This window comes from Notechis scutatus, chromosome 6 (assembly GCF_049901735.1).
Source record: "Notechis scutatus isolate UNSWTSFEM ecotype Mainland chromosome 6, rNotScu1.2, whole genome shotgun sequence".
Classification (NCBI taxonomy): Eukaryota; Metazoa; Chordata; class Lepidosauria; order Squamata; family Elapidae; genus Notechis; species Notechis scutatus.
The window spans coordinates 73,693,709-73,795,782 of record NC_142014.1 but is presented as its reverse complement, the minus strand read 5'-3'; the positions used below and the strand labels follow the sequence as shown (position 1 = coordinate 73,795,782).

General features: G+C 39.5%; 1 protein-coding gene across 30 annotated transcripts; it reads right to left on the bottom strand.

The window, feature by feature from the left end:
* Window positions 1-10,159: 10,159 nt before the first annotated feature.
* C2CD5 (C2 calcium dependent domain containing 5) lies at window positions 10,160-88,243 on the bottom strand. 30 transcript variants are annotated; one of them, XM_087968801.1, is made up of 29 exons: window positions 87,995-88,243; window positions 81,537-81,623; window positions 76,424-76,595; window positions 74,176-74,271; window positions 73,451-73,606; window positions 70,438-70,636; window positions 66,685-66,836; window positions 63,894-64,085; window positions 60,970-61,055; window positions 59,140-59,172; window positions 55,466-55,574; window positions 52,101-52,166; window positions 38,239-38,353; window positions 36,525-36,713; window positions 34,200-34,391; window positions 32,780-32,966; window positions 31,588-31,752; window positions 30,889-31,029; window positions 28,546-28,609; window positions 27,960-28,021; window positions 25,160-25,258; window positions 22,078-22,167; window positions 21,408-21,492; window positions 21,201-21,287; window positions 19,299-19,349; window positions 14,293-14,394; window positions 13,160-13,350; window positions 12,040-12,186; window positions 10,160-11,516 (listed from the first exon to the last, which is right to left on the bottom strand). In XM_087968801.1, the coding sequence occupies exons 1-29, from the start codon at window positions 88,082-88,084 to the stop codon at window positions 11,403-11,405; spliced, it is 3,519 nt and encodes a 1,172-aa protein (XP_087824927.1). In that variant the 5' UTR covers window positions 88,085-88,243; the 3' UTR covers window positions 10,160-11,402. The 30 variants fall into 30 exon arrangements, with proteins under 30 accessions (XP_087824927.1, XP_087824903.1, XP_087824905.1 ...); XM_087968777.1 differs by having other exon boundaries at window positions 36,585-36,713; window positions 87,995-88,242; XM_087968779.1 differs by having other exon boundaries at window positions 36,618-36,713; window positions 87,995-88,242.
* Between the last annotated feature and the right edge of the window lie 13,831 nt (window positions 88,244-102,074).

Genomic DNA, 102,074 nt, shown 5'->3' with positions numbered 1-102,074 from the left:
ATTTTAGTGAGAGCCACTTCTGAACAAACTTCTTATAGAACAGCACGTGCCTATATACTTCTTCAGAAAGGGGCAAAACACAGAAATATAACTTGTCAGTCATTCATTGGTTATTTGAAACACAGCTTTCCTTCTCCCCTGTTGCTAGGCTAGGATGGCTGGATGTCACAAACCCATTTTGCTAAACTGCCTAGCTTGTGCTTTTGTTACAAGTGAGACAAGGTTTCTTGGCAAATATGACTTAGAATGATCCTTATGGTTTGGCTTTTCACACTTCCTTGTTCTTTCTCTTGCTAATACCACATATTTCACTGTCTATAAAACTTGTATCATTATTTCTCTAAAGTTAATATATTTTTATGTCCTGCCTTACTAGCACTGAGATAACAGATAATCAGAGTTGGGAGGACCTTATAGGTCATCTAGTCCAGTGATCCCCAACCTTTTTTATGCCGCGGCCCGGTACCGGCATCAGCTGGGTGCCGCCATCTTTTTTTGATGAAAAAGATGGCGGCGCCAGCGCTTCCGGTGAGCTTTTCCGGTAGAAATGGCTTTCTACCCGGAAAAGCTCACGAGCGCAGGCCACCATCTTTTTGATGAAAAAGTGCTTCCGGTGAGCTTTCTACCCGGAAAAGCTCACTGGAAGCACTTTTTCATCAAAAAAAGATGGCGGCACCCAGCAACCAGCGGCCCAGTAGGACTTGTTCCGCGGACCGATACCAGTCCACGGACCGGTGGTTGGGGACCCCTGATCTAGTCCAACCCCCCCACCCCCAAGCGGGAGACCCTACACCATTTCTGACAGATGGCAGTCCAATCTCTTCTTGAAAGTCTCATGTGATGACGCTCCCACAACTTCTGAGGGGAAGCTCTTCCATTGGTTGACTTATATAAGACTTATATATGGCTTCACAGTGCTTTTCAGCCTTCTCTAAGTGGTTTAAAGAATCAGCCTATTGCCCCCAACAGTGTGGGTCCTCATTTTACCCACCTCAGAAGACAGAAGGATGAGTCAACCTTGAGCCTGGTGAGATTTGAACTGCAAAACTGAAGGCAGCTGGCAGTCAGCAGAAATAGTCTGTGATACTGCACTCTAATCACTGTGCCACTATGGCTCATATACTAACTAAAGCAGGGTGGGGAATTCTGGGAGTTGAAGTCCGTCAGGCTTAAAGTTGCCAAGGTTGGAGACCTCTGGACTAAAGCATTCTGCCTGGGGGGGGTGTCCTGGGAGACGGTGCCACACATTTTAAGGCATGCTAGTGGGGGGATTCTGGGAGCTGAACTCCATTATCTTAAAGCATACTGGCTGGGGGATTCTGTGAGGTGAACCCCACATATTGCAAAGCATGCTGGCTGGGCAATTCTGGGCAATGACATCTACCTATCTTAAACCTGCTGAGGTTGAAAAACACTACCCTAAACCCAGTTCTACAAACCCAGCAGCTGAATTCATACAAACAGTAGGCTCTGCCGGATTAAGTGGCTCATGTCTGGGAAGGATTTACTGCATATGCATTTCGCAAACGTGGGTCATTCTTTCTGGAACGACTGCAGCACCACTGATGGGTGCAGTTGTGCCCACAAGAAAAAAAAAACTATCTGCAAATTAAAGAGACGGAGGGCAGAATGACAGTCATCTCTGTTGCCAGCATGAGCAGCCATCTGCCCACTACGGCAGATTGTTTTGTAGGTCATCTAGTCCAACCCCTTGCCCAATCAGGAGACACTACACCATTTCTGACAAATGGCAGTCCAATCTCTTCTTGAAAGTCTCAAGTGATGATCTTCCCACAACTTCCGGGGGCAACTTATGTTCCATTGGTTGATTGTTCTCACTGTCAGAAAGTTTCTCCTTATTTCCAGGTTGAATCTCTCCTTGTTCAGTTTCCATCCATTGTTCCTTGTCCCGCCATTGGGTGCTTTCCTCTCTGTGGCAGCCCCTCAAATATTGGAACATTGTTATCATGTCTCCCCTGATCCTTCTCTTCATTAGACTAGCCATGTCCAGTTCCTGCCAACCATTCATGTTTTAGTCTCCAGTCCCCTAATCATCCTGGTTGCTCTTCTCTGCACTTTTTCTAGAGTCTCAACATCTTTTTTATAGTGTGACCAAAACTGTGTGGTCTTACTAAGGCTTTATAGAGTGGTATTAATACCTCACTTGATTTTGATTGTATCCCTCTGTTAATGCAATTTAGGATTGTGTAAACCCAGGCCTCAGTTTATTGCCTTGGGGAAAAATTGGATCAGAAAGAGATTCATGTGTATTGCATGTGTGTATGAGACCAAGATAATTATTGTGAGAGATTCGGATATGATGTAAGAGCCCCTATCCTTTATCTAAAAAGTAGAATTTCAATCTGTGGGAAACAGAGCTTATTGTTTTTACAGAAACTGTAAGAAGACATCCTAGCCTGTGAAGAAAATGCATTGTATTCTATATTTCTAATCTCATGAGCTAGTCTGAAACTTGAGAATTGTATGTAGGAAGGTCACTGTTACGTTAGAAACTGGTCTTAACCAGGATTTGCTGATATGATAGTTACTCTAGAGACAACTCCTAGGAACTAGGTAGGATCATAAAAGGTAATTTGTAAATAAGGGCAGAGAGTGATAGAATTATAGTAATGGGAGATGTAATCAGGAGCGGAGATAATGTATTCACTTTAGACGCTTCGGCTAGGTTGTGATGGCACGAGTACTAAGCCAATGAGGAAAAGGGGGTAGGTAAATTTGTAATGGCAACAGGGAATATAAGAATAGAATAGAATATGAATTCTTTATTGACCAAGTGTGGTTGGACACAAAATGAATTTGTCTTCAGTCCAGAATAGAGCTGGAAGGAACCTTGGAGGTCTTCTAGTCAAGCCCCCTCCTCAAGCAGGAAATTCTATATCATTTCAGACAGGTGGTTGTCCAATCTCTTCTTAAAAACCTCCAGTGATGAAGCCCCCACAATGTCTGAAGGCAAGCTGTTCCACTGGTTAATTCCTTACTATTAGGAAGTTTCTCCTCAATTCCAGCTTGCTTCTTTCCTCGATTACTTTCCATCCATTGTTTCTTGTCCTGCCCTCTGGTGCTTTGGAAAATAAGTTGACCCCCTCAAATACTGGAACGCTGTTATCATGTCCTCCCTAGTCCTTTTCTCTAGACAAGCCAAACCCAAATCCTCCAACCATTTTTCATGTTTCAGTCTCCAGGTCTTTAATCATCTTAGTTGCTTTTCTTTGCACTTTTTTTTAGTGTCTCAACATCTTTTTTTTTTGTAATGTGGTGACCAAAACTGGGTGCAGTACTCCAGATGTGGCCTTACCAAGGCTTTATAAAGGAGTACTAATACTTCATGTGATTTTGATTCTATGCCTCTGTTTATACAACCAAAGATTGTATTAGCTTTTTTGGCTTGTTGCTGCACACTGCTGGCTCATGTTTAAGTGATTGTCCACTAAGACTCCCCGCCCCCAACCCCCAAAATTGAGGTTTTGTGAGTTTTTCTCTTTGATAGTCCACTTCAGGGGTGAAATTCAACCACCTCAGCCCACCTCAGGAGAGGTGGTACGAACGATTTGAATCGGTAAAAAAAATCGCCCCTGGTTGCTATTACTGTTATACCAAGTATACCAAGCCACGCCCACAGCCATGTCCACAGAGCCATAGGGAAAAAAATTTGAATTTCACCCCTGGTCCACTTATACATAAAGTCTATAATGCAAAACCTGCTACTTTCCCTATCCCCAAATTCCTGTACATTTCTGCATGTTTCTTCCTTGAGCATAATCCAGCCCTTGATTTTTGTATCTTGAAAATAAATTGTGTGCAAAGATTCAGCAGTTACTGGACAGAATATTTGCAGCTGTGGGTCAGAACTTGGTGGTTTTCTTGCAAATGTTTCATTACCAAAGTAGGTGATATCATCAGTGCCGCTTCATTGCAGATCAGATTCTGCAGCCTTGGGAGATTAAACAAGGCACACCCAGGGGTGGGCTTCTCGGGGCTCGCAGGGGCTCAGGAGAGCCCCTAGCTAAGATTCTGCAGGGCTTGGAGAGCCCCCAATAACCTCAGAAAGACAAGCAGCAAGGGAAAGCTCTTAGCAGGCTTAATTGAACTTCTGGGCATTCAGCCAAGAGCATTTCACACCTCGTAAAAGTGCTGCAAGCTAGATAAACAATCCACTCAGCACTTGTGAGAGAGCCATTGAGAAAACCAGATAACATAGCCAGTAGCCTCTGAGAGGATTAATTCCCAAACAATAAGAATCAGGTAACTTACCAGAAACTCCACTAAGACTCCAAGATCCCTCTCACGGTCACTGCTATTAAGCCTGGTTTCACCCAGTCTTTTATTTAAGCATTAAATGCATAAAATAATAAACAACTTTTTGGTATATATCATTTTTAGGTAATAGGGCAAAAAAGCAACATTCAATTGGCCACACCCACCCAGTCACGACCACCTAGCCACACCCACCCGATCACATGACCACCCAACATGCCCACCCACCCAGTCATTAGGGCAGAGAGCCCCTTGCTAAAAAATTTGAAGCCCACCCCTGCACACACCTATTTAGATAAGTCCACCTAGCTCATCATCCTTATTGTGACCAATCATGTCTGGGAAGTTGCTATGATATAAAGGTAATTAGACTCTTTCACAGCTCCCTGTTCCCAAAGTTAGATCAGTAAATTTGTTGACCAAGCAAAAGTCTTTGTCTAATAAGATCCAGAAATCTTATATTTATATATGTTACTCTTGAGGTTTGAACTTTTGAGTCTTTTTCTTCTCTCTTTTTGTGTCAAGGGTAGCGTGGTTAGCCCATCTCCCATTCTTAAGGGTTTTCCAATTGGTTTCTTGTTTACAAAATATAAAAGTCAGTTTTGTGCCTGACCATCATAGCCCTTAAAGAAAGGAAGATCTATCTGGGATCCTTGTTGCAGTCTGAGCTTGGGTGGTTTTCTTGCAGGAATCAGCACTGATGATGTTATCTAATTCTCTTATGAAACTTCTGCAAGAAAACCATCAAGCTTAAAGGCCACCAAGAACTCGAGAGTTCAACCCCAGAAAGATTCTTTTTTATAACAAAAATCTCTTTCCACCACAGCTTTCTACCAGCTGCTATTTAAAATACTAGTTAATATAACTAGTAGCTATTGTCAATCTCATTTTCAAGGAATTGATTCAATCCTCTTTCACAACTATCTGCGTATTAAAGACAGTTAGAGACACACATATATATGATTTCCTTGATATTTTTAAAAATACATTTTTAAAATATCTATGTTGTACCTGGCTTGATAATTCTACTAATTTGTAGAAGTTATGATATACAGGGGCTTGGACGTTGCACAAGTAGGATGTGAAACTGAGCATGGTTTGGCCCAACCAAATATTTTTCTCTTCCTCCCCTGGTTGTAAATACACTAGGTGTGATGACCCGGGGCGTGGCACAAAGGCAACACAGTCAAATAAGCAAGAAGAGTCCCTTTATTATTTCCAATTTTGCCCCCAATGTCCAGGTTACCTTCGGCTGGAGAAAACCTCTCCCAGGAACACCCTGTAACTGGAGAAAATTCAGTACAAAACAAGGTACATACAAACTGTAACTAGCAATCCACACAAACCAAGCTGCAGTAATTAACTGGACAGGGCAGGAGAAAGAATTTCAGACTTGAAAGCACAGCAAAATTCACACAGTTTGGAAGATGCCAGGAATACAGATAAGCCACGACGAGATCAGACAAATTCATGATTTGCTCCTAACAGCTTGTTGCGCACAGCTTCCCTTTTTAAACACTGTGTTCCCAGCTGCAGCTAATGAAGGGAATCAGGGCCCTTTCCTCTCCTGTAAGCCATGCAACTCACGTTGCTCCCTTCTCCGTTCCTCCCTGCGTGCCCTAGGTTGAAGAGAGGGCGGCTTGGGGCTTCCTCCAAATTTCCTCTCCCTTGCTCTACCTCTCCCCTGCTCTGTTCAGCTGGACTTTGCCTTTCCCCAGTTTCCTCCACAACCAATGGAGCCACACTCCCACTCCCTGTCAGCTGTTCGGCCTCCCCCTCCAAATCAGATTCTGACAGGGGCATGACACTAGGTCAAATGTGAGTTTAAATTAGAATTGTGCAGTACATTATGCCTGAAATATTGTCCCCAAACATCCAATTTTGACAGTTCCTAAAATGTTACAAAGCGTTCTCCTGATCTTATTGGAAGTGATTTGACCTTGAAAAGGGAATAAGGCATTTGGGGGCCAGAATGATTCAGCTGTGGAATGGCTTCATTATTTCTAGTTTAGCTGCAGATATGAAAGGCTACAAGGTAGATTGATGCAGATGCAATGGGTTTATATGTAAAATTTAATAATCATGTGGCTAACACAGTACATAAACTCATAGTGTAGTGTTGCATGAGAAAGTAGGATGTTATGGCTTGTGCAACGAGGCAGAGTTTCAACCATTTAACTTAGTACATAATATTTGAACTTGGCTAGGGTGAGACAGAAATGGCTCAGGAAAATTTGAACAAATTCTCAGAGCTTGTTCTTCTGTCCAGATTACTGTGGCATTAATTGTGTGTGTGTGTGTGTGGCAACAATTAGCAACTGGTCATTACTTTTGCTTATAAAAACTCCAACAATTAAAATTCTGTGCCTAACAAGCAGATCCTAAGTGGGCGGCTGAAAAGTTGGTAAGCTTCAGGAAACATTTGTAACTCTAACAAACCATGACAACTTATTGTTAACTAAATCAATTGCTTTGGGATTGGGATTTGGGCAGGAGGGGGCCAAGAAGTGAGGGAGGGGATCAGCCGATAGGACAACCTTTAGAAGAAATCTGATTTCATGTTAACTTGAGTACAGGTTGACATCTTGCCTAGCAAGCAATAACCTTTCTCCAATTTTGGTTCTCATCGCTTTAGACAATGTACATAGCAATGCCTTGTAATTACATATTTTGCAAACAAACTGCAGTCAAGCAAGACTAGTCAAAATGAAACACAAGCCCGCTAGATCATGATTTTCCAGCGTCAAAGCATATAGCGCTGAAATCTTTGCAATTAAGAACAGTGCTGCTAGTCAGAGACGGACAGAATTCGTTTTGCTCTCCGTTGCTCCCTTGTGGCTATTTTAAACAACTTTGCATCCGTAGCGTTTCTGAAGCTGAAGAGTTTGTAAGAAAACATTGATATAATTAATTTTAAAAAGCTCTCGCAGACAGGAGCCATGACACCAGAGAATCCTTAATTTCCTTTGACAGCTGCCATAATCTTAACCCAAGTTGAATATTTTACTAGTGGTAATGTTTCACATGATCCTACTACCCCTTAATTCAAACCCCACACATGATCACGAGATCTTGAAGAGGCCAGTAGAATTTTTAGAATTAAGGCAAGTTTGAGAGATCTTATTTGTATTTTGAGTGGCTGTCCGAGACAGTGAATGAGATGCCTACAATTGTTCTGAAAATCTGAGTCGCCAACAAAAAACCTTTAAGGGGAAATAAATCTATGCTCCACACATCTTAAAGTGGCTAAGATTAGGAAAAACTGCAATAGGGCTTCAATATTACAGATTTTATGTTAGGTTTTAGGCCTAACCTCAACATGAAGATTAGAGATGGAGCAAAATAGTCTCTCTGGCCAAAGGAAGATCATTTCTTATCTTCCCAGCCTGCCAACCGAGGTGTGCAAATTTTTACAAACAGAAACTTCCTAAGGAACAGACCAGAAGCCATGTCAAGCTGCTTTTGAGTTTCAAGCCTCCTGGGAGAAAAATATTAACAATTGTTGGAGGGTAAAAACAATTTCTACTTCCTCAAAGCATCGTGAGAGAATATATAACCGAAACCAAACCACTTGGTTCAGCTCTAGAAGAGGCAATTATAGAAGTTGAATTGTTTGACCTATCAGTACTATGTTTATCTACAACTTCTCTCATCCCCCGCCACCTGGACCTAACTCAGTATCTCTCACAGTACCCGATCGTACTTGTTACAGATTAAATAAAGACTAAACGGACATACTAAATATACATACACAAACAATTCAGACAGAACCCACAAGCATTTGTTACAAGATGTCTGTGCAACACGGTAGGGAGAGAGAGGATGTAACAAGGTACAAGACCAATGACATGGTACACCCTGCCATATATAAAAAACATTTCAGAAGCAGTAAAACACAGCTTCCAAGATCTGCAAGTGGGCATCGCACACTGCCCAGAGGCTACCATACGAGGACAAATCATGCATTGCAAAGATTACTTGGAGTGGGGGAGATATTTCTAATGGAATCTACCAGATCCCCCGCATAGATTGCCCCTGTGACTATATAGGACAGATGGGAAGGAAGCTAACAACCAGACTGCAAGAATGCAAGCCAGCAGTCAGATGAGATGATCTGAACTTACTGGTAGCCTTACATTGCAACAAACAAGGACATACATTCAATTTTGCAGACTGTTGGATGAACAGATATAAAAACTGCCAAGGAAGTGATTGAAGCCTGGGAAATGGGCCCCTCACCAGTTAACAGGAGTGCTGTTTTACCACCAGCTTACCAAGCAGTTCGTTTACTTTATTGTCATTGCACCTCGTACAATGAAATTAAATGGCATATTCAGTGTACATTATAACTATAAAAATAAAACACAAACACACATCCTTCGCATTCTATACAATTAAATTGAAACCCCCTGATATTGCCTTAATATTGCACTATACAGCAGAATTCAAAAGAGCTACTGCCCTGGGATAGAAGCTGTTTTTCAATCTATTTGTCCTTGTTTTTATTATCCTCTACCGTCTGCCAGATGGTAATAGTTAAAAAAAAAAAAGGGGGGTTCCAAGGATGAGATGGTTCTTTCAGAATGTTTTGAACTTTCTTAAGGCAGCGGGAGCTCTAAAGCTCTTCCAAAGAGGGGAGAGGGCAACCCATGATCCTCTGGGCAATGACGTTGACCCTCTGGAGTGCTTTACTATCTACCACTGAGCAATTGGCAAACCATACACAGGTGCAGTACTTAGGAAACAGGTGCTTGACAGCACAAGGAAACAATTTAATAGCCAGCCATCAACACCCCAGTCATCAACTAAAAAACCCCACACAGAACCAAGCACCATATAAATATCATACAGAGAATAGCTCAAAGCACACAGTCTGCTAGAAGGAAGTTCCCTGAGGATGGGTTCTAGCACGAGTCCGAAGTTCGGATGACAAAAATCTTTGATGCTAGTGATTAATCCAGATTGGCCCTAAATACATATACCATCACAATGGATATTAAAAAAACTACATATGCCAAGGGTCCCAATGTTGGAGTTCATAAAAGAGCTCCCTTGGTGAATATGAAGCTTCCTGCCTCACTTAAGAAAGCTTCAGGTTTTTTTAGCACAACACAAGAGACACAAAAACACATATATCTCTATTATCTGGCTATGCTGAGGTGGATAGGAGCTAAGAGTTTGCTATTTTCTCAGATGTATTAGAATAATGCAAGAAAATACAATGGTGTTGGTGGAAAAAAAGAGACAATGTTCTCAATGTTAGGTATAGTAAAGGTAAAAGATTCCCCTTGCACATACGTGCTAGTCGTTTCCAGTTCTAGGGGGCGGTGCTCATCTCCATTTCTAAGCCGAAGAGCCAGCGCTGTCCGAAGATGTTTTCGTGGTCATGTGGCCGGCATGACTGAACAGCAAAGGCCAATGGAACGCTGTTACCCTCCCACCAAAGTGGACCCTCTTTTTCTACTTGCATTTTTACATGCTTTCAAGCTGCTAGGTTGGCAGAAGCTGGGACAAGTAACAGAAGCTCACTCCGTTACGCGGCGCTAGGGATTCGAACCGCTGAACTACTGACCTTTCTGATTGACAAGCTCAGCGTCTTAGCCACTGAGCCACCGCGTCCCATTTTAGGTACAGTAAAATGTTAAGAAAAAGTACTATGATGGTGCAAGAAAGCAGGAAACCACCATTTCTCCAAACACCACGTATAAGGTAAGGTAAAAATATGTATCCTGTATTTCTTCACTTCCCAAATTATGACATTAAATGGTTCTTGAAAAAAATTGGGGCAGAATTCTAGATCAGAAAGAAAACCAAACCTAACCCCACCAGAAAGTCATCATGTGATTCCCCCCCTCAATATCTGTCCACAGCATCAAATCAGACATTTATATAAAGAGGCTTTATTATGTACATAGGAATGTGACATTCACCACTCTCTTTGCAAAGAAATATCTGAATTGGACAAATAATCTAGAAGTTTCTGCACTTCAATCCAATAAATTCTCATGTATTTACATTCAAGTTTACATTATGTACTTCAAGTTCCATATTGGAAGCCACTGGAAGATTTCAGCTTGCCTCTTCTTAACGCAAGAATATGTTTGGTGAGGGAGGATGAAAATCTGGAGAATGTTTGATGGATATTCTGTCAACGCTCCACCAGTTGAAACTGAACAAGGAAACCATTTTTAAGTGGCCTCTGTTTATGTTATGTGACTCTTCCTCTATCACCACCCAAAACATCTATGGCTGGATGCAAAATTCCCTTCTACCTTTCCAATTTACGGATGAAATCACTCTCAGCAATTTCTTGGATTCTTGTTATCACATCCATCCAGGGTTATCGGAACATTCTAGTTTTATTTACCACAATCCCTGCCTGGAGTATCAAAGCTGAGGGCTGTTTATTGAAGGGCAGTGGCATCTGTGATTTCTCCATTTTGGTAGCATTTACAACTCAACAAGATCAGAAATCCTGATCTTTTCTTCCAACGCAGCTGGGATTTGAGTGCCTTGAGAAATATTGTTCCTGCATCCTGTTGTTCCAAAAACAGGCTATAGCAATCATATGTGCATTGGCTTGTTCATCGTAATTAATACTGCAATTTTTTTTTAAAAAAATTACAATTAAAAAAGTCTATAGTTTACTAATATGAGAACAAAGAAACAATCATGCCACAAAATCCAGTTTAGGATGCTTATTATTCTTGCTTATTCCAACAGGTAAATTCTCTGTGCAGGATGAACATCTGGCAATATTAATGCCATTTTCTTCTTTTGTGGAAAACGTGGATTTAGTTTTCCCAGTTATTCCAGTTTCAATATAAATATCTCTCCCTGCTTTATCAAAGAATTAGCAACGTCTTCATCTCAGAGTGCTTCTAAGATATGCAGGGCAATATCCTGAGGACCCTGAAGAACAATAGATGGTCAGTTTTTTCTTCTGACAGATGTCCTTTCATCTGTCCAGAGAGCTCTGGGGTGCTTTCTTGGATCTTATAAAATGGGAAAGCTGTTTTAAGCTGGTTCAAAATGGAACTATTCTTCATATACGGAGCGTGAAAAACAAAACCTGGCCACCGGAGCCTCTGGAAATATGGTCACATGAATAAAATCATCTCCGTTCTTCATGTTGTTTCTTTTGTGGAACCAGTAGCAGAAACCTGGGCTGGCACCCCATCCAGTTCAGATTCACGAATAAAAATAACTGCATCTCCACTGACATTTATTAGACACTGGGCCTGCAGCAACAAAGAAGGGGTGTTCAATCATATGCATGATGGACTTTGAAACTGGCAGTTTCTGATAGCTTACAGAGATTTATGAAATGTGGTTTTGGTAGCTTCACAAGTTCTAGATATAGAGCTGGGGAAAAATATAGATGATAGCAATAGTCCTATATGGGATTCAGCAGATAGTTAGAGCAGCTATCAGGATAAAGAGGTTTTGGAGTAGCGTTTGTGTACTTTCCTGTCTTTAACATTTTTAAAATAATTTTTACATAATTTATAAATTGCCACCACCATTTAAGGTGTGGCAATGCTATGGAGCACCTTTTGCAAATTATTTCTGAAACACTGGGCATTGTTTTGCAAAGTCACGGGGCCAAAGGCTTCTTCCTTTTGGTTCTGAAAATTCCAGAAACAAGTTATAAATGGTTTGATTTGGCTCTCATTTTCTCAGCAAAAAGTTGTGGGCTTTGGGGTTATCACAAAGAACCCCCAGATGGACACCAAGAGGATTTGGTAAGGCTAGCATATTTACCTGGTTTTTGTTTGGGTTCTCCATAAACACACACTGCTTCATGATGTAGGAGACTACAGCATTTCCCCCAAGGGCTGCCACGTGAGCTCGGACCATCGCAAACACTTCAGCAACAAATGCATGCAGGAAGCCACTCACACCACCTTCCTACAAAACATATACAAAGAAGTTGTTTGAATGTAGAACCACAGAGTTGGAAGGAACCTTAGAGGTCTTCTAATCCAACCCTCCACTCAAGCAGGAAACCCTACACCACTACGAAAAAGTACTCAGAGAGAAGTCCCACAATACCAAGCAGGTTACAGACTCCCATACCACTGAAAATCATAACTGTGGGAGAATGGGTGGCAGAGCCTGAGGGTGGTGGAGTCAAGAGACTCATCAGCCTATAATCACTATGTAGCTTCAAATGGACGAAGTCCAACCCCTCTTGAATTCCACTGACCTTTATCTAGCACCAAAACACTGGCAACTGTTAGCTGATTTCTATGCATTAACATGGGTAATAATAAATCAATTTAATTGGAACTTCAAGTGTGATCCTGGTCTTTTGCACTGGACAACAACTGATCTTAAATGGTGCGACCCCTGGTGCTCTCTGAGCTCGTTGTTTTCTTGCAGGTGTTTCATTAATAATGAAAGGCAATGAAATGTCTGCAAGAAAAACACCAAGTTGAGACAGCACCAAGGATCCCACAGTTCAATTCAGAACTTCAATTATTCTATAGATCTTAAATCAAATCTGTACTGATAATTCATGTTCTCTCCTAGTTGAGAGCCTTCAGATCTTCAGGACAACCAGCATGAAGTACTTCTTTTCCATCAATGTTACTTTGCTAATGTAGAATTTAGATAAAGTCTATAAGGATCTCATGTCAAAAGGGGGGACTAGAAATTGGAGCTTGACTAGCATTCAATGTATATAGTTCTCTAGAGGAGAACTAGCAGATGAGATCTAACAGCAACCCCTTCTACTGGAGACAGAGGGGCAGGGTAGTCCCATTGGGGTAAGATGGCTCCTCAGATATTCTGGAGCCATGCCACATTTCAGATTTAAATCCACCCTGAACTCAATTCATGCCTGCAATTACTCATGGGAGAAATACACTTGTCAGCTCACCTCTCGCAGAGAAGTGGTTTCTCGTATAAAGAACATGTTGATGATTCCAAGGTATTTCGTTATTTTTGCCCCCGGGATGAAAGAAAGCGGTGTCATCTTCACAACTGGCACAGTGGAGTTCATTCCCATGGGTCCCAGACGGTTACGGCACTGTCCTTCGGTCAGTGGACTTGGCTTGTCGAAGGAGATGGCTACACAGGGCAAAGAGAGAGAGGGAGAGAAGCTCAACTGGAACTCTGGGCAAACCGGCTGGAGGCAGCACCAACAGTGACCCTTCCACATGGGTGTGAGAGAGCTGGGTGACCACATTCAGCTGCCTGTGATGCTCAGCCAAAGAAAGCGAATTATCATGCAGCACATGCAAGTGAGAGGCCAGAAGCTTGGTTGGGATTAATTTGGGGAGAAAAGGATCATTCCTGCAAAAGGAGACACGGAGGCCAGCAGCTGCACAGACAGATGATTGGTTTATAAAGTGGATCTACCGAAAAGGGTGGGTGGGAGGGTGAGAGGGTAGAGTGGAAAGATTTGAAAAGGGAGTCAAAATTTGATGAACATTTTCTGCAAGAAGGAATGACAAAAGTCTACAGGAAAGAGTGTGAAAGTTGACATGTTTCTCCGTTCCACTTTTTTTTTTTTTTTTGCTGTTTTTGCAAATTTGGTCTAAGCTCTTCCAGCTTCCATCTGAATTGTCATCTTGAGCAAATAAAGCAAAACCTAGGGAACGACCTAAATAAGAATTTAAAAATAATAATAATAAAATCTCACCATGGATTAATTCGGTAATTACAGCCATGCAGGTCACATAGGGAATCCTTGCATGTTATGAGTAATTTCACTGAGGTATACATACATATTCCGCCATGCAGAGTATGTATATTTTTGGGGTGGGTGAGGGTGGGTGGGTTACAATTCACAAGCCTATTGGCCTCCGATAACATATGCTGGCAACGATTCGGGGAGCCGCTTGCTCCAAAATTAACCGTTTTTGGACAGACTCCGTGCGTCTGCAGCTTTCACACTCGGGACACTGATTTTTGCAACGCCACTATTGAATACGAAGCTCTGCCCTTTGCCACTGAGAGATCAGAATCTAGGCTCCCAATGATCAGAATGGGGTAGAAACAGCTGCCTACTTGTCTTAATTGATCCACGCCTTATGGTGTGAGCTTTCAGTTTAATGAATTCTATCCAGCTGTTGCATCTGTCTGCAAAGGAACTGTAATCAACTGAAGTGGCTGGAAACACAGACAGAGAAACAGAAGAGGGGAAAAAAAAAAAGAAAAGGAAAATATGGATGACGCCCCTTTGCCCATTGAAGCGTTCCTTCTGATGAACCCGTTATCTTGATTTGTATCCCGCCTTTATTATTTTTTATCAATGACTCAAGGCGGCGAACGTATCCAACACATCTTCCTCCTCCTATTTTCCCCATAACCACCACCCTGTGAAATGAGTTGGGCAGAGAGTGAATGACTGGCCCAAAGTTACCCAGATGACTTTAATGCCTTAAGGCAGGAATAGAACTCAGTGAATCCAACAGTTATTGGTTTTCCCAAGTCTTTCGATGAGATTTGAATGGAGCTAAGGTAGTGCATTATTTGTCTAAATTTACACATATATATAAATTAGTTATGAGGTGAGATGGCTCAGCAGTTAAAGATGCTGACCTTTTCAGCTGGAGAGCTGACAGCTCAGGTTTGAGACCTGAGTGCTGTGCAAGGGGTGAGCTCCTGACCTCACCCCAGCTCCTGACCACCTACTAGTTCAAAAGCACGCAAATGCAAGTAGATTAATAGGTATCACTTTGGTGGGAAGGTAACAGCGTTCCGTGTGCCTTTGGCATAGTCATGCTGGCCACATGGCCATGAAAAATGTCTTCAAACAATACTGGCCCACTCAGCCAAGAAATGGAGATGAGCAGTGTGCCCTAAAGTCGAACCTGACTGGCCAGGGAAATCTTTACTTTTACATTAAATTTGATCATGCTTATAGGGAACTGTATAGGTATGTGCGTTTGTGTGTATCTCCTATAAGAATGACCAAATTCATTTAGAGCAGGGGTCCCCAACCGCCGGTCCGCGGACCGGTACCGGGCAGCGGAACAAGCCTTACCGGGCCGCTGGTTGCTGGGCGCCGCCATCTTTTTGGTAAAAAGCGCTTCTGGTGAGCTTTTCCGGTAGAAAGCTCACCGGAAGCGCTGTTCGTCATAAAAGATGGCGGCGCTAGCGCTCGGTGAGCTTTTCCGGGTAGAAAGCCATTTCTACCCGAAAAAGCTCACCAGAAGCGCTAGCGCCGCCATCTTTTATGACGAAACAGCGCTCGGTGACGTCACCGGAAGCGCCTTTTCGTCATAAAAGATGGCGGCGCCCAGTTGACGCCGGTACCGGGCCGCGCGCCCAGCTGATGTCGGAACCGGGCCGCGGCGTCGAAAAGGTTGGGGATCCCTGATTTAGAGCACTTGCCCCTTATGAAGGTATTTTGCAATTATTTGCAATAATTCAGAGCTTCGTATTTTCCAAAGCCTACAGCCAATTCTGAAGGGTTTCCAATTGGCCAAAGATTTCCACAAGTTGGTATTACTAAGATCAGCATAGGGACTTCTGAAGCCATTTTTATTTCAATTGTTTGCCACAGGTTGATACCAAGAGAGTCGGAGGAGAGTTTCTTTTCATATACGTACATTGAACATATTGGAAAAGTGGTTTAAACTACCCTTATGAAACATTATATGGGGGTGGGGGAATTGTTGAATTTCTGAATAAATATTAAATACCCCGAATCAACTCATATTTAGTAAATATGTTTAGTAAATATGTAATAAGTTGAGCTACCATGTTTCCCCCAAAATAAGACCTGGTCTTTTATAAATATAAATATAAATATAAATATGAATATGAATATAAATATAAATATAAATATAAATATAAATATAAATATAAATATAAATATAAATATAAATATAAATATAAATATAAATATAAATATAAATATAAATATATATATATATATATATATATATATATATATATATATATATATATATATATATATATATTGTTTCTCCAACAATACGGCCTCCACCAATAGGAAGGCCCAGCATGTTTTTGGGCATAAAATCAAATTAAGCCCCTCCCCCAAATTTAGGCCTATTTTAAAATATGCAAAATAAGGGGAAGGGCGGGAAGACTTGCCGTTAGGAGCGCCCGGCGGGCCGGAATTCCTCGCCACCAGCCGCTCCTAACGGGCGATCATGGCCAAGCAGAGAGAGCTCCCTACTCCCACCTTTGCTGCAGACACCTTTGGCACCCACCGCTGTTGCTTTCCCTTCTGCCCATTACGCCGCCACGTTTGGAGCTGCCGCTTCCGTGTTTGGAGTGCCGTCGCCATTTGGAGCTCCAAACGCGGAAGTGGCAGCTCCAAACATGACGGCGGGCGATCTTTATTTTGGTCCGCGCAAGTTCAGAGCGAGCAAGAGAGGGAGACTGCGATGCCTCCATCCGAGATGGCAACCTCACTAGTGGATCACAACGTGGCTGGAAGCCCGAATTGGCGGGATACGATGGCGATCTTTTTGGAGCGAGAGGAAAGGGAGAGAAGAGTTGCGAGGTGTAATTTGCAGGAGGAAGTGGGTGTACCCACGGCAGGGAGCCCAAGGAAGAAGGGCTGGTAGGCAACGGAGAGCGTCCCGTAGCTCCGGAAGCAGCCTAGAGACGCGCCCGGGAAGAGGCGCAGATGCTGCCTTGTAGTCCCCAAGCCAACTGTGCCGCCTTTAGTTATGTGCGCTCGCGCTTTGGGCATCTCCGTGTGATCGCGACCCTGTCCTTTCCACCTGGCGCCCTTGCTGCTTTTTGGCTCTTTAGCAAGGCATCGCGGTCTCCCTCTCATGCTCGCTCTGAACTTCGCGTGGACCAAAATAAAAGATCGCCCACCGTCATGTTTGAGCTGCCACTTCCGCGTTTGGAGCTCCAAATGGCGACCGCACTCCAAACACAGAAGCGGCAGCTCCAAACGTGGCAGCGGAATGGGCAGAAGAGAAAGCAACAGCGGCGGGTGCCAAAGGTGTCTGCAGCAAAGGTGGGAGTAGGGAGTTCTCTGTGCTTGGCCATGATCGCCCGTTAGGAGCGGCTGTTGGCGAGGATGCAAGGGGGGAATTAAGTCACCCCCGAAAAGATGGCCTAGCCGTTTTTCGGGCTCAAAAAAAATAAGGCCCGGCCTTATTATGTGAGAAACACGGTGTGTGTGTGTGTGTGTGTGTGTGTGTGTGTGTGTGTGTGTGTGTATATATATATATATATATATATATATATATATATATATATATGGCACCAAAAAGGCACCAGGTCTTATTTTTGGGTGTGTGTGTGTGTGTGTGTCATCCACTGACTAACCTCACTTGCGCACATCGCCCCTGGCCTCCTTTTTGCTGTCAGAGGCTTTCAGGAACTTCTTCTGAAGCCGTCAAGGCTTTCCTGAAGGCCTCTGCAACCAATAAAAAGAGCTCCGGATTGATCCAGAGCTTTGTTATCAGCTACAGAGGCCTTCAGGAAAGCCTTGCCAGCCTTGCCAACTGCCAAAGAAATGGGTTGGCAAAGCAGGTGTCGGGGTGTGCAAGGCCTGGCTACAACTGTCCAAAGGTAAGTAGCAGGGCACCTCCATCCCTCCATCCCCACCCTAGCTTAATTTTTACCCGTGCACTCTGGAATGGGTGGGATCTCATCTAGGGCTTATATTAGGCACACATGTAAAAGCCAAGCTAGGACTTACTTTCAGGGTAGTCTTAATTGATTTTCGGGAAAACAGGGTAGATTAATTTAAAATAAGTGATATGAAATATCCAAGAAAGTTAAATCAGATGTAGTAGTGTTCAATGTAATTTGGGAAATAGAAAATACATTCAGCTTAATCCTTATTACACCATGAAAATCTAAAGCAAGATATAAAGTAATTGGCACCAGTTGGATCAATGGAGAAAGTCAGACACTGCTCTGACAGTTCTTAGGATTCAGGTGAACATTCCTGATAACATTCATATTTAAGATTATTGATCTTGGAATATTAATGGCACATCCTCTCAGCAATGCCTAGTCAACTAAGGCAACAGTTCTAATATATGAAGTGGGGGACTGAGCAAAATAAATAAATACTTCTTGCAAATCCATAATTCAAATTTGAGTTTACTCAGCCCATTCATCAGATCAGAACATTTTGTCAAATCCATTTATCGTGGGCTGTTCCCTGATACCACTAGATGATATCGCTAGGGTTGGCTGCCTTAGAAGAGTGAGGAAAATTATCAGGAATGACTCACATCCTGGTCAGCACTTCTTCACTCTCCTACCATCAGGTAGGAGATACAGAACCATAGCCAGCCACACCAACAGGCTGAAGAACAGTTCCTACCTGTGGGCTGTCAGACTTCTGAATGGAAAATAACTTCATGTCAAGATAGTATGATAGACTTGCAGGGATGGTGCGTTGTGCAACAAGGTCACATAGTGCAATAAGATTGGGACTGGGTTAGGGACTTCTGTGCTCACTGTGAGTTGTGTTGGGGGGGGTGCACGAAGGGAGGCTCAGCCAATCTCATTGTACATATGTTGTACTCTGACAATAAAGATAATAATTTAAAATATTATATTTAAAATCCTAGGATTACCTTGAAAGGGCTGGCTCATAAACTCCGTGTAACATCATTTTTATGGCACTGAAACATCTCATTTTTTGGTATGTTTTATTTTCAAATAAAAACTGTCTAGATAACTGTAGACAGGCATCAAAACTGATAATGACGACTCTGTGATGGGAAGTCGTATTGATATATTCACAGCTCTTTTACTATACCCATCCCTGCCCTTTGTTTAAAAAAAAATCCAGGGGAATTCAAAATTATATTAAGGTAAGATGAAAGTCAATAACCAATATCATTTCAGAAAATTGTTCTGAACAACAACACTATCACTTGAAACCCATTGTTGTTTCCAATACATATTTTGGGTACCAATAAGCCATATCAGAGCATGTTTTCCAAGGTAACTAGTGAATACTTTTCAAAGTTTTAGTGTTATGTCTCAAATGTATTCCCAACAAACCCAGGAATGCATTTCCACTTCTGGCTTTCAGGTAAATCAAATAAACTCACCTCTTTGACCAGCTGGTATACCTGCGTGGGAACTTGCATTCTCCAGGTCCTCTAATAAGACAAAATAAAGTCCACCAATATGACATAGGTAGTGACAACTCTTATTAATTCAGATTTCTTTTCATGTCAGTTTTCAGCAGTGATCTGCTTAAAATACCGCTCTAATCAACTTTGAAGTCACTGAATATCAATGTTCAGGACCTATTAACCACAACATGATGTGTGAATGCTCTATTATACTGACATTCAATTTGGCAATGAACATGAGAGAAGATTCATCTGCACCCTATTTTTATGGGAAAAAACAGGGAATTTTTTTTCCTGCAGGGTTAGAAGCCATTCATGACCCTGACCCTGATTACATTGCAGTTTCCTGCCATTTTTATGTGCAAAAATGTATTTTTGAAGGAGAAAACTGAAGCAAGGTACATCACAATAAAACAGTTGTTAAACAAACAATGAAATGCTAAACATTCCTCCCAAAGCTCAGTCCTGCTCATATATGTGACAGGATTACAGGTAATTCTCAACTTAGGACCACAATTGAGCCCAAAACTTTAATTGCTAAACAAAATAGTTGTTAAGTGAGTTTTGTCCCATTTTACGACTTTTCTTGCCATAGTTGTTAAGTGAATCACTGCAGTTGTGAAGTTAGTAAAGCAGTTGTTAAGAGAATCTGGCTTCCCATTGACTTTGCTTGTCAGAAGGTTGCAAAAGGAGATCACATGACCCTGGGACACTGCAATGGTCATACGTATGAGTCAGCTGGCAAATATCCAAATTTTGATCACGTGACCATGGGAATACCACAATGGTCATCAGTGTGAAAAACAGTTCTAAGCCACTGTTTTCAGTGCCGTTGTAACTTTGGTCACTAAATTAATTGTTGTAAGTCAAAGATGGTAATACCTATAGTCTATATCAATGAGGATTTAGGACTTAGATCAAGGTACTCCTATGAGAACAATACTATTTTGCATTCAGCTAGAAAAGTTTGCTTGATTTCATAAAGATTTTTGAAAGATGGTTAAACAGATCAATTGAAACTTCTTTTAAAAATCCACATGAAATTATGCAATGTTTTGTAATATAGAATAAAACGCACACACAATATTCCAAAGAAAATGATACTAAGCTACGAATAATGGTACCTCCCATTTTACTTTTTATCCTTTTCCAAGAACTGAGCTCACATTTTAAATGACCTTTGTACTGCAATGAAAATCTAACTTTTCTTGATCTCTTTCCAGCCTATCAGCAAACATTTAAATGATGGAATATTTATTCCAATCTTCATCTGCATTAATTCATACTAAATAAATTTTTGGAGATGTAAAATAATTCTTTTGGAGCTCTCTATGTTGAAGGTTCCATCTTCTGAATTAGAATAAAGAATGGGCTGAAGGAAGAAGAACACTCAATTCTCTTTAGAGAAATAATTTTTTTTTAGCTACAATTGCTTCGCTTCTAAAAAAAAGTTCATTTTAATGTTTACAGACATTGTTGATGTAAATTTAGCAGAGATAATTTTCAGATCACTGAGGAATTGCTTCATGTATCCCCAAAATGCAGTTAGCTCAGAGTCAGAATTAACCATTTGGCAGGCTCAAAGCAGTTACAGAATTGCAATTAAAAACAAGCAAAAAAATCAACTGTTCCTTTTCATTTGCTCCTTCCTATATATTAATAGCTTATTGCAATTAAAGTAATTTTCCTCAACACAGTTTAGGTATAGCTTGCTTAGCTTTCCCATAGATGGAAAATACCAATATTCAATTTATACTCGGTAACGGTATTAAATCCAAGCTGAGTTTGTGGGCAAGCAGCAAAGGAGCAAGTGAATGAAACATATAAGGGTAAGCATATGCTTTTTCTTTTTAGGATAGTTAAATAAAATCCAACCTTTAGCTGGTGAGAACTGCTGAGGCATGTGAGGATCGGAAGAAAGCTCCAATGGAAATTGCAGCTGTTCTTCATTGTCTGTGGAAGCTTGAAATAATAAAGTGGTAGATAAATATTGATTTTTCCATTAAAATGCAGATGTCCTGAAATCACGGCATCCACAATGGCAAAAGAATGAATGTGTACATTCCCAAATGTTTTTTTTACCTCTTTGTAGGTTTTTTTCTACAGTTTTAGCTGTTTGCAAAGCCTGGTGTTTGTCAAAGGTTATTGCAACAGCTGTAACAGTAATCTGTAATTAGAAACATTTGACTGTCAGTTTTTTCCATTCATTCATGCATTCATGCATTCATTCATGCATTCATTCATGCATGCATTCATTCATTCATTCATTCATTCATTCATTCATTCATTCATTCCAGTGTCCCTTTAGCTTAGAAATACACATGTGTATAGACATACAAACATGGGATATACATGCATACACACATGCAAAATTGTTGCATACTCGAAATATACCCCACACAGCGTCACAATTTTACAATGAAAAAATAACATTCATAATCTTTTCTATGAAGGTTGTCAATCAGCCAGGTCATGGTTGACTTAAAGGTGTCTTCTCCCAAAGGCAACTGAAATGTTTTCCAAGGGAAATAAAAACCAAGAAATTCCAGATGCCTTTTGGAAAAAGCACCTTTCGGACATTCATAATCTTGTCTGATAAATCTCTTCAGATTTAAATCAGAGATCACCATGAGGCTAGGTAGGTTTCCCCAATACAGATCCAATTTGACCAATGTTACTTTCATACAGCCCTGTCCTGATTCAGAATAATGTAAACACTACAGAATGTAAATGGCAATAAGAACAGGCTTACCTGAACTAATTCATCTTCTGGAAGTGCAACAGTAAAGTTGACGTGGCACAGGCAACAAGGGATCATCGAACGGAGTTTAAAATAAAGGCTCTATGAAATATAAAAAATGACTAATAAGTTCCATCTTCTTTTGGGGCCACTGGCAAGCATTTACAAATTTAAGAAGCATCTTCAGCATAGAAGCAAGATGGCTCTCGTTCGGAAAATTCTATTCGGTCAAAGAGCATCAGGATGACTTGGTCAGTCGTAAATTAGTGAGAATGGCAAGTTAGAAACGTTAGAAGACTCCAAACCCTATGCTGTACATTGTTTTTGCTGTTTTCTTTGAAGTTTCTAAATGCACGGTTAGCTGCCCAGAATGATGAGAATGAGATGGATGGCTACAGAAACTGTTTAAAGGCATAAAAAAGCAAATACAAACCCATTTCTTTGAACCTCCAGGTTTCTGCTCAATAAACCCTTTTGCAAAAAGATAAATGGAAGTAGCTGAAATTGGTGTCTCGGATCTAAAACATGCAATTTTGCTCATTTTACCCCTTAAAAACCAGGCCGTCGTCTCTAAAATGTAAGGCACCAATTTCACTGCTTCAATTCATTCTCTAAAAAACAGGATGAAAATCCACTCTTGGCCTTGCCATTCAGGGACCTCAACACAACCAACATGGCCTTTAGTGGCATCAAACTGTTCTTTTTAGAAATGTATTCTCAGGATGCAGGCACGTTGCCCAGCAACACACAAGTCTTACTTCTGCTCATCCAACCCCCCATGTCACTGTGTGTGTGGCTTTGAGTCATTGTTGATTCCTAGAAACTGCCTGAACTGCAGATAGTCCTCAATTTACAACCATTGATTTAGCAACCTTCAAAGTTATAACAGCTCTGAAAAAAAGGACTTTCGTCTGCTCCTTGTGCTTATGGCCGTGGCAGCATCCCCAAAAGTTATGGGATCCAAATTTGGGCACTTGGCAACTGGCATGTAGTTACAAGAGTTGCAATGTGCTTGAAGCATGCGATCACCATTTGCAACGTTGTTCAGTTGGCAAAATTAATGGGGAATGCATAACAACCATGTGATTTACTTAACAACTGCAGTGATTCTCTTAACAGCCATGGCAAAAAAGGGTATAAAATCGGGCATGACTCATTTAACAATCACTCTGCTTAGCAACGAAAATTCTGATCCCACTTATGGTCGTTGGTTGAGGACTACCTATAGTCCTGCAGTTTTCCTGGCAATATTTCGGATGTGCCATTGTTTTCTTCTTCCTAGGCCTGAGAGAGAGTGACTGGCCCAAGGTCACCCAGCTGGGGTGTCAAGGATGAGAACTCGGCAGTCTCCCATATTCTATCTTGGAGCCTAAACCACTAAAGTAAACTGGCTCTCTGTTCATTTCATTATCTCCCCAGATTCCCAGGTGTATTAGATAAAAACGTTCTCTTTAAAAAATGTTCAGATTGCCAGGAAGCCGAGTTCCAGTTGCATAGTCCTTTCTTATGTCTTCTGAAAAAAGTTCTTCATAAACTTGCAAGTCATGTTGTGTGGAAAGAAGTCAACCAGAGTTTGGAGCTCCCATCCATCCTTCCATCTATCCCTCCATCTCATCCTAGCAATTTATCTTCTATCTATCTACCTACCTACCTATCTCATCCTCTCTCTCATCCTGCCTGCCTGCCTGCCTGCCTGCCTGCCTGCCTGCCTATCTATCTATCTATCTATCTATCTATCTATCTATCTATCTATCTATCTATCTATCTATCTATCTATCTATCTATCTATCTATCTATCTAAAAATGTAAGTGGGCAGTTGAGTAGTTGGCAAGTATGAAGGATAATTTGATGGTACTTGCAGATTACCACGCTGTTGACCCCTTGTTTATACCAATGCTCAGCATACTATGAAAAGTGGGAAAATATTGGTTTAATTTCTTTATAACTCCTAGTTGATCTGTTGAACATGATACCCTAAACAGAGAGGGTTAGTGAGAAAATGCTGTCCCCATGAAAAGATGACCCAGCTGATGACATTGATTGTGTAACTGGAAAAACTCATAGCTAAGCAAATGGGCCTTGAATATACTTCAACTCCAAATTTATGCAAATGAAATGTTCCTGGTGCCTGCCTGAGGAGTATGACAAGGAGTATTTGTTTTTTTAGATAGCTGTACAATGACTCATTTCAGAAAAGAAATCCATATGATTTTAGAAAAATTAAAGATCACAGACATGTATTATTTTATCAGATCCAGAGCCGTTTCAGATAGCAAATCTGGCAAACCAAATCTTATTTGACTTTAAATCAGAGCATTAATCAGTACTATGAATGCTGGATCTGTTGAATACATCCTTTTGATCTGGATTTAATTTAGATTGGAAAGTAATTTACAAATGTTCAGTTTTTTTCTTCAGAGATGTAAATTGCAAGGAACTGTCCAGTACAGTGCAATTTTTTAGAATAGATTTCACTTGAATTGAAGTTAGTCCTAAAATGTAGGCTTTCCCAAGATTCTTGAAAAATTCAGGATCTTCGTGATATGTGATATTTAGGATAGGTGATGGTAATATAGTCTTTGGATTCTATAATTCTGTTATTTTAATTTTTTACCATGAGCGTTTTTTATGTTTTGATTTTATTTTGGTCATTGACCAAAACACAAATAACCAAAAGAGTCACAATTGATTAGAATAAAACCAGCCATAAAATCTTGTAACAGTCTGAAATTGTAAAATTAAATTAAATTGTAAACTAAAGAAGTTGGGGTGTAAAAAGTACTGTGAATAGCCATAAGTTTTACAGCATGTAAAGGATTGCCAAAGATAATACATCTAATTAAATAGACCATGGATAGACTGCAAAGGTTAGCTCATGATTTTTGGGAAGATGGGAAGATAATGTAGTAACAATAAACAAAGTCATTTGGTTATTATTTTACACAGGATATTTGATGTCTTCTATATAATAGTTATTGATTTAACAGTCATCTATAATTTACACCAGAAAAGCAAGCAAACACACCTAAAGCAAAGGACTCATTAAACAAGTAGTTCAGATAACTAGATTAATTCCAACAAGCATTCTCTTACCTTTAATAGATTCTCACAGAGATCATTAAAGGTCTTGTTCAGAGTTTGGTTTGTGAGGGTAATATTGCTAAGTCTGGAGACTCTTACAGACGTAAACATCTGAAGCAGAAAAACAAGATCGTGAATTGTCATCCTTAAGTATAAATAAAAGTCTTATTATTGGCTGAATTACAACTGAGGTATGAGACAAAAGAAAAATAAAATTTATTCTAGGATGATTTAATGCCAACTAGATCAGGTGTGATCAGTGGTGGGATTCAAATTTTTTTACTACCTGTTCTGTCGGCGTGGCTTATTTGGTGGGCGTGGCTTCGTGGTCATGTGACTGTGGACGTGGCTTGGTGGTTGTGTGGTTGAGTGGTTGTGGCCAACTTACATCAAGTGTGGTCACTCACATCAAGGGCTGCCTCACCTGGCCCCTCCCTTCCCAGCCATTCCTTGTCACCCAGCCTCAACTTATCTATAGTTCTGTAAAAATGTTGTTCACCTTTTTTGACTTTATTATCTACATACTATAGATGTACTTTCATGGACCACTGAAAGGAGGAAATGGCTCACATGCTTTGCCCAAGAGTGCGATAGGCAACAGGCTTTTAAAGGGCTGCCAGAAAGAAAGGGGGGAGGAATGTATTTTCCAAAGCACCAGAAGGCACACAAGAAGCAATGGATGGAAACTGAACAGAGAGAGAAGCAACCTAAAACTAAGGAGAAACTTCCTGACAGTGAGAACAATTAACCAGTGGAACTACCTGTCTCTAGAAGTTCTGGGTGCTCAATCACTGGAAGTTTTTAAAAGACTGGACAGCCATTTCTCTGAAATGGTATAGGGTTCCCCCTAAAGTCCCTTCTAAGTGTTATTCTGACACCTTTCCCAGGACCTCTACTCAGAGTTTGGCATCCTCAGTTTTCCTGCCTGAGCAGGGTCTTGGACTAGAAGACCTCCAAACCCCCTTTCAACTCTGTTAAACACACATGTATTTATGCTCTGGACTAGAGACATTGAATCCATGTAAACCCTGAAAAAAATGTGGTAGCTCTGGGCAAAAGAAAGGCAGTAGAATCACTCTAGGTGTAAGGACAGTGTAAAATATTAACACATGATAAATGATGGAACAATTAAAAATAATAGCACAGAGTTTTTTCTGTCTCTCTCTCTCTCTCTCTCTCTCCCTTCCTTCCTATTTCTTTTTCTTTCTTTCTCTTTGTCTCTTTCTGTCTCTCTCCCTTCCTTTCTTTCTTTCTCTCTCTCACACACACCATACACACACTCTCTCTCCCTATTTCTTTCTTTCTTTCTTTCTTTCTTTCTTTCTTTCTTTCTTTCTTTCTTTCTTTCTTTCTTTCTTTCCTTCCTTCCTTCCTTCCTTCCTTCCTTCCTTCCTTCCTTCCTTCCTTCCTTCCTCTTTCTTTCTTTGTCTTTCTCTCTCTCTCTCTCTCTCTCACACACACACACACATACACACCTCTGTCAGCCTTCATTCCCTCTCGCTCCAGGCACTTTACTCACAAGGGGAAGTGAATCCAGCACTGGAGAAGTTCTGCAGGTTAACGGAGTTGCATTTGAAGCTCCTGCAAACTTCCCCATGGCTGGATTCCCCCCCCTCCCCCAGCGTTCTTTCCCTCTCCTCCAGGCACTTTTCTCACAAGGGGAAGCGATACTTCTAGTGTCCCTGAAGAATCCAGCCTTGGAACAGTTTTGCAGGTTAACGGACCGCTGCTCCACCCACAGTCATATGTTTTCAAGTGGCTGTTTGAAAATGCATGGCTAGGGCAGGGGAGCAGTCCTCCTTTAAACTTGGGCAAGCAAGCATCGGGCGGGCGGGGCAAGCAAGTAAATGGAAACCAGGCGACTGGGTTGGGGGCGTGGGCAGCAAGATGTTGCTACCGGTTCGGCGACCCACACCAAATTCTTGCTACTGGTTCACCCGAGTAGGTGCGAATTGGCTGAATAGCACCTCTGGGTGTGATGCATTTCAGGCTGATGACAATCCCATGTAGATTGGAATGAATAAATTTTGCAACCATAAATGAAAAATAAATACATTCGTATAAGAGAAGAGATACAGGACTGGGAACACAATCTTTGGATCAAGTGTTAACACTGGACATTTATTGCAAGAAAGCTTTATGGCAAGCTTTATGTGTGGGATAATAATCTATAGAAGTAGTTCTTGACTACAATTAAGTCCAAAATTTCTGTTGCTTAAGTGAGACATTTGTTAAGTGAGTTCTGTCCCAATTTACGACCTTTCTTGTCACAGTTGTTAAGTGAAACACTGCAGTTGTTAAATTAGTAACATGGTTGTAAAGTGAACTTGGCTTCCCCCATTGATTTTGCTTTGTCAGCAGGTCACAAACGTTGATCACATGATCCTGCTATATTACAACCATCATAAATGTGAATCACTTGTCAAGCATCCAGTTGTAAATCACGTGACCACGGGGATGCTGCAACGGTCATAAGTGTGACGAATGGTCATAAATCACTTTTTTCAGTGCCGTTGTAACTTCACAGTCACTAAATGAACTGTTGTCAGTTGAGGACTACCTGTACTTTCTTTCAAGTTTCTTTACTAGCTATGGTTATGGAACTGACGCAGAGAGAGGAAACATTCTTAATTGTGGGGCCTCATTTGAGATAAACTTGCTTGGATCTACATCCATTATGTGGTGGGGGAAACCCACATTTTTGATAATGCCAAAAACAGAATTTAAGCAAATTAATATGAAGTGAAAGAAAAGTAGTTTTGCATACTTTATTAGTCTGAAAATTGATCTGAGTATATTAATACTATTTTACCTGTATGTCAGAAGTCCAATTGTTTATTCCAGGCATAATTTCTGTATTGCAGCTATAAAAGCCTGACAAAGAACAAATTCAGTTTTTTAGTATTAAAAAAAGAAGATGATAATGGCATTCTTTCATTTGCTCAGGTTTTCAGCATTGCTGATTGATGAAATCACTGTGCTTTCTATTTGCATGGTATTTTTTGAGAAAGAGGCAATCTAGTAATATTCTAAAGCAATATGTATATATATTTAGGAACGAATAAATCAGTTCAATTCAATTAAATATAACTTAGGTTCTAGTACACTGAGACACTGAAAGTGCTTGTTAAATACACAAATCCACAATAAAGTGTGTCACCTTCATTACATACAAGCAAATATCTATTGAGTTTGCAAATTATGTAACTTTTCTAGCGATCTAACAATAAATGGTCTTACTTTTTATAAGATCAAATTCAGGAAACCTAAAAGTATGACCTCTTCTAATAGAAAATGCAAATGGGATTATTCTACTTACTGTGAAAAGAGTACTGGCTATTGTCAAACCTTTGGGAGCATTTTATAATATTATCAGAATTTTAAAAACTCAACTGTACCTGAGGGTGGAGGGATATCTGTCAACAAAGAATGAACGTCTTCCATTGCGTCTGTATCATCAATCTGAGGAAAAAAACAATAACTACACATAATAATTTGGTCTTTGAAATGTTCTTTATCAAGACATATTCTATGTGGAAAGCATATTTAATAAACATACTATATAAAGCGGTGGTAGTATTCAGCCGGTTCACACCAGTTCAGGCGAACCGGTAGCAAGGATTTGGCATGGGTCGCCAAACTGGTAGTAACTTCTGGCTGGCCACGCCCCCAACCTGGTTGCCTGGTTGCCGCTCACTCGCTTGCCCCACCCGCCCGATGCTCACTCACCCCGCCCACCTGATGCTAGCCTGCCCAGTCACTCCTTAAGTTATTTTTTCCCCGCTCCCGACAATCAGCTGTTCCTACGATCAGCTGTGCCAGGACTCCCCTCGCTTACCTACTGCTTCGCCCAGGGGGCTTCCCCGAGGCCCAGGAAGGAAAAAAAAAAACACCCTCTGCTTCCCCTCGTTTTTTTTTCCTTCCTGCACCCCAGGGAGGCCCCAACACGAAGCGTGGGGGGGGCATCCCCCCCATGCTCTGTTTCTTTCCTTCCTGAGCCCCAGGAAAAGCCTTCTGGGAGCAAAAACGTCCTCCGGGAGGCTTCCCTGAGGCTCAGAAGGCCCCAAAATGAAGCAGGAGGGGGCTGTGCCCCCCCAGGCTCAGTTTTCTGTCTTCCTGAGCCCTAGGGAAGCCTTCTGGGAGCAAAAACGCCTCCCCAGGAGGCTTGCCTGAGGCCCAGAAGGCCCAAAAACGTGTGTGTGTGCTACACAAAGCAAAAAACACAACCCATGCCCACCTAGCCACGCCCCCTAGCCACGCCCACAGAACCAGTAGTAAAAAAATTTGAATCCCACCATTATCAGAAGCCTAACTCATATATCCAGAGTTTTAAAATTAAACACTTGGGGACTCGTTAATAGATTTAAACATTTTAGTATATTAAAATTAAAATCTCAGCATTAGTGAGTTTTTTATCATTTCTTTTTTGAAACCTTTCTGAAATATACATATTGTCAGGTGCAAGGAACCAGAATGACACCAGAGATGTTATTTTATTGCTACTCACCTACCGGTATTTAAAAAAAAAAATCTCACCAGACTAACTCCACAAAAAAACAGATAGGGGCTCAAGGATTTCAGAAAAAGTCAAACCTCCACTGCTTCCTTTCCATAGAATCATAGGGTTGGGAGAGACCTTAGAGGTCTTCTAGTTCAACCCCCTGCGCAAGGCAGGAGTCTTATATATCTCTCAGCCAAATGGTTGTTCATTCTATTTGTGACAACTTCAAGTGATGGTGCAACCGACAACTCCAGCAGCCAAGCTATTCCACTGATTAATGCGTTCACTGTCAGAAAATTTCTTCTAGGTCGTATCTCTCTTTAACAAGCTTCCACCCATTATTTCCTGTTCTGCCCTCTGGTGAATAACTCCTCTTCTCTGTGATAGTCCCTCAAGTGCTAGAAGACAGCTATCATGTCCTTCTGTTTGATAGGCTACACATTCCTAGTTCCCTTAACTGTCATATGATTTAGCCTCCAGACTCTTTATTATCTTTGCTGCTCTTCTCTGCCCTCTTTCTAGGGCTTCAGCATCTTTTCGGTATCATGATGACCAGAACTGGATATAGTATTCCAAGGGTAGAACACTTATTTATTTCCTGTGGGGATTCGAAGCTAGCCAGTCTCTTAATTCACCCCAACTCTAGTTGCAGATTCCACCACACATGCTGCTTATTTTCAAAAATGCAAAGTTTAGTTCAGTTTAAAGCTCTTTAAACTAAACTAAACTTGTCATTGCACCTCATACAACAAATTAAATGCCACCTTCAGTGTACATTATAACTATAAACATAAAACACAAACACATCCTTCACATTCTATACAATTGAACTGAAAACCCCTGATATTCCCTTAATATTGCACTATACAGTAGAATTCAATCTAGTTACTGCTCTGGGATAGAAGCTGTTTTTCAGCCTATTGGTCCTTGCTTTTATTATCTGGTACCGTCTGCCAGATGGTAATAGTTAAAAAAAAAAGGTACCCAGGATGAGATGGATTTTTAAGAATGTTTTGAACTTTCTTAAGGCAGTGGTTTACAATAGCTGTTTTTATTAAATATCTCTCCCTCCCTCCCTCCCCACTCTCTTACACACACACACACACAAAAATCAGATATGCTGTCTACAAAATGCAAGAATATTTAACTACAAACGACATGGTTCTGTAATTCAATAAATGAATTTCGTTCATTCTTTATAAGTCAGGTAGAAGATGAACTTTTCTGAAGGCGAACACACCTCCAACACAAAGGCGTCTTTCTTGCCATGAGAGAGATCCAATTCTGCAATTTCATCAGAGCTTTCAGACTGAGATCTTAGCAACCTGGTCCGGTGTCTTGGTTCTGGAATGGGAGAACCTACAATTTCTTCAGATGTCTCCTACGCAGAACAATATGGTATCATGTAGGCATCTCACATTTATTAAATCTCACAAAAGAGCTTTAAACATTTCACTGTTACCACCACAACTTTCTTCCAACATAAAGAAAAAAAAGGGTATGAGATCTCTTAGTATTTCTGTCCTGATCAAAATGAGTAACTTTTCCCTCCCTTTTATTCTTGAACCTGTTTAGTTTTAGAACCACTTTCTTCTCTCTCCTTATTTTTATTGGGTTCTCTCTTTAAACATTGATTAGCTTTATATTTTCAGAAGTCAACTACATTTAAGCTTTCATTCATAATACAGGTAGTACTCAACTTTCAGCAGTTCATTTAGTGACTGTTTGAAGTTACAACGGTACTGAAAAGCACTTAAGAAATGGGGCAAGAAAGGTCATAAAATGGGACAAAACACACTTAACAAATTTCTCACTTAGCAACATAAATTATGGGCTCAATGGTGGTTGTAAGTCAAAGATTACCTGTAGGGATAAATGTCCCTGCCTTATGAGAAGCATGTGACTTAAATTGTGTCAGTACTTATACAACATGGCTTACCGGAGGGTTAATCTCATACAGCTCTTTGTTTCTGGTGATTGTGTCATTGATTTTCTTCTGCACATGAGATATATGCTGTTCATAAGTGGCATCACTGGGAGTTTTTCCCGCAATCTGAATACCACCAGGAGTAGGTAAAGCAGCCAGGTAAACCCCTGTAGCAGACTGTAAAACAAGTATGCCAGTAAGAAAATAAGGCTTTATGGGAAACACAATCTAACACCTTCCTCCTATTGGTATAAAAAATGTAAGGGCTTAAAATGTGTTATTGACTGTTTATCTGGGTCAGTTTCCTCAAACATAGCACCCTGAAGATGTGTGGATTTCAACATATTCAGAAATTTCCAAGTAGAAACAAAACTAGATATATATTTTTTTCTTTAATGGTGTCCGCAACATCTTAAAGCTCTTGAGATTGAGAAACTCTGATCTAGACCAGGGGTCTCCAAATTTGACAACTTTAAGACTTGTGGACTTCAGTTCCCAAAATTCCTCAACCAGCTGTGCTATGTCTCCAGGAATGTGCTGGGTAATTCTGGGAGTTGAAGTCCCACAAGTCTTAAAAGTTGCCAAGTTTGGAGACCCCTGATCAAAGAGTTATAAACCTGAATTTGTAGAAATCTTGGCAATTTAAGCTCACGGGTTATCTTTGTGCATTTAATGTCAAACACAAAAGGCACCATTACATGCTGTAGATATAACCCCACAAAATCAGTGATGAAGGATAACATCTGACCTCTAAAGAGATCTTCATTAGTAGCCTTTATTGTGGTAGAAACTTTTAAAGTGGACTGAAACACCAGAAACTGGCTTCTAGCTGCTATTCATTAACTTTAGAAAAAGACTATTGTAAGTCTTTCCATTTTGAAATCTTCATGGTTTATTTTAAAAAGCTGTTTCTTTCTTACAACCTTTTTTTTAAAATGACTAAGACGACAAATCTTGACATTCTGGGTTTATAAGACATGTAAAACCATCCTATTTTGTTCAATGCTTAAGTATTTTTCCAGGATGAAAAACTGGAGGGAGATTATACTAGAGCAGGGCTGTCAAACTTGCGGCTTGTGGGCCGGATGTGTCATGCGCTGGACAGGCACGTGACGCTGCCATGACGATGCAAGTTGGACACCTCTGTCTTAGAGGATTAGAAAAAAATATATCAAACTGTTTAAAACACAAATGGAAAACTTACTGCCAGACCCATCAACATCGTTTCTCCCACCGTGATCTGTATCCGTAGGCCAAAGAGGGCATTCATCCCTCTCAGCTTCAGCTTATTCATCAACTGAGTGTGTACTTCATACTCCATAAATGGCAGCAGGTTACTGATGCAGGTTGCGTTGGCTTCGGCTTGGGCTTTCTTTTTCAGCCTACATAGCCTATTGGGGAGGGAACAATAAATTTCAAGGCATGTGGCCTTAAGGAATCATAGAGTCATAGGGCTAGAAGGGACCTTGGAGGTCTTCTAGTCCAACACTTTGCTCAAGGTAGGAGTCCTTATACCATCCTGGACAAATGGTTGTCCAGTCTTTTCTTGAAGACCTCCAGCGATGCAGCTTCCACAACTCCAGGAGGCAAGCTATTCCACTGGTTAATTGGGCAAGACATCCCACTGATTAATTATTCTCACTGTCAGGAAATTTTTCCTTAGTTCTACGTTGCTTCCCTCCTTGATTAGTTTCCATCCATTGCTTCTTGTCCTGCCCTCAGGCGCTTTGGAGAATAAATTGACCCCTTCTTCCCTGTGACAGAACTTCAAGTAGTGGAAGACTGTTATCATGTCTCTCCTGAACCTTCTCTTCGTTAGACTAATTATATCTCACTCCCTTAGCTATTTCACTGTATGATTTAGCCTCCAGATCCCTTATCATCTTTGCATCTCTTCACTGCACTCTTTCTAGAGCCTTGGGGTATTTTTTGTCTCATGAAGTAGAGTAGAAAAGTGAAAGTAGAAAGCAACAGGGGTATAAAAATCTATGTAAGTGCTGAGAGCACTTATGGAGACCCTAGGCTTTTTGCAGCATTTACAGAGAGAACGGCATTTTAAAGAGAAAAGCCACAATGAACTGAATTGTTAGTTCAGCAGAAAAAAGTGTTGTGCTTGGCCAAGGCTATTCTACTAAGAAACCTCGCTGTATTCTGTGGGATCTCTTTCTTCCAAATGTCCTTCACTGCTAAAGAATGGGCCAGGGACAGCAGATTGCTTATCTGTGAACAAAACATGCTCACTGAAGTAGGGCCAGTTTGGTCTGGTGGTTAAGCACCAGGCTAGAAACTGGGAGATTGTGAATTCCAGTCCTTAGCCATGAAAGATGGCTGTCTCTGGACCAATCACCAGGGAACTGTGAATTCTAATCCTCTTAGCCATGAAAGCTGGCTGGCTGGCTGACTTTAGGCCAATCACCAGGAGACTGGGAGTTCTAGACATGAAAGCCAGCTGGGTGGCCTTGGACCAGTCACTCTCTCTCAGCCCAACCCACCACCTCACAGGGTTGTTGTTGTTGTGGGGAAAATAGGAGGAGGAAGGTGGATGTTTGCCACCTTGAGATACTTCTTGAAATAAGAAAGGCACAATACACTTAACAATAGGTCTTTTCTTCCTGTATTCCCACCTGGCTTGGATGAGGCATCCTTTCCCAAACACCACTGCGTCCACAGGCAGGTCTATGGTCGTGAAAAGAACATCGGGCACTTTCTGCTTCCTGCAGCTGCAGCAGTAAGCAAGGCGAGCTGGGAATGGCATGTTCAGTTCATCATAAGGGATGTGGCAGAAGCCACAACCGGGAGGTAGGGATTCCTCTAGCCTAAGAGACAAAATGTTGACAAGTCTAAAATTGCCTTTCAGACGCCAACTTTCCAAACAGGGTTGGTTGCTTGAAGTGGGGGGGGGGTTCACACATGGCTTATATACAGATATCCTATACAGGTAGTCCTTAACTTACAACCACTGGTTTAGTTACAGTTCAAAGTTATGAGGGAACTGAAAAGAAGTGACTTATGACCACTCCTCACATTTAAAACCGTTGGAGCATCCTCGAGGTCATGCGATCACAATTTGGCAACCGGCACTACTTAAGACAACGGCAGTGTCCCAGGGTCACGTGACTTACCCTTTGTGGGTTTTCCAGGCAGCTCTGACAACCAAGCCAATGGGGGGGAAGCCAGATTTGCTTAAAACTGCACAATTCACTTAACAACTGCAGTGATCCACTTAACAACGGTGCCAAAATATGATAAAAATGGCTATGACTCACTTAATGCCTTGCTTAGCAACAGGAATTTCAGTTGCAACGGTGGTCATATGTTGAGGGCTACCTGTACATGGCTGGCCAGTCGGCTTTTTTTAATAAACTTTTTTTTTTTTGCATTTGAACAAGTTAATCAACAGACATTCCTGTCTTCCAAGAGGCCAGATAATTAATTTCCCCTCCCCCTTTTTAAACCACACCAACTCCTGACAGATACACATGCACGGACAGATTAATAGAAACCATGTAGCTTTTTGTGAATTTGGTTTCAATAGCTCTAAAAGACACAAAACAATACAAATACTCATTTTTGTTAGGTTTAGAGTTCATGAAGCGATTATTTGGGTAGGAATGGAAAAACTTGTGTCATGAAAGAAAGAACAGTTTTAATGGGTCAGAAAGACAACTACAAGTAGGTTTTTTAGCAAATTTGGCTATGAATGCAAATCAGCAACTAAATGTCGCCTGCTAGAGAAATTTATTTTTTATAAAAACATTTATTTTATTTAGTTATTTATCTATCAAATTAGGAGACCACTGGGTAGGGTGGAATCCTTAAAAGCTACAGAATGTTTTTATTAAAAAACAAAGTGTAGGGGTCAGTGGTATTTCATCATTTTTTTGTTGACCAAGACATGTTTCTGAGCAATAATTATCTTTTCTCAGCCCCCTCTACAATCTCATACCCTTCTGAAGGATCTCCCAACCATCTGGGACAATATGGTACTGTCTTCTGGGGGATCACATCATGCTGAACATGATGGTCATCTCCCAAAAGAATGACTTGGCAACATTAGAGCTAGTAAAAAAAAATCAGCATTTTTTCCACTTAATACATTTTGGTGGGGTGTTTTTTTTCTGAAGAGCTGAACTTGATCATTTTCTATTGAAAAATTATATTTGGTGAAACCTTGATTTGACAGATGAGGGAGGAGGCGGACTGTGTTACACTCAAAAGGCCTGTAAAATCGTACAGGGTGTCCTTTGTGGCAATTTTAGTGCTTTGCGGACTGACACCATGACAAATCATGTCAGCTTGATGCTCTGAAGTAAATTGTCATAGCTGACCCAAGTATATTGTAGATTCAGCTCTCTCACCCAGACCTGTACAGTTATTGGGGGGAGGGGGTACATTGAGAGAAAAATCTGGACCCTGAAATGGGGCTCCGTGAACTGAGGCTTTGCTGTGACTTGAAAAGGAGAGGCAAATCTCTATGTTTGGCTGGGGAATTCTGGGAGTTGAAGTCCACGCGCCTTAAAGTTGCCAAGGTTGGGAAACCTTGCTTTAGTGCAGGGGTCTCCAACCTTGGGAACTTTAAGACTTGTGGACTTCAACTCCCAGAGTTCCTCAGCCAGCATAGCTGGCTGAGGAACTCTGGGAGTTGAAGTCCACAAGTCTTAAAGTTCCCAAGGTTGGAGACCCCTGCTTTAGTGTATCATAAAATTTTGACAATGGTGTGATACAAAGAGTCACTTGCACACTCAGTGTTAGGAGAGGGACAGTTTGAAGCATGGGAAAGGATTTGCATTCTGTTGTTAGTAGCCAAATGGTTACCTTATTCAGGCTGTTAGAAATTTTAAAGCAGTAAGACTAGTGATTGGGGCAGTCCCACAACGTCTGCTGTTGTTAGTGAAAAATCAGTAAAGTAGTCGGCCCCCGCATTCTGTGCTGTACCACTGGTAACCTACCCTAATAGAGAAGAACTATCTTGGTTTTGAGGAAAAAAATCAACCTCTCCCTTCTCTGACCCTATGGAAAAGTAGCCAGGCTGCCATGACAACCTTGGTTCCAAACAGACTTCCATGTTTCCATCCTGGAGAAACCTGGGATTCAGCACAGCTGCTGTGCCAGAGGCAGACAAAATACAGACCTCCTCACTGTGAAAGGGAGAGAGAGAGAGAGAGAGAGAGAGAGAGAGAGAGAGAGAGAGGAAGGAAGGAAAAGAAAAAGAGAAGGGAAAGGAAAAAGAGAAAGGAACAGGGGGAGAGAGAGGGGGGGAAGGAAGGAAAAACAAAAAAGAAAGAAAATCAATCATGGGTTCAGTCATATGCATTGCCAAATCTCTTCCCAAAAATGAAGACGCCACAACCCAAATCCATGTTGAAAGTGAGTGTTTGGAGCAGGGGAGTTTTGAAAAATAAGCTGAAAGTTTTGAAAAATAACCACCATAAGGTGGTTATTTTGATTGTGATAAGGACAAGTCCTTTTCAAAGTACAGTGGTAAAAGCCTGAGGGATACATTAGGCTCCCATGTGGCGTGCTGGATGCTCTGTTCCAAAACTAAAATGGCAGCCTAAGGTTCAGGGCTTTTTCCAGGCTGAGAATTTTAAGTCGATGGGTGGGAACCCCCAGACCTGGATCTGAGGAAGGGCGAGGCAAAAAGGTAAATATACTACCTTTACACATCAATCAAATACAGCTAGTATTTGATTTTATGCCTGCAATGGCGTCTGCCCATCACGATCCCAGGTTGTGACAGTTGTAAAGCAGGTTGTCATGCGACCAACCAGATTTTACACACTTTTTTTGTGGCAGTTGCAAACGTTGTGAACCAACTGTTCATGATGGGACAATTTTGCTGAAAACTGAACACAAATGCTATTTGGCAAATGCTGCAAATGGCCTTAAATGCAGGCTAGTCGCCGAGTGCCTGAAATGTAGTCATGTGACTGGGGAGTGGGGGGGGGAGGGGAGTAGTGGCCACTGAAACTTTGATACTGGGTGGTAAATCCCCTGGGGAGATCCATCATGATTTTGAACGGTCGCTAAATGACCTGTCATAAATCAAGGACTATCTGTAGTTGCTAATATGATGAATTCCCTATTATGTAGAGCGAGGGTGGGGAATCATGGCCCCTTTATGACTTGTGGACTTCAACTCCCAGAATTTCTGAGCCAGCCATGCTGGATCAAGAATTCTGGGAGTTGAAGTCCACAAGTCTTAAAGGGGCCATCGTCCCCCCACCTCTGATATAGTGGATCATTTCCCAACTCTTTTTTCCCCCGTATCCTCAAGTCAGTGTTGTCGCCTATCTTCTGTGCCTTCACGTCCCCAAATGGCATCTCCTCTTGATAGCTTGATCACTGATCAAAAAAGGTTACAAGGCTTCAAGCGAAGTTGCCTTGTGCCACAGGTAATACAAAGGAAGGTTCTGCTGTTCAGAAGAATTTGTCGTTTTTTTGTTCACCAAAGGAAACAGCAGCAATGCAGAAGTAGCATCCTACACCATTGCCACTTCCCAGCAGCTAAGTGGCTATATTACTACATGCCCCATCATCCTGAGCCTTCCTACTTTCCCATTAATTGGCGCAAGCTTTATACAACCAATCTTCTCTTTTTTACCCCTTCCTTCTGCTGCTTGCAGAGATTTAATTATCAGAGAAACTGAGCCAGTGAGTTACCAAATGCTAGTTGATTCACTGTAGCCCACGACAGCGTGGCATCCCAATGCTTTCGCATGGGATTTGATTTCTTGACGAACTTCTGCCCACCAGGCATCCCGTGTTTCCGGGTCATCTGAAAGATACAGAGCACATCCGTTTACTATTCAGCAGAGATGCAGAATGTTTGGTTAAAGCAGAGACATTAACTAAAGGCTGGTTAACTTGTTTAAGCTAGCATAAGACCTCAGCAACATCCTGTTTCTTCTTCTGCCAGCCAATTCAGACAAGGGTGGCTACTTCCGTGGGGTGGTGATTTCATGCAATTGAAGCTAGTCCATTTCTCTTTGGATTCTCAGAGAATGCAAGAGCTCAAGGATGCGATTTCCATACTTACAAGTTTTGCTCAAAACACCATTTACAGGCAATCCTTGACTTACAACCACAATTGAGCTCAAAATCTCCACTGCTAAGCAAGACAGTTGATAAGCGAGTTTTGCCTCATTTTACGACCTTTCTTGTCACGGTTATTAAGTGAATCACTGCAGTTGTTAAATTAGCGGCACAATGGTTAAGTGAATCCAGTTTCCCCATTTGACTCTGCTGGTCAGAAGGTCGCAAAAGATGATCGCATGAACCCAGGACACTAAATATGAGTTGCCATCTAAATATTCACTAAATATTCCGTTGCTATCTGAATTTTGATCACATGACCATGGGGAAGCTGAAACAGTTGTATAAAAAATGGCCATAAGTCGCTTTTTTCAATGCTGTTGTAACTTCGAACAGTCACTAAATGAATGATTGTAGTCAAGGATCACCTGTATTAGGCTAAACCTCTCAAGCGACACACCAAAGTGTGTCTACGAAACAAACGGCAGCATCTACAACTACAAACTCATTTTCAGTCAGCAAATCTCAGTATTAAAAGTCCACTGTCACAACGTGTTTCCCTTGGATCATCTTTTTTTTTTTTTTTTTGAAAAAGCAAGGAGATAGATTGTAAGATAAATTAAGAGTTTGGATGATTTGAATAACAGTTTAACTTTGTCATGATTAAAAAAGCAGAGTGAAATTTGGAGATTTAAAAAGCACTGAACCATACAGCTCACTTGATGGAAAAGAAGTTTTTAAAACTCTCTGGGCAAACTTAACATTCTTACATGAGCCCAAATAATTAATTGTCCTTGTTTTTGTGTGTTTAACTGAGTTGACAAATACCAACACCTCGATCACCAAAAGACTTATGAGATATTCTGTTTATACTTTTAATCTCACAATGGAAAAAATACTGAGGTGTTAGGTTAATGCTGAATAACTCTATTGCTTATTCTGGGAAAATATCAATAAAGAAAATACATTTAATACATGTATTAAAATATGTATTCAGAATATTTTTAAACTAATAATGTTATAACCGTAACCCAATTTTAAGTTGCCACATTAAAGGCATACCATGTTGAATTAGCTTCATGTTAAAATTTCAAACCTGACCTCTTAATGTTTTCAAAAGCATACACTTTTTCAATATTTGCAAAGATGTACCAAGTTTTTTTGTTTTTTTTTTTTTGGGGGGGGGCATTTCAGAAGAACCTTTGTTTGTTTAAATATCTTATATATGAACTTGCAGTGATATTGGAGGAAGCTGCTTGTAATTTCCAGAGACAATGGAGACCTACACAAGCCAAACTTGTTTTTAAATTGTTAAGAAAAGTCAGCTTGTAATAGAGGCCTTCCTAGCCTAGATAAAATAATTTTGCAGCAAAATCTAAATTGCACAATGACATATGATTTAGATGGGACTTTGGGGGTTTTTTTCTCAAAACACATTCCTGAAGAAATCATCAGGTTGCACAAAATTCCTAAATGAAAAATCATTGTTTCACTCACTCCACAATTACATCATAGACCCAAATTTATTTTAACTGTCTTGAGATTCATCTTTTTTCTTTTAGAAGAATATTTTTGAAATACAAAGTAGTACTTTAGATCTTATAAGAGACTAGTACTTGAGGGTCAACAGAATAGACTTAAATGTACTTAATGTGAAAGGTTTTAGAAATTTTAGAAAATGACAATGTAGTTTTAATCTATTTCAGATTATTAAAAATTATGTCAATTTTATAAAGGACATATCTGATAGAACAAGATAAAAGCTCTGATGTGGTTTTATAGTGCATTTCCTTAATACTTCAAAGCAAGGTGAGGCAGGTAGCTGCCCTGACTCATAAACATTTTTTTCTCTTCATGCTCAACAAGGTGTAACTGGTAATTTTAGTTGATAAAATATGATTATGATGTTTATCTAACAAACTCCGTTATCTTTTGCAATTTTCAATATTTGTTATGACTATTATCAGACCTGGAGATTTTAATATTAGTTTCTGAATGAGGTATATACTCAACCATAAAAGATAATAATTACTGTAATTACTGTAATTACATCATAATAGATAAGTGAAATTTGATCCGTGGCATTTCTTGCATCTTAAACTGAGGGAATATGCTTTATACTCAGCAATGAATCAGATTTTGGGAGTGTGGGTTATGTTTTGGATTCTTTAACATTATTTCAAAACATTCACATGTGCATAATTGAAAATTATGATTTATCAATTTACAACTGAATCAGCTTAAACTTACAATTATAATAGTTTATTACAACACCCAAAAGCCCACATTTCAATGTATTTTCACTGAATTTATTTGATTTTAAAATCTGTAAATTATAAAGAATTGGTAGGAATGGCTAGTTACTTAATTTCTGAATGCAACGCGTATATGTGTATTATTGCACACAAACCCCTCTGGTGTGCAGATGATGAGATGTCTCACTACCACCTTATACAAAGAAATAAAAGAAACTAAATATGATTTAAATAATATCTTACACAGCAAACTGAATTAAACATGTTTTCATTAAAAATAGTGAGAAAATGGTGAAAACCCTGGCAAGATATTGGCAAACCATGTGAAGTATATATTAAGTTGATATATATTCACAGATTTATTAGTACCGTGTTTCTCCAACAATACGCTCCCCCCAATAGAAAGACACAGCATGTTTTCTAGGCATAAAATGAAATTAAGCCCCTTCCCTCCAAATTTAGGCCTAGTTTAAAACATGTGAAATTGGGGGGGGGGGAGGCGGGGGGGAACTTGCCATTAGGAGTGCCCCGCCGGCAGCTACGCCTCACCATCAGCCGCTCCTAACAGCCAATCATGGTGGAGCACAGAGGGCTCCCTTACCCGGGTCAGCAGGCGGGCGGCGTCGGCATGGATGTCCGGCAGCGTTTCAGCTGCTTCTCAGGCCTCCGTAGCTTCCACGGTTCCCACCGGTGCTGGCGCCTCTCTCGCCAGCGCTGTCTCCAACAACAATATCTGAGTCGCTCCCACTTTTCCCCCGTCCCCGTAACAATAAAAAAAAATTTTTTTTGAGGTACCTGGGAGCGCTGCGCGCTGCATTTTGGTTTAATCCTGAGCGGCTGGGTGGGTGTGAGAAGAGCCGAGCGAGTGTCTCTGCTGCTGTTACCCTTGGTGCTCCAGCCTCGGGCTCTGCAAGTTTGCAAAAGTCCCGGTGCACAGCCCGTTCCTGCATTCCAAGTGCCCAGGCTGAGCTGCAGCTGTCCCTCTCTCGCCAGCGCCATCTCCAATAACAGCGGCAGCAGTGGCGGGAACCGTGGAAGTGTTTCAGCCACTTCTCGGGTGGGGGAGCTACCTCCGTAACTTCCACGGTTTCCGCGACTTTTGCAAACTTGCAGAGCCCGAGGCTGGAGCACCAAGGATAACAGCAGCAGAGACGCTCGCTCAGCTCTTCTCATGCCCACCCAGCCACTCGGTATTAAACCAAAACGCAGCGCTCCGCGCTCCCAGGTACCTCAAAAATTTTTTCCTGTTGTTACGGGACGGGGGAAAGCGGGAGCAACTCAGATGCTGTTGTTGGAGACGGCGCTGGTGCGTGGGGGGGAGAAGAAATTAATTCACCCCCGAAAAGACGTCCTAGCCGTTTTTTCGAGGCTCAAAAAAAAATAAGCCCCGGCCTTATTTTGTGAGAAACACGGTAGCTAACATATGGGCTTTCCCAAAATATGTTACATTCAGGATCCAGCTAAATTGTTAAAATTGAAAATTTGAAAGTTTTGGGAAACCGAGTTAGCTTCACTCTGTGCTGAAAATAACATGTAAAGAGGGAAACACCTGAAAATAAAATACTTTTGAGATTTAAATATACTTTCTTGGAAATGAATTTTCTCCTGCATGTTTTAAACTTTACTGGATTTTATCCCCACCCTCCTCCTGCTAATTAATGGAGGGAGGAAATCATATAAACAGAATGTAATGCATATTTACATACAATAGACACAAACTTACCTTTGCATGTCAAAAGATAAATAATGACTTAATAAAAACCAAGGTACCACAACATGGCAGGCGTCGTTTATACCAAACATGGGAACGCAACGCAATGTAATAGCATTCGCTTTGGTTTTCAGACACAGTGATTCACAAGCAGCTTTTTTCTTCCTTTGGGGTTTTGACACATGAGCCACACAGATTCACAGGGCAACCGCTATCAGAGCATTTACACATCGAAGTAAAGCTACATAGACAGTCCAGAAATTGAGGGGGGGAGGGGCAGCAGGATGGCATGTGTCCAGCACACTTCCACAAGGGCATCGTCACCTGTTGTGTTCCAGGCTACAGCGGAAGCTTACAGAAGAGCTTGCAAAGCAGAGTCAGCAGACGGGAGCCAGAAACAGTGGATTGTTTGGCGCATGCTTGGGTCAATGACGGTTCAGACTTAAAAATATGGCAGCTCACTGAAATGGTTACAGAAAGAAATGGCCCTGAAGTCTTGGTGAAAGCAGAAGGCAAGCAAACATAGCACCCACTCACAAGCTTTTCTAGCAAAAATCTGGTTCGGTAAATTAAGTCTAGAAAGGGTTACCAAAAAATGTTGGGGAAGATTTATTTAAATTGTCTGCAAATGGAGTTTTTGATGTTACTGCTTGGAACAGCAGGGGAAGACAGGGGTATTAGAACTGTGCAAAACGAATACAACTGAGAAATTCCTGATGTTTAAAATCAGCCGGCAGCAAGTGAGAATAATAAACCAGTGGAAGAGCTTGCCTTCAGAAGCTATGGGTGCTCCATCACTGGAGGCTTTTAAAAAGAGACTGGACAGACATTTGTCTGGAATGGTATAAGGTCTCCTGCTTGAGAAAGGGGTTGGACTAGAAGACCTCCAAGGTCCCTTCCAACTCTGCTGTTATTCTGAAATTGAAGCTCAACTTTTGCAAGTTTATTTCAAGAATGCATCCACTTCTCCCAATACTGTTTTTATTATGACACATTATCTCCCTGGTACTTAGGGATGAATTTTTACTGGGAGGATGTAAAAACAACGGTGTTTGGAAATGTGTTTAATTAAAGATACTAAAAAGGGGAGATCCACATCTACGCATCCCTTAAAAATAAGTGTGTGGGGGAAAAGAAAAACACATTGATACAAAACTGTAAGATACATGTTGTAAAAACATCACAATGGTGACTTAAATTTATTGTGGCATAATAGAAAATGAAGAACAGAAAGCACTTTTTAAACTCTTATTTTGGGGGAAAGAGAGTAAGATATAAACTCAGTTCAGACTTTACAGTGAATTCAGTGACCAACTGAAATACAGTGTTATGTTGAAAGCTGAAGTCAAGTACTGCATCATCTAATTTGAAAATATCTTCAAAGAATTCATTATGAGTGAACGAATTGTTGATTCGAATAAAGGAGAATATTTGTAGCTCAGGGTTGAAATGAGGGGTCCTTGATGCTCTCTGAGCTGGGTTTCTTTTTTCTTGAAAACTTTTCCTTACCCAAACTGGGTAACATCATCAGTGCTAGTGTAGCACTGTGCTAATCTAGGACTCTTGATGTTACCTCTTTGGGTAATTACATGTCTGCAAGAAAACAGCCAAGCTCAGAGAGCACTAAGGAATTGTTAATTCAATGCACAAAAATCCCTCAAAGATGGGGCTTTATCAGTGCATGGGAAACACTTTCAAATCCACCATGCATTCATCTTGCATTTTTTGTACAAGAGGGCCAAGAGAAGTAGAAACTTCTGTAAAAATATGTTGCAATTTCTCCATTTAAAGCTAGGTAAATACTCAGATATCTCAAGTCAATGTGACGCTCTCCTCTACTTCCTTCAACATTAGGGAATATGTCTTTTCCATACAGGATATGTCTAAAGAAAGCAGCAAAGATCTGCCTAGGGACCTGGGAAAAAAAGCAAACTGCCTGATGTCCTTACATCTGTCTGTCTGTCTATCCATCCATCCATCCATATACTGCTAAAACACTAATTCTCATAACTTCGATTGTAAATTAAGGACTACCTGTACTAACGGCTGGGCTGGGCTGGAGTGGAACATACTCTATAACAAGACAACATGTCCTATGCAGCAATAGCTTGACATGAGAAGAGCTGCAACTAACTTTGTTTGGATTAAGAGTATTTCATTTATTTTAAAACATTTAAAAAATAACATAAATGACTTGATTAAAAAAGAAGAAAATAAGAAAAGACATGGTGGTTGGAAAATAAAAGTGTCAGTAAATAAGCAGGTAATTTACAATCATTGTAAATTTAGAATTCATTATTTCAGTGATTAAATCATTAATTTAAACTTGACCAATTTAGGTAAAGCAAAATCACTGTGTCATATTGACGAATAATTGTAAATTCCTACAAAACTCTAAACACTAATGTTTGTATGGATGTCACCCATATTATCTAAAACAGAGGCACAGCATTTTATGAAAAAAAAAAAAAACACCAAGTCACAAAAAACCCTGCAATCAGTAGAAACAATATTAAGTTCTAAATGCCCTCCCATTGCACCCAACTGCTGATTACATCAAGTTATTTATAAATATTGAAACTGCTTCTGGTTACTATTTTTATATCAAAGATTTCTTACTTAAAATCCATGTTTTTAATGTTTGCCTTGCTGTATGACATGTAATATAAAGGGAAGCCATTCTTGTTTAAAGTTAAACTTTGTATGTATATACGGTATGTATGTGTCAGCTGCCACTATCTACTTTACTTGCGCTTCGCTGCTATAAGGTGATAGTCTGCCATGAGCTGTGAGGAAGTGGAATGAATTATACCTATACCTATAATACCTATAATTACCTAGAAAATCAGAAATAAAGAATTTAGATAATTTATCAAAAGTGTAATATTCCAAATACGACATGCCAAATTCTTAAGGTACTAAGCATGTGACGGGTTGCAAGCCCAACCTAAAGTAACTATTCCACAGAATCCTTATTCCACAGAAATACAGGTACTGCATGAATAAAGAACTTGTAGCCTTCCAGTAGGTCTAGACCAGGGGTGTCAAACTCACAGCCCGTGGGCTGGATGCATCACACGCTGGCCACACCCACACCCAGTTTAGCAAAGGGGGGGAAAGTCCCAATATATCATGTGACACTGCCTTGACGATGTGAATTTGATACCCCTGGTCTAGAACAATGGCCAATGAATACATAAAAATCCATAAGAATTATTGTTCTATAACAGAGGTGTCAAACTCAAGGTCCACAGGTCATATCTGGCCCACAGGGTGCTTAGATCTGGTCCTGGAAACCGCAAAGGACTGGTCCGGGGTGCTTCTGCCATTGTAAATGGAGCTCGGGAAGGCCCCCAAGGTAAAACACAATCCTGATGCGGCCCTCAATGAAATTGAGTTTGACACCCCTGTTGTATAACCACTGAAGGACTATAGATTCTCCATTTGAGAGGCTCAGGACAGAACCCAAATGCAACTGTGTTCACATAACTATTGTAGTAGAACTTCTGCAGGGACTAAAGTTAGCCAGAACATAAATAACCATACAGCACTGCATTTTTCCAATGTAATATAGGCCATCATTTTTTTTAGCACTAGCCCTTTGTAGACCACATAATACAAACTGGTCAATCTCTATACAAAATCAATCAATCAATTGAATTGAAAATAAATGGAAAAAACACATATACAAGTGAAGAAACATTTCTCTCTCCGAGCAACACTGATTTAATATTCCGGAGGTGCCATTTTTGAACCCTGAAACTTCAGAGACAAACCAAACCATATTCATTACAAGTTTCAACCATCTTTTTGCACCTTGAACAGAATCAAATAAGTTTTGTCTTTGACAACATTGATTAATATCAATCATATTATGGGATTTTTTATTTCTTTTAGCCTACCTCTTAAGTTCTTGGCACATCCAAACCAAGCATGGGGTAGTTTAATACTACATATATCTGATAAACTAATTTATTTTCCTAAACCTGCTTCTTACTTGTGAATCTTTGAGATGCCACAAAACTGTTTCTCCTGCAAGAAGATATTGTGGATAGGTCTGTAGACATCATAAAAAAGTGGCATCAACATAAAAAGCCACTCCAAAGCTAGCTTTGTGATTTAGAGCAGTGGTTCTTAACCTGGGTGATTTTGTTTTTCAGGGGGGCGATGGAACAAAAATGGGCGACGTGGCGGCGAAGGAATGGAAGGGGGGCGATATGGGGGCGATGGAGCGAGAAGTTTTAGGGACACTTTTGGGACTTTTTTCGTACAGTGAACCACCGTATATCTGTCGTACAAAAACATCAGATCGCTCGCTATTTATTAGTGGATTGAACTGTGTTTTAAAATGTTCCTCCAGCTAGCTTCAGTACAGAACGCCGAGCATATGTGAATACGCATCGCTCATCTTCACGCGCGTTGCGCAGCAGCCTCTATCAGTCTACCCATTAAATTTGTCGCTCTGATTTTTGTTGCTTTCCTTCTGTAAAAATCTTCTTTGTGTCTTTTTAACCCTTTTTACAGTGTGCATGAAGATATATTTTCCTCGAATCTTAATTTAGTTTTAGAGTTTTCGTCTTGAAATTCTTAGTTCCTGCATTGCGGTTTGTTCTTATGCCCTTTTTATATTTCTTTTTGCGTCTTAAAATTCACTTGTAATTAAATCATTAAATGTTACTGTTTTTTTGGGGCATTTCATTTTCTTGCAATTGAATTTTGTTTTCAGTGGTCATTGCATTTAAGTGTCTTGAATAAATAAGATAATAATGAAATACATGTATCACGAAGTTTGGGAGTAAAGTGATGGGTGGCATCAGAATTTTTCACAGTTGAGATATGAGAAAAAGACTGGAAATAAATTATTTGCATTGATATGTCCTGATGACAATTTTAAAGAAAACATTAAACGTGTTTGCATAAATTGAAGAATTATTTCCCTGTGTTGTGATTGAGAGGTTTTGTTGGGGGAGGGGGCAATGATAACTTCCTCAATGGCTCAAGGGGGAGGTTCTTTAAAAAAGGTTAAGAACCACTGATTTAGAGTACTTTACTTCTAGATGGATCACACTAAATTCTAATAGATTTATTTATTTTTTTAAATATATTGTTTGGTAGGGCTCTTATTTCCTTCTTTGGATAAACCAATTTAGCCAAGCTACTTGTAGCCTAAGCTGAAATGTCAAATTAAACCCTGTTTCTTAAACTATGGACAAAGATAAACATCCGGTCCTGATTTCTATTATAGACCCAGAGCAGAAATCCCTTTGGTGCAAAAGTTTAAAACTTTACCCAACTTACACAATACGGAAAGCTATGCTCACTATTAAGTTTCAGGCAGTCCTCAACTTACAACCATTTGTTTAGTGACTGTTAGAAGTTACAATGGCACTGACCGGGTTTCACACTTACAACTGTAGCAGTGCCCCCATGGTCACGTGATCAAAATTTGGGTGTTTGGCAACCAGTATGTGTTTATGACAGTTGTATTGTCCCAGGGTCACGGGATTGCCATTTGTAACCTTCCCAGTTGGCTTCTGACAAGCAAAGTCAATGAGAGGAGGCAGATTTGCTTAACAACCACATGAATCACACATGGCACAACACAGGAGAACAAACTCATGGGACTAGATTCAGCAATCCCTCTGCATTTAAAAGACAAAGGCCACTTTTTTGAAGACAGCAAAGTCCACATTTTGGACAGACAGGACCGCTGGTTTGAAAGAGGGGTCAAAGAGGCCATCTATGTCAAAATTGAAGAGCCCTCTCTCAACAGAGGGGGAGGGTTGTGACATCACCTGTCTCCAGTCTACAATACAGTCCTTTCAACAGTTCCAAGAAGGTGCCACACCCATTTGCACCAATCAAGTGACCCTGAGGACACAGATAAAATCTCCAAGCAGCCTCATTGACACCCTAACGAATGCAAATGACCACCTGTCTGCCAGGAGTATAAATCCTTCCATTCCCCACCATCCAGTCAAGAGCTGAAGAAGCTTTTTGGATGAGAAGCAAAATGTCTTCAAAAAAAAACCAGAAAGTCCAGTTGCCTCTTGAAAAAGCACCTTTGGGACAACCATGACCTGGACGACTGAAAATCTCCAGACATAGAAAACTTAACAATTTCTAAGATGTCTAAATGGCCAATAAGTTAACAATGAGAATCTCTGTAGCAATAGTATAAGTCAGTGATGGCTAACCTATGACACGCGTGTCACTCGTGACACGCCGAGGCACTTTGACTGACACGCCTGTTGGTGTGGGGAAAACCTGCACATTTAGAGGCTGCCTGTGCTCTGCTCCAATCCCTGCTCCCTGCTTGTTGCGTGGAGGCGTGGTGTCACCGCTGCCGCAAGATCTTTGCAGCAGAGAACCAGTTTTAACCGCCATAAACTAAGGTTTGTCAGTTTCATTACCTCAGGAACGCTACAGGAGGAAAGGAGATCCATGAGGTTCACAGCCCTGTAAGGTGGCCTTCCGATCCCCACATCCTGCACCTGCAGCCCTGAGACCAGGGAGACGAGTTTCACAGCCCTGTGTGATCACCCCAGCCCAGTCCGTCATAAACCAAATTATTGATATTTCTTGAAGTGACACACGACCCGAGGAAGGATACACTTTTCCCCGATTTTCGACACACTAAGCTGAAAAGGTTAGCCATCACTGGTCTAAGTGCTATTGCTACAGAGATTCTCATTGCTTACTTATTGGCCACAGTGCTTTACCACCCTCTCTAAGCAGTTTACAGTCACCATCTTGCCCCCAGCAATCTGGATCCTAATTTTACCAACCTTGGAAGGATGGAACACTGAATCAACCTTCAGCCGGTCAGGATCCAACACCTGGCAGTGGCTGAGTCAGCCTGAAATACTACATTCTAACCACTGTGCCACCAGAGCTCTTTAGGCAGATTTAATCTACAACTGTATGATTATTGCTGATATTAATTAAGATTTTCTCATTTCCAATTACAACTCTTGATGAGTTCTGAAGAGTAATCAAATGAAAAGGTGTCTGGTAATCATCAGTTATGTAGTCTAAGCTAAGAAATGATTAATAAACTAGACTTTACATGTGCTCATCTGGTTGAGAACCAAACATGAATTACTCTACTATGAAATTATTAATCCTAGCAACAGCCGAGGAATCCAGAAATAGTGTATTTACACTGGTTTACCATTACCAGTGTTAGCTGGAATAAGCTATCCTAAAAGGATTTAGGATTGTAAGCAATCCTAAAACTTAATCTACTTCTGCTGAAATTGCTGAGGTAAAAAAACCCAAAGTTAAATAATTTAATATTCAAGAACGCTGATGCTGCACTGAGGCAATAATATCAGAAGCTGATATTATCAGAGTTACAACGCCCCACTTGTGACCACATTTTGGATGCTTAGCAACAGGCCCTCATTTCTACGGTTTGCAGCATCCCAAAGTTATGTGACTGTGATTTACGATGTTTTCTGCCAGAAACCAACATTTACTTTGTTTCTGGCAAAAAGTACTAATTTTGGACAATGGGTTTGCTTAACAACCACCACACAGAAGTTGTAAAATCAGGGTGGTCTACAATTGTTGGCCAATTCGCATGACCTACAATTGTAATTTTGTGCTCAATGATTCCCTGTAGTCATTGATTTTTATTTGTATGTTATGTTTTTAGCACGCTTTTAATTACATTTTTTATTAACGTGTTTTGTGTCACAGAGATGCATTTGTATCCATAATTTGCTTGTGCTGATCTATAACTATAATAAATCATCCTCTCTCTTACCTATTTTGCCTTTAACAGATGTGCAAGTAAAATTCAAGATTCTACTTTTAATCTATAAAAGCCTATAGAAAGAATCCAGGATACCTATATTCTGCATAGAAAATGCTATCCCCAAGATCCAACTAGCTCCCATTTTAATTGCTTTTTAAAAAATGGGGGAAAACATGGTTTTTCTGACGGGCCTTTGGAATCTAATACTGTATATACTCTCTGTTTCCTATCCAATCAATAGTAGGCTATATTAAATTTTACTGATTTTTTCCACTTATTATGCTTATGGCTCTTATTGGTTTTTGTGATTTGATTTGTAAACTGCAAAGAGATCTGTAATTTTGGTGATACAGAAATACTAGGAATGCCATAAACAATAACTAAATAATTTATCTCAGCTCCTTTTCAGTGAATGATTTTGAAGCTTTCTGAGAATTTAAATCAATATTCAGAGCAAAAGCAAAGACAGCTTCATGATGCTGTCAATGATTAAACATCTGATTTATTTTGAATGCTTTTATTGACAAAAATTTGCCAGAAATAATGAATGTATTAGGTGATAGATTTATCAATCGTCAATTTAGTATAACTGGGGAATATGCCTCTGCAAATCATCCTTCTTGGACAGGAAAATATGCTGTTGACTCAGAGATAAGAGCTCAAATAGCTATACTATTTCTACTTCTGTACCCGTTTCCTTGAATTAAAGTATTGTACAATAGGAAAAAAGGTGGGATTTAAATGCAATAGCTAAATAAATGTTTCTTCCGACATAACGAGTATGATATTTCATGCTTTTTCACTGACTGAAATTGTGTACAATTGTAGAACTAAAAAGAAAAACTAGAAAAGAGATTCTAGCATAGGGTTTCCTTTTCAACCTTCCTAAAATGAAGCAAATGAATGCAAACTCACTTTAACATAGTTAACATAAGCAAGTTGAATATTCATTTGTGGAAAAAGCATATTACAACTCATTCTGATCAGCTTCTTTTGTTTAATTTAAAAAATAACTCTCCATCTAAAGGTTCCAAAGAAGAGTATGCCATTCATTTTGAATATTTATCCATACTACAGTATTAGTTGGCCTGCACTATTTAAATTATTTGATCTTGAATAAAAGAATAAGTCTCTTAAAATATATATTTAATCCAGTAACCTAAAATACACAGATTAAATCATACAGAATCATGCATTTGTCTTCTGAGTCTACCTCAATACTGTAACTTGATAATGTGACTTTGGCTGTATTCTTCAGTTAGTCAGTACTGTGTGATAATTTAAAATTTAAATGGCCTATATTAAAACAGTACATATACCTAAAATCCATAAATAACCTAAAAAGTATGTGCAACATGAATAAGATGTCTTATTCAATAACAAGAAGTCATTTTGCTTCTAATACAGATGTAGCTAAAAGTGATCTTCAAATAAAAATTCTCCATAACTGAGAACCACATAGAAGATCCTACTTCTAGTACAGGAAATGCTAAATCTCAAAAGGAAAGAATGTAGTGTATGATGTGATTATACTGATATAGAGGGATAATTAGGGACATACAGTCTAGCAAGAACCAATGGGATTTAATTTCATAATATAACCTACTAGATTAATCATAAAAGTTATTTTAAATTTTCTCAATTAAAAAGAACAAAATTTGAAACATTAGCTTGGCAATGAGTTAAGGTATTTCTAAAGAGACTTCACTGAGCTGCCATAATTTTTGTCAGTGTATGTAGTACTGAATGACTAATAAAATACCTGAATTGAAACTATTCCAGTCTAGTAGTTTGTATGATCTTGTATTACCCATAATTCCGACAAAGGCTGAGTTCAAAACAGCAAATAAGTAGATCAGTTATGGCAGCAGAATATAGTGAAAGAAAGAAAAAGAACACACACATACATCAACATACATCAACACACACACACACAACAAGAATACAACTGAGAGGGTTGCTTCAAAGGAACTGGAAAGACACAGACAGCAGAGTTAATAAGAGAATGAAAACAGAGAAAGACAGGAGGAATATATTGTGTTAATCTAAGTGTAGGCTAAGTAAAACAAATAAAAAATAATTAATACCACCTTTTAAAAGTTTGGGTTATGTTTCTCCATGCACTGCTAGTAGTTTATACATTTTAAAGTCTATCCTATTTGTGCTAAAAGTGGCTCATAACAGGGTTTTTTCCCTCCCCTTTAAAGCAAAAGACTTGGCAGATATAGCACTATACAAAAAATATTAACATTTTATCAGCATAACCTTTAATCGTGTTTCATGGTATTCTCTTACTAACCATTCCTAAACAAACAAACAACAAATAAAATTTGTAGAAAAATCTAAAAAAAAATATTACAAAGTTGACATTTTAGGAATTGACCTAAAGCACAAAACCACGAAAGTAGGCATACTGACACCCAAAGTTCATGCCAAGGCCAAAAGCAACAAAGGCCATCTGCACATCATTGCCTCTTTGAAAGTAACATTATTTTGATAATAGGGTATAAACAGTACAAAAAAAAATGGTTAGACCACTACCAGACAGAGGCAATCGTGTCTTATCTGGCAATCATCCATTTCAGCAAGAACAGAGAGGCATTTTGGAAGGGAGAAAGTTTCTTTGGGAAACTGGAGGTAAGAAATGAAGGAGAGTTTTAATTTTTGGTACTTTCACCTGAGAGGTGGGAGAAAGCAGAGGATGAAGAGAATTAAAAATTGATCTATGTAAAAAAAATCCAACTAAAATCGGTAGGCCAACGTCTCTTTTTGATTCTTGTCAAAATAGAGCTGTATCAGGTAAGGAAAAAAATTGTTTTACCAACAAAGGAGAATATCTATAGCTCAGGGTTGAAATGAGAGGTCATTGGTGCTCTCTGAGTTTGATTATTTTCTTGCAGATGTTTCATTACCCAAACTAGGTAATATCATTAAACTATTTTTCACTCCATCCCACAAATGGACCTTTGCAAGATTTTAAGCAGCAACTACTGTATATTGACATTGATTGCTATAGTTTGTAAAAAGGCATTCAGCACAGCAATGGCCACAAAGATTAACAAGGAGAGGATTAATAGGAGAAAAAAAAGTTAGCTGACTTATTGTCCCAGACAGAATCTGTTATGGCAAACATGCTGCAGTCAAGGTCTTGATATTAGCTATCCAAGATAGAGAGGTTCCTCTGCTAAAGATCATTCTTCTGACATTTTATTTAAAAAATTCATTGCATTCAATTTAATCTTCCACTAAAGCAAACAAGGTAACCAGAGAAGCATTCAATTCAGATGATCAAAGATATCCTAAAGGAGAATACACAACCTGTGGGTAAATTTTCTGGCTGTTTTTTGTTCCTAATGGAACTTCCATTCACATCAGAATCTGCTCAAAAGGAAGTTGGGAAGGGAACTGGACGGGATTATAGGAAAAGACTAGACAAGACTACAAGCTGGAATCCACCTGCAAGGAATCATCTGGATTACTTGGTACATTCCTAAGAAAATTTTCTCAAAACTTTTTGGGAGAAAAAAAATGTGACTTCTATCAAACATTTATTTGTTCAGTGGTACCACAACTAAAAGGCAAACAATTCCAATTATCTTCCTTCCTAGTCAAATACCAGGGTTTATTTTTATTGGTTAGAAAGACCAATAGCATTTATTCTGTTATATGAATAGAATTATTCATTTATTTAGAAATATGACCAACTAATTAAAAAGACCGGATAGGCAGGGGAAGGGCAAGAATCTAACCCAGTCTCCTATAGACCCTGGACCAGTAACTACAGAATAAAAACCTACAAGTAGAACATTACTTGGTGGGGGGTGTGTGTGTGTGTGTGCTCATAATTTGTTTGGCAGCATTCATATTTACTGCTTCTAGTTATTGCTCTAAGATATATTCCATTTAGACTAGCTCGTTTTGATCAAAGACTGGAGATTTTTTTAAAAAAAAAAAACATTTCTTCAATGTGTCTCCCACTTAGGCTGCTCTAATTGGCTAAAAAACAAAACAAGCAAATCTGGATGCTTTAATGCTATCTAAGGAAAAACGTCTCTGTGCCAGAGTCACATTGTTGCTTGAGCTCCTGCAGGGCTGGGGAATTCTGGGAGTTGAAGTCCATAAGTCTTGAAGCTTCCATGTTTGGAGACCCCGATTTAAATCCATGCTCGGCAAAGCAGATAGAATGTTTTTTTTTTCCAAGGGGACAAATCTAAATAATCATTTTCTAGAAGTTCCTGCACTAATTCCCAGACTAATCCTGAGTCAGTAAGACTCCACCAAGAACAATGCACATTCTGTTCCATGGGAAAATATACTAGACTGGGAAAAATGCTTATAATCCCAATGAAAATGAAAAGACCAGCCTTACAAGAAAGATCTTTGTCTGACATGCATTCTCTAGCCTTAGTAGAACAGATTGGACACTAGGAATCAACCATCTTTAGCAAACCTAAAGGTGCTTTTCCAAAAGGCAATTGGACTTCTTTGGACTTTTCCTTGAAAGAAGCAGCTTCTCTTGCATGAGAAGTGAAATGTTTTTTAAGGGAAAAAAATACAAGAAAGTCCACTTGCCTTTTGGAAAAACACCTTTGGGACAAACATGACCTGGATGATTGAGAATCTTCATTGACATCTTTAACAAAGTTTTTTGTAATGATTTTCTTACTAGTTAGAGGAAGCCATTTTCTACTTCCAAAATATACTTCCGGTTGGGTTAAGGCAAGTGGATCTTTTAAAGACATTTTATGTAATTTTTAGAACCTTATCTAAATCATCATCATTCATGTCAGTTGGCATTCTTCAGTGCCAAAACTTATAAAGACTTTTAAAAAAAAAGACAGTACGGAACACTCAATAAGTTTGCCCTCAATGTCTTGCTGGGCATTTTAATTTCAGAATCTGGAAACAAAATAAAAGCAATTAATTCTAGAGTGGTATCGTATGAGTCATATAGCTCAATGGCACAAAAAACACTACAAGGAAGCTGTCTGAAATGTTTGCTAAACACCCTGTATGCTTAACCATTCAACATTTTCCAAGTTCTAATCTCCAGCAAAAAATGATAAACATAAACACAAAGAAACAAGGTCAGGATGAAATGTAAGTAGATTTAGGCTTATAACATACCTGGATTGTGGATACGATCCAAGAGTTTCACAGAGCGGGCGCTGACGACTCCACCAACGTGGAGAAGGAAGCCTGGAGGAAACGTCGTCAAAGTAAAAAAAGGAAATTCCTGTGCCAATCAGAAGAACAAAATAGCCATTGACCTCATGAACTGGTCCTACTGCTCACCAATTCAACATGCATGGAATTCATGAAATACAAATGAAAGAAAACAACTGGGAAAGGGCTGCCTTCAAATATATACCAGGAGTTGGCAACCTTGTCAAGTCAACAGACACAGGTAGAGTTTTGGGAAAGTCACACGGACTCTTTTGCAGCATTGCTGCATTGTCACAGATGCTCACTCCCCAAAGATAAATTGATTTTCCCGCTAGAGTGCATTCTGCCTCTCAGATGTTCACGATATCCAACAAAACACTAGGCTGTACCCACACACGCATGCACCCCATTTTTACTTTCTAAAAATGTCTCTGGGGGTTCCATGTGCAAATGATGCCAATGCTAAAAGCTGGCATTATAGCATGTTGCTCTTCAAAAAAAAAATAACCCCAATAGATAGAAAAGGAGGTGCCCATGTGTACACTGGTGTCCATGGTCAAGATGTTGCCTCTCCCTGGTTTACATTATGCATTAAGCAAGCAAAATGTATGCCATCCAGTTTGCTTGGGGCAGCAGACATCTCAAAAGCCAATAAAATACTACTTTCCCCCACGTAATCCTGCTGCTAGACTGAATTGTTAACCGTACACTGTGACACCATAGAAAGCTGAGTCAGATTTTTTATGGTGAGTGCCTTAAAAGGGGAACACATTTTAAAGAGCTCTCCAGTTGTAGAATATAATCCCACCTGTTTTTATTTTGAAATTGTATGTGCTAATCTCATTTACTGCTGCTTCTCCTTATTATAAATTATAATCCTGTGTACATTTTCTTGGGAGAAAATTACTGTAACAATTTATTTTTAAATAAGGATTCATACAACATGGCTGTTGAAATCTAACACTTTAACTCTAAGCTTCAACTCTAAAGGACCCTGAAAGAAACAGATTAGCTAGACCAGTTTCTCTTAGATTTAAGTCCAGTAGCTCTTGCCAGCTTTCAGAATCACCAACTGCAGCATTCTCTTAGGTAGCTTCAGGGATTGGAAGTGGAAGGCACTACTCTGTGGTGGTTCTCCTCCTTTGTGTCCAGTTTCAATCCTGACATGTCACACCTATGAGCTGTTAGTGCCAGTGGTGGGATTCAACCGGTGTTACTACTGGTTTGGTAATTATATTTTGCAGGATCATAAAAAGGGAATAGTATTAGGAAAACTGCTACTTTAAAGCACTAGAGTATAATTTAATAATTTATCTTTTATTGGCACTGATCTAATTTGGTCAAAGATAAGGATTCTGTATTTTTAAAAAATATATATATGGAAGTCAGATAAAAGAAATTTCACCATAACTGATATGTGTGCCTCTGTGGTTCTTGTGGAAGAGAACCTTAAAGAGGGTAGTCTGTCTGTCTGGCATAGAGTATTTAGCTAGCTAGCAAATCAAAAATATATAGAATATTCACAGGAAAAAGATGGATTTCCACTGATCAATTTTAGAAAGTAAGGAAGAAAGAAGTAATACATCAGAAATGTATAGAATATTCAAAGGGGGGAAAATGTATTTCCATTTATCAATTTTAGAAAATAATGTGGAGAGAAGTAATAAAGGAAGGAGAGAAGAAACGAAGAAATGGCTTATTTCACAAATTAGTGTTTACTAACCAGACATAAGAGGGAGGGAAAGTCATTACTTCTTGTGGGGAATCATAATTACAGTTTCTCCTAACCACAAACCATAAAGTTCACATTCTGAATACTCTATGCCAGCAGCTTCTAATCCTTATGGCTCAGTGGACTGGTGCAGGCAGCAGTGGGCAGTGTGTGTGTGTGTAATGGTTTCATGCATTTGCCCATTACTTCCGTGACCCAGTTCTGACTGAGGTGCAGCCTTGCACTGGACCACAGAGTGGGGGTTAGGGACCCCTGCTCTACGCCATCAGGTACAGACCGTTTTAGATGAGTTAATTTTATGTTTTTTAAAAAAAAATATAGGGAAAGAGAAACAGAAACAAGAAAGCAGGTGAAAAAAAAACCCTGCAAAGTTCTTTGGGATTAAAATTCACTAAGATTCTCCAACTATCATTTCAAAATAAATTTCTTAACAATATAAACATTAGCTTCACTTTATGGTTCAATTGTGGCACTAAATTATAAATCTCAAGTGGAATCTTTTGGACCCATCCATGAGGCTGCACTACAGAAAATAATGTAAATAACACGGACACCTGGTAATCATTTTGTATTTACAGTGAAATTTTCTCAGTTTTGCTTGCAACAGAAGACCAAATTTATACTGAGGTTTTACATAATGTCATTTGCAAGATGTAATTAACATGCAAATGGCAAATTACTAAAACGATTTATTTTTGTATTTAAGAGATATTAGTGAATAACTGAGATTTTTTTAAGCAAGGCTTCACTGTATTTGCACTGGATAAACATAGACTATCTTGAATTTGACATCTGTGTCTTTTAATTCGGGGAATGTTTTAGGTAAATACCAACCGCCAAACTGGCTATGCTGCGCTGACCCTGCTGAATTTATTTCTATTTACGTAGAATAACCAATATGCAAATCCATGACCTATTTTCACAAAATCTTATTAGACCACGAAGATTAAAAATGTTTTTATGTGAAGAACATACCTAATCAAAAGCATCAAATGAATTAGTTCTGTGCTTTAATGTATTAATTCAACATATTCCCTTCCAGTTTTTCACCCTACTGAAAAAAGCGTTTTCTAAAACTCTGTTGCAGTGTACAAATTATACACATGAAGAACAGTAAAGTTTACAAATTTTTAGTGCCACCTGTGAAGTTTTTTTAGGATACAGAGGTTAAATAATGTTATATTTCAGGATAACTATTACACTATATTATATTTCCAATGGAGGACCAGAGTCATTATTGGACACATTTCACTATAAATACCAAAAAAGAGGACTTGGTTTGATAGGGGGGAAAGCAGAAGCAAATAAAAAAATCACATTTTAAATATGAAGCTAATCTAAACATGCATCATGCATATTCTCTATGCATGTTATTTGTGAAGAAGCTTTTAATACATCATTTTAAAGGCAAAATCGTTTAAAGATCTCTTATAAAATTGTATGATTGTGACTTACAAACAATGTATATTTAAGTACTCAGACTGCAAAGTCAACATTTGTAAAGAATGAAAACATGATTTACTGCATATCAACCGAAAGACTAAATCCATTATCCACAAAAGATCTAAATTATTAGGATAAGCAGCAAAGTCAACAGTCAACACTTTTTTTTTCCTCTGTTACTTTTCAAATTAAATATTACAAAATCAAATCAATGAAAAATGATACGTTACATGAAATGTATAGTCATGCGGAACTCAAAGGAGTAACTGGATTGTTTAAAAGCTCCAGAAAGCTTTCTCGAAAATTTTCTGCCTAGGAACAATTCCATAAGGAATGTGGAAAAAATAATAACCAGCTCCAAATTCCTCAAATAAAAGGTCCAAGGTAGAAAAACGAGTCTCAAAATAAATATGAACACAAAGAAAAAGAGGTGAAGTGTCACACAGCAATTGGAACATACCCGCCTTCTACAGAATTTATGAGGCGATCCTCCCTTAGCAATAGGTAACACAAAAATGGGGAGAAAATTATCCACTGATACATGCTACTGCTATTCATTTCGAATTAATCCACATTTTAATGGGACGTGACATATAAACATGTAATTTTCGGCAGAGCCCTCTTCATTCACTGAAGTAAAATTTCACTGCTACAAATGATTTGAAATTCGCCCAGTGAACGTGGAATCCTTATTTACAATGTGGTTTTCAGCTCTAATAATCAGACTTAAATAGCCTCTTGTAAACATTTAAAGATATAAAATTAAAATGTGCGGGTAGGACATGAGGAAGATAGCTTGTCTGTTTTAAGCTCGACTGAACTAGAAATATGAAAAAAAAAATAGGCTGATGAGAAAAGAATGCCTATATATTTGTATTCAAGTTTATAGAAATATAGGAAACTAATAGCAGAAAAAGACCTAGGGGTCCATCAAGTCTGCCCTTTGAGGTTTTCTTGTTTTTATTTTAAATTTTTCCTCCAATCTCTCCTGATATGTTTTGTGCGTTCCACCACTTTTGTGGCCCATCTCTGGACTCACTCAATCTGAGTATTTCTTTTTAAGTGAGGTCTCCAGAACTGGACACAGTATTCCAAATGGGGTCTGACCCTGTCCAATTTGTCTCGGAAGCACCTTTAAGGCACTTCTGGGTTGAAATAATTAGCTGGTGACATCACCCTTGTTCGAGTGACGCCTGTGGGGGCTCCTTTCATGTCTCCATCAAGAAGTTAGAATGAGTGATGGGAGCTCATCCCGCCATGGAGCAGCACTCAAATGTGGCCTTACTAACCTCCAACCCAGAGTCCTAACCATTTGAGCCACCATGCTCCATATAGGGTTTGACTAAAGCTCTATATCAGGGGGGTCAAACTCAAGGCCTGGGGGCCAGATCCGGTGCTTAGATCTGGCCCGCGGAGCTGCCCTGGAAACAGCAAAGGACTGGCCTGCAGTGCCTCTGCCTCTGATGGAGGGTTGCAGGAGGCTGTTGCAGCCAAAAACGGAGCTTGGGAATCCCTTTTCGCTGGCACGCCCATCCTGGCCATGCCCACCCCGGTCCCGAGGTCAAACACAACCATGATGTGACCCTCAATGAAATCGAGTTTGACACTCCTGCCCTATATAGTGGGATTAGGACCTCCTTTTTCTTGCTAGTGATCCCTCCAGCGATGCATCTCAGAATTTCGTTTACTGTTTACACTGTTTACTCTTTTGCAGTCATCTGCTGTAAGCACACCTTAAATCCTTTTCTTCTGCTGTTTTGTCTAATGCTGTACCTCCAGTACTGTACCCTGCCAGAAGATTCCTTTTCACTAAATGCACAATCTCACTACATTGAACTGCAGTTTCCACATTATTTTTTTACCAATTTTCCACCAATGCCAAATCATCTTCCATGTTATAAATAACCTCAGGAGTGTCAACTCGATTGCACACCTTTATGTCATTAGCAAAAAAGACCAATGAAAACCTTATGAGCTTTATGAAAATCTTCATGATGTAAATCTCTTCTTTATAGGGATATGCATTTCATCCCTCTGTCCAAATAAAGGTGACAGCCTGTATAATTCACAATTGCAGCAGAAAGATAATTACTTAATAATAAAGGAAACAATCAAGTACACTTTTCCTACACAGCAGTAGAAAAATATAGAAATGTTTCTAAAGTGATAGCCCTAGGCTGAAATCCTACTCAGATTTTCCAAGAAGTTAATCTTATTGAACTCAATAGCATTAGACCTGAACTTTGCTGGTATACATCAAATATATAACAGGATTTAATGAAGTTCTTACCCTTTGCTCCAGAGCTGATTGAGTTTGTTGTCTTAACAGAGCTTTTAAAGGCCCCCCTTCTTTTCCAGCACTACCACTTCCCATTCCTAAAGAACATCAGCACGTAAGTCAAAGTGAAATCACATAATTAATAGACACATAATTACATCAAAGTTATATTAAAAATGTGGCACATGTTTGATTACTGGCAAATGTAGACAACTCTGTGAAAGTCTAAACTGAAATGGCCAAACAGCCAGACTTGTGTATCAATTAACTTATGAAAATATGTATATAGTAGGGACAAAAGTAAGCTTCAGCTTCATTTAATAGGCTATAATTTTTATTTATAATTAGGGTGCACATGGCCTACGATTTATGTGCAAAAACTATTAAATGTGATCATGCTAGATTAAAACTTTAGTGAGCCATTGCCTAAAGATAATGCCCCTCGGTGCAATTTGAACTTTTAAAAAACCCAAACAGAATTCAAAAGTTAAATATTTCAGAGTGTTTAAAGATGACATTACAACACTGCAGTTCGAGATACAAAGATTTTCATATGATTTTGTGAACAACCATATAGCTATTTTGACATAAAAAGGGACTAAAACTTGGAATTCTGTGGTGATTTAACAAGCCCACACAGTTATTAGAAAAAGGGTATAATCATACACAGTTAAAAAAAATAAAGGAAAATATTGTATTTTCAAGGCTGAAATCATGAGGCTTTTCACATCAGCATTTACTGAGTAATTCCATTAAATTTATTCAGGAAAAGTTGTTTCTAAGTCATAAAGATATAGTTTAAATTCAAAGTTTCAAGTATCAATCTTTGGTATCCCCAATTGTCATGAACACTAAACTCCAGTAATAATCATCCTTAACAATACTGAGCTGAATGGACTCCTGATCAGACCCAATGTCCACATTTACAACTAATAAAGAGAGAATTTAATTTCTTTTAACAAACCATCAGTAAACTAATTAATAGGGGGATACCTTAGTACATTGGTTAAATTCAAGAGTACAATTTAATATGTTTAATATACAAACCAGAATGAAAGCTGATTTTAAACTTTCTTTTTGATGGATGGCATAAAAATCTGGATAGAAACAACAAAAACTCCAGGACTGGACATTATGTTAAATTATTCACCCTGCAGCTTATATGAAAAAGGAAGAATATGGACAAGCACAGTGGGAACACAAATGGACACTAATTTACAAGGTCCATCTCCAATAGCTTGTTAGTTCTTAATCAAATATACTCTAGCATTGAAGACATTTATATGTTTTAAGAGGACATAGTGGCTTAATGCTGCCTAGAATAGTAACGCCAAACAATTGTGCTTAGCTTTCTTAAAATGTCCTCTTTAGCACATTCAGTTCTCTCCAAACTGTTCAGGGCAAACCTCAATAAAATACGACTTGGACAAAAGTGTATGGATGCCTATAATCCAGAACATTATGGCCACAATAAGTATCTGAAGTACATATAAGTAGCCATATTCCTGAAACTAAACACTGTTGATAGAATTACAGAGGCCTACTTAGTCTAACGATAAAGGATAAACTGACCAAATGAACAATACATCTAATTTCAGAGTTTTAAGATTTCCTGCTCATTTGAATTGAAATGTTCATTTTGTACTAACCCCTGATATTACAGCTGATGTTCTGCAAACACTTGCGATCTGCAAATGGCAGCAATAGAAACAGACCCCATTGCATGATTAAATTTACAAATCACTGGTCATCCCTGTCCTATTAAAACCTCCATTTTTAGCTGTTTTTGGATAAGGAAACAAATATTAGCATCTATATAGTCCCATTCTGCATGGTGCAGTCAATCTAATTTTTCTTCTTTCTTTTTGCTGTCAAATCTGTCTGACAAGGGACTATACGATACTAAGAGTGGAGACAGAAATGGAATGAAGGCTGTTTTGTAGAAATGAAACATACTTCACCCAGAAAGAGAACAACCCAAACTGTATTGTTCCACAACATCAACCAAGTTTACATTCGTTGAAACAGCCTTGTGAAAGGACAGGCAAAACTGACATTTATACCGTAAACATTTAGAAGGGCATTTAAATTGCAGATACAAAAAAAACAAAGCAGGACTGGTGGCCACATGATGGTCAACAGAGTAAGTAATATGAATGACTTGAAGAAGACAAAGAAGAAAAAGAAGAAATGTTCCACCCAATCGAAACAGAGGAACATTGAAACATGGCTGTAAATAGATGGCTATACAGATAGTCCTCGACTTACAACCATTCATTTAGTGACCATTCGAAGTTACAACAGCACTGAAGAAAGTGACTTATGGCCATTTTTCACACTTATGACCATTGCAACAGCCCCAAGGCCATGTGATCAAAATTCAGATGCTTGGCAACTAGCTCATATTCACATTGGTTGACGTGTCTCGGGCTCATACGATCATCGTTTGCAACATCCTGAGAAGCAAAGTCAATGGGGAAGCCGGATTCACTTAACAACCATGTTACTTATTTTAACAACTGCAATGATTCACTTAACAACTGTGGCAAGAGAGATCATAAAATGGGGTAAAACTCACTTAACTGTCTTGCTTAGCCACAGAAATGTTGGGCTTCACAATGGTTGTAAGTCAAGGACTTGCTGTACCACAATTTAAAAAAAAACACAATTATTTATCTCATTAAGTTTTGGGGGGAGCAAAGTATGATTAAAAAGGCATAATCAAAATGATTTTAGAAAACAGTCGTAATAAACTTTGGAATGAAAGGAAGGGAATGGAAAAACCAATCCCCGAAAAGTAATTATATCAACGTCATGTAGCCAGCAGTTTTGGGATTTTAAATGGGTCTAAGGGTGGGGAAAAAATCATAAGAAGCTTTCACACTGTGCTTGGTGCCATTACCCAAACCAGCAAGGCAATTGAAGAGTAATCCTACCCGAAGCAGCCAGAAGTAGCTCTTCAGTGAAAGAAATACTTTTCCTGAGAATTGGGTTCACAGGGCTAGAGTGAAGAGGGTTAGAGCTAGGCCCGGAGCAGAGAAGACTGGGCTTTGTAAGTGATGGGGAACGACAAGATAAGGTTGGGGAACTAGGAAGCAGGAAAATCTTGGGTCCCCATAGGGGAAGTGCTGCGGAGAAAAGCAGTAAAGAGATGGTAGAGTTCAGAAAATGAAAAAAAAAAAAAAAAAGAAATCAAGAAGAAGAAAAAAAGGAAAAGCAACATGAATTAAGCAAAACTAGGTTTGCAAGAAAAGAACAGACAGCGAGCAGCATTATGAACCGTTATGGATTTACAATTCACAGGATGACAAATGCAACATGATGAATGGGCACACTCAACGTGAAACCTTCATCTATTACTGCTCTATTTTAAAGCCATTTAAAGTGTGCTTTAATTTTCTTTTCTTTTTTTAAAATGCAGGTTATTCCAAACTGAATGGGTTTTACAGGAGATGACTATCCATTTTCTGTGAGAGTTTAAAAAAAAAAAAAAGCACGTTAAGTTACAGAGGTGAGATGAATGGTGCAGAAATTTGATAAACAACGAATAAATAAATAAATTTCCCCTTTTCGGAATGATTTTGCACTTTCTAATGGAAATGGGAGCAGCTTGCTTTGAAAGCCTTCAATTTTAAAAAGTTACTTTGCATTTTGATTTTTAAATAAAATAAATAACTGTGTTCCCTTCTTTTCAGTTTCCTCCACATATATACTTTCTGGGTAAGCACCAAAATTCTCATTTAGAAAATAATCTCTGTATTAGATTGTTAATTTAGTAAGGAAAGCACAATTCTCGGTTTTAAGACTCTGAACTTCCATAACTGAAAAACTTAATATAACACCTCTACAGCTAAATTTTCCATCTATCATACTAGCAGGGAATCTGACTTATTTTAATAAGCAGCTGTGGTTGTAACAAGTAATAATGGGTGGAAGAGAGAAGCAACCTAAAACTAAGGAGAAAATTCCTGACAGTTAAGATAATTAATTAGTGGAACAATTTCCCTCCAGATATTATGACAGTTCCATCACTGGAGGTTTTTAAGAAGAGATCGGACAGCCATTTTTCCAGAATGATATGGGGTCTCCTGCTTGAGTAGGAGGCTGGAGTAGAAGATCTCCAAGGTCTATTCCAACCCTATTATTCTATGTTCTATACTAGACATAATTTACAGAGCTTTGACATTTTCTATCTTATATTTTGTAAAAGAAATGACAGGAAGTATTTCAAAATAGAACTTGAGATAATTTCAAATTCCCTTTTAATTTAACAATGCAGTATGAGGGAGTCTCTTCTCTAAAGTTGTTGTGGGCTCAACTCTTAAGTCGGCCATTCTGGCCGGTGTTCTGATCCCAATTGTGGTTGTAAGTCGAGGACTACCTGTATTATCCTTCCTAGCTTAAGAAAGCAAAAGTAGTTTTTTTGCCCACCGAGAGGCATGCAGATTATGAGTTGAGTTTCCTTAAATTCTGTTAAAGCTGTGATATTTCAGTATTATATTTGTGTGAAGCCATATTGTTAAAAATGCCTTGCCACATTAGTCATTTAGAAAAATATGTGCAGGGAATGGTAGATTTAGATTCAGTTAACTATCCCAACCTAACAAGATGAACTATAAACAAATCTTGCTATTTCATCAGGCTTCTTCTCACAGCCACTTTGTCTCTCATTTCAGAGTTGTCCTTAAAACTGAGAAACAATGGTTTATTGCGGCTTTTTATTAACTCTCCATGCCATTCAAGGCAAGTCTGGCTAATGGCTCAAGAATCACTGTGTTTGTAGGCAGAGTAAAGCGGTCACATGAAAGTGATGTTATTCTGCTCCGCCCTGTTTTCAGTATGGTATGCATATACTCCATATATACAGGTAGTCTTCAATTTACAATCATTTGTTTGGTAACAGCACTGAAAAAAAGTAACTTCGATCATGTGATCAAAATTCAAAAGCTTGGCCACTGGCATTTATGACGGTCAGTGTACTGGGTTCAAGTGATTACCTTCTGCAACCTTCTGACAAAGTCAACAGAGAAGCCAAAGTCACTTAACAATCATGTTACTAACTTATCAACTGTAGTGATTCACTTAACAACTGAGGCAAGAGAGGTCATAAAATGGGGCAAAACTCACTTAACCACTATCTTGCTTAGCAATGGAAATTTTGGGCTTAGTGGTGGTTGGTCATAAGGCTACCTGTAAAAGCACTGGGTTTGTTATATCCTAACTTATGTTTTGACAACGATAAAACGTTAACATGGAATTTCATTTTCTGAAACAGGATTTAAAAAATCAAAGAAAGTTGTAAGATGAAAGATACTTTATTGTTGTCTTCAAAGCAGCCCCAAAGACAGGCAACCAGGCCTTATTCAGTTGATTATAAAGACATGCGGATACAAGAAAAGTTTTAATTTGTTATACCTATTTGTACATTTTCAGAAAGACATGGTAGACTATCTCCCAAACATATTATGGTTATTTTTAATTTCCATAATCTGCAATATGATGTGGAGGAAATGAAAAAACAATTTATTTAGGATAATCTTTGTGTATTGGTTACATGTCAGTTTGCAGGAGATCTCCAGATGCCACATAATTCAATAAACAATTCAAAGATTTACTATATGCCCAAAACAGAGAAAGGCCGTGAGTGAAAAGCTAAAATAGAAACAATACAAATTCAGCAAAACAAATCACAAACAAATTAAAATAACGTGGGTGGAAGCACCTTACCAGTTTTGGGTGTCAAACTCAAATCTGTGTCAGAAGAGGAGGACTGTCGACTGTAGGACTTGGAAGGTGAAAAGGAATAGATTTGGTTTTTCAGAGGGGTGGAGGGTCCTGATGAATGAGGATTGGGGTTGGGATCTTCATTGAAAGGAATCCTGCCAGAAGAAGGTGGAAACAGATTCAGTGATCCTACATCAAAGGACCAGGCTGATGATCCCAAAACCAGGATGTGGACAGGGAGGGGGAGGGGACAGGGGCAATGATTCATTTAAGGTGGGAAGCTAAATTATGATGCCCACAGGCATTGGAAAAGGTTGTTCACCGCACAACTTCGTGGAGGCAGATGGGCATTATTGACCAGCAAAATAAAAACCACAGCTAAAGCATAAAGCATCGAAGAGCAGGAAAGTAAACAAGAACATAAAACCCATCAAAAACCATGGCTGCAAGAATGCAGTATGTTTTTTTAACCAGATTCTTACAAAAGAAAACAAAGCAATGGTTGCAGGTTATATATCTGTGCTTTGATGTACACACAGACAGATATGTTATATATTTATATATATAAAGACGCATATATATTTCCAAAAAAAAAATGTTTCCTTATCCGTTAGCATTTGCAGGTTGCCACAGCTAAAAACAAAGCAGAAAGAAGAGGATCATACCCAGACATTGGTACTCACAAGCGCCGCTGCCAGTAGCAAGGCCTTACCTGTCAGTCCAATTTAAGACATCTTGCACAGAATCCTTTTTGAGAACATCATGATCAAGCCTGAAGCCTGATCAAAATGTACATTTCTCCCCCCTACTATGAGAGAGATACCTGAGATGCAAACGTCATTATTGCAAGGGGGGAGAAGGAAAAAAGAAAACAGGTATGCACAATAAAGCAAAAAAGAGATCAGAAGGTACTCTTGAGGTCTCCTGTTTCCTCTGACTTAGCAGGTGAATACAAAGGACTTATCTGGAGAAGAAGAGCTCTAAGGGATATAGGTACCTGCCTACACTGCCTGCCTGCCTGTCATTGTGCCTGCCGCCTGTCTCTCCCCAGCTTCTGAATCTGAGCAGTCGCGTACCAGTGTAGATGAGAGTGGGAACAGACACAGAGAAGTTCTGAGTAAGCCGTGAGCCAGTAGCAGTGTGAATTGGACTGTTGTGAGTCGAACGACATCCATGGTTGGGCGGATGAGCCAGCAGAGACCTGAGAGAATTTGCAGCCGAGATCGAAGGAAAGGGGGAAAAATACATACAACAAAAATGCCAAAGTTACATTTAAAAAAAAATTATTCTAGGGTGTTCTAGTTACTGGAAGGTTGCGGTTGTGGTTTGCTTGTTGGTGAAGAGCAAACTCTGAAGCAGGGGTGTCAAATATAAGGTCTGTGGGGATTCCCAATGTGGCCCATAGATTTAATAGCAAGAGCATTTAGATTTATATACCGCTTCATAGTACTTTACAGCCTTCTATAAGCAGTTTACAAGAGTCAATATATTGCCCCCAACAATTTGGGTCCTCATTTTACCAACCTCGGAAGGATGGAAGGCTGAGTCAACCTTGAGCCCCATCAGGATTGAACTCCAGGCTGTGGGCAGAGTTAGCCTGCAATACTGCATTCTAACCGCTGCACCACCAGGGTTCGACCAAATTCCACCAATTTCAATCAGGGGGTGAATGGGAAATTGGGAAGCTTCCTAAAAATTCAATCCACTGATGCAATAGCTCCAGCTTGCCAATTTAGTTAGCTTAACATTTAAGCATGCAACTAGTTAATTATCATAACATGGAAAAGGTGAAGAAAGACAATGTTAGATAATCACACATGATCTTCCTCTTCCTTCTAAAATAATGCTTTACATCAAGAAGAGGAATTTGGGAGATTGATATTTAACAAAGGGTAGCCTAACTGATTTTTTTTAAAATAGAAGATATACAAAGTTTCCAGAATCTACACAGAGGATAACAGTGTCCTAGTTGACTCATTTTGAGTTTTACACCCCAAAGAATTGAGTGGGGGGGGGGGAGACCAGCTAAGCATTGCTCGGTTAACATGTAATTATAATTCTACTAAAGCTGAAAAGCTAAAAATAAGTCCCCAATAATCTTTGAAATCTACCGTGTTTCTCATATAATAAGGCCGGGTGTTTGTTTTTTTTTGAGCCCCGAAAAAATGGCTAGGCCATCTTTTCGGGGGTGACTTAATTCTCCCCACTTGCATCTTCGGGCGGGTGGGCGGTGACGGCTTGGATGTTGATCTCGGCGTTGGTGGGGCACTTTGTATCAGGATCAAGGCAGGCAGCACCATATCCGGGTGTGCAACAAAAGTGCTTCCTAACGGCAAGCCCCCCCGCCATTCCCCCCCCCATTTCGCATGTTTTAATATAGGCCTTAATTTGGGGGGAGGGGCTTAATTTCATTTCATGCCTATAAAACATGCTGGGACTTCCTATTGGGGGAGGCCATATTGTTGGAGAAACAGGGTAAATTTAAAGAAATAAACTGGACCAACTTAATTTTATTTCTGATCAATGTAAATGTCTAAGTATGCAAAGTGAAATCAGTGAAAGATTTGTGCTACTATAAAAAGTAACAAGGTCATAATATAATTTAAGTAAAATTTAAAATGTCTCAAAGGTGCTTTTTCAAGAGGCAATTGGACTTCCTGGTTTTTCTCTGAAGACATGTCGCTTCTCATCCAAAAAGCTTCTTCAGCTCTGACTGTATGATGGAGAATGAAAGGAAACATCCAGTCAGAGCTGAAGAAGCTTCTTGGATGAGAAGCTAAATGTCTTCAAAGAAAAACAAGAAAGTCCAGTTGTCTCTTGAAAAAACACTTTTGGGATAACCATGACCTGGATGACTGAGAATCTCCATAGACATAAAACTTAAAATAGAAGTCTCACATTATCTGGGTGCCCACATTTTTAACCTAAAGAGAGGCACCTGCCAATAGGTTAAATTACATACGTAATTTGAAATTTTCAGTAAGCATGACTGAGATAATCTCACATTGTATTGTAGCAATTTTTCCTGTTTAGATTTCAATAAAAAGAGCTATATAATTGCAAGACATAAAATAATATATTCTCATTGGCGTTTAGCTTTCTCAAACAAAGTACTTTCAGACTGGCACAGTGTTATTTCTATTTCTCTGGCTCATTCTAAAAGTTTAACTCTATCAACTGCTACTGAACGCAGAGTTGGCCAATTGCCTACTAAGTGAAAGGGCAGCAAAACTTAATTTGTTCTAAGTAAGGGACAGGAAAGTATTGCAGACAGTTGTAAAAACCTGACAGCACTCAAGTTATGATATATTAGCTTAGAATTACACTGAAGACTTCTTCCTCTTAAATCCATGTACAGCAACTGCATTCAGCATAAAAATACTAAACACAGAGGTCCTGTGGGGTTTTATTTTGCAAAATAAATTGCAAAATACAAACATCCAATTGAAGCAATTTAATTTCAATCATCCATTAAGAAGAGAAAGCACTCTGGAATGTAGAACAGGTTAATGTCATTGCCATCATGCTGTGTAACACTACAAGAATTATGTGTAGCTGAGGCATCTGACACACATTTTATTCCTACAACATCTGGTCACTTTATTCAGTTTTCTCAACACAAAACAAGTTGTCAATATAAAAGGAAGACAGGGGAGTGTATATTTAATCAAAGCAGACAAAAAATATGCAATACAGTATGATTTTGAAAAGAATACACAAAAGAAACTTTCCAGGGAACATTTAATTCATACTTACTCCTTTATCTCCTTGGATGGGGAATTACATGCAGGTAAGAATACAGGTGTGTTACTTAATTTGTCCAAGGTACAGGCTGTTCCAATGGCTCGCACTACTAGGCCAGATTCTCCCTCCAGATCAAAACACTGCAAGTAGCCAACCACTGCATTTCCTCTCATTTCAAGTACCTTCAGACCAATCTTCCTTTGCAGCTCCCCTGTCAAAAAAGCATACATCATTTAATACAGAATGAATGTAAAATGATTTTGAACACTGATAAAATGAACTTCAATTTTACCATGATATTGTACTAAATTGTACTAGGAGGTTAGACCAGTTTAGTATAGTGGTTAAGGTGCTGGCCTAAAACCCAGGAGAATGTGAGTTCTAATCCTACCTTAGGCATTTGAAAGCTGGCTGGATGACTTTGGGCCTATCACCTGGAGACTGGGAATTCTAGTCTTGTTTTAGACATGGAAGCTGGCTGGGTGACTTTGGGCCTTTCACCAGGAGACAGTGAGTTCTAATCCCTCCTTAGCCATGAAAGCCAGCTGGGTGATTTTGGGCCAGTTCTTTTCTCTCAGTCCAACCCACCTCACCAGGGTTATTGTTGTGGGGAAAATAGGAGCAGAAAAGAGTGTTATGTATGTCCGTTGCCTTGAGTTACTTATAAAATAATGAAGGCAGGATAAAAACAAAAAACAAAAACAAAAAATAAAATCAAATTTAACCAAAATGAATTCCCTCAAGATAAGGAGTCTCAATCAGTGAAGTGACATTTACTATTCACTGGAGACCTTCAGAGATTGGAGAGTCATCTAGCTCAGAGGTGGGGAACTATGGTGTCGGATGTCACCATAGTTTCATAGTTTCATGGTCAATGAATACTTCAGCTTCAACCATAACAACACAAGAGCACACAATAGATACAAACTCAAAGTAAACCGCACTAAACTTGATTGCAGGAAATACGACTTCAGCAACAGAGTGGTCAATGTCTGGAATACTCTACCCGACTCTGTAGTTTCTTCCCAAACCCCAAAAATTTAACCTTACACTGTCTACTATTGACCTCACCCCTTTCCTAAGAGGTCTGTAGGGGCGGTGCATAAGCGCACCAACGTGCCTACCGTCCCTGTCCTATTGTTTCTCTTATTCTTTTATTTTTCTTATATGTACCCATTTCATGTATTCACAACTATGTATACATTTATACTTATTATCTTGTAAACAATTGGCAAATCAAATAAATAAATAAAATAAAATAAATAAATGTTAAATTTAATAGCTGGGACACTAAAGCGTTTAATAGGCCAGAACAAACGATTACAGTTGATGGGTTGGAGAGTGCTGACTCATGCATGAGGCAATCTGCGCTGTGATTGTTTGCTGTGGGTGTAAAGGGGGAGTTTCCCTCCCCCCCCCCTGTTTTCTTCTGTGTGCTATATATGATTAATTTACCTCATGATATTCCTGTGTTCCTGAAACTCTCTTGTCTGGTGTAAATATGAATGTTAAATATGTTTATTTCTATAAAACTACAAGTTTATGTCAGTACCTCTGGCCTCATTTGGACCCTTGCTGAGCAATTCCTCGATATATGGGCCCTTCATGATTTGTGGATTTCAACTCCCAGAATTCCTGAGCCAGCATGGCTGGTTCAGGATTTCTGGAAGGCCACAAGAAGTCCTAAAAGGAACTGTAGTTCCCCAGACCTGGCCTGGATTAACTCTACTGTACAGACTCTCCCAACTCTATGATTCTCAGGAAATTAAAAATAGTTTCATCACACTTTTCTATCGAGTTGCTTGCTACATTTTCTAACGGATTTGCTTGCTACATTTTCTTTTTTCAAAGGTCAAAATTTCCTTTAGCTTGGAAACTGCAGCAGCTGCAGAATGCAGTGGCCCAGCTGCAAAACGGGGCAGCAGCCATATAACTGTATATATTTTACCAGTGATGAAGCCACTGCATGGCTGGTAATTATTAAGCCAGATTCAAGTTTCTTATTTTTGTCATGTATAACTTCAAGCTAGGATTTCTGGCAAATCTTTTTTTCCCCCTTTGCCTTGACCAAGTCCCCACCGTGATACTCCCACAAGGGGTTTTTCCAAGCACTGACTTTTAGAAATGTTCTCATTGCTCTTCAGAGGCAATTTTTAAAGCACTTATTTCTCATCTTAAATATATGCTCAGGTCTTTTCTGTGGAAATATTATTTTTTCCCCTTCTTTTCCTTTATGTGTGTTCTTTTGTATACACTACTTTAACCGAATGTAATTTATTTTGCGGCACTTTCATATATATTTTTTGTGTGTTCTAGGTGTTATTTGTGTTCTAGGCGTTCAGATACATGCTTTTTACCCTCAATTCTTATACTTTTTTTTTTTTGCTAAAATTTGAGCTCGTGGTTAGCCATCTATAATTCTGGGCCAATTTTTTTTCAAATAAACAAACAAGTAGACCCTGGCAACTCAATCTTTGAACTATGGACTGGATTAGCTTCCAATTGGATGAAAAAAATATCCATAAAATTAATGGCTGAGCTCAGTTGTTCACACATTCAGTGCCTAAATTTATCATCCTGAAATGTACATTTACATAGTTCAACAATAACAAAGAGACCTTTGAAATTCCAACATGCCAGAGACTACGTGGCTGCTTTATAACTTTAACTACAGTTTCAGATCAGACTTGAAATCACCGCCATCTGTTTGTAAATTATTATTGGATTAAGTTATATGTTAACAGGTAAAATGCTCACCCAATTACTTGTTTGGGTAATTTTTCTCTGGGCAGATTCTTAGCTAGAAATGTAAAAGCAATTTCACTGCCTTTACAACATCCATTATGCCTACTACAATATACAGTATACAAACAAAATATTGTCTCTTTCTTTTTAGGATACAGCAGCTTTAACTTGGCCAGTTAGTTTACAAGGTATAAATTAAATAATACAAACAAGTCATTAAAATGCAAAATAATGCATTTTTGCAGTTCTTGTACCCCAATTTTACAAAAATTAAAATTACCTGACATTAATGAAATAAGTCTTTGCCTGGCTTCATTTGATGCTCTCGGGGTACGGATTCGGTCTATCCATTGATATTCAGGATCTTCATTAACTACAAGTTCTTCTACAAATCCATGAATAATTACAGCTTTATAGCACCTCGGAATAGACGTAGCTGTTGAAGATATAGTCTGTCTTATATTTAATCAGTGAAAATGATTTATGGAGATGCTGTAATTTTGATTCTGGGGAGCCCCACATTCCCAATAAATATACATTAATAATGATAAATATATTAAACAGAAAAGTTTATGTTGCATTGTTGCGAAGTTATGCACCTCTGCCAAACAGGATGCTTGGAACAGAAAGCAATTAAGATAGAGTATCAGAAGATGAGCTTAGAATGAGAACAAAAGTTGAATCAAAAGTAATCTCACTACCAGCAAAGACAATTGTAACAAATGAGAGAGGACCCAATAAGCTAAAGCCAGCTAGGGAATTCTGGGAATTGAAATCCACACATTTTAAAATTGCCAAGATAGAGAAACCCTGCAATAACCAGTCAATTCTAGCAGCTATTGTGCAGTAATAAAGAATTATCAAAGAATGCATTAGATGCTGCAAGAGAGGAATCTGGTTGGGAGCACTCAAAAGAAACCTAAAGACTCTTAATCTTAAATGGTCTGAATTGGTTCACTGGTTCTTTCATTTTTCATATTCAAAAAAATGTGTTTTTCGACTTACTGCAGAAAAATTTTATTCCACATGACGATTGTCTAAAACGATTTAAATCATTAAAAAGGTCCACCTTCACCATCACATTGATCTCCCCACGTATGCCTGGATGTGAAAATAAAAACAACAGGATGAGAATTTACGTCAGAACACAAAAACTGACTATCCAAGTTATCCGATTGAAGCCTTATCATTCTGAACCCTAACACAGATACAATTTCAAACAGAAAATAAGCTTCTCAAAATGTAATACAGGTAAGCCCTTGACTTACGACCATAATGGAGTCTGACCATTATGAGAGTTGTAAAGCAGGTCATCTATGTAACTAAATTGATTTTATTACCCTTTTTATGGTGGTGGTTAAGCGAATGAGGCAGTTGTTAAGCAAACCTGTTGCCTTGGTGACACAGTGGTTGGAATCTAGTATTGCAGGCTAACTCTACCCATAGCCTGGGGTTCGATCCCAACTGGTTCAAGGATGACTTAGCCTTTCATCCTTCCAAGGTCGGTAAAATGAGGACCAAGATTGTTGGGAGCAATAGGCTGAGATTGTAAACCACTCAGAGAAGGCCGCAAAGCACTATGGAGCAGTATATGTCTAAGTGCTATTGGTATCGTTTGTTTATGGGGCATTTTTGTCAAAAACTGGACTCTGTCAAGGAATTTTTTTACTGGCAGAATCCAAGAGAAGAGCCTTTTCTATCATGGCTCCATGGTAGAAAAGACTCGTGTCCCTTGAGGTGAGCTCCTCCCCATCCTTTTGGCCTACCAAAAGAACCTGAAAACTTGCCTCTGGCTTGTGAGACCGATGGGGACCTCCCATTCTGAAGGTGGTTAGTAAATTAGGATAAGATGTCACCTCCACTCCATGTATGTTTTGGTCCTTTTTCTCCAGTTTGTTGTAATTTTACTGTTTTACCTTTTAATGCTTAATGTTTTCAATGTTCAAATTGTTTTATGCTATGACATTGTAAACAGCCCAGAGGTGCTTGAAAGTGAGATGAATGGCCTATAAATTTAATAAACAGACAAACAAACGCTGAACATTTGGTGCATTAAAGCTTCTTGGAAATAAATTATCCTGGAAATATAAGGCACTATTAAGTGAAGAACTGGGAGTACAGCAGGAACTTTATTATAGCTACAGGAGGACCCTCCAACACTGTGACTTAACTGCAATGTCATTTAAACATTCTTCTTTTACTGTATTTGCTCACCAGTGTTTGAACTCCAGACTCATGAAACATAAGAAGGAGTCAACAAGTTCATCAGGAAGCTGGCTGGGGGACAACATCTTTAATGACCCTATGTTCTATCCTGGAAATTCTGGAAACGATTTGAGCTCATACCGTAACTTACATCTGATACTACATGGAGAAACTGACACACGATTCATCCATAAATACATTCTTAAAAGCAAGATCTTTGGAAAAAGAAAGAGGCCTTTTAAAGAACGCAGTTTGAATGTTAAGAATCCAAGAATGAACAGAAACCAGTTTTTGGTCTGAATTATCATTTACTCTATCAGATTTTTCCTGCTAAGATTATTGATGTCTTTACAAAAAAAACACGCAGGACAATTATACATAAAATCTCTTTAGGAAAGATCAAGACTTAAAAATAACAATACCTGCAGCAGGTACAAAAAAAAAAACCTAAAGGAAAATATCTTTTTTTAATACAAAGAACTATAGAAAAATTTATCCCCCTTCCTCACTCCCATTTCCAATTTTGCCAAAAATGCTTATGCAGGTTTTGCCTAATAAAAATATAGGTGGTCCTTGATTTATGATTGATCATTTAACAACTGTTTGAAGTTATGATGGGTCCCCAAATGGTATGTACAACCCGGTACTGAATTCAGATTGCTGTCCCCCTCCAGTTACGTGTTTACATTTTGGTTGCTTGTCAACCGGCCTACATTTATGCTTGTTTGCGGTGTCTCATAGTCATGTGACTGCAATTTACCCTGTTTTTGTAGAAAGCCAGCATTTATTTCTCTTTTTTGGCAAAAACACCTTGTAGTTTTTGGCAAAAACACCTGCTTCACTTAATGACTGCGGCATTGGCTTAATGACTGCAGATCCACTTAACAACCATGGTGATTCACTTACAGACACCAGGGGGAAAAAATTGTAAAATCCAGTTGGTCAAATGATGACCCGCTTTAAGACCTTCGTGCCTTACGACCACAATGGGCAGACTCCACTAGGGTTGTAAACTGAGGACTAACTGTATAATGATTGAAAATCTCACCATGTATGGTGTCGTAAATTGGAAACCAGCCAGAAATAACTGTAGCTGCTTCACTGTAGAGAAGAGGATCGATATCAATATAAACTTTTCCAATAGCGTCATTAGCACTGTAAGTATCATGATCGAGGACAGTTATCTGTAGAGGCTCATCTTGCAAATCTTCATCATCCACCTAGAAAACAGAAGAATATAGAGAAGCTTCAACATTTTAACAAACAGAGCCATTGTGAAGTAAAAAGGGTGCAAAGAGTTCAATTTACAATTTGTCTGAACAAGTAACATCCAACTCTGCTTTATGCTTTCAGCCTCTTCATATAATGCACAGTTTAACTGCACGAAACCATAAGATGAATAGTCATGTTGGTGTTTAGTCATGTTTGAATGGTCCCACATCACAAGGTCATACGTAAACTCTAATGCAAAACTATTTTCTTGCACTTAAGACACAGCTTTGACCTAATCACTGAGCTTAAAGAACGGGTTGGTGCTCAGGTTCAAACAGGATCTTTCTATCAGAAGCAAGTGAAATATAGAACTGGAATATTCTAGAAATCCCTACTGATTCTGCATTAATTGATATTGGACAGCCTACTTGGCAGTACAAAATAGGAGCTTTTAAAGGAGGTTGTTCCAAGCTCTAAAAGCTACTGGCAAGATGAAAACAGAAGTGAATGCATCTGATCACTTCTCACAATCATGCCAGTAAACCTGGAGGTTTAGGGGAAGGATATGATTAACCCCGAGGCTTCTTCATGTAACCCTAAATTAATCTTCCCACAACCTTTTGCTCCTCTGAGGTGCAAAACCAGTTCTTCCTAATGGGTAGGCTCACTGCTGAACTAAATCACTGCAAACCACTCTGTCTCATGCCCCATTTTTCCACCAGATAACAATTTCTACAAAAAGCATAGGATTTTCAAAGATGAAAAGTTAACCTTTTATAAATAGACATTTCCTCTCGTTTATATCCCTCCACATCCTGTTCCTTGGAAATGTATTTTCCTTCACAAATGTATTTTTCTTTAACCTTCCATACATTTCCTAAACGTTTTTCTTTACCAAACTCTGTGACATTTCCAAATATGGCAAGCAAATTAAGATATGAAACATCTAGAGGTACACATGAACAACAGAAATTGGTTTTGTTTCAGATTCCACATGAACAGTGATTCTGCCCAATTGTTCCAGGCAAAGTGCAATCTGGTAAAACCAAACCACAGAACATCTGGTTCTTCCAAATTTTGGCAGAAAAGCCCTATGGAGATGATGAGTAGGCCAAGGGTGGCATCACTCACTCCTCTCTCCCCATCTCTATATGATCTCTGTGTGGTGTTCTGTCCACTGATTTTTTTTTTTTAACAAACTTTATTCAGTTTTTCACATTAAAAACAAAAATCTCTTTTTAGTGGACTACGTATTTCCGGGTCACCACCTTTACATACAAATGACAGCAATTATACATTGATATATGCATACTTAATTCTATTATTACCTTTTCCATTCCAAATTTTCAGTAAGGAGAGAAACAAACACATTAATTCTAGCCTCTTTCATTAATCTCAATCAAAACATCTTTTTGTTTCATTTCAATTATTTCAAATATAATCCTTTAGTATTTGTTTTTAAACATAAAGATAAACAATATGTATTTGCCTAATAATAATAATAATAAAGTTTGATTCTAAATTCTTTCATTAATCTCAATCTAAACATCTTTTTATTTCATTTCAATTATTTCAAATATAATCCTTAATATTTATTTTAAAAATAAAAATAAACAATATATGTTTACCTAATAGTGGTAATATTGAAGTTATCAATGTCTCTTCTTGCTTTTAATAATCTATATTAAACTTATTAATTTAGCTGGTTCTTTAGTCTGTCATATTCCCTTTCCATTACACATTTTTTTATGAATTCTAAATTAATACAAATTTTAACACACACACACACACACAAAGAAAAAAGAGCAAGTATAGGTTTCCCCTTTTACTATTTTGAGTGTGACACCTTAATGATTAGAATATACCTTTATTCCCTCATCTTAATTCCCAATAAACCATTAATCATTACATCTTTTCAATTGGATTCCACAGCATATTCCCCCCCCCTTTAATAAGAATTATCAGTATCTATATTACCCTATTTTCTAAATATTTTTAATTGCAGAAATATTCTTATTACCCCGTCACCCTGCAGAATCCCCTTTTTAATTCATCAACCATTATCTCTGAAAAAACAATTTATTTTCAACATTTTACTAGTTGTTTCTTTCACATGCCTGTTTCTTACTGCTTCTCCTCCCCCTCTTTTCCCCATATCTTTTCTCATTCCAATTTATATCCCTCTCTTTCTTAATATCTTCCTTTCCCCTTTTCTGCTGAGTCTTTCTGCCTTTCTTGACTTCACAGGTATTCCTTCTTTTAATTGTAAAAAAACAATTTCCTTTCAACATTTTACTATTTCTGTATTTCTTTCTTTCATATGCCTGTTTCTTGCTGCTTCTCCTCCCCCTCTTTTCCCCATATCTTTTCTTTCGTTTATATCCCTCTCTTTCTTAATATCTTCCTTTCCCCTTTTCTGCTGAATCTTCCTGCCTTTCCTGAATTCCTTCACAGGTATTCCCTTTTAATTGCCTTAAAACTCAACTTTTTCCTTCTTTCCCCATTTCTTTGTAGCGTTCTTTGTGTTAATTGTCTATTGAAAATGTCTTCTCCTTGAGTCGATTCCTCCTCCTCTGAAAATCTTTCTTCTTGTTCTTCAATCGCCATTTCCATTTTTTCCAGCACAGAGCAAAGTGATTCGCCTCTTTCCTGTAGTAATTCTCTCATATTTTTAAGTTCCATTTTTAATTCCTGAAGAGATATCATCATTCTTATATTTTATGATCGTTAAAGTCCACAAAAAGAAACCACTTTTACTTTCCTTCTTTCTTCTTTCAGTTTTTTAAAGTTCTCAGTTATTCCAGTCCAGGGTTTATACCAAAAATGTCAATCAGTCCCACAAACAATCCTTCCTTGCTTTTTCCTTTATTCTGGTTCTGCTTTCACTTTCTAAAGTTCTTACTTTTTTTCAATGTTTCTGTAATGTTATATCCACACCAGTTCATTCAAAAACAGGATGCTTTCCCTTTTATTTGAACCAAATTTTTATCAAAAGGTGACACTCTCCATTATAGAAAGTCTTCACCTTTTTCCCCTATTTTTTTATTTAAGGTTTTTCGAACCTCAATACTCCAGCACAGTCCACTCTCCAATTTGTAAACTTTGTTATTATTATTCTTTGACAATCTTAAGTCCAGCTTTAGTTTTATACTTGTTTATTCCCAAATTATTTTAGTCCAATTTTATTAAATCTTTAATTCTTCCTTTCCCGGTTCGAAGCCCCATTTAGCTGTCAAATATATATATATATATATATTTTCTCTGTCCCTTTGTAATTTCGCTGCTCACTTTTCTTTTCTTAAAAATTATGTTACCTTAATCCCGGGGTACTTTTGTTTAGTTATATTGCCCAGTTGTCCCGGTTCAGATGTTATCCACCTCTTTCTTCCCTCCTGCACAATTCTTAGTCCAGCTGAGTCATCCTCTTCGGGATGGCCATTTTAGACCACCGCTGCAGTCGTCTTCGGGAGGAAAAAAACCAAGCCCGGGGGGGAGATGCGGCTCCCCACAATCAGGCTTGCTGCTTCCTCTTACTCCGCTGCCCCTCCAAGGCAGTTTCAGCCCCTAATGATTGGGGCTCTCCGACGAAAGAGCACAAACGATAGCCGCAGAGAGTTGCGATCTACCACCTGTAGGCGAGGAGGCTCCGCCTTCTTCCCATCATGTCCACTGAATTTTCAATGCTTTTCACTCTCTCTATCTCCCATTATGGTGCCAACTAAGGGGAGGGAAGGTGGGAAAGAGGGAAAGGCAAGGCTGAGCCAAACTGTGCATGGGGAGTCTGAAAGCAGTGGCATCAGAGGCAGCAGCTTTGCAACTGACCTTTCCCCACAGTCTTCCCAGGGTCTTCCTTTCTCTATAGCCACTGTCCCGAAGGTGCTCTTTCAAAAGGCAACTGGGCTTCCTTTGTTTTTCTTTGAAGACGTTTTGCTTCTCATCCAAGAAGCTTCTTCAGTTCCGACGATCAGGACTGCCAGAACTGAACTGTCAGTCAGAACTGAAGAAGCTTCTTGGATGAGAAGAGAAATGTCTTCAAGGAAAGCCTAAGAAAGTCCAGCTGACTTTTGAAAAAGAATCTTTGGGACAACCATGACCTGGATGACTGAGACCCTCCAGAGACGCTTACGGTAAAGGTAAAAGGTTCTCCTCGCACATACGTGCTAGTTGTTTCCAGCTCTAGGGGGAAATGCTCATCACCCTTACAAAATCGAAGAGCCAGTGCTGTCAGAAGACGTCTCTGTGGTCATGTGGCCGGCATGACTAAACGCCAAAGGTGCACGGAATGCTGTTACCTTCCCACCAAAGCGGTCCCTATTTTTCTACTTGCATTTTTACAGGCTTTTGAACTGCAGAAGTTGGGACAAGTAATGGGAGCTCACTCCACCATGCGACGCTAGGGATTCAAACCGCTGACCTTTTTGATCGACAAGCTCAGCGTTTTAGCCACTGAGCCACCATATCCCTCAAAAGACACTTAGCCTTTGCCAAATCCTCATCCTCACTTGACTTCAAGTGCAGAATAAAACGGAGGAGGAAGGGCCAAATGGAGACTGGATGAGGAGGACAGGTCCCTCTTGAAGTCAAGGACATTATCCAACCAGCCTACCTACTCCATCTTCCCAGTCTCTTTTTTTTCATATTTTTTCTTAGTCACTTAGACAGATGTCCCTTCTGTTTTCTCATTTTCCCCTATTCCTCAATGTGAATTTTTGGTTCAGAAAAAGAGCACCAGAAATGGAATGTTTTTCACATATCTAAAATACCATAATAATTTCACTCAGCTTGCATAATTCTCTTGAAAAGAATCAGGATAGCTTGCAGATATTGATGTATATTCAGAAATAGATCACACACACACACACACACACACTCTATTGGGTTTGCCAGACTCATAATAATTTTGCCTTTGAGCCTATCAATAAATTCTGTTTATGCCTTTGTCTATTTACCTCAAATTTAAACCACTCTGAGTTCCACTGAGGATTGAGAGATTTGGGATAGACATCTGTCTTAAATGTAGTGTTTCCGAACTTTACCTGAAAAATATAAAATATATATGAAAAATTAAAAACAAAATCACTTTTGTCTTTGCATTTTATTCAATTTACAATATTTCTTAAACATGCAAGTCTTTTCAAGAACCTAATTTCTTGATGGGCGCATCTCTTTCCCATTCAGTTGAATGGACCAAGTCAATATTAATATGGTTTTCTTTAAAAAAATAAGGCAATCGCTATTTCTTAACTATTGCATACACTGCCATCTTCTAATTTCTTCTATTTATCATTAAATTTACTCCTTAGAAATATAGCCTTATCAAACAATGCCTTAAAAACAATGTTGATATTAACAATATAGGAGTATCCTTATGATTTATTTTCACATGGTAGCATCTAAGTATTTAAGTATAGTTTGGTCTAGTGATTAAGGTAGTAGGCTACAAGCAAGTACAGATAGATCTCGACTTACAACGGTACTGAAAATATGACTTATGACCATTTTACATAGTTGTGACCTTTGTAGCATCCCCATGACCAGGTAATCAAAATGCAGATGCTTGGCAAATGGTTCATACTTATGGCCATTGCTGTGTCCCAAGGTCATGTGTGATCTTTTGACAAGCAAAGTCAATGGGAAAGCCAGATTCATTTAACAACCATGTTACTAATTTAACAACAGCAGTGATTCACTTAACAACTGTGAAAAGGTCATAAAATGGGGCAAACTCACTTAACAAACATCTCGCTTTGCAACAGAAATGTTGGGCTCAATTGTGGACGTAAGTCAAGGACTACCTGTCCTACACACTGCCTGGAAGGTCAGCACTTAATTTTGTACTAGCAGCCCTTCCTAAGATCTAGTCTATATTATAAGTGAATCAGGAAAAGTTCAAACCACACAAATTACAAAACAGAGCAAAGGTCAAAAAAAAAAAGGCTTGTCGACAAATTACTGTGGAAAATCACTAAGGTATGAGACAACTTTTTAGCCATCTCAAATATTACTATAGGAGTTCAAATGGAAATTCACTAAACCATCCTTAGCCATGTCAAAGCAAAAAATGTGACATTTTTGGATATTCAGAAGGTAGCAAGTCAGAAGACTGCAAATAATGTTTTTCATTGAAGGATTCCCAAATTCCAGAGGAAAGTAAGATAACAATGAAAGTAAACTTGGGTCCATTCAGATTCAACTTAGGGTAGTGAGAACAGATCCCACTGGAATCAAAGTGTGTGAAGTAGCTAGCTACATAAATTAATAATAAATAAATAAAATTCCAGCAACCCACTCACATTGCCTTGGCAAGTTCAATTTCAGTGGAGAGGAAAGAACAACTAATGCTATAACAGAAAAAAGAACTAATGAATTTGGACTGGTCCGATCAAAAATGTTTGATGAATGGGAGCTGGAAGGAATACAGTTTAAAAAGAAAAAAATTACAGTTAAGTTGATTAGCCTGGGTTTCTTCTTTGAATAAATTATGAAATCTAAGTTGCAAATCCTTAACTTAAAATTAAATTGAGGATATTACCAGAGAATTTTATGTTCTTGGTACAGTAGCACCTAACCAAAGAAAAACTGAAAAAATTAAAAATCTGATAGATTGACACAAAAGACTAAGCAATAAATTATGGTTTGAAAATCATAATCACCTGCCTTCACAACATACTTGAAGCCAAATTCAAATAAATCATGTTCTGTTTTAACAAACAAGACAGGGGACTCTTAAGAACATCAAACACATTGTTATGTATACATACTGGATTATTATTTTTTTGCGTTGTCACATTGCCTAAATTGGAGATTTGCTAATGCTTGATTTTGTAGGTTCAACAAAAGCTCTAGATTCAGCCTAATACCAGTGCCTCACAGACAATGAAGTAGGAGAGGATTGTGTTTACAAAGGAGGCAAACAATGATAAACTGTTTTAGGTATGAGGAAAGATTGCTTATAGCATATGACACCGTGAAAATTAGTTAATGGGTACAAGAAAATGGCTGAATTTGTGAGGTGAAAGTTTTGATTAAACTACTGAAAGAAGGGGCATATTGACATGCCTATAGGCATGCATACTGTACAGCCAGGCTCTACACTCCTCTGAAGCCGAGCACAGGTGGTTCTCGACTTACAACGGTTCCTTTAGTGACCATTTGAAGTTACAACGGCACTTAAGTGACATATGACTGTTTTTCACACTTACCTTCCCAACTGACTCATATTTATGACGGCTGCAGTGTCCCGGGGTCATGTGATCCCCTTTTGCAACCTTCTGACACAAAAAGTCAGTGGAGAAGCCAGATTCACGTAACAACCGCGTAACTAACTTAACTGGAGTGATTCACTTAACAACGGTGGGAAGAAAGATTGTAAAATGGGATGAAATTCACTTAACAAATTGATATGAAAGAGGGCTGTGAAAATATTTACAGACCCCTCACATCCTGGACATAAACTGTTTCAACTCCTTTCCTCAAAACAACACTATAGAGCACTGCACACCAGAACAACTAGACACAAGGACAGTTTTTCCTGAAAGCCATCACTCTGCTAAACAAATAATTCCCCCAATACTGTTCAACTATTACAAAGACTGCACTACTCTTACTGTTAATCTTCTCATCACTCCTTATCACCCTTCCCCTCCCACTTGACTGTAACTTTGTCACTTGTATCCTTCCAATTTATATTGACTGTTTCCTAGTATGATTTGATTGCTTATTGTACCCTATGACTATTGTTAAGTGTTGTACCTTATGATTCCTGACTCTTGATGAATGTATCTTTTCTTTTATGTACACTGAGAGCATTTGCACCAAGACAAATTCCTTGTGTGTCCAATCACATTTGGTTGATAAAGAATTCTATTCTATTCTATTCTATTCTATTCTATTCTATTCTATTCTATTCTATTCTATTCTATTCTATTCTATTCTATTCTATTCTGACACTTAGCAACAGAAATGTTGGACTCAATTGTGGTTATAGGTTGAGGACTGTAATTGCATACAGTACTTCAGCAAAATCTGAGGTAAGATTATCATTTGTGAGAACACAAGATATCTCACCAAGCACCTACAATCTCCCATTACACAGCCTGATCAACATACATGTCACTGGTTTCTGTTTTGCTTTTACAGCCTGATCAACATATTTGTGAGAGGGTTTTCAGAGTTCAAATGCAGATATGCAGGATGAAGGGTTCAGAGGCAGTATTATAATTCACTTGCTGATTTTGGACTAGATTTAATTTTGAAACTGTAAGAAGGTCAGATACATTGACCCAAGAAGACTCCGAGTTCACATAGATGACACCCTCTGGTTGCAACAGATGGCTGTCTTAAATCTTCCTTTTAACCTTCTCCTTGCACAGTTCACTAAGCACCACTGTTTTCTATCAAATCAAATAGTTCTGAATAGTTTGGTCAGTTCTGAATGTCTGCTAAGCAACATTCAAAAGTAAAATTTATTCTTACTTCTGATTCTGGTGGCTGATCTGGTTCAGATGACATGCATAATCCTACATAAATAACTGGACTTGGTTAAAGAGCAACAAGGAATGGACAGCACATATGATCGTGTTAATCAGGTTGGTCTTAAAGCAGGGCTGTCCAACCTTAGCCACTTGAAGACCTATGGACTTCAATTCGCAGAATTCCCCAGCCGACATGGCTGGTTGAGAAATTCTGGGAACTGAAGTCCACAAGTGGCCAAAATTGGGCACTCCTGGCTTAAAGGCTTGCCCAAATACACTGTTACAAAATATTTTTGCTCAAAAAATGGGTCAAAAGCTGACAAAGCAAGGGCAGAGTTTGGTTATCTCAGATAACAAGTACATAGGTCAGCTGACATACTAGTGTTGTCCTAATATGACCCTAATCCAGTCATTCTGAACACAATCCCAGAAAATTTTATGGTATCATACTAAATGGGTCAGAGCACCAGAGGTGGGATGCATATTCCCTCACAGCCTGTTTCTGCCAGTGACTTCCCACTCCCACAGATCTGTGGGTGGGTGCATTTGTGAAAACAGTAACAATAAAAACAATCTAGAGGTAGATCAAGTGGAAAAGCTCCATTTTACAGAGCCATTCTAGGCTCTCTTTTCTCCGTTCTCTGCATTCATGTGCCAAAAGTACAGTGCCATCCATAAATTAGAGAGTCTGTTGGTTGCCTTTTATTGAAGCTCTATAGAGAGCATTTTATCCTATTGCCTCTGTGTGTGGTTTAGGAGTTGTACAGAGGTGGAGAAAAGGGCACTCCAAAGAGTGATAAAAAGGGCACAAAAGATCAGCGGATGTTCTCTTCCCTCATTGGAGGATTTGTATAACATGGGATGTAGAAGGAAGATACAAAAGATCTTGAGAGACCCTTCACATCCAGGCCACTCGTTGTTTGAGATCCTACCATCAGGAAGACGATATAGAGTGCTGAAAGCCAGGACAAGTAGATTTAAACATAGCTTCTACCCAAGTGCTGTGATCAGGTTAAATGCAGAGTTATGAATCCGGTGGTCTTAACATATATATATCCTGGTTGTATAGTTTTTAATTGTTAATTGTTTTAATTTGTTTTACATTGTTATTTGTATATGTCTTTTGGTGTTGTTCAGTTGTATGTTGTGAAAGAGCACCTTATTTCGTTGTTCTCAGGTTCTGAGTACAATGACAATAAATTTATCTATCTATCTATCTATCTTTTAAGCCTTCCTTCCAGGAGTAAGATCAACATGCCATGTAAATGCAACCTTTGAGTGAGGAAACATTACTCCGAGATAAAGAGGCTTCTAATTACATTTTTCTACCTTTCCTTTTCCTTACCTTGCCCACAAGGCGTCTCCAATCTCTAGGTGTGCGAAAAATTAAAACAAACAAAACCCTACAGCCCAAGATGCTTTAAATAGTCTCCAAGTTGCTTCACTTCATTCCATCCCAACATCAATAAATATTAGTGGCATTCTTGATGCCAGAAATTTTGTCACTACTAAAACTCAATTCTTTAATCTCTACAAATACTTCCCACAGCAATCAGTCACAAACTCTTTAATCTTTCGCATTTCTTTCTGATTTATCTCTAGTTGTGAATTCCTAGTAGACATTTATGTTACGGGCACAGGTCATTATCTCAAAGGTATCATAATCCCCAAAACCAAAACAAATTTAAATCAGCCTGCCAAAACCTTTACTTTTTCGTAAGTATTGCTACTACAATTCCCATGATTTCTAGCCAATGAAGGGAATTACAATTATAACCTATGCAGACATCGGAATACACTCACGTACAGCTTTCTGGCTATCCCAAGTCATATTACTGAGTTGCATTTTTATTTTTAAGGCAGCACGGTGGATAATAATTCCTCTCAAAATTCCTGCTTCTTATGTAATACCTTTATCAAAATAACTGATTCCTTCCCTTTTTATTAACACATCGTCCATTTGAAAAGGAACTAACAGCCTTGCAATGCTTGAAAAGTTAACGATTCACTTAACAACCATAGCAAAAAGGTAAAAAAAAATAGGCACAACTCACTCAACAACCCCCTTGCTGAGCAATGGAAATTCTGGTCCCAACTAGGGTTGTAAGTCAAGGACTACCTGCTACCTCTACCTGGCTGAGGGTAGTCATTTATAACATGATTTATCTCAGTTTTGTAACCTTCTGATTCTAGGGGGCTTTTAAGATGATTAAAACATCCTAAAAATTGTTTCCAGATAGTTGAATCAATGAGGCCACTCAAACCCCAGAGGGACTACAGCAGAGGTGGGTATTCAGCAGGTTCTGACCAGTTCTGGAGAACCAGTAGCAGAAATTTTGAATAGTTTGGAGAACCCGCAAATCCCAGTTCTGACTGAGCCCGCCCCCATCTATTCTCTGCCTGAATGATTTACAGATAATCAGAGTTGGAAGGGACCTTGTAGGTCATCTGGTCCAACCCCCCACCCAAGCGGGAGACCCTACACCATTTCTGACAGATGGCAATCCAATCTCTTCTTGAAAGTCTCAAGTGATGGCGCTCCCACAACTTCCGAGGGCAAAGATGGTCCATGGATCCCATCATCCTCATCACCATAAGCAACAGGTAGTGCTGGAGGCAAAACCCAGCACAATTTACCAATCTGAAGACCTCAACTTTAAGGATGGGTCCCCACCCAGAAAGACCCCTGCTGGGGATCGACCTCCCTCCCTGTAGGCATCTAAAAAGGAGGAAAAACTGCTGGAGGTGAAGCACGTCCACCCTGCCTTGAATAGGCTGTGGAGAGAAGAAGGCAGCACCATGAGCATCTGTAGAGGCCAAGTTTCGCGGGCGTTATGCAAAAATATGCAAATAGAGGAGGGGGAGAGTGACGACGTGCTCCCCCTCCCCTCCGCGGAGCGTCGCCGTGCAGAAAAAGCCCCTCCCCGCCAGACCTCCACGAAGGCGTCCGTCAAGTCACTGGCTCGGTCCATGACAGGCAGGTGCCGCCCCGCCACGATCTTGACCTTCAGCTTTCCCGGCATTTTCCTGGCGCTCCGCCTCTCGCTTCCTTCTTCCCCGACGGCGGCCGCGGAGCAAACGGGCAACAGGCTTCTTCCATAGAAGCGGGCAGCAGGAGGAAGGCACCCGGGTCGCCTTGACGGGGCGCATGCGCGCGCGTGCAGGCGACGCCGACGCCCCGCTGGAGGTGGGGAGAGGCTTGCTTCGCGCTTTCGTCCCCAAGTGCGCTTGCGCAGTGCCAGGATAACGTCGTCTTTTTTTTCCCCCGTCACTCGACCCGCGGCCCAATGAGCCCCCTCCTGCGCGTGCTCCACCGCGTTGCTCGCGCGGTGCGTCATTCCAAAAATTTTATTTATTTATTCATTTGACAGGTTTTTTTTTCCACGTTCGCTTCCAAACAAGCTTTGTTCAATAGTTTGGCTCTACCCCGGCGGTTCAGAATATACCAAGTAAAGCTCCCCCATCTTCCTCAAACCGTTATCCAAACCAGAGAGGAAGAGCTGAGAGGAATTAAGAGAAAGGCCTGGTAATCGAGTACCGGAGTTTTCGATGGGGGGAGGGAGAAACCTGTTTTGCGGTTGCCTAGGTTACCAGGCTACGCGGAAAACCCAGAGTGATCGATTTCTCGTTATTTCGTGGCTCCTGCGGGAGAAAGGCCTGAAGCAATGTGAGGTTTTCTGCCTTTCGCTGCGAATTTGGATCCTACCACCTGATAAAGTTTCTTTATTTCAGTCATCTTTTTGTTTTCCATTTCAATGGAAAAACGTGGTTCTGGGAGGCAGACTATAAAATCTACAAAACAGTCACATGGGGGGGGGGAACATTCAGAAGATTAAAAATTGGGATTAAAAGGCTTAAAATTGGTTTTTTTAAATGAAATACATTAAAATTTATTATGAAATTGAATAAAAGGCCTTTTGTTATTTTTTAAATTTAAATTTTATTCATTAAAATTAATTTTTAAAATTAAAAGGTTAAACCGACGGGCATGTGTCAAATGCAATGCAGGTACCTTAGCAACTGACAGATCCCTTGGGGATCCCAAGACAAGAACCAAGTTTTGAGAGATTTCAGGAAAATTAATAAGGATGGAGCCAGCCAGTTAAACTCAGTTGCTTGTGGTGGTGGTGATGATGATGATGTTGCATAAGGCAAGTATCAAAGTTGGGTCCAGGACTGAAAAAAAATCAATGGGGTAAATAATGTAAGACAAAGGGGTAAATGAATCAAGACTAGCTTATTTTTCTTTTTTATGAGATTTTTGCCTACCTTTATTATTTTTTATTGAACTACACATCCTATAGTTCCAAATAAAATACCAGAATTGTGATTAAGGTTATCAAAAAGAGGAGGTGTGCTCCCCTTTGCTTTCATGTCCTTCATCTGGCAGGCGTAACCTTAAAATCAAATATTGTCTGCCTTTTTAATTGTCCCAGGTTTTATTATTATTATTATTTTGGAATGTTTTCACAACAGTCATCATTCAAGTTTCTGTCAATTGTTTCTTTTTCTTGTATGTAGCCCATCTCTCTCAAATCTTAGAACACTAATCTACAGATCACATGACCTATATGCTTCTGTGGGGAAATTTGGGAAGAATGCCATCATCGATTCTACATTATCGCTAGCATATGTTCTTGAAAAGAAAGGTTTATTGGAAAAGCACTGCAATTGAAAACCAGTCTTTCAGAGGATGAAAAAAGTAATTTTACATACACGAAGACCTAAGAACATTTTTTGCAAGGTTTTTTTTTTGCAGATGCCAAGAAAGTTAAACAGTATATTTTCTTCCCTTGCCATTTGTCCTCGTTTCCAGTCATCTGTGTTATTTCCTCTTTGCCTGTTTAGAAATCTGATAACCCTTAGCCTGATCTATGTGTGTATTGCAGATGAAGGGCTCTTAAAATATTCTTTAATTCATCTCCTTCCGTAACATTTCTTTTTGGAAGTAGAAAGGCAAGAGACTGTAAAGGAAGGAGGGCAAGATTTTGATTTTAAGACAGGGTGATTAATCCATAGTCCTTATTTGGAAAAATCCTGGATGTACAAATTAGTACAATCCTGGATGTACTAATCTGAAGATTGCACACAGGTTCTTGAACATGAACGCTGATGCTTACAGGAGCATATCACAAAAGTGTATTTTCTTGCTTCTCAGTAGTTCAGTACTTTGATTTTTCTGGTCTCCGAAAATTGTTGCTGTTGAAAGAAAAGAAAGAGAATGGAGAATTTAAGACTTAAAAAAACAACCAAAGAAAAGAAAAATAATTCGAAAAATAAGTATAATACTGGAAAGCAACAGAAAAGGGGAATACAGAAGAGAGAAATAGAGGTAGAGAGACAAGGGGGTAAAAAGGGGAGAGAGAAGAAGAGGGAAGAAGGAAAGGAAAAGAAGTTACAAAGGACTGGAGCAAGATATAGAGAAACAGGACCTATTTAGAGATAATGGGTGAAAATCTAACTGAAAAAGGGATTCTATAAAGGTACATAAAATTGTATTGTTATATTAGTAATAGAAATAACTTTAGAAAATTGGAAACAATGTATGATTAAAATGAGGGATAAAATAGTGTAATTTAGTGAAATGTTTGTGAATAAAATAAGTGAAATAAAATAAATGAGAAAATTGAATTAGGAAGGAACGGGAACATTTTAATTAGCTAATGTTTTATAAAATGTAAGTGAAGAGGGGGGGAAACTAACTATGGAAAGCTTATAATTGTTCCCATAGAAGTATGATATTTAATTGAAAAGTAATGTTAAAGATGTTAAGACTTTAATGAATATTAATATTAATGATAGAATTGAATTGGAATGGAATGTTGTTTTAATTATATACATTTATAATTTTTTCTTTTTTTAAGAATACAGTGTGTATTTTAAGAATGTACCAAGAAGAATCCGAATGGAAGTTATGTATTATATTGAATGTTACAACTTTAGGGAAAAGATATAAAGGCATCATACTCCAGTCAGTAACTACAGGAGAAATTTTGTTTAATGAGAAAAGATAATAGATAATTGAAACAGGACAGACAAAAAATATAAATACAATGATTTGAATTGAGATGAGATAATTAAAATAAAATTGAGAAAATTAAAAGGGGAGAAACTATGCAGAAAATGTAAAATAGTAATAAGATATGGAATAGAATATAAAAATGAACATGAACCTGAATTTGTGTCTGTACGAAGAAATGTAACCCGGGATTACGCTACTTTCAAAACAGATGTTTTATTTGTATTTTTTTTTCTTTGTGAAAACTCAAATAAAATTTACAACAAAAAAAAAAAGAGTTAGCTAACGGACAGAATTATAACAATTTTGAAAACATAAAACAATTGCCACTCTTATGTGATAACACCTTGTGCTTCCTGTTGCCAAAATTGTTTGGGATTTATATGCTTTGATATTAAATTCATGTTGTAAGGTCAATCAGGGGCATTAGTTGTTTCTTAAAGCCTTGGTTTTGGCATCTAAACTTACCTTAATTCTATTTAATACAGACTCTGGATGGGTTATAAAGTCCATAAAAAGTAGATGTAAGAAAAGAGCAGGCAGAGATGGCTGGGGTGAGGTGGGGGCAGAACCTAGAATTGTTAGACTTCCAGATACTATCTTAAATTAAACCCTCTTGAATTCCTAGGGCCAATTTAGTATTGAACTTTAGTTGACTAGATTCTAGTATAAAAAGTCCATTTCAATAATTAAACATAGTATGGAACTTAATAATCAAAGAGAACAGCAGGAGCAGAAAAGATTACATTAGTACAGAGATTAAATATTGTAACTGGCTTGAGAGATTGTAAAACTGTCTAAATAATTGTAACTGTTTTAGGGAAAGGATTAAACATGCCTACTGTGCAGTATGAGTTTCTCTCCCCCCCCCCCCACTCTCTCTCCTTCCCCCCTCCTCCTCCTCTCTTTCTCTCCCCAGACACACACACACACACACACACACACACACACACTGTAAATGTGCTAATTCTAATCTTATGTATGTTGAATAACCAGGCTTGTATTGTCAGGAGGACATAGTTTCACATTGCTAGCCAGCCTAACATTCTGGTAATCTTAGTCTATGGTAACAACCATATTACTCAAAGGATTATTTTGGAGATAAATGGGGGCATGCAAGAGGTATACAGAGGTAAAAGGGGTAAAATGGTTTCCTCCTATATTTCTAGGCTCAGGGGAGCAAAGAGAAATAACAAAACAAGTGGTAGGATAGAGAAAAGCACAGAATTGGCCCCTCCCATTCAGTGGATGGAAACAAAAGGCTATCTCTTCTCGTGATTCAGCACAGTGCAAAGAAAGCATTAGATATGCACTGCCGTTGTAACACATGACAAACTCAAGACAGCAATGGCACACAAACTGCTAAATTTAAGTAATAAAACTTACTTAAAACACTATCCCAGATATTCAAAGAGTTGAATTCAAAGGACCCTACACTAGCTTTTCCGCACAAATGGAATTCTCTCTCTCTCACACACACACACAGTTCTTTATTTCAGTAGTATAACTTAGGGCACATAAGAGTTATTTTATTGCTGCAGATTACTAGCAGATCACCTGGGAGTCACCCAGTTGATCCCAACACGGTTTCTACTCTTGCCTGCTTTTTGTGATTGGACTTAGTTTGGGTAGGAGGCTTCCTGCCCTAATTAGGTGAAATTCTCTCAATGTGTTTATTAGTTATTGTTGTTGCTAATTCAACTGATAATGTGGTTAGTGTTTTTGAAGTACTATATAAAGACAAGGCAGGCCTTGCCTGTGGGTTCGTACAACAGAGCGTGAAAAGAACTGCAGGATAAGAAAGAAGCCATGGAGAGGCAGCTCTTTCTCTGGCTGATAGAGCCAGCTAGACTCCCACTTCCTCCTTGGGGGTGGGAGAATAACCTTTTCTTGGGCCTCTCTTTGGCCCCAGGCCAGCACATACCTCCTTTCCAAGTACGATCCCAAGAGAAAACTGAAGTGTTCTTTTGCTGAAAGGGATAAAAGCAAGATTCTTTAGCAGCTTTCCCTCAGCCCCCCCCACCCCACTCCCTTTGTTGAATTTTGTAGTGCAGGCCGCCTTCTTGAGCCACCTGAATTCCATTCTTGATGTCTTTCAGCATGGCACACATCTCATGTTACTCCTTCCCCATGCTCCTGAAACATAGAATCTTTTTAGAACAAGTTTAAATGTGGAGGTCCATAGTTTACCTACGTTTTGCCCTTCTCCTCTTAGTAACCTTGGGCTTGGTTTGGTTTAGTTCATTTCTCTATTTTTTTTTGCTAACATACGTGACCTTGTAACAATTAACAGCCTCTGAAATTTGACGAAGGCATCTTAAAATGGTTTGGCATATTTTTGAAAAGGGACAATTATAAAGTATGCTCTCTTTTCGAGATTAGGTAGAATAGCAGACACAACCTCAATATATTTCATATGTATAGGGACTAATTAAAGTACAGGTAGCCCTCGTTTGATGACAATTGAGCCCAAATTTTTTGTTGCTAAGCGAGACAGTTAAGTGAGTTTTGGCCTATTTTACTACCTTTCTTGCCACGGTTAAGTGGATCACTGCAATTGTTAAATTAGTAGCGTGGTTGTTAAATTAATCTGGCTTCCCCCATTGACTTTGCTTGTCAGAAGGTGATCATGGGATACTGCAGTCATCACAAACACGAGTCACTTGGTGATGATGATTTTTCCTCAGAAACTTGTTGAGTATCTGAATGTTTCATCACTAGGCTAGGTAACACCAGGCTACGAACTTTGGCTGTCTTGTTCCACTTCTCTTCTGCTTTTATAAAACCAAAGTTCCACTGATGATGTTACCTAGCCTGACAAAACATTTGGAAGCCGAACAACAAGCTCAGAAGACAAACCACCACCACCGTCTACCACCCGAGCTGCAAACATTTCCCACGACTTCTAATACGAGTCCCTTGCCAAGCGTCTGAATTTTGATCACGTGACTATGGGGATGTTGCAACGGTCATGTGAAAAATGTTCCTAAGTCACATTTTTCAATATCACTTCGAACGGTCACCAAACAAGCTGTTGTAAGTTGAGGACTATCTGTATTTCCTAGTAAAAAATAATAACTTGGAGCCATTTCTTGCAGCAACACCTGTTCAAATAGAAGTGTAAAATGTGAGCCAAGGACAACCTCACAAGCATGTGCTGTGCCCTGGCAGGTGCTTGATCAACATGCAGTTTTTGCTGCTCTGGGCAGATACAGCAAATCCAAGATGCGTTGGAAGCTCCCGATGCCCCCTGGTTGGGTTTGACAGGGTCATTAAGTACCGTGAGATTGAATGACACAATAATATCCCAGTGAACCGTCTAGAATGTTGTGACTCACTTATAAGCCTAACCCGCAAAATGCAAGAATAAAAATACCCATGAATGAACCGTGTGTAAGTGCCAGGCGACCTAGCTCATGAGCAGCTGTTCATATACAAAACCCTGAAGAAGTCACAAGAGTTTACCCCTGCGCCTCTTAGCTCATCTTTCCTGGATGTTGAAAGCACTGGAAAAACTCTTAACCGGCTGCATCTGTTTATGACGTGTTGATTTTTACGTTACAAATGTGCCAAGTGGCTTAGAAGGTAAGGAGATCATCAAAATCCTGTTGCTCATACTGTTGGCATCCCAAATTGCAACAGGTAACCTACCTCCTCTTTTATTTTCTAGAGCAGTCTCTTTGTTTCCCACTGTGGCTAACCACATGCCTATAGAGAAGCAAAACATGCAACATAAAAGCACTGGCCTTATCCTGTTTTCTGGTATGCGGACATCTTTTGTCCTTGATCCTGGAGGTAGACTTACAGTTACATGGCAGGGAGCCAAGGACGATTTCTTCCTTTCTGAATTAATTTATTCCCTTTTCAAAACTGCTCATGTTGTTGGTTCCCTCTCGCTTAGAATAGTGATGGCTTTTTCCAGTTTCTTCTGGAAGAATCTGACAAGAATCCCATAACCTATGCACAATTCAAAATATTGACTGTTTTTGAATCCCCATCATCCATGTTACTGAAGGCTTTTTACATTTAAATATAGGTTAGGCATGGCTTATTTCCTTTCCTCAAGAAAATGCCTTGTACTCATCTCAATAATATAATACTTTTGTGCTTAGGAGCATGACAAGTTTATGCTGGATACTGTGGGTGGGTGGGTGGGTGGAGGAATGTTTAGCTCCTTTTGAGATGTGGTAGATGGGGCAGCTGTTGTAGAGACAGAAATGTGAGACACACTTGACTTTCCTAAGGCACATTTCAGGCACTGTCCTAGTCACCAGTAGATACTGGTACTACATGACTACTTTGAAGATTATCCTTGTTTGCACAAGGCAATAAAGTTCTGAGCAATCCTTGCTGATCCGGTAGATTTTAGAAAGAACATAATAATACATGATAACATGCATACGCAAGAATGTTGTATAGAAAGACTAAAAGATAACGGATAATCCAAGTTGGAAGGGACCTTGTAGGTCTTCGAGTCCAACCCCCCGCCCAAGTGGGAGACCTTACACCATTTCTGACAAATGGGAGTCCAATCTCTTCTTGAAAGTCTCAAGTGATGAAGCTCCCACAACTTCCGAGGGCAAGCTGTTCCATTGGTAGATTGTTTTCACTGTCAGAAAGTTTCTCCTTATTTCCAGTTAAATCTCTCTTTGTTCAGTTTCTATCCATTATTCCTTGTCTGGCCTTCGGGTGCATTGGAAAATAGCTTGACCCCTTTCTCCTCTCTGGGGCAGCCCCTCAAATATTGGAAGACCGCTATCATGTCTCACCTGGTCCTTCTCTTCGCTAGATTAGCCAAGCCCAGTTCCTGTAACCGTTCTTCATATGCCTTAGTCTCCAGTCCCCTAATCATCCTGGTTGCTCTTCTCTGTAATTTTTCTAGAGTCTCAAGATCTTTTTTATAATGTGGTGACCAAAACTGGATGCAGTACTCTAGGTGTGGCCTTACTAAGGCTTTATAGAGTGGTATTAGTGGTATTAGTACCTCACTTGATTAACTAGATCCAGAACATGTTTCTAGAATGACTGGACAGATAAGCTGTAAATATTTAACCTGTTTATGATCCCTTTGGTGTCTTTATGCTCAGATCACAATATAATTCAACATCACTTCAACGATAGATCCAACGGGGGGCATCCAGTGAATTTCCTCTCTCCATGAGGTAAACGGTATATATAACATGGCAGGCCTCCTCTGTAGCAGCCCTCACTTTGTGGAATTCTCTTCTGTACAAACCTCCATTTTATTGCTTTTCTGCAAGTGAGTTAAAACTGTCTCCTTTGGTGATACTATATATTGCCCAGCATGCTTTGGGATTGCGGTGAGTTATAAGGGGAAGATAGGTAGGTAGGTAGGTAGGTAGGTAGGTAGGTAGGTAGGTAGGTAAGGAAGGTCCAAAAATAAGAGTTGAGCAATAATAACCAGGGAGGCTTTTACAGTACCACTGTGAGACTCAATTTCTAGTATGCTTTCCTCAAGAAAATTGTCCATAGTAAAGAAGATGACCTTGAAATATGCAATATTCCCCGCGCTGGTTGAGGAATTCTAGGAGTTCATGTCCAGAGTTGTCAAGATTGAGGAAGACTGACCTAGGCAAAGAAAGCCAAAACATTCTTTAAGCCGTGAGACGATAATACTCAGAAGAAGGTTATGCAAATGCCGGCCTGATTCCCTGGGTTATTAGAAGGAAAGGAACAAAAGTACAATCAGATTTGCAAGATTTTGCTATTGTAGCCTGTCTCAAGAAAATGAAGTTCTAGTGTTCCTGTGGAATTAATTTTCTTATCTGGTCTACCTAGCAGAGCTAATGAAGATTCAATTTAGTCCCAAATTCAATAAATATTAGAGAAGGACAAAGGCTTTTCTCTTTATTCACATTCTTGCAATTCCTTCCCATCTTACTTCTTCTTGTAAATCCTTTTGTACCCATATTTGCAAAAAAAGGGTGAGTTCCATTTCTTCTACGGGCACAAAAGCCAGATGGGTGACCTTGGGCCAGTCACTTTCTCTCAGTCCAACCCACCTCACAGGGTTGTTGTGGGGGAAATGGGAGGTGAAATCGTTAATCTCCTCGTATATTCAACATACGTTCACTGCCTAGGGTTGACCAGTCTAATAACAACAACAACACACCTAAATATGGATAAAAATATTTTTAAGAATAAACAAAATACTTAAATTTGGCAGGCCTACAAATCTGCTAGAAGGGCCAAAATTAAAACGTATTGAAGCCATGCTTAAGTTTTGAACCTTTGCAAATCTTTGAAACATTTTCAGGGTAATGTTTCAAGAACTCAGACCTCTGTTCTTTTCCTAGACTCCCCTCCTCCCTCTTCAACCTCCCCTCCACCCCCCCAACCAATGCAGCTTGAACCCCACAACTACAGAGGCCATGGCTAATCTCAGAGAATCAAGCAGAAACAAGTTGGAACAGCACTGATAAATAATCGGCTCAGGGATTTGGGAGAATGTGATTTGTTGTGGGTTCATATAGATGTCAGAAAAGCAAGAAATTAAAGGCCAGGTTTTAAAAAGAAAGAAACGAGGTGAAGAGGAGGAGGAAGTTCCAGCTATTTCACCTTCAAAAGGGGTCTATTTTTCACTTTATTTCCTGCCTCATGTAATCCCATATCTGAATAGATCGACCGCAGACCGCAAGAGACATTTCTTTCCAGCTGTACTGATTCAGCTGTACTTCAGGAACTTTTATTTCTTTGACGAAGAAAATCTATTTTAACTCACTCAAGACCACTCTGGGCGGCTTACGGAAATAAAACCCCAACGCAAAACCAACAGGGCAGGGATTCAGGAGAGCCCCAGAGAACTGCCAAATCCCACTCCTGGCTGGCTGCAGGTAAGTGCAGGGCGCTCATGGAGGCTTGGGGATGGCAAAAAAACAGGCCTCCTGGAAGTTCGGGAAGGCCGGAAATGTGCCTGTTTCTGGCTTTTAGAGACCTCGGGGAGGCCGTTTTTACCCTCCCAGAGGCTCGAGGAAAGCCTCTGGAGCCCGGGGAGGGCAAAACCCCCCCGCTATGGTGCAGGAGGCTGACTAGGCCACACCCACCGTGGCCACGCCCACACAGCAACCGGGCAGAGAACCCTTTGCTAAAATATTTGAAGCCCACCCCTGGAAACCAATAAACCCTCACTTCCCTGGCAACAACAATCAAACCATTTGATGGGCTCAGTGGTGGGATTCAAATTGTTTTACTACAGGTTCTGTGGGCGTGGCTTGGTGGGCATGGCAGGGGAAGGATACTGTAAACAGAGTCTCCAACCTTGGCAACTTGAAGCTTGTGGACTTCAACTCCCAGAGTTCCTCAGCCAGCTTTTCTGGCTGAGGAACTCTGGGAGTTGAAGTCCACAAGGCTTAAAGTTGCCAAGGTTGGAGACCCCTGCTGTAAAATATCCAGTCAGAGGTGGGATTGGCCGGTTCTCTGAACTACTCAAAATTTCCACTATTGGTTCTCCAGAACTGGTCAGAACCTGCTGAATCCAGAACTGGTCAGAACCTGCTGAATCCCACCTCTGGAGGGGCTCTGTGATACCCTGGCGCCCTCTGTTCTGCTGGCAAACCCAGCTTTTGCAAAAGACTGTCCAAGTCGGGGCCAATCTCATTTTTGCAGGGATGATGTTCCGCAGTAAAGGAGCCACCGCGGAGAAGGCTTTTCTTGGTTCCGCTAGATGGGCGTCCTTAAAGAGAGCAGATCTGTAACTACAGGGGTCTCCAACCTCCAGATCATAACCCATTACCTGGCTGTGACCTATTCAGAGCTGGGCTGTGCAAGAGATGGGCGTGCGCATGCGCACATTTGCAACTCGATTTGCGCACGTGGCGGGCTGGCGTCCGCACACATGCATGCAGCTTGACTCGTGCAAGTGGCAGGCTGGCGCCCATACTTATGCGCATGCAGTCGAGCTGCATGGCATGTGTGCGCGCTGGCCTGCTGCTTGTGTGAGTTGAGCTGTGCACACGCATGCGTGCCCGCCTGCCCACTGTTTGGGCCGTCCAATTCCCCTCTTCCCCCCCACTGCAAAGGGACTGCTGCGTAACAATGCCTGAGTTCCTGCTCTGATGGATCAGGCACATGTAACTGAGAAAAGGCGGGTCTTCAGGTAACCTGGCCTCAAGCCACATAGAGTTTTAAAGGAGACAATAAATACCTTGAATTGGACTGGAAGCAAATTGGCAGCTTAACGCAGCTCCTAAAGAAAGAGGACAGCTGTGCAAATCTAGACATGCACAAAACCACAGGGCTGTTGCATTTTGAACCAACTGACATTTCCAGAGACTTATACCTTTTTAACAACTTTCCCTCATCATCCTTCCCTATGTCTCTTGCCTTCCTCCCCCCTTCCTGGTTAGGGTACACCAAGTTACCACCATTTGATGAACCATAAATCAGAAATAGTAATGCCTGACTTGGTTGAAACCTTTTCTGCATTTTAAAAGAAAGCTGCTTTGTTTCCTACATGCTCTTTGTAAAACAACAACAACAACAACAAAAAAACAAAGATTCATTGTTTGGATGGGTGATTTGGATGAATAAATGGGATATGGCCATGCAGAAATAAGCCATGACCCCATGTGAAAGTGAAAGACAGAACACAGAAATACGGGAGAGTTGAGGGGGGCGGTTATCCCCGATTTCATAAAGGTTGCCTGAGGAGGCAAGATGACTAAGACCCCCAGGCTGCTAAGGTGGAAAGCCAAGATATTGAGTGAAACTCTAATTGAGAGCTCTAATACATTGAATTAGAACTTTAACAGCCTCAATACAGACCCACGAGGAGAAATTTGATAGAATATTTGTAGCTCAGGATTGAACTGTGGGGTACTTAGCGCGCTCTGAGCTTGGTTGTTTACTTTCAGACATTTCATTACCAAATTAGTTAATATCATCAGTGCAAGAAGAGAGTGGGGTTTGCTCTCTGTTCATATACACCAGGGGTCCCCAACCACCGGGCCCCGGACTGGTACCGGTCCATGGATCATTTTGTACCGGGCCGCAAAGAATGAAAGTAGGGCCTACTTTGCTTGGGCGCCGCCATCTTGTTTCGATGGCGCTTGAGAAAGTGCTTCCGGGTGAGCTTGTCGGTTGTCGGTTGGAAAGCGGCGTTTGGGTGCTGAAGGAATCCTCGCGCCTTAGTTTCGTTGAAGGGGGGGAGGCTTCGAACAAAGAGCCGTCCCGATGGCGGTGGAGTCTCGCGTTACTCAGGAGGAGATTAAGAAAGAGCCCGAAAAGCCCATTGACCGCGAGAAGGTACAAAGGAGGAATTGAAGGTGGCGGGGAGAAGCGGGGGACGGCTGGCTGGCCGGTCGCTCGGCTCGCCTTGCCTTGGTCATGTGTGCTGATGCCAGTACCGGTCCGTGGATCATTTTGTACTGGGCCGCAAAGAATGAATAATCGTGAAACTGGTCCCTAGTACAGAAAAGGTTGGGGACCACTGATATACACTATTATTCTATTCTTTTTCGTTCAGTAGTGGGCTGCAATCAGTTTCACCACCGGAGCATTCAATAAACACTGATTTGAACCTCTCCAGCTCACCCTCTAGCCTTCTCCATTGAGTAGAATAGCTGAGGCGCGATAATCTACTTTGCTGTGCGAATCGGCTGAGCTGCAAAACAAAGAAATGTAAGACAGGATAGGGTGAGGGCACATGGGTGGAGCCAACTGATCGTCATTTGTACAAGTTCACTAGAACCGGTGTGAACTGGCAACAGCCCACCACTGGTTCTGTTCCGTTCTATCCCCTCCCTTTCTGCTGTGGTGGCACAGTGTTTAGAAAGTAGGTTAACTCTGCCCACAGCCTGGAGTTTGATCCTGACTGGTTCAAGATTGACTCAGCCTTCCATACGAGTTCAGTAAAATGAGGACCCAGATTGTTGAGAGCAACATGCTAACTCTATAGACCACTTAGAGAGGGCTGGAAAGCACTGTGAAGTGATATATAAGACTAAGCGCTATTACTATTGTCATTCCATTCAAGAGAAGGTGCTTTTCCAAAAGGCACCTAGACTTTCTTGTTTTTTTCCCCTTGAAAACGTTTCAATTCTCATCCAAGTGAGGTTAGTCAATGGATGACTTCCCCCCAAAATAAGACCTGGTGCCTTTTTTGGTGGGAAAAAAAATAAGACAGGGTCTTATTTTCAGGGAACACAGTAGTTCAGGATTGAACTGTGAAATCCTTAGTGATCTCCGAGCTTGATAATTGTCTTTAAGACATTTCATTACCCAATTAGATGACTTCTGGCACTGATGATGTTATCTACTTTGCTAATGAAACATCTGCAAGAAAACAACCAAGGTCAGAGAGCATCAAGAACCCTATAAGGAGAATTTTAAGTGATGTCCCGTAAGACTCTTAAAGAACCCTATGGTTTGTAATGGCATCCCAAAATACCAGATGACTCACAAAGTTATAGTACAGACTCTCTAGTGTTGTGTGAATGGTCGGGGTGGTGGGAAGTAGAAAGATTCATCCTATGCCTAGGTTTGGACATAGTGGTTTGGACATAATAAGGTAATAATTTGATATAAGTTGACTCACTCAAAAACAGTTAATCAACTTAAAAAGACAAGACAAACCCTTAAATAGCATAGAAGCAAAGCCTATCGAAACCAGAATTGTGACAAGGGTAGTAACAAGAATTATAAAGAAAAGAACTCTAAATTGGAAGATGTTTCAAAAATATATAATTATGTTAAAATAAAAAATGAAAGGCACCACTAACAAGTATGTAACCATGCATAGATTCTAGCAATAAGTTGGAGGTGTGTCAGTTGACTGTAAATTACTCTTGAAACCGGTAATAACTAGGAGTTGATGCTATTTTGTTTGAATTATTCCTTTAGGGTTAATCTTTTCTATGTAAATGCACATTTTTTCCACCAGATAATGATCAACTTTCATTAATCATTTCCCTAACCCCAATGATATTTTTTTCCTGCTTTAGTTCAGCTGCAGAATAGAAATACTATTATATGAG

Excerpts from the sequence above, each read along its gene's own strand:
- C2CD5 (XM_087968801.1), bottom strand. The coding sequence starts at position 88,084 with ATGCCGGGAAAGCTGAAGGTCAAGATCGTGGCGGGGCGGCACCTGCCT. Across the intron at positions 31,030-31,587 it reads TGTATGAGATTAACCCTCCG|GAGACATCTGAAGAAATTGT; the intron begins GTAAGCCATGTT and ends TGTTCTGCGTAG. Across the intron at positions 21,493-22,077 it reads CAGAAGATGAATTAGTTCAG|ATTACTGTTACAGCTGTTGC; the intron begins GTAAGCCTGTTC and ends TTCTAATTACAG.